Genomic DNA, 122,994 nt, shown 5'->3' with positions numbered 1-122,994 from the left:
TCACTGGCAATCAATTTAAACTTAGATCAAGAAATACAAGCTCAAACACTAAATTGTATTAATGATATACATGTAATTCAAATAAATACGGACTGCTTCTACTGATTTACCGGCACACAACCGAGGTTGTTTTCGATAAAAATGGCCGAAGAGTTTCGAATGTTAGGTAATTTCCGTATTAGTCCGGAAATAGGGCCTATTTTACAAAATAGCCGAGCGTGGTTGGATTGCGGGCTTTTACAACTTACTTCGTGAGAATCCTAGGTTTGAGTATGCAACAGCAACAACAACAGCAGGGCGGCACAGCAGTCTTCACCTTTGTGCCGTTTAGGGCCTTCACGAGATTGCCGCCGAAATATACCTCGATCACCAGTGACACGAACATGTAGAAACACACGGACAGGTAGCTGCAGTGAACGGGGAGAGGGGGGTCTGCGTCAGATGCTTATTTAGATGCAAAGTGATCAATGATAAAATTCGTTACACTTTTAAATGAAATAGTTATGTTCTAAATATACATATACATGTACAGTTAAATTTTATATATCCTTTTCACAAATAGAACCTATTTTATTGTGTTATTTTCGTTTGTTTTAATGTTGCACCAAGTGCCATTATAATGTCTAATGATTTAAAAAACAACATCATTGTGGCCCTGTCAATAGGTTGACTTACTATGACAGTCTCTCGCTCAAAGATTGAACTTTTTGACAACTTTTTTATTATTGTCTTGGAACCAGCCAATTTTTACGAATAACCATGGAAAGCAGTTAAATAGGACTGCTTACAAAAATAGATCACATATTTTATATTTTATTAAAAAAAAATGATGTTTTATGGGGTTTTTTAAACCGGTAGTAACGGTTTCAGCCATAAAACATTAATTTTGGAACGGAAATATGAAAATCTGCGATCTAATCTTTTGTCAGCAATCTTTTATTACTGGTTTGCAGATATTAAAGCAAAAAAAAAGACGTTGAAGCGGTATATCTGTGAGGGTGCATCTATAAACAGTTTATAAAAAGTTTACATACCAAGCGGCGACGAGGTCCACGAGAAGGGAGCTTTTGGGCACCAAGAGCGCCAACATGGCACATGCTGTTGTCACCTGAATTAAAGAATATGACTGAATCTGCGAAAACATCCGAATAACGTCTCATTCGGACGTCAGAAGACCTTGAACAAAACGGTTTTAAGACATGTGTGTGGTCATTTAATTGCACATCACGGATGTTATCTTTTCTCAATTACACATACCGACCCGAATCTTAAAGTGGCACTCTTATTCAAAATCAATACAGACACATGGATAACAAACATCAATACAGACACATGGATAACAAACATCAATACAGACACATGGATAACAAACATCAATATTGACACATGTATAACAAACATCAATATTGACACATGTATAACAAACATCAATATTGACACATGTATAACAAACATCAATATTGACACATGTATAACAAACATCAATATTGACACATGTATAACAAACATCAATATTGACACATGTATAACAAACATCAATATTGACACATGTATAACAAACATCAATATTGACACATGTATAACAAACATCAATATTGACACATGTATAACAAACATCAATATTGACACATGTATAACAAACTTCAATATTGACACATGTATAACAAACTTCAATATTGACACATGTATAACAAACATCAATATTGACACATGTATAACAAACTTCAATATTGACACATGTATAACAAACATCAATATTGACACATGTATAACAAACTTCAATATTGACTGATAAATCTTTAACTACTAAATAAAGCATTTATGCTAAATATTTAATTAATACTAAGAAGATTGTAACCGTGTATTTAATAGCAGAAAGCGCCAAAATATTAAATGATTGGTGAATGCTAAAATATTTACTGTGGTCTACTATTGTCTCATGGGATAGAAATACCGTGTTTTATGAAGATTTCTTTCAAATAAAACTCAATATCCTTCATAATAACCATTGTATTCGACATTTATTCATCCTTTTAGGAATATAGAAACAATATTACTAATTGTGGTCAATCTTATTTGGGAGTAAGAGTGCATCTTTAAGTGATATATAAGTTATACAGAAGAAACTTATTCCGAAATTGGATTTTACGAGCTAGCTGGCGATGGCCGAGTAGTAACGATTAAGTTTGTCCAGCGTACCGGATGCAGGCCAAGGATGGTGCCGACCTTGACCACTTTCTCGCTGTGACCCTTATTGACCCTTATAACGTAGAGCAGCGACTCGATAAAGATGATTATACTTCCGACGGTGAGCACGCACGCTAGCGCCATCAGCATCATTGACACCCAGCTCCGGACTAGAACTGGAATGAGACATTAACCAGGAAAAACTAGTCATACGACTATCTCATAAATGATCGGTCCCTGCACTGGATAATTTTGTCGTAGTGCAGCATAAATCGGGCTCTAAGATACGCACGGTTCTGGTCTACGTTACGATAACATTTTTATAAAAGTATATAATGTATGAATAATTTTTGAACCAGCGGGATACAGTATATTTCAATTTTTGGCGTTTAATTGTCATATCGATCGACGCTATGTAATTAAGCCCTTGTCAGACCACTGTGATTGCACGGTAGAGTGCCGTGAACCGCAGGATATTTTTTTTTTCATGAGGGTGACGATGTCACGGTGTTCTCACGGCGACCTTGACATTTATACGGCGTGTTGTTTTGCACTACCTATGAAAACGATATCTCCATCAATTCTCCATTCTTCGAAATGCTCACGAACATTTGAGACCATGTCCGCCAAAAGAGATGTGAAGAAGGCAGAATGAGATCCACAGCGTCTCGTCATCCGGGATCTGCTGGACCTGCATATAGGCAAGCGATAGCCCCGCTTGCTGTTGCACATCAGTCATGATAAACTTAACGTTTTTTTTGCATATATCTTTTCCTTTATGCTATTATGTTGGGTTGACTGAGAGTCATACAAACGCCGATCAACAAGGTAGAAGCGCATTGGGTTCTCAAAGATTCCCGTGGTGGCTCCGTACAAAAGTTGTTAGAGCGCCGCAATCATGTACGTGAAATTAGCTGCCTAGCGGCCTAGCGGCGTGAAGTTAGCGGCCTAGCGGTCTAGCGGCGTGAAGTTAGCGGCCTAGCGGCGTGAAGTTAGCGGCCTGGCGGCCTAGCGGCGTGAAGTTGGCGGCCTAGCGGCCTAGCGGCCTAGCGGCCTGGGGGCCTAATTATTTTTTCTATTTCCAAGCAATTGTTAATGCGTTTTTTTTTAAACAATGATAAATCAAGATTTTTTATTCATATAGTTACATAGCGGCCTTAAATTATTATCTATTCAGAATATTTTTCTTTACCTTTTATTCTAAAACAATTTTAAATTAACTGTTTTATGCACAAAATATCACTCTGAAGCGTTTTTCAACTTTTTTTCAAAAAAGTCGATCAAGCACTTCAGCGACCTAGCGGCATAGCGGCGTGAAATTAGCGGCCTAGCGGCCTAAATTGAATCCCATTTCAAAGCATGTATACATGCATTTTCTTCTAAAACAATGACATTTTAACTGTTTTTATGCACAAATTAACACATTGAAGCGATTATCAACAGTTTTTTTCCAAAAAACGTCGATAAAGCAGTCAGCTAATTCAAAGCATTAAACATGCCTGTTCTTCTAAAACAATGATGTATTTACTGTTTTTATGCACAAATTATCACTCTGAAGCGTTTTTCATTTTTTCCCCAAAAAAAGTCGATCGAGCACTTCAGCGGCCTAGCGGCCTAGCGGCGTGAAGTTAGCGGCCTGGCGGCCTAGCGGCCTAAAATGATATCCTATTTCAAACCATGTATACATGCATTTTCTTCTAAAACAATGACATATTAACTGTTTGAATGCACAAATTAACACTTTGAAGCTATAAGCGATAATCAACATATTTTTTCCAAAAAGTCGATTAAGCAGTCAGCTATTTCAAAGCATTTAACATGCCTGATCTTCTTAATCAATGATATATTTACTGTTTATATGCACAAATTATCACTCTGAAGCGTTTTTCAACTTTAAAAAAAAAAGTCGATCGAGCACTTCAGCGGCCTAGCGGCATAGCGGCGTGATGTTAGCGGCCTGGCGGCCTAGTGGCTTAAAATGGTTTCCTATTTCAAACCATGTATACATGCATTTTCTTCTAAAACAATGACATATTAACTGTTTGAATGCACAAATTAACACTTTGAAGCTATAAGCGATAATCAACATATTTTTTTCCCCAAAAAGTCGATTAAGCAGTCAGCTAATTCAAAGCATTAAACATGCCTGATCTTCTTAATCAATGATATATTTACTGTTCATATGCACAAATTATCACTCTAAAGCGTTTTTCATTTTTTTCAAAAAAGTCGATCGAGAACTTCAGCGGCCTAGCGGCCTAGCGGCGTGAAGTTAGCGGCCTGGCGGCCTAGTGGCCTAAAATGGTTTCCTATTTCAAACCATGTATACATGCATTTTCTTCTAAAACAATGACATATTAACTGTTTGAATGCACAAATTAACACTTTGAAGCTATAAGCGATAATCAACATATTTTTTTTCCCAAAAAGTCGATTAAGCAGTCAGCTAATTCAAAGCATTAAACATGCCTGATCTTCTTAATCAATGATATATTTACTGTTCATATGCACAAATTATCACTCTAAAGCGTTTTTCATTTTTTTCAAAAAAGTCGATCGAGAACTTCAGCGGCCTAGCGGCCTAGCGGCGTGAAGTTAGCGGCCTGGCGGCCTAGCGGCCTTAAATGCTTTCCTATTTCAAACCATGTAAACATGCATTTTCTTCTAAAATAATGACATATTAACTGTTTGTATGCACAAATTAACACTTTGAAGCTATTAGCGATTATCAACAGTTTTTTTCAAAAGCGTCGATAAAGCAGTTAGCTATTTCAAGGCCGCTAGGCCGCTAGGCCGCCAACTTCACGCCGCTAGGCCGCTAGGCCGCTAACTTCACGCCGCTAGGCCGCTAACTTCACGCCGCTAGGCCGCTAGGCCGCTAACTTCACGCCGCTAGGCCGCTAGGCCGCTAACTTCACGTACATGCCGCAATCATAAAAATAAAACTCCTTGTTAGACGCGTAGACGCGCCGAATAAGCGCGGTTAAGACGCATTGTGTGATCTTAGGAAACCTTACTGCGCTGCTAAGGCGACCTCACGGCGAACCAACTGCGCTCTCACCGGAACGCCGAGCGACGGCGCTTGTTTTGGGCATGCTTAAAGTGTGCGCCGTCGCTCAGCATACTGTGCGACCTCACCGCGTTCACTTGGCGATGCCACTGCGTTACCGTGGCGATGCTTGCGATTCCACTGCGCGCTGGTCGGCGTGCTGGATTGTTCTTGGTCGCGTGGGAACGCGACCCTATTGTGACAGGGGTTAACATAAACCTAATGAGAGCTTAAACGGCGTGATAAAAGTAAGCCTCCTCCACAAAACTACCATAAAACTTCATTTATTAAAACCGTCCGATGATTGTGGATCTCCGTTGATATGAATGTTGTGGAAAACCTGTCTTAATTTTTGTGATTTATTAAGAAAATTGGTTTACGTAACGTCAAACATTAGTATATAGGTACAACATTCATCGCCGAAGTTCATAATATAAATAGGTCAAGACAAACATGGCCCTCTAAGGTAATAATGAGATAAATACTTAAATATGTATTAATTGAATTATCTCTTAATTGTATGCATTTAAGTATTATAGCCGAAACCACATTATGAAAAAAACATTAATAACCATGAGAAACTAATTGCATTACAGTAAACACTATTTTGTAATGTATGACATTTCTCCTGTAAACATGAAGTAAACGAGAAGTACATACCTGGATAGTAGTCCTCGGTGCTGGGGAATTCGTTGGAACAGTTCGTCATGATGATCCTGTATGTATATACCACACATTTATATACTTATATCCCACATGTATATATCCCACATGTATATACCACACATTTATATACTTATATCCCACATGTACATACTTATTCCACATGTATATACGTATATCCCACATGTATACTCATTTGTTCTTGAATGTATATTCTATATAACATACATAGTTAAGATTTATTATGTACAACCAAATGTGAAAACCTTTATCAAATTATTATTCACCTCTCAAAATATCAATATATTAGAAACTTATTGTTATATTAAACTAAATTACGTTAAATTATAATGTTATTTAGAAACAATCCATGTATGCATTTACGACTATATATTGCATAAAAACATATGATAATTATTACGGATATAGTTATACTCTCCTCACGCTTTATTTTATGCGTAACAAATTTAAAAATGTTAAAAATTGAACATATATACCTTTATATTTGGATGATTGACTATGAACTACCATCTAGTGTATTCCCTGTTCCCACACGGCAAGTGTCTGTCCTACATGCACGTTGTAGCTAACTATATATGTATTTGCACAAAATCAGTTGGGTTGAACCCTCAAGGCAAACAGATGTCAGAGTCATTAGTTATATCTACAAGTATATATTATCCAGTATGTTTCATAAAAAAGAAACAAGTAATCCGCAAACTAGTAAACCTTTGAACATCACAATTTTACACTATTATAGTATCCAAGAAATCAGTTAACCTTTGGCCATCACAACTTAGCACTCTTATATACATACAGGAAAATCAATCGATCATTCTGCTGGCGCTTCTGGTTTCTTTTATCTACACGCGGAGCGAAAAATCTTCGATCAGCAGCTTTAAATAACGTTACAATATGTATATAGTTGAACGATCAAATATAATATGTTATTATAATGTTCGATGAAGCTGCACTGGAGGTCAGCGTGTCGCCTTTGGGCGTCTTGCTTGATACCTTTTCGCTTATGAGGATGAACAGTAACGTTGCAGGTTGGACTACACTATAAACCGTATCAGATGTCACATGGTTCAAATTCATTAAACTTACTCAACAAAACTTGTACATATCATGTCAGATTCCAACACGAACTAGTTCATCAGGGGGGTTTCATGACAATTGTGTTTGCAAGAGCGACACAAATGGGTCATTTTATCAATCGTGCACAAATTTACCTACAGTACTGACTCCATCGCTGACGACAAAAACAGCGGCAACAACAGCGGCACTTGTGGCAACAAGCTATAGCAACGATATCCGGTCAGCTTTCAATGTCTTTGAATAAAAGACACTTTGATCAACTTTGACGGAATCGACGAAGAAAAGAAAGAAAAAAACAAAGGAAAATATAATCAATCATAGATACCTGATATCCGCAATCAATCGTTTTGATGATTCAATGACAAGCCGTTATGGCACATATAGTGTGTGAGTGTGTACATCAATCAATAGAATAATGAAGTAAAAACCAAATAATGCGGTTTAGGCCTAAACAAATAAATTGTGTGGTTCGGGTAACATGGTCCCCAAGAATAGGTAGGGTAGGTCGGGATTTTTTTTTTACTTTCTTTATAAATTGTATGACAGGAATATCGTACAGCTGTTCTTCATAAAAACGGGTCCATGGCCCCTTGTCGGATCTTGACATGTCAATCTCGGATACAGATCCCGGCTCGAACAAAAACGTTATCTCTACATCTTCGAAACTCATCTTGGGTTTATGAGCTTAAACTCCCGACGTTCTGGAGTGTTTTTTTCGCAAGTCGCACCTAAAAAAAAAAAAAGTAGGGACGGCGAAACCCGAACCACACAATTTATTTTTTTAGGCCTAATGGAAAAGTTTAAAAAAGAGGACTGTAAACATTAAAATGCAAAAAAAGAAACGCGTTGATTCCAATTAATTTAAAGTGACACTCTTATCTTATTCAAAATCAATACATACACACACATATATAACAAACAACAATTTTGACTGATAAACCTTTAACTACTTACTAAATAATGCATTTATGGAAATTTTACTGATAACACGACTGTAACCGTGTATTAAATAGCAAAAAACGCAAAATTATTAAATGGTTGGCGAATGCTAAAAGATTTACTGTTGTCTACTCATAAGATAGAAATACCGTGTTTTAAGCTATTTTCTTTTAAGTCAAACTCGGTATCCTTCATAAGAACCATTGTTTTCTACATATATTAATTCCTTTAGGAATATTAAAGCTGCACTCTCCGGGCACAGATTGAACGTTTTGACAACTTTTAATTTTTTGTCTTGGAACGAGCCAACTTTTGCGAAAATGCATGGAAACCAGTTATATAAGACTGCTGACAAAACATTTGATGGCAGGTTTTTATATTTAAGTACAAAATTTGATGTTTTATGCATTTTTCGTAAACCGTTAGTTTAGGCCTTAAACTATTAATTTTCTAACGGATATATGAAAGTCTGCGAGCTGATCTTTTGTCAGCAATTTTTTTATCGTTGGTTTGCAGATATTTACGCAAAATTTTGCTCTTTCCAAGACAAACAATAAAACAAGTTGAGAAAACAGTATATCTGTGAGAGTGCAGCTTTAAAACAATGTTATTAATTGTGGAAATTCATATTTGGGAGAAAGATTGCATCTTTAATGTAAGGGAGAAAACTACGTTAAAATTCATATATCAATATTCATAATAACTTAGTTAAGTCCCGTTTCACCGCTTTTTTATTTTGACAGGGTCTTTCAGTAACTAATTGACAAATACAACAGAATAAAGGAAATAAATTGGTATGAATACAACTGTATTTATTCTGTCAAACGTTTTAAAATTGTTCGACAGACTGTTTCTACAAAGGACTGAAATGTTTGAAATACCATGTGTATGTCTGATTTCAGTAATTAAGTTGTGATATTTGGATTTTGCTTGATACTCGTATTATATCAAAATGAAAAATGATAAACTTTACAATACATTTAATTTAAAGCTATCGCACCCCTAGTTCAGCTGATTCTTCAGCTGTTAGCTTTTTAAAATATATGATTGATTCTTATATAAGCCGAGAACAAAACAAAAATGAACACGTGCATTTTTTCCGACAGAATGACATAGATTTGATTTGAAAGATTAGTGCAACCTTATATCGCTAAGTGAATTACAGAGTTATTAAATACAGGTATTGATATGTGCGTTAGTAATATAAGCTTTACCGCAATGTCTAATGTACTTTTCAAAACAAACTATTTGCATTTTGTTAAGAATTTCAATTACCTTAATTGCCATATTTACGAGTAAAAAATACCCCCATGAGCAAATTTTGCCACATCAACAATTTTTCGGCAAATAATATTGATAACACAATGAAACCGAAATCATTGATATTTATTCCATAAAAATGAAAAATAATGAAGTCATAATGATATAAAAATGGTGAGAACAGTTGAGTGCGACGTCATACGGTCTTTGGCCGGCCTGTTGCGTGCGACGTCATACGGTCTTTGGTCGGCCTGTTGAGTGCGATGTCATACGGTCTTTGGCCGGTCTGTTGGGTGCGACGTGATACGGTCTTTGGCCGGCCTGTTAATCGCCCATCATAAATGCAACAAACTCTGCAATAAAATTAAACACACATTTATCAATGCTGCGTTTTTGTAAATGAACTGTTTACTGCAAGAGCATGCCGATTCAATAACACACAGTTCGTACTAATACGAGCATTGCTTACAAGAAAAGAGTCGTCAGCATTAAAAGGTCGGTCGGTTATTACTGACATTCCGAAAAAAAGGTATTTGCACGTATGTTGTAGTTTCTCTCAACATCATGAGTTAAAGATCGGTTTGTCTTTAACTTATGTTCCACTATCAAAATGTTTCTTATTATCACCCTTCAAGGGCCGTTCCTTACCCTCTATGTCAATCTTTCCATCCCCGTCCAGGTCGGCGCCGTCGATGATGGCTTGAAACTCCACTTCCGGTAATTCCTCTCCAAGAAGCGGCGCTACTATCTCACGCAGTTGCTCCTTGCTGATGTAGCCGCGGCCGGCCGGGTCGAAGCAGCGGAACGCATCTCTGAGCTCCGCCGCCTGGTCCTTCCTACCCAGCTCCTCGACAACCTCCGAGAACTGTTCGTACGTGATCTCATCTGGCGAGTAGAGAAGTATTGTGGCATATTACTACCGTTATATAACCAGTTAACGTTCGCGAATTGTCTCGTGTCAACCACTCATTTTTCGCGATAATTATTTAGCTATCTAGTTAATATTCGCGAAACCTTTACGGAACGATAAATATCATGAGACAATATCAGGCTTGAAAGTGCCCGAAACTGTCACCTATTACCTTTTTAAGCTGTAAAACACTAACAGGTTAACTAGTTATAAATAGAGAATTTTACTTAATATGTTACATAATAACTGGTTAACTTGATAAGATTCGTGTGATCAATTATCAATACATGCGTTTTGGCTTCTACCAGTAGCTGGTTATCTAGTTATGAATTGCAACTTTCAATTAGTTATCAGCACAATAACTGTGATGAAATGTAGAACTAAGTTGTTTGGACTGACCTTGTATGTATCACTCTATTAGTTTATCTTATAATTTTCGCAACATAATTTTGATATTTAAAACAATCCTAACCCCAACCTGCATAGTTTATATACAAATAAGAAACCTAGCCGGGTTTCCAGCCCATATAAGCCACGTACCCGGATTGCCAAGCCTCTGTTTCAACGTGTCCAGGTCTGTTGGAGTAGGATTAAGTCGCGCCACTCTGAGGGCGTTCTCCAGCTCCACGACGGGTATTTTCCCCTCACACTCAACGTCAAACACGTCAAACGTCTTCCGTATCTCTGCATGGCAGTGAAATGACGTTCATGGTTTAGTTGCACATCTGCATTAAAAGCTTGCAAATCCTTTAATTAACTTTAACACAAGCAATATTTTCTTGTTCAATATCCAAAGAAACAGTGTTTTTATAATACAGTATTTTCTCATTTAGAAATTATATAAAACAGTGTTTTCTAGTTCAGTATTGATATAAAACAGTAGGTGTGGTTAAGTATTTATGTATAAAACAGTGTTTTCTAGGTTAGTGTTTATGTAAAACAGTGTTTTCTAGTCTATAATTTATATAAAACAGTGTTTATTGGTTCAATTTATAAATGAACAGTATACAGCTGTAGTCTGCGGTGTTCACGCACTCCAGTCACGGATCGAACACAATCATTCAGCCATCAACCAAACGAACGATTTATTGAGTGCTACATCTATATGACCGTTGTTACTGCAGCATCAACTACCAATGACACAAATTCTTCATAAATAAATGTGTGATTACTCACTATTACTACAATACTAGCGAAAAAAAGTAACTAAGCATATGCCGGATCGGATAAAAATGCTGTGCAAATCACAAGGTTGTTCTCCACCTTCAATTTAATCATCAATGGATACGAGGTAAGTCCTCCTCACATGTGGACTTTTTCAGAATCAATGCTCTTGTTAAGATGCCTTTATCTTTTAACTTTGTAAGAAACAGTAAAATTCATCTGTACTATTTACTACTTCTTCTACTACTACTTCTACTTTTACAACTTCTACTTCTACTACTACTTAAGCTACTGATTCAACTACTTCCACTACTGTTACTGTTACTGCTTCTGCTTCTGCTTCTGCAGCTACTGCTACTGCTTTTGCTTTTGCATCTGCTACTACTACTATTACACTGCTACTGCTACTGCTTCTGCTTCTGGTGCTACTACTACTACTACTACTACCACCACCACCACCACCACCACTACCACTACCACTACCACTACCACTACTACCATCACCAACACCACCACCACCACTACCACTACCACTACCACTACCACTACCACTACCACTACTACTACTACTACTACTACTACTACTTTGCTGCTACTTACTTCTTCCGCTTCTACTACCAACGCTGCTGGTACTAGCCTACTTCTCTTACGATCCTACTTGTGCTGCTGGTAGTTCTGTTGATACTACCTACTACTGCTGCCACCTACTACTGCTGCCACCTACTACTGCTGCTACTGCTGCTGCTGCTACTACTTCTGCTGCTGGTAGTTCTGTTGATGTTACCTACTACTGCTGCCACCTACTACTGCTGCTACTGCTGCTACTACTTCTGCTGCTGGTAGTTCTTTAATGTTACCTACTACTGCCGCCACCTACTACTGATGCTACTGCTGCTGCTGCTACTACTTCTGCTGCTGGTAGTTCTTTAATGTTACCTACTACTGCTGCCACCTACTTCTGATGCTACTGCTGCTGCTGCTACTACTTCTGCTGCTGGTAGTTCTGTTGATGTTACCTACTATTGCTGCCACCTACTACTGCTGCTTCTAAAACTACAGTTGCTGCTGATTCTGCTAATGCTGCTGATACCCACTTCTTTGGCCACCCACTAGTGCTGCTGCCACCTACTACTGCTGCTTCTTGTAGTACTACTACTTCTACTACTGCTTCTACTACTTTTACTCATACTTTAACTTTTACTGCTGCCTACTACCTACTACTGCTTCAACTACAAATGCAGGTGGTACTATTGCTAGAAGTACCGGTACTAGCGCTACTAGCCTCCTGCTCGGTCTTTCTTGCAATTACATGTCTGTTACTGCTTCTACTGATTCTAACGCTGCTGCAGCTGCTACAGCTTCTGTTACCGTTACCACTATCCACGCTGCTTTTTCGCAGGCACTACTTCCACAGCTGTGTTAGGTGCTTTTGTTACAATTTTCCGTTTTCAAGTACAATTTAGTGTTTTTCATTTATTAATTCACGCAACTAAAACTACCTATTTCAATGGAATATACATATAGTACTTACGTGTCTCGTCAGTCTGTTAAAGTTAAAACATATTTAAATGATTTGATAACTGGCTTAAAATGGTAATAATTTTCAATTTTCATTTATCAGTAATAATAATAATAATAATAATAATAATAATAATAATAATAATAATAATAATAATAATAATAATAATAATAAAATTAATGATGATAATAATAATAATAATAATAATAATAATAATAATAATAATAATAACAATAATAAATTTACCATATCTATATCCGGAAGATGTTACTGCAAAGTAATAGAGAACCCAACCTTATGAAAACTTAAATTCCACACTTAAGGAAAACTGCTAATGTAAAAAGTCAATTAAGATTTACAAAATTTTAATGTGCATAAGAGAGCCATTATTTGGAAAAAAATGAACAATGTATCTTTTGTGGTAGTCAACACATTTACGTCGGTATATAGAAACATGTGTTGACAATTACTCTTAATTTCATCTTAAGCACTTCTTCAAATATTGAAGAACCTTATCAGTGTTAAAACTTTAAATATAGAGAACATTCATAAATACCTAATTGACAAATCGTATTAGGGCGACTCGGGAGACGAAGCTATTTGAAGGATTAATAATTATTTTCAATCACCTATAATCATTATATGTTTTTATGATGGATCCGGTTTCTGACATTACAAGATGAGCATTACTATCGTGCGTGCCTGACACATGCACGACTTGTGTTTTATGCATGCAAATACACATCGCCACAATGCAGTGGCAAAGCCGTGAAATAAATTAAATACTGAAAGCAGTGGTCTGCTATTGGCAGGGGGCATTAACCCGGTAATGGACCATCTAAAAGCAGTTTTTTTGGTCATCATTATTATAAATGATTCAGGCACATTCCTCTGTCATTGAGATATAACCGGACAGATCTATCACATATAATAATTTTGAAGAGCTCTGACAATCAAACATCCATTAAACAGATAACAAAACCGCCAAATGTCCATGAAGTAAAGAAAACAACAGCCAGTTTCCATTAGTTCTTAATTGGTTTTATTAATTTGGACTTATTTGAATCTCACGCATGCGCACTAAGCAATATAAAGGCATTCGCGCTGCATTTCGCACTGAGCACTAAGAAAGTTAGCATTTATTTTTATTCTTCTAAACGAATAGTGGCCGCCGGGCTGCGCTGACTTATCGTTTAGAAAACCTAAAATAAACACCAACTATTACTTTGCAGCACGGGTCAGTCTCCAACTTTTGTGATGGGATAAAATAAGTGAAGAATACGAAAACAAAATTATGTAGGAGTTTTTCTTTAAATTTAGAAGTTATTATAAAAGTAGACAAACATCATTAGACGGAAGAGACGTATAATTAAGAATGTTACCACACCATTCATCATGAAAAAGTAAATACTAACAAGATGAAGGTATGGTAATTACGTCAAGTTATTCAAGTTTTAGTGTGTGTATCCCTGGCATTAAGTTCAATAAACATTCAGATGTCCCTTGGTTGCTTAGTCAGGGTTTGTACAGCTTAAACCTTCCGATATTTGAGTGCTGCTGTCGATCACTACCAAAACATGCAGAAGTCCAGGGCTATCGGTTTTTAAAGCGACACTCTCTAATTTAGTGTGGACATACCACGTAGTTTGTGACGTCACATTTAGTTATAACGTGAAGTAAAATACTGCTCGACTCAAAAAGGATTATAGCTGTAAGTGTGTTATTTTTATATCAATTTTTATAAAACCTAGCGGAGGCTAAGCGGAAAAATGTACACTACACTCGGTTACTAAGCGGCATGTTGAGTAATTTAGAGTTTTTTTCAAAAATCGTGGGCAAATGCTGAAAATGGACAAAATATTGTTTGTTATGACGAGAAGCAAATTACGTTTCTGGTCCAAAAAGTTGTTTATATATATATTCACCATGTTTGCCTTAAAACGGAAGTCTCGGAATGCATATTCTATCCTCAGGATATATACATACCTACAAATAAGACATACAGTATATAGAAATACCAAATGTTTGTATTTTGTTATGACGAAAAGCAAAACCTATTTGGTTATGACGAAAAGCAGTTTTTAGGAACAATTGCCGACCTATCTCCATCTTGCAATGAGCCCACTTTGAACCTGTTTTGCAATGAGTATCGGTTATGTTTTACAGCAATTAAAAGACATATACATATATGACAACTGCATGTCACTGCTAAGTATTTCACTCAATTTATTGATCAGAAAACGTCATGATTCCAACAACACGTTGCATGTTCTTCTTAAGCTTGTCTGGTATTTTTTGACAAAAATGGAAATTATGTGTCGTCAGTAGGTTAGAAGTGCAACTTGATTAAATGCATATTGATAGACATATGTTAAAGTGGATACATAGAGATAAACCTTGATGTCGAACAACTGAAGCAAAACCATGTTTATCGGCACAATAAAGAGGGTCAATGATTAAATCAAACAAAATGTTTTCTTTTTTTCAGAATGATGCGGCCTCCCCTTGCCGTGGGGAAGCGCTGCAGGCGAGCAAAGAAAACACAAGGGGGAGGACGTAATTTCGTTTCATGCAAACATTAAATGAGAAAAATGTTTCATGGCAAACAAAATGGCGGATTTAGAATGCAAAGTACTGATTCAGGAACCAACTTTTGCCTGGTAAGTGGACTTTTTCTTTAAATTTTGAAAAATGTATGCGTCCAGTATGTGGCGAAAAACATATTCTTCGATCGACATCTTAGTTAGGTATCATAACTTTAAAGATAAAAAGTTATTGAAAAGATTGTGGCTTAGGAGGCAATGTTTACAAATAAACGTGTTGATTTTATCCACAAGTTTTCGTATTTTCTCGGCAAATATGGCATATCGATGCATGTTGTAACTGTGCTTGCATGTATATATTCCTATTTTCAAAACTTGGTTATTGCTCGGTTGTACACGTTTCCTGGCCGATTTTTTGTTCCTTAACCCCCATTTTGTTTATTGCAAGCACATTATCCACATTTTGGTGAGATGTAAACAAACTTCTGCAAGTTTGATAATGAAAAAAGACAAAATGGCAACGTTTACTTCAATGAACGTTTGTTTAACTTACATACAAATGTTTTAAGGGTTTTAATTGAAACACAATTAATGTGAACTACATGTAGGTGCACTTCTAACCTACTGACGACACATAATCTCCATTTTTGTCAAAAAATACCAGACAAGCTTAAGAAGAACATGCAACGTGATGTTGGAATCATGACGTTTTCTGATCAATAAATTGAGTGACATACTTAGCAGTGACATGTAGTTGTCATACATGTATATGTCTTTTAATTGCTGTAAAACATAACCGATACTCATTGCAAAACAGGTTCAAAGTGGGCTCATTGCAAGATGGAGATAGGTCGGCAATTGTTCCTAAAAACTGCTTTTCGTCATAACCAAATAGGTTTTGCTTTTCGTCATAACAAAATACAAACATTTGGTATTTCTATATACTGTATGTCTTATTTGTAGGTATGTATATATCCTGAGGATAGAATATGCATTCCGAGACTTCCGTTTTAAGGCAAACATGGTGAATATATATATAAACAACTTTTTGGACCAGAAACGTAATTTGCTTCTCGTCATAACAAACAATATTTTGTCCATTTTCAGCATTTGCCCACGATTTTTGAAAAAAAACTATAAATTACTCAACATGCCGCTTAGTAACCGAGTGTAGTGTACAATTTTCCGCTTAGCCTCCGCTAGGTTTTATAAAAATTGATATAAAAATAACACACTTACAGCTATAATCCTTTTTGAGTCGAGCGGTATTTTACTTCACGTTATAACTAAATGTGACGTCACAAACCACGTGGTATGTCCACACTGTAATTTGGATAGTTAAAGATTAAGCCTGCAATGCAGCTTGAACAATTCTTTCAACCTATTACATGATAGCTTGAAATGTTGACAAACAAAATTAATGATACATGTAGTTTGGTTTCAAAATATGTTTGAATGTAGACAACTGTATATACAATGTTGCTAAAATTCAGTTTGTTAATGCATCTTAAAAATCATAATATAACATACTTATTACTTTTTGCTCCAGTGGCGCAGAAATTACGACTAGCGGTTCATAGGTAACGACTAGCGGTTCATAGGTAACGACTAGCGGTTCATATGTAACAACTAGCGGTTCATAGGTAACGACTAGCGGTTCATATGTAACGACTAGCGGTTCATAGGTAACGACTAGCGGTTCATAGGTAACGACTAGCGGTCCATAGGTAACGACTAGCGGTTCATAGGTAACGACTAGCGGTTCATAGGTAACGACTAGCGGCTAAAGGTCCATGAATTTTGACTAGAGGTCAAGAGTTAACGACTATTGGCAAAAAGGTTACGACTAGATGTCCAGAGATAAAGACTTGCGGCCCAGATGTTATGACTATGGGTCGAGAGGTAACGACAAGAGGCCCAGAGGTAAAGACTAGTAGGCTGATGTTACGACACTGGGTCGAGAGGTACCGACAAGATGTTCAGAGGTAAAGACTAGCGGGCCAGATGTTACGACTATGGGTCGAGAGGTACCGACAAGATGTTCAGAGGTAAAGACTAGCGGGCCAGATGTTACGACTATGCGTCGAGAGGTACCGACAAGATGTTCAGAGGTAGAGACTAGCGGGCAATATGTTACGACTTTGGGTCGAGAGGTACCGACAAGAGGTCCAGAGGTAAAGACTAGCGGGCCAGATGTTACGACTTTGGGTCAAGAGGTACCGACAAGAGGTCCAGAGGTAAAGACTAGCGGGCAAGATGTTACGCCTATGGGTCGAGAGGTACCGACAAGAGGTCAAGAGGTCCAGAGGTAAAGACTAGCGGGCCAGATGTTACGACTATGGGTCGAGAGGTACCGACAAGTGGTCCAGAGGTAAAGACTGGCGGGCAAGATGTTACGACTCTGGATCGAGAGGTAGCGACAAGATGTTCAGAGGTAGATACTAGCGGGCAAGATGTTACGACTTTGGGTCGAGAGGTACCGACAAGTGGCCCAGAGGTTAAGAGTAGCGGGCAAGATGTTACGACTATGGGTCGAGAGGTACCGACAAGAGGTCCAGAGGTAAAGACTAGCGGGCAAGATGTTACGACTATGGGTCGAGAGGTACCGACAAGAGGTCCAGAGGTAAAGACTAGCGGGCAAGATGTTACGACTATGGGTCGAGAGGAAGCGACGAGAGGTCCAGAGGCAAAGACTAGCGGTCCAGATGTTACAACTATGGGTCGAGATGTACCGACAAGAAGTGCAGAGGTAAAGACTAGCGGCCAAGATGTTACGACACTGGGTCAAGATGTACCGACAAGTGGTCCAGAGGTAAAGACTAGCAGTCCATGTGTTACGATTATGGGTCGAGAGGTAGCTTCAAGTGGTACAGAGGTAAAGACTAGCTGTTCAGATGTTACGACTATGGGTCGAGAGGTAGCTACAAGAGGTACAGAGGTAAAGACTAGCTGTTCAGATGTTACGACTATGGGTCGAGAGGTAGCTACAAGAGGTCCATTGGTTAAGACTAGCGGTCCAGATGTAGAAGTACAGGATATCGAATCATGTTGCCGACAGGAATTCATGTGTGGTGTCTTTGTGGCTGGGGAAAGCATGAGTATGAGTATACATCGTTGATTATTGATTGTGTGTTGGCGTTTGTGCTATTCAATGCTAATAGATGCACTCTTTCTCCCAAATAAAATTTACCACAATCAATACAAATGTTTAAATATTCCAAAAACAATATGAACAAATGTCGAACAACATGGTTCTTATAAAGGATACCGAGTTTAAATTAAACAAAATGTGCAGAAAGCACGGTCTTTCTACCTTATGAGACGATTGTAGATCACAGTATATATTTTAGCACTCACCAATCATTTAATATTTTAGGCGTTCAGCTATTAACTACAAGTTTACAATCGTGTATTCGGTAATTAATAGTTTCCATCAATGCATTATTTAGTACTAAGTAGTTAAAGGTCCATCACTCAAATTTTATGTTTGTTATACATGTGTATGTATTGATTTTGAATATGAGTGTCACTTTAAGGAAATGAGATTAAATTAAGGTTAACAGTCCATGATTAATGCAGATTTATGTTAGGCATTAAATGTCCACCGATGTGTTGTTTATCTCACAATTTGTCCCCACAAAGATATAAATCAACATGGTAGACGCAAACAATGAGTTAAATGTCTGCGGTTATAAGCTTGAAGTAATTATCACGTCCTGTTAAATGTCAGCGGTTATAAGCTTGAAGTAATTATCACGTCCTGATCTAAAAGAAAGGCAAGAAATTCCTCGTCAGAGTTTACAAGTTTATTAATTAATGTTAAATGCAGGTTCAGTTTTTACAGAAACAAAACTCACAAACGACACGCGCAGCACTTGTTAAACAAGAGGACCACCAGCGGACGTCAACGCTCGTCCGTTCTTTACAGTTGTGTTGACAGACGGAGCATAACTTAACAAGATAGAGGTATGGGTCTGCTACCGATGATAACCAGTAAATAATGTACCAAGTTTCATAACCCTTATATACCTATGGTAAGTTTCTCGCCGACGGAGACGATACCGAGAATACGACAAAACCTCGAGTTTTAAAAGGAGCTAAAAAGAAAACAAAAACAAAAGGAAAACAAACAAACACTAAAAGGTTCAGTAAAAACCTACGACTACAATGGACATTAATTCTAATAGACATATAGTAATCACCTGAATCAAATGAGTATAAAAATGGCAAGATTGTTGTATAGAAGCAGACGGTTCGAATGATAAACACAAAACAAATCAAAAATCAATCTGCCAAAACATGTACCAGAAATTCCAAGCAATGAAAAATATGTCTTAACTATGAAATAGTTGCAACTCTAGCATACATATAGCACTAGTTTATACAGTATATATCGTATTACAAAACATTAACGATAATTATTGAGGCACACTGCTGGAAGTCTGTATACATCAGTAAGTTGGCACGGTAAGTATGCAGTATCGTTGCAAAATACATACGCTATGATGGAAATGGAGCGCTTGTTTCCCCGCCATGCCTAGGAAAATATTGCTACTTTTTCTTTACCTGTTAACAAGTGGGTTACTGCCTGTGGATCTATGTTTATTAACTTGCTGTGAAAGCAGAACATACATGAACATTGGCAAACGCCAGTCCCATATTTCAGAAGACGTTTCATATAATTCCCAGGATATTTGATGAGACTGACTCAAAGGCCCCCTTGTAGAAATAAGCACATGTATTTGCAACGCGTGGCATAGTAAAGCACTTAATACGAGTATTTAAAACATACATATTATCTACATAAACAGCAATAAAAAAATATTATAGAAAATATAATCGGTAAACATCAAACATTTGCAAATGATAACATAACCATGGTAACGAAAAATGAGTAATGTGTTCTACAGACACAATTATGCAAATATAATTTCTATCCTGGAAACCCGTATAAAATGTCTAAATTTTGTCCATGTTATATTGTTTCCTTTGATGCAAGAATGCCACGTTACTATTTTAAACTTTGTTTCTTTTTGAGTAATAATTTTGAACTGTTTACTATCAAACAAATTTCTTATCATCCCGTAAATTTGCACTGGTATATTTCCAACTTAACGAAGTAAGTACTTTTGAAGTAAATGTCGGTTGCTCATTCCGAGAATATTTCCTCAACGTGCAAACAGGCAAGTTACGTGTTTTCAGCATTAGTTTTATCATATCCGGTCTGTAAATATCGGATGTCGTAGATAGTAGCTTTTTTGACATACGAGTCACTGTTGGTAGATCTCGTTACATGTTATGGTATGTTAAGCGTCCTTCCAAAGCGTCCTTCCACAGCGGGGCATCCGTTCGTGTGCCACACTTGGTAGATTTCGTTTCACATTGCGACTTGATCAGGTGTTTTCATGAGATACAAAAAATACGTCGTTTTTTCCATTCAGCTTATAAATATGTATCACTGCTGCTGATCTACAACAAGGGACCAAAATAAGCGAACATTTTACTTCATTCAGCCAAACTTTCGAGTTACTAGACACAAATGCGTGTATAAAAATGATATACATTACATGATGCATGAAATTTATTAACGATATTAAAACTATTGATCACTTCAAACTCGCGCCACCCTCCCTGGGCACAGTATACGCCGACGGTCTATTTCTTTAGCTCGATGACGAGGAAGACGCCGGCGATGAACGCTAGGATGGCGCCAGCGATGGCCAGTCCCATGGACCAGCCGACCCCGTATGCCGCGTGCACGTCGTCAAACTTGAGAGCGAATATGAGGAACCCGATGACCATCGCCAACACTGAAACAAACGGAAACAGGAAGTACGGTTACTAATTGTATATTTGTGTCAAAACAAAAGATGTCGGGAGGTCAGTGTTCGTTTGATTCTGACGTACAATAACTATTACGGCGTGCAGCATAACGACAAGCATCTTTTGCGAATTGATTGAAACTTCTTGTGGTAGACACATGGGAACGTCTGGCCCCAATTTCTCAAAACTTCTTATGCTTAACAGGCTTAAGTAGCTTATTTCAATTAGCCAAAATCATACTTGTATAGAATTTTTATAAACGAAAAATGGTTTATTGAGATTATCATAAAGATTGTTCCTATCTTAAGTATAAGAACTATAATCAAAGTTAATATTATACAAATTATTGAAAAGCAAAAATAGCGAGCTTAGCTTAATCCTGTTATAATAGACTTAAAACGTTTCGAGAAATTGGGGCCAGATCGACCCGAAGCAGCACTCTCGGCTTGATCGTATACGTCTTATTCATGAATAACTTAACCATCTGTCTCATAGGGAAAATATAAATATGTTCAGACGTAAACATGTAAACATAGCCTGTAAAACATAAACAAAATACATTCGAATGTTAAAACAAATTCGCTGCAATGTTTATGGTCTCCAGTGTTACATAATACCTGTTGTACATCGTTGTCTCACATTCGGAAATCCTCGGCCATTTTTTATCGAAAACAACCTCGGATGTATGCGGGTACATCAGTAGAAGTAGTTCGTAAAACTTTGAATTATATTATATATTAATTAAGTGTAGTGTTCTAGCTTGTATTTCTTAATCTAAGTTTAATTTGATTGCCAGTGAAGTGTATTATTGCAAACATAATTAAAGCTGCACTCTCAGATTAAACGTTTTGACAACTGTATTATTATTTGTCTTCGAAGGAGCCAATTTATGCGAAAGTGCAAGAAAACCAGAGATTATAAGACTGCTGACAAAACATCGGATCGCAGATTTTCAGATTTAAGTTTAAAAAAATGATGCTTTATGCATTTTCTTAAACCGTTAGTAACGCTTTTAGCCATAAAACAATAATTTTCGAACGGAAATATGAAAATCTGCGATCTGATTTCTTGTCAGCAGGCTTATATCACTGGTTTGCAGATTTTTACGCAGAAATTGGCTCATTCCAAGACAAACACTAAAAAAATGTCAAAATTGTTAATCTGTGAGAGTGCAACTTTAAAGTTCCCAAGTGTTAAGTCATTACGCTTAACTGCTAAATTAAATGTCAACGCGATCAACATGCAGCGGACTTAAAAAGACCAGATTTCTGACATTGTAAACAGTCCGTCCATATACTTCCAAAGTTGTTTTCGATAAAAATGGCCGAGGAGTTCCGAATGCGATACCTCTGTGTTACAGCCTAGCAATCGCTACTATCAACTACTCATATGCCCATATTTCCCCGGTTCTATCTTTTTATGTATTCAGTTTAGGTTTTTAGAGTTTATTTTATTTTTTTAAGTTTCATCATCGTAAATGAATTTCTAAACGTTCGAACATGTTATATATTTAAATAGTTGGCATCTATTACTGTATTCATATATAATATATACGGTACAGTATTTAATACACACTAAGCCTAAAATGCATGGAACCTGTTGGAAACAACGTTTACACAATATAATTTATCCTGTACCTGCGGCGAAGGTGAAGACGATGGTCGCGATGAGGGCGGAGCGCTTCTTGCAGCGGTCGACGAACACAAACAGGAAGGTGATAAGTAGGGCGAGACCCAGGCAGATCAGCCCAACACACTCGAACGCCCGCGTCGCTTGGTACCAGTCTACAGCAGAGTATATAATTTAGCTTAAACTTTAATATTTATTTAACAACGACTGTGAAACAAATTATTACACCATTCATAACTCTAGTTGGCACCATTATGGCGGCTGATTTCTGATACTTTGTCGTGTTTTCTGGTTTTGCCTTCTTGCCACGAAAACCCACCAACACAAAATGTTCATTTCAGCAAACAAACGTGAGAGTGCCATGTTCAATCAGAGTACTCAGGGGGACCCACTTGACCTACTTTAATGACGACCAACAAACTGCACATTCACAGTCCTGAGAGGATAAAGTATACCCGGTAAACGTTACAACATATCCCCCGGTGAAATTGCCCGCCTGTTAGTTCAAAACTGACACATTAATGTGTTCACCCAGGTAACTTTTGTGGTGAGTATGACCAGTTTATAGCTGACTCTATAAAGCTAAACATATTTGCATTAAACTGCTGCATATTTAAAACAAAAGTAAATAGAGTAACTCCTTATAGACATTTGCATTTTTGGAGTCGGAAGAGGGTCAGAACTAGCGATAAATGTGTGGTAACAAAGAACGGTTATGTTCACTCATACCACTCGTTCATAGCAAAACATTAATACAACAATGCAACAGGCTACTCAGATACGAAATGAATCATGATATCAACAATATACCTGTATTTTCTTTATTTTGAACAGAACAAATTATTTGGCAAAACAAAATCATGCAAAATAAATTAAGCACATCTAACTCATTGTTTTTTTGCAGCGCCATTATTGATCGATACACACAGTCGTATTAAGTAGCTACAGGCTGACAAAGTGCCAAACTCACCTGGGAAAACCCGAGATACCACAGCCTAATTAGTTTTATGCCCAGGCTCAGGGCGTGATTGATGACTGATGAATATTACTCATGATGAAACATTCAAACGTTACCGCCTAGAAACAATGTCATTGCCATGCATATACATTTTTTTGTACTACATGTAGTACTTAGTAATACTACACTGTATTGAAAGTGCTTAAACCCTTGATGTTTCATATAATTGACCGGTCGTTTAAATGCTATTGTCATAATTATATGCAAATCACATACGCAATGGGTAGGGTATGGCTTCATCCTCGCCAGTGCTTGTACTTTGTACTCACCCTCCCATCCCTGTACGTCGAGCCAATAACCCGAGATCTTATACGACCAGCACCGAGAGCGGTCACATCCGGAGTGCCGCCACAGGCCGTAGTCGCTCGACCCATAGGCGCCGCCATACGACATCCAACTCACGGTGGCGAAACCGATTACAAACACGAGGGTAGCTAGAGCAAGACATACCACCGACACTTTCAACCACACAGACGCCGTGTTGAAACCCATATTTCAAGATGTTTCCTTATCAGTTGACTGATCTCAACCCGGAGCGTACGCACGAAGTAGGATATCTGTTTAATCACACAAAATCCGCAGTAAAGGAATATGTTGCACCATTCACACAAAACAGAACAAACGGAAAGTATCAGTTCTCAGTATAAGCTCAAACGTGCCGTGTAAATTTTAAACTATGAGAAATCCAAGGTCCCGCGCCCACACAATATCACTTCACTAGCATTCCTGAGCCAGCGCACTGAGGTAGCTAACGGCCCGCAATCTGCGCAGGAATATGAATAGGTTTCTCATACACAGCGTATAGACAGCATCGCACTCTTTTTCGTAGTAACCATGGAAACAGATCCTTTAATATCATCAATATCTGTATCTGTCATGAGTGATAATTGTATGAAAGCATGAAATAGTGTCCCATTCAGCAGTTCTAAAGCGGATTGATGGATTGCCAGCATCGTGGGACGCTATGAAAGCTGTTGCCGCCATTAATGGAAATGATCATATAGTTTAATTTTATTAAATCAATTGATAAACAACACACAAGATGTCACTGTAACCTTGACATCATTGGGAGGTTCATATATCTTTATTCAAAATAATTCTTCAGACTGAAGTGCGAAATTAGAAAGCACATTCCACAGTTTAGTGTTTTTTGAGCATGCGGATGCTTGAACACGCCAAGTGTTGTTTTTTTGTAATTCATGACTTTATAAACTAAGCTCGAACTTTCCTTATCCTCTTTAGCCCTGATCGTGTGATAATCTCGCTGCGGCGCTCACTGAGCTGCTGATCCCCGGTGCTCTGTGACGCACGTGCCAGATTGGCGGCCACTACGCGCTGCACTTGCTCCAGCTGCTGACGCATACTCGTCTCCAGGGCGAGCCGGGCCCGGTGACGCTTGGTGTATGATCCCCGAAATTTGATAACTTCCGGGGACCCACTTCTTTCACTTCTGATATCCTCCACCGAACGCTGTAACGAAGAAATAGCAGGTTTATTATTTATAGTATTTCTGCTACATTGTATAATTAATTAGGTCTAGACTTTTTAATTACAACAACGTGTCCCTAAAGAGGTGTGCAATAACAATTATAGGTTTTATGTAGGCGGGGCTTATCATACTTGGTTTCAGTGTTTATCTTATAACAATATTTCCAGACAAGGAATGCGACGGGGTTGACCCCCTCCTCTTCCCCCGCATGACCTGCTATGCAAGGGAATTTGATGATTTAGAGCATACCGAAGTGTCGAATTGTCGCGGTCGCCATGCACGTTTCTTCGCGTCATTTGACTTTCTCTCTCGATCAGCTTCCACAATATCAGGAGTCGTCAACACGATGGACCGGATCTGGAATCAATATAAAAATAACTTTCTGATCAGCGTTAACGTCATTCAAACGCCATCCAGATTGCACGATACTCAGTTTCGGGTGAACAGATACAATAATGTTAATTCACTGGTTCACTTGTTGGATGTAACGTCACCTAGAAATTTTAGAACGTCAAGTTGTTATCTTAACTAGAATCGTAAACTACCCACCCCCCACCCGCCCCCGCCCCTTCTCTCAAAGCAGCATTATATATATTATGATCCAGATCATATGACTTAACAATTTATCTATCCCTGTAGCTCGAGCAGCGCCCTTTCACCACGCAATGGTTGAAAAGAAAGGAGAATTCAGTGATACTGTGAATTTTTTAACAATCTTATTTTTATTTTATTTTTAGATGTTAGCTCACTCCTTATCACTCTGGTCGATAGCGGGGAAACAATGCCGACAATTGAGAATCTGTCGTAAAATAAAGCAATATCCTCAAGGCTACCCTATTAGTTAAGAAAAGGGTGAACATCTAGTTTGTTTCGACCCGCCATTTTGTGGCAGCACCTTGTTCTCCTTTAGCTTGTCTAGGGCGTCGATAAAGGCCGTCCGCCAGAGTGAGAAGTACTGCTGTCCCCGTGGACTGGGCGACCGCCTACTTTTGGGAGCATCCTGTTTCACTTCTTTCAGTTCCGCGTTCCCTTTGGCATTAGACCCTGACTCTTGTTTTAAAGTCCTCTGTTGCTGTTGCTGTTGCAGTTTTAAACGTTTCCATTCGTCGTATGGCATTTTCGGTTTGGTAGTCTTATTTTGAGTACTGTTTAGCGTACTCTGAGTAATAGGAGGGGGCAACACAATAGGTCTATTTTTAGTTTTACATGGTGCACTTTTTCTCAGTTTCGGGGCGACAGCTTTGTGGCCCATATATTTCGGTCTTGGTAGAGGTTTAGTGCTGTTCTTATCTGCTTTCCCGATGTTCTTCTTTTGGTCTAACGACGTCTGGTCCGTTTGTGCAGCTTTTCTTTCTTTCTTCTTAACGGACTTTTTCTGAAAAATAAACCAATATCGAAATCATAATGCAAGGCAAATACATTTATGCACAGATATATAATTGTGAATTTTCAAGCATGGCATCCGGAAACCGAGGTTATTACTGCCCTTATATTGGAATGCAGGTTTTTATGAGTGTCGAGCTCAAAGAAGAGTTACGCAGAACCTCAAAATTTGGTATTGTTCCGTTATACAGTATTGATCTTAAAATTCACATTTGAATTTGAAACTTGCCTATGAACCTAGTGGAACTATACCTTCTGTTCTGGCTGCTCGACTGCCTGTTCTTCCTGACTGGACTCATCCTTTTCTTTTTTCTCTATCCGCGAACGCTGGGTATACATAAATACATACTTATATATTGATAAATAGATACTGATGAAATTGATGTATTCTTTCTATGAAAACATCGACGAATCTCCCGAAAACCTTAAAAAAGAAATTCTTAAGCTCATATCAGTAACATAGGACGAATTGACGTAAGATCAACAAGATTTTCGGTTTTATATTTATGGTAGGTTCACAAAAATGTATTGAATAATTTACTTGCAAATTCATATAAGCCTTTTCTTACGCAAACGCTCTTAAAAGTATTGGTCTCATTACCACCCAGGGAAATCGATTCTTAAAAATATGATCGTACGATACGATCTTCGATAAATCCTCTAGCATCACTGACAAAATAAAATTCGCAAAATAGCACAAGGATATCTTCTAGCGCATAAACAGTTATCTTTGACATACATGTAACTCGAAACTTTTAAAGATAACCGCATGACATTTATCAATGACAATAATTAAGTGTAGCACGGCCCTATAATTCTGGTTTTCAAATTAAATGTGGAGTTATGCTCCTTGACATTCTAAGAAAGACTGAGAAGCGTTGGATATCGCCCGTGGCCCTATTGTTACAATGGGAATTTAGCCCAGCGGGCCACCGGCCAGTCGAGATTTATCCAGGACTGGGCCGGGCGGCGGCGCGCTTATCGCTCGAAGTGTGCACTTTCAACAGCGCCGAGTACCAGAACCGGTTCGATGGCTGTCATGAGCCCGGTGGCACGTGACTCGGGCGCCTTCGAACACTCCCGAAAGTGTACAAGCCAACGAAGTGGACCCCTCACCCGACCGAGGACGTTACGTTTATTTGTCCGAATTGAGTGTTTAAGTCTAAACTATTATAACCTTTGTCATTAAGCCGTGGTTCGTTTTATAAACGTGGTTAAGACTGGTCAGAATCCATCGTGTTTATAAAGAATACCCTGGAAATAGCAAACTTAAATGAAAAAAAAAAAGATATGAATATTAAGTGAAAGCGAAAACAAAACGTAGAAAGAAACAAATAATAATCAGCTTGTCAATGGGCATAATTTAAAACACATATTTAAGCCGGAATTACGGGGCTTGCTATAGTTATATATGCACGTTGAAATTGAAAACGGATGTACAACATTTAATTATGAAATCTTTAAAGGTGTATTTCAAAAGAGATTTAAATGAAACTAAATGATACTAAAATGGTTCCCTTTTTTCTTTATAAAAATATTAAATTGAATAGGGTTATTACATAAGTACGTTATGATATCTCTGCTGCTGCTGCTGCTGCTGATGCTGCTACTACTACTACTACTACTATTACTACTACTACTACTACTACTACTATTACTACTACTACTACTACTACTACTACTACTACTACTACTACTACTACTACTACTACTACTACTACTACAACTACAACTACTACAACTAAGACTATTTTGAAAATAAAACGCTGTATTTACCTTGCGGTAGGCTGTCAGTAGAGTTTCATTCTCGAAGCTCATGAGGTCAAGGATACCTGCAGTGATGAAACGAAACTGAACGTGGCTTTCTTTAAAACAATCATGGCAATGCACTTTTTTGTATCTAGTCAAATTCGAAATATATTTTACTCCAAGTTTATCCATGTAGTTTCATTTAATTGAAAAGTGCATGTCCTTCCCTTCAAACAGTGAGAACTATCATAATGCACCAGTCAATTGTAACCACGCCCCCTCCCCCGGTCCAGAGAATAGCAAGGTCTTTGACTCTCAGTTCAGCCAAACCCTGGTAAAATCCCCTCCCTGCGACAAACTGCTGGTCAAATCGCCGCCAAATTCCCCCCGCAAACCGGAGACGTCCTAAGTAAGCCCATTCCCCGCTATTTTCGGCCCAAAAACAAAACCACCACATTCACTCGGCACAACCCAACCTTGAAGGTAAAAACATGGCCAATTTCCCCCGCTATCCCCGGTTTACCTCCGGACCTGTGGGGGCATGGTTACAATTGACTGGTGCATAACATCAAGGAGGTGAATCTCACCCTCATAGAATATCTCCCCAGTCCCATTCGTGTCCACTAACTCAACCATCTCGTCCAGTTCCTCGTCCGTGAAGCCGCATCCAAGGCCCTGGATAGCCGTCTTTAACCGGTCGGCGCTCACGTACCCGTCACCGGCGGGATCAAAGAGGGTGAACGTCTCCCGCAGGTAGCGTTCCGTCTGACTCGCCTGAACCTCGCTCTCCAACAGCCGTACGAACTCGTCGAACGATAACACGTTGTCGCCTGAAAGTGAAAATAAAAACATATCCAAACATAAGAGAATCAATTTAAGCCACAGAAATATTCTTGATTAAACATTTTCATTTGTTTTATTTCCACTTTTAACAACGGTTTCATCTTTTGTTATGTGACTTGAATTTGAGAACCTTATATTTGCATGTATTCAGTCTGAAATGAATGTATTTTCACGGTCCATACAAGGAAGCCGAAGTATGAACCATTAGCCAGTGCTGTTGGTCATCATGTTCACACACCATTGGTGTCGATGGTGAAAAACAGCTCCTGCAACTCTTCCGGTGAGATGTCCTTGCCGAGGGACGTCAACATCTGCCGGACTTCATCCACCTCCAGACTGCCGCTTCCGTCAACATCAAATTCATCGAATGCTCGCCGGTACTCTGAAGGTACAAGGGAGTAATTCTATAATTATTATGGTGGAGAGAGGAGTCCAGCCAAGGGCGGTCAACATCCGGCGTATATCGTCAACTTCCAAGCTGCCGCTTCAATCAATGTCAAAATGACAAAACGCTCGCCGGTTTTCTGGTAAACCCCCCAAACAATATCAACATTCCGTGCTCATTGCAATGTTATGTTTCCGTAGTTGAAACAAACGACCTGTAATCTTCGAACAGCCCCTTTCAGACACGATCCTATATTCAGCAACCTTTCCTGCCGTTCCAGGGCGTAATGAATTTTAACACAATATGATAGACTAATTGTAGTTGTATAAATTGGGCGTGCCGGTGACATACCCGCTATCTGCTCCTCTGTGAGTACATTGTCGCCACCACTTCCGCTGGGACCGGCAACCGGGCCGCCCTTGGAAGGAAATTATGACATATATAAATTTATGAAAGTTATTTGTTTACATGTGTATTGAGTTATGCGCGGCAAACATCCATATATTGGCGAACAGGCATCAATGGAACCCGCTTTAAGACAGAAAGAAAATTATAAATCGTTACAAAAAATAATGCGGGAATTAAGTTGTATATATTTTTAAACGAAACTTCAATATGAACACTTTACGGATGACTGTTTCTTACCATTTCGATGCCTTTGGTTAGATCCAGCAGAGTGATCACTTTCACATTTTCCCATGGGAATGAATAAATAAAGTACCATCAATGACTGAATAAGAGAACAACTGGTTGTATAAGGTCACGTTGGGACAGCGAAGATTAGACTTATGATTTTCTTTCTATGTATTTTGAGGATCAAATGGGTAATCTAACTATTAAATAATACTTAGATCAATACCAAAGTGCATTAAGTGTACGGTACATTAATTGTATTAGAGATATGTAGGTTCACACAGTGGTCTGAAATTATAAATATGAATATTAGTGTGTCAGTCGGTTGATCTGCAGGATTGTATCACTTCGATGATTGCGTAAAGTTCATATACATGTAGTATGAGACCGAAGATCTATTGGGCTGTATCTTTTAATACGCATGCAACGAGAAGTGATACAATCACACACAGCAACTAACTTTTTTATTTATTTATTTCATACCTTTAACGTATTTTTTAATAAATAAATATGAAAAATATATATGTTAGTTTACTATACAGTTTAAATAGACTATTTATTACGCGTAATATTTTAAATAAGAAAATACCATGAATAATACCATAACGTGCAAACACATCGCTACGCGTTACTTATAACTTATTGTTGTAAGAAATTACAAGACAAGCCGAGAAGTAAATAAAACATACGATAATCAAGCATTCTCGCAACGTGGGCGGACAGTTTCACATATTAAGACTTGAAATCAGTCGATTACACATTGTATGATATAGCATGCAATTAAGCCTTACTCGTATGTTTCCAATCGTCTAGAAAAATGAAAATTGGTTTGTGGTACACCGTAACTCACCGTCATCGGTCGTAATACAATCTCAACAAACTTAAGTGGTCAAAAATAATCGTCCAAGATCGTGGTAAAGCCTAAACGCAATCGTGGCAATCCGTACTAGACGATGGACGTTAATACGTATATGAACGTACCGTATCGTGGAACAATCGCACGTAATCTGCTTTATGTACTACCAACATAGTTCGTATTCGTATTTCGTCACTATTCGTATGAAAGTGAAATCATGGCCCATAGCCACCGACTCATCACGATTCACACGGCTACGGTCAACCAGGATAAATCGTAGCCTAAATCGTGATAATGCAGCCACGATGTGCCACTTTTTCGCCATGTGCTAGCTGCGCTGTCGCCTCGTTGTAGTTCCGTTGTGACACGATTGTCAGGTGACAACACATATCAGAGTAGGGTGATGCTTAATTGTTACGTTTTTGCTACGTTATACCGCGTTTTCCCGACGTTGTTGAAAGTTGTGGAGAAACGCCAGCACACTATGAACATGTCCAAAATTTCAGTAATTTCCATTTCACGTTGTAGCAACGTTATCTTGCATTTGGTAACGTTGTTGTCACGTTTTAAAACGTAGATAAGCGTGACGGCCAAAACGTGACTCTATGACTAAAGCATTATCAATTAATAAATTATTAACATATCAATGACACAAGTTCTGGGGCAACAATTGTCTAAAAGTCTCAAACCTTGCAAAATTGCAATTGAGTACTAACACTTCGAAGCATTGAAGACGAAGAGTGATTTATGTTGTATTAAACACGATCGGTACTTACTCGGTGAACTGCTCTGAGCATAGTCATGGAATCAATCGTGTTGCATTCGCATAGTACTATCGTCAAAAATCTTAAAGGCGTCGCCATCAATCGTCGTAGAGTCGTGACTAGTCATACGCAAAGCTGTTGAATCGTACAGAGTCGTATTCGGATAACGTAGAAAATCGTGCCATATACGTAACGGGTTATACTGGAACATCAGCCATTCCTGATTAGTATCGTCATAGAGAAAAGATAGACTAGTATTCACTATTACCGAATAATTACTAGGACAGCCTGTACGATAGCTACACACATGAATGTGTCCGATTCAATTACGAATGCACTAAGATTGCGATAGAGTTTGAATCAAAGCACTGATAGTGCTGAATGGCTTGAGCGAAGACCGCCATCACCATCATCATCACCGCCACAGTCATGACCACCATCATCTTACCGTAATTATCTTCATCATTAGATCATCATTCAGATTCAACCATACATGTTTACTGGGGTGTTGTTCTATTATCATTGCATACTAACTTCAATTTCAGCGAGGTAATATGAACTGATAATACTGTTGTTTTTCAAAATATAGCTTATTACACATTATTGATATATAAAGACCAATTTTTCTTAGCAATGATATTTGGAAATAAGAATCATTAAAATGTTCATAAAACATAAGACGCTTATACGCAAGGGTGGATATTTTTTTCAACTTGCACAAACATACATAGCAGTGCAGAGGAAAAGACCCAGCTTTAAATACCTGTACTAAGAATAAGAAGTTAGAGTATGAACGCCAGTATGTTTGCAGAATCTGAAATATAAATTGATTGGTAATGTATAGATATACGTTCTTCCATATAACCAACAATCCTACTCGATATATGTAGTCCATTTAACTAACTTACATTTCAGAAGGGAGAAAACTGCATTGAATTAATAATGTATTGTATATCTGGGCTCCCTCCCCTGTAATAGGTTGTTCTTCGTTCTTTATAGAACAGCCAGCACTGCCAGCAGTATTCGAATTCATACGAGTTTTTCCTTCCATATCCGTACATGTATTTTAAAGTGTGTTGACTGCTATTATATCAAAATTATTACACGTTCTTTTTTATTTCAAAAAACATGAAAATAAATTGTAAACCAAGCATAATTCAAGGTATGTTTCACAAACTGATTTGTATGGAAATCTGCTGGCCCCAATATCACGAAAATACTCTAAGTCAGGGGCAAATCTCAATCTCAGTCTCAACACTTTTATCAAATTACAGCATTATATGATTTAAAATTATAAATGTTTTATCCTTTTTAAAATCGCATTCTCTCATTCATTATGTTGATAAAAAAATGGTCAAATGTTATAGAAAAAAATATTGAGAGCAAAAATTGTACTGAGTCAAATTTATTGGTTTTGAGTTTAAAATGACAATGTTGTAAATGTCGTGGATATCGCGAATGTCGCGCAAGTCGCAAATATGAAAAATATAGTGCGCATGATATCAATTCTGTTAATGTCGTAAACATCACAAAGGCTGTGGAGGACATTTCGTGAATGTCGCGAATGTTGTAAATATTGTAAATACCGTGAATGTTGTAAATGATGCACATCTTATGAAGGGTTTGAATGCCAGGAATATTGTGAATGTCGCGAATATTAAGAATGGTGTGAAATATATAAATGCTATGAATGTCCTGCATGCCTCAAATGTCGTGAATGTCAAAAATGTCTTGAATATCGCGAATGTCGTGAAAGTTTCAAGTGTTGCGAATATGGTGAAATTTGTGAATATCGTGTATTTCAGTCGTGAATGTAGTGAATGTCGGGATCGTCGATAATGTAGCGAATGTAGTTTCTGTCGTGAATGCCGATATGTTGTGAGTATTGCGAATGCCGTTAATACATGTATAAAGGGGAAATTGTGAATGTCAGGAATGTTTTAAATGCTGTGTATGTCGTGAATGTTGTGAAGTTTACTCAGAGCATAAACTCGAGTGTCGAGAATGTCGTTTATACTTATATATGAGTATGCAGTTTAACTAATATTAATCCAATAAGTGAATGTGAAGTGATATATTTTAGGGACCATATCTAGATCTTGTTGACATTTTCTACAAATATAGCTTAAATTCATGGCATTCATTTTTTTTTATAAAACCACTGACAGATCATTATACGATCAATATGAATTTATGTTCTCAATTTTTCAAATCTCAGTTTTTGATTAGAAAGAGACTGTTGATGACAACATATGATTTGACAAAGCGTTGCACATTGTTGAGCTGGACAATGGTTTGTGGCGTGTTACCACGTTTTCGAACACGCCGGTTCTGCTTCGTCCATTTTTACGATGCTACCGACAATATAACTTATTACTTGGATCATAAATTTAATTTCTAGTTTATTTTCGATCAACACTGAATGCCACCTACATTTAATTTTAACAACATTAAAAATAACTTTGAAACTCATATCAGGATAGAGGAAACCAGAAACCAGCGTTGACCAACGGGACGGATATTCCTAGTTTGTCAACTTCCACATTTGGTGTTTTTCGTATATGAGGATCGTCACACAATCCACAATGACAACGTGCAATTTTATTTCGCGTCAACTCACAATTTGTTCGAACCTAATCAAATAGCAGCCATGAACAGACACTAACGTATGGAAATATTGAAAAATAAAAAAAGTTATACGATATCATGCAAAGTTAAACGATTTGCTAAGTGTACTTCACAAGCTTGTGATCTGAATTGTGAATCTGAAAACAGACAAAGATTCAAACCCACTCGAAGTACGATCACGTATGTGCTGCAAGCGAATTAAGCACTTATTTGAATTTAAGGCGAAAAGAAATGGAATCTTGAGAACTCCTTATCAATTTAAATGTATTGTTGAATAGTTTTAAACTACATTGAGAGCCAACCTGACAATCAAAGAAAAACGGACATAAATGCTATCGCCTCTTGACCTGGAACCTAATGACAATGACTCTGATGATCGACTATCGGAATACAGTTTGAATTGTTTTCATATCAAAATGGAAATTACGGTACGAACGCATTTTAAATATAAACATAATCTAAACGGGCGATATATTGACATTACATAAACTTATGTTTACAATGTCCCTTAATGTTTGGTTAATTATTTAAAAGGCATCTCACGTGCTTCAGCCACACAAAGGATCAATGTTCAATGGCAAATATCGAGCAAACACAACTTTCATTGAAAAGAAGTCTTCATTAAATCTCATGTTCGATTCTGTTGATTACACTTTCAAGAATGCGTCTCGAAAAACGCTGCCATATACAAACTTGATATAAGGCAACAGAATGGATACATCTTTAGTGGGTTATGATTGTTACATTAATATTACTCCAATCGCCGGAGAAGGACTTCAAACGATCTTAATATAAGATCTATTAAAATAAGAGCATCAATTTAGAAGCTCACATTTTTTGCAAATGACGCGGTGCGCAATTGTGTCCGTTTTTAGACAGGATATCGCAATCTGTGGACATATTGCCTACTTTAATATTCTAGATAGCAGGTAAATGAAAATCATCAACTATTTAGGCCGATCATATTATACGGAGCGTCATTCGCGATGAGCAGAGATCATGGCTCCTGGCGGGGCGGCCGGGACCGGAAGTCGACGGCGTCAGAGGAGGAGCGGTACGAGAGCCTAAGCAGCCTCGGCCGCCTCGTGGAGACAGACATGGAGACGGTCATCAAGACCAACCGCCGCCTAGTGCTTCCCGTTATAGACGTCAAAGCACTGGTTACACCGCCCGCCCAGCAACACAATCCGGGCGCCGTTAACGATTACGTGAACGAGCTCATGGCTGCTCGAAGACAGCTCATACAGCGTCTGGTGCCTGACGTCACGACGGGACAAATTGAAGCTCAATCCCCTCGGACAAACGTCAAAGAAATTATTAAACAGTCGTCTGACAGGACCGGTGGTAATGACACTATACCGACATCTCATCTTAAATATGATATCGTGATTGACACACATAGTGCGATGGATAATTCAGTTGATGATACAGAAACGATGGGGACTGAAACAGCACTGGGCGATACTGATGATACAAATCTTTTAACGGATACAATATCTGCGCTCAGAGATAGGTTGGCTAAGTTTGAAGCGACAAGCAATACAAAACGGTCTGTCCATGCTGACGACTTTCAGGAATATCTCGGGACTAGGTATCTTGAATTGTACAAGAAAAGAGCTAAGGAATCCAAGTGTTCACCTAACAACAGTACCAACCGACCTATCGCAGACGATAATTATGGAAATCCGACAGGCTCCACCAGCGCGGACTATTCACTGAACGCGAAGCTGCACCATCTTGCCAGGTCTCACCACCGGAAGCGGGAAACCGAGGAAACGCCGTCACTGCCACCCATCGAGTACCGGAAGCGACCACGGCGGCCCTTCCGATGCCGTATGTACAACAGCAACGGTATAAGCGCCACGAACGGCATGATGCCAATTTACAATGACATGAATGAGGAAGGATCTAAGAATTCAACGCGCGGAATTCCCAGCCATACTGAAAGGAGAGCAAAAATGCGCTACATAATCTCCAACGGACTGCATACAATTCTTACGGAGCTCCGCCGACGGTCCAGTTCCATTGACAAAACAGAACCAAAGCAAGTGGTGAACGCCATTGACAGTGATGTGGAATAGTATAGCGACATGGGTTAGTATAGACAGGGAATAGAACAGTATAGTGAAAAAGACACATGGAACGGAATAGTGACATGGAATAGTATATTGACTTTTGTCCATGACTTTCAATGTACGTATTGAAATATTAAACATTGGATTTTATGTCAAGAATCGCATTATTCATTTGTCACGGTATGGCATTTTTCACACAATATTTCATATCTCACCTGTACAAGTTTGAATAAGGAAATTGTTTAATTGTATTCATTCTAAATTTGACATCGGATTAAACAGTTTGATTGCATTGTAATGGGAAAGTGACTTATGTACATATACATTGTAGTCGGCAGTCGATGGAAACCTTACAAAATGGCTGCCCTCTAGATCAAAGATGTATTATTGGTCCCAGATGTGATAAAATGCCATTTCAAAGACATTTCGGTTAAAAAATACCTATTTGGCGTAAAACCCACCATTCCGAGAGGGGGTAATTTCCTACATTTCAGCAACACCATTTCTGTTCTGCCATTTTGCTTATGCCCCGTCTCCAATATTATTGAAGCAAGAGTATTCCTGTTGTCGAAAAACATTGAAGTCAGGTTTTGTTAATATCGGATTACAAAATCAACTTCATATACGCCCGACACCTACTCCATCTGCCCGTCGAGGTTTATAGTTTGTTTCTTATTGTTTATCAAGGTCTGTCCGCGCCCATAAGCTGATACACGGAGATCAGGGTGCGACACCCCCTATCTCTTATAAAAGACCTCTTGGTCTTGATCTCGGCGTTAAGCATCGATTCAAGGGCGACAGCATTCCTCAGGTTATCACAGTAGATTACTATCCATATTTGTAAGTTTTACCAACTAATGCCGAGACATTGGATTTACTGGTTCCAACTTTTTGTCTTTGGTATGATAGATGAAGAATTGAATCCGCGACCATCCACACAAGGAGGCACTCTACAGTACCACTGAGCTATTGGGGCGGCCAGCCACGACTGATAGGATGCCGTTAAAAGTTTAAAAGGTCTGCCTAAGCCCGTTGGCTCCATTATTTTTTTACCCCAACCAGCCCCACGTGCGGTTTTAAAGAGGAATTTGGAAGATTAAAGAAGAAATGTACCCTCGTCAGTGGCCGAAGAGATTAAATTAGAGCCGAAAAAGTGTTGTGTCACAACGATAAATAACATTTATAACGTTTTACAAATAAGAAGAAAGATCGGTCAGCGGTCGACCATGCCTTGTAAACGTTTATGTTGTTAAACTAACCCAAGCCTGGCCTAGGTTGATTAAGTTATACATATCCAGTCTAAAGTTGAAGAAATAGCTGACACTAACGAAATTAAGCATGTAATTTTATTAAATGTAAAATGGCAAAAATGAAATAAAAGATGTGGAATAATTGTAAGACATGGTAACAATGAAGTATAACAATCTTATTTAAAACCACAATATCAAACACATAATAATTTGATAATTTATAGTAACATTATAATGCCAACATTTCTTAACTGAGAACAGAAGCATCCACAACGTTTAAAACAAAATACTAGCAAAAAACCGCATAGTCGGGACTGTCCAGTAGCTGATGGTTGTATACCAAAGCACAAGCATTTAACATACAGAATTTTAGATAAAGTAAAGAAACAAGAGCTGTCACAGTATGTGACGAATGCCCCCGAATGTGACATTGACCTACGAACAAGGTCAGTACATGAAAAGTTGATCTTGCCTTTACGTGTCAAATACATATGGCAAGTTATTTTAAATTGCCTCTGAACATAAAAAAATACCACCCATACTTGACAACCTACACTGTTATGTCCTTATATTCAGCATTCCATTGTGAATAAACACTTAGTGCATCTTTCACCTTAGAGGTATAAACATGTAGCAAGTTATTTTAAAATCTGTCCATACAAGGGAAAGTAACAGCCCTGACACAACAACCTATACTCTATGTCCTTATATGCAGCACTCCATTGTGAATAAACACTAAGTGTGACCTTGACCTTTGAGGTAGGGACACGGGTCTTGCACGCGACACGTCGTCTTGGTATGTGGAACACATGTGGCAAGTTATTTTAAAATCTGTCCATACAAGGGAAAGTTACAGCCCGGACACGACAACCCATACTCTATGCCCTTATATGCAGCACTCCATTGTGAATAAACACTAACTGTGACCTTGACCTTTGAGGAAGGGACACGGGTCTTGCACGCGACACGTCGTCTTGGTATGTGGAACACATGTGGCAAGTTATTTTAAAATCCGTCCATACAAGGGAAAGTTACAGCCCGGACACGACAACCTATACTCTATGTCCTTATATGCAGCACTCCATTGTAAATAAACACTAAGTGTGACCTTGACCTTTGAGGTAGGGACACGGGTTTTGCACGCGACACGTCGTCTTGGTATGTGGAACACATGTGGCAAGTTATCTTAAAATCTGTCCATACAAGAGAAAGTTACAGCCCGGACACGACAACCTATACTCTATGTCCTTATATGCAGCACTCCATTGTGAATAAACACTAAGTGTGACCTTGACCTTTGAGGTAGGGACACGGGTTTTGCACGCGACACGTCGTCTTGGTATGTGGAACACATTTGGTAAGTTATTTTAAAATCTGTCCATACAAGGGAAAGTTACAGCCCGGACACGACAACCTATACTCTATGTCCTTATATGCAGCACTCCATTGTGAATAAACACTAAGTGTGACCTTGACCTTTGAGGTAGGGACACGGGTCTTGCACGCGACACATCGTCTTAATATGTGGAACACATGTGGCAAGTTATTTTAAAATCTGTCCATACAAGAGAAAGTTACAGCCCGGACACGACAACCTATACTCTATGTCCTTGTATGCAGCACTCCATTGTGAATAAACACTAAGTGTGACCTTGACCTTTGAGGTAGGGACACGGGTCTTGCACGCGACATATCGTCTTAATATGTGGAACACATGTGGCAAGTTAATTTAAAATCTGTCCATACAAGAGAAAGTTACAGCCCGGACACGACAACCTATACTCTATGTCCTTATATGCAGCACTCCATTGTGAATAAACACTAAGTGTGACCTTGACCTTTGAGGTAGGGACACGGGTCTTGCACGCGACACGTCGTCTTGGTATGTGGAACACATGTGGCAAGTTATTTTAAAATCTGTCCATACAAGGGAAAGTTACAGCCCGGACACGACAACCTATACTCTATGTCCTTATATGCAGCACTCCATTGTGAATAAACACTAAGTGTGACCTTGACTTTTGAGGTGGGGACACGGATCTTGCACGCGACACGTCGTCTTGGTATGTGGTACACATGTGGCAAGTTATTTTAAAATCTGTCCATACAAGGGAAAGTTACAGCCCGGACACGACAACCTATACTCTATGTCCTTATATGCAGCACTCCATTGTGAATAAACACTAAGTGTGACCTTGACCTTTGAGGTAGGGACACGAGTCTTGCACGCCACACGTAGCCTTGGTATGTGGAACACATGTGGCAAGTTATTTTAAAATCAGTCCATACAAGGGGAAGTTACAGAGCCGGACGGACGGACGGACGGACGGTGCAATTTTAATATGCCCACCTTCGGGGGCATAAAAATAACAAATCACTTTTCTAAAATTACCAAATATCATACAAAAGTATGAAGATGAATGCTCAAAATATACACTGTCAGGAGCGTAGCTGCCTATACGCGAGTACGCGGCTGACTTCACATGATTCTGAATAAAAAAATAAAAATAATAAATCAGCCGAAGATGCAGTTTGCGTACTTGACTAAATGATCCTAAACCTGTCCATTTTCCAGTACTAAAAAAATAGCACCTCAAACCGCCCAGAATGCACCATGGTTTCCCCCTAGCACAATTATGATTCCACCTGAATAGAGGGCTAGCGTCGCGCCCGACTGTTATTTTAATGATAAAACAAGATAAAGCACATTTAATAAAACAAAAGAATGCCCTAATATTTGTTAATATCAATTTGTACACTCACTATTTAATTAGGTATATAATTGTGTTCAACAGATGTGTAATACAAAAATAATAATTAATTGTACAATCTTGCAAATCTAAGGTTCATTCAATGTGAATGAAAACTAACAGTTCACTTATTTGTTCGATTAATGTCTGGTGTTTAGTCCAAAGAAATAATGTCAAAGACTGAGCTGTCATGGATATAATAGTTTATATTCAAAGATTCCAACATGCATGGAGAAAGTTAGCGTATTGTTGTTTTATCACAAAATTTAATTCATAAAACTTTCATTCATATTTGAGATCAAGGAGTCTATTCTGGTTGACAAATCTACCTGCCCTCATGCTAGTATTTTCTAAAACGAGTTTTTTTTGTGAAACCACACAACCACCTACATGTATGTCATACAAAGTCAACAATGTCACTAATCACCATCAAATGGCAGCCCTAATTTCTACCCCTTTTAGTATCAGAAATAAATAGATTTGGATTATCACTTCTAAATCAGAAAACTGTAATCATTTTCATGCACAAACTTGATAAATATTTAAGTTATCAACAGGTTTTTTTCATTATCAGGGGGTATCATCTTATTCTAATTATCAAGATTCAGCACTGTCCATTCTACTCCACATCGTATGCTAGATTGGTGCCCAGCCATCGCTCCACTACACTGATGTCCATCTGTTTTCTTGCTGCGTAGTTCACAACCTGATCTTTGTTCACTTTTCCTGTAGCAAAGTAAGAGCTCCGTGGGTGCGCGAAGTATATTCCTGACACAGATGCGGCAGGCTCCATGGCGAGAGACTCGGTGAGTGTGATCCCAACCTTGTCGGCTCGCAGCAGTCGCCACATGGCATCCTTTTCTGTATGGTCTGGTTGGCTTGGGTAGCCAGGTGCAGGACGAATACCCTGTAAGACAAATTACATACAGTGATTGAAAATAAAATTTTACGTTTTTCCGTGGAAGGATGGCATACTCGATATACTCATATGTGACTTCTATTTCTCATTTTTATTTTTCAATGGAAAGCAAATCAAAAAAGTTTTGACACAACGTTTTTGGTTGAGATTTTAGTCTTTTTAATTTCCATGTACTTGTATTTTCCAATAAACATTGTAGTTGTGAGGTAACAAAATCTGATTACAATGTTTGTAGAAAAGGAAGGAAAAACTATTTTTAGCTAACAGTAGCCCCTACCTGCGAGTAAGATTACATGTATTATTGGTCCCAGCCCCTACATATGGCAATACCGAAAATTCTACACGTGTTTTTCACCAACCTGATATTTGATTTTGTGGAGTTCGGCAGCATCGAGATTTTCTGTCTTTACATAGCCCCATAACTCTCTCCTCACTCTCTCATGCAGTTCCTCTGCAAATGCCTGAAATTTGAAAAACAGAGTTATGGACCTTGGTTCAAATATACAAAGGTAAATGGTAAAATGTGTACGAAGTTTTATGCGAATATCTTGACTTATGGTGAAGGTCAAAGATTGTTTCTGATGGATACACTGCCCACGCCTAACAAAGTACTGATGAACGAGCAAGTGTATGAACACTTTGTTTAAACAAAGCTATATGCATGGGTGTGCAAGAATATTTCAGATGTACTAGTATTTAATTTTAAGTTTTAAACATGGCACCTTAGATCATGACAATGGCATCATAATAATGTTTTAATGAGAGTGGGTTTAGGGACTCTCTCAAAGAGGCAAACTTTGGGAAGAAATGCCCCCCCCTCCAAGTATTGCAAATCATTAATAGCATGTAGTAAAACGAAGTATTTAACTGAAAGCTTCTTAAATGCAGGAAATTTCTTTATATGTTTAATTCTTGGATTAGAAGATCTCAACTTTGATAAAAATAGATGTCCGAGATATTTGTGTATGCACTGCTGACATTACTGATTGATGCTCAATAAGTTTGCTGCAAGGCTTGTATATTATGGCTCAAATGTATTCAGAAAGAAAACAGTTTAACACGAATATCAATTTAAAGTGTCTCTTTATTGACTTAATGGATAATGCGTTTTGGCGCCCATGTATGACAGCGTCCTTTTAAAGAAGCGTACCTCAGCAAGTCTGTCCGCCAAGGCCTTCACCATGATGATGCTGTAGTCATCAAACTGTTCCTCAAACCTGCACACAAGACAACACACTATTAATACACTCAATTCATTTCAAAACAAATAAGGAATGAATTGAATGATGTTAATATTAGGGTATGACCTCCACACATACTTTAACCAGCCCAACTGCTGTCATGTCCCATATAATTTCATCATTCACGCAATTCACTACTTATATTTACACCAACAGTTTATTATTTCTTTCCAGAAATGTTAAAACAACCCCACTAAATTTCATTTAAGAAAACCTTACGGTCATTCTTTCTTACCCATTTTGTTAATAGAACAAACAGAAACAATTTATCATATGTAGTCATAATTAGGAGGAAAAAATTTAATCACTTCATAGTTGATACTTTCTATAACTTTTTAATGTCAAGTTGCAAAGCTAATAACAACAATACATTCAACTGAACACTTTTCAACAGGTTGATTCAAGTTTTTCCTGGCCTGCTGACACAATATAAACTATAACATATAAACAATTTTCAATTCATATTCATACGCAATGATTTGTGATCAAACATATCCAAAGATGTCGTGTTCATCAGAAAATATTCGCAATTGCTGAAAGGTCATTCATTTAAGGAATGGAAGTTGAGGCGTTGATATTGCATACATATATAGGTAATAGCCTTATGTTTCTTGCATTACAGGGCATTGCTGTAATTTGAAATAATGTTGAAAATTGAAAATGTTTGCATGATCACAAACTAAATGGCAAATAAAATACATAAAACATAAGATGGTAATCAAAAAAAAGAATTCTATGCATAAAATAAAAGTGTTTCATATTATACAAAACATTAGTTCCATGGAAAAATATTGCCTTCATGGAACCGCTTAACAAATATATTCAGTCATCATGTATTTGCAGAAAATAATAAAAGTGCATCTGTAAACTAACGTGTATACATGCAGTTTTTTGTACATGAAATCCGTAATAATCACTCATAGACTGTTTAGACTTACTTTTTGCACATTACATCCACCCCGTGTCCAGTAGTGACAGCAAACAGCCCAATATGGTCAGTCACTTCGGAGCCTTTCGGTGCAATAAAGTCTGATAAACATAGGTACGGGTCACTTGAGGCCGAATCCTTCTCAGCCTGGAAAAGTAACGGGTAGATTAAGTTCAAATCTGTACAATAATGGTGATGATGAAATAAAATTATTGTTTAGACTACCCCAAACTTTTGTATGAAACTGGTTAAGTTATCAACAGGTTATCATTTGGTTGGTTTGCACCATGCAGCTTGATTGGTCTACAGTAATAATTGAATAACTATTGTCCAAACAATAAAGATTTGGGCTTACCACACCAAAGTATTTACTACTTTTATTCAATTCGCTGCAGGAAGAGTGAGGCATGGATTCCTAGGACATCGGGAAATTATTGTGAGAACAAATGTGGAATTTTAAATGCAGTATAGTCTATGTGTACAAGTATGTGTATATGTATTTACAATGGGCACTCAATGTAATACCACTGTGTTTAAATTATAATGGAGGTTATACAAAATTTTAGCATCAAAGGATCCCTACACCTCAATGTTGTTCCTAACACTCCCTGGAGGTAAAACACCTTCCTAACATGTCTAAAGATAACTTACACCTAACCTGTTGCTAAAGTTTGTGTTATCTCTTGATGATTCAGCAATCTCACTGTGCCCCTGAATAGAACTTAAACTCCATGGGGGTAAAACTTCAACTGGCCCCCTCCCCCCTTCACGCCAATTTGTCTAGAGATAACCTTCCCCACAACCCCTACCTGTTGTCTAAGCCCATGCAGAGTCTCAAGGACCTCCCCTGTCTCACTGTACACTTCAATATCATCACCGACACCTGCTGCAGGGTAAAATGCCACCACTCCGTGTGCCTGGAGACTTCCTGATGCCACAATCTCTTTTAACATCTTCTGCGCTTCATCATACACCTTTTTAGCCTCCGCACCTAGAAAAAGTTGTTTGAAATGTTAATCATTATATATCAGTTTAAGTGCTTTCAAAATTTTATTAGTGTTTGCTAATAAATGTACCACTTAAAAAATCTAATACATTTTGCCAAAAGAGAAAAATAAAGAACTTATTTCCAAAATACATTCTATATTTACACAAAAATATTAATTACAAAACATCCAACAAAAAGTGTTCATATGATAGCTCCAATAATAAGGAGGGTCCCAGTATGTAGGTTTCTGGTTCTCCTAATCTGTTCATTTGAGTATTTCCCTGAAACTAAGTTTAATACAAGAAGAAAAATTAAAATGTAAATGTAATGTTATAAATATAATCGTGTCCTAATGTACTGTATGATTCGATATAAAGGGCATGTTGTCATTACATTTATTTTGACTACAACTCACCAACAGCTTTATCATTGAAGATTTTTGGGTATCCCCTGTTAGGGTATTTCCCCCTGAGCTGCCAGACGTCGAAGAAGGGTTTCCAGTCAATGTACGGTATCAGGCGGGTGAGATCATAGTCTTCGAACATCTTCACACCAATAAATGATGGGGGACCTGTAATGTTATGCAATGACCTTGTAGGACCGTTGACTGTTTCTATTTTGTGAGTTCATTTAAAATGACGTTCAAGTCTTGACCTATTTTGTGACGTTTAAATTCACCATGCCACAAAATAAAATCATCTGAAGATAAAATTTGAAATTGAACATTTTGCTCACTTTTAAAATGGTGAAATTCATGAAAATTAAACCCTCTGAAATTTAAACATTAAACCCTCTGAAATTAAAATAGTCTTCAATATTGCTTGCTTAAGGATACACATACATAGGAATGAGATGAATGAAGTGAAGAACCTCATAATATCTTACGGTAACCTTCTAACATCACCTACCAGGAGCTGGCTCAGCTGACCAGTCTATATGGAGCTTTTTGGCCTGAGCCTTCTCTAAGGGCAAGTATTTTCTATCCTGGATGTCAAGAAAGAAAGCTGTTAAACATACAAGTACTTTAATACACTGATGATGACTAGTGTAAACAGAGTATGTTGGTTTTTAAGGAAAGAAGTATTAAATTATAAGTTAACAGACCATATTCCATTGTTATTGGTTGCCAGTTGGTTTTAAAAGCTATTAGAATGTTATTTGTATGATTTTAACTAAGCAAGCTAAACGAAAATTGTTCTAAAAGGGAGTAAATAATGACCAAAATCTCACTGAAATTCAAGCTGTGAAAACTGTTACAAAAGGAATAATTCCATGACCCAAACTACACTAGAGTGCAAGCTATATGAAAGTTGTTCCAAAAGGGAAAATACTATGACCCAAACTACACTAGAGTGCAAGCTATATGAAAGTTGTTCCAAAAAGGGAAAATACTATGACCCAAACTACACTAGAGTGCAAGCTGTATGAAAGTTTTTCCAAAAGGGAAAATACTATAACCCAAACTACACTAGAGTGCAAGCTATATGAAAGTTGTTCCAAAAGGGAAAATACTATGACCCAAACTACACTAGAGTGCAAGCTGTATGAAAGTTGTTCCAAAAGGGAAAATACTATAACCCAAACTACACTAGAGTGTAAGCTATATGAAAGTTGTTCCAAAAGGGAAAATACTATGACCCAAACTACACTAGAGTGCAAGCTATATGAAAGTTGTTCCAAAAGGGAAAATACTATGACCCAAACTACACTAGAGTGCAAGCTGTATGAAAGTTGTTACAAAAGGGAAAATACTATGACCCAAACTACACTAGAGTGCAAGCTGTATGAAAGTTGTTCCAAAAGGGAAAATACTATGACCCAAACTACACTAGAGTGCAAGCTATATGAAAGTTGTTCCAAAAGGGAAAATACTATGACCCAAACTACACTAGAGTGCAAGCTATATGAAAGTTGTTACAAAAGGGAAAATACTATGACCCAAACTACACTAGAGTGCAAGCTGTATGAAAGTTGTTTCATAAGGGAAAATACTATGACCCAAACTACACTAGAGTGCAAGCTATATGAAAGTTGTTTCAAAAGGGAAAATACTATGACCCAAACTACACTAGAGTGCAAGCTATATGAAAGTTGTTCAAAAAGGGAAAATACTATGACCCAAACTACACTAGAGTGCAAGCTATATGAAAGTTGTTCCAAAAAGGGAAAATACTATGACCCAAACTACACTAGAGAGCAAGCTATATGAAAGTTGTTCCAAAAGGGAAAATACTATGACCCAAACTACACTAGAGTGCAAGCTATATGAAAGTTGTTCCAAAAGGGAAAATACTATGACCCAAACTACACTAGAGAGCAAGCTATATGAAAGTTGTTCCAAAAGGGAAAATACTATAACCCAAACTACACTAGAGTGCAAGCTATATGAAAGTTGTTCCAAAAGGGAAAATACTATGACCCAAACTACACTAGAGTGCAAGCTATATGAAAGTTGTTCCAAAAGGGAAAATACTATCACCCAAACTACACTAGAGTGCAAGCTATATGAAAGTTGTTCCAAAAGGGAAAATACTATGACCCAAACTACACTAGAGTGCAAGCTATATGAAAGTTGTTCCAAAAGGGAAAATACTATGACCCAAACTACACTAGAGTGCAAGCTGTATGAAAGTTGTTACCAAAAGGGAAAATACTATAACCCAAACTACACTAGAGTGCAAGCTATATGAAAGTTGTTCCAAAAGGGAAAATACTATGACCCAAACTACACTAGAGTGCAAGCTGTATGAAAGTTGTGACCAAAAGGGAAAATACTATAACCCAAACTACACTAGAGTGCAAGCTATATGAAAGTTGTTCCAAAAGGGAAAACACTATGACCCAAACTACACTAGAGTGCAAGCTATATGAAAGTTGTTCCAAAAGGGAAAATACTATGACCCAAACTACACTAGAGTGCAAGCTATATGAAAGTTGTTCCAAAAGGGAAAATACTATAACCCAAACTACACTAGAGTGCAAGCTATATGAAAGTTGTTCCAAAAGGGAAAATACTATGACCCAAACTACACTAGAGTGCAAGCTATATGAAAGTTGTTTCATAAGGGAAAATACTATGACCCAAACTACACTAGAGTGCAAGCTATATGAAAGTTGTTACAAAAGGGAAAATACTATAACCCAAACTACACTAGAGTGTAAGCTATATGAAAGTTGTTCCAAAAGGGAAAATACTATAACCCAAACTACACTAGAGTGCAAGCTATATGAAAGTTGTTCCAAAAGGGAAAATAATATAACCCAAACTACACTAGAGTGCAAGCTATATGAAAGTTGTTACAAAAGGGAAAATACTATGACCCAAACTACACTAGAGTGTAAGCTATATGAAAGTTGTTACAAAAGGGAAAATACTATGACCCAAACTACACTAGAGTGCAAGCTATATGAAAGTTGTTCCAAAAGGGAAAATACTATGACCCAAACTACACTAGAGTGCAAGCTATATGAAAGTTGTTCCAAAAGGGAAAATACTATGACCCAAACTACACTAGAGTGCAAGCTATATGAAAGTTGTTACCAAAAGGGAAAATACTATGACCCAAACTACACTAGAGTGCAAGCTATATGAAAGTTGTACCAAAAGGGAAAATACTATGACCCAAACTACACTAGAGTGCAAGCTATATGAAAGTTGTTACCAAAAGGGAAAATACTATGACCCAAACTACACTAGAGTGCAAGCTATATGAAAGTTGTTCCAAAAGGGAAAATACTATGACCCAAACTACACTAGAGTGCAAGCTATATGAAAGTTGTTCCAAAAGGGAAAATACTATGACCCAAACTACACTAGAGTGCAAGCTATATGAAAGTTGTTCCAAAAAAGCAAAGACATGATCATAACTGCACTGAAATAATAGCACAACGATACATTATTTACTCTTATGAGGAGGATTAAAGCAAGTTACAAGATTCCTCAAATCACATCTTATGTTACCTTAAGGCTGTCATAGTGTTCTTCCCGGATTTCTTCATACTCCTCCACAATGTCCTCGAGAAATACCTCCCGGTCATCCCTGGACAACAGGCTGGAACACTGCATGATAAAAATGCATATTTTAGCTTGAACTTAACTTTTTCACATTAATCATCCTCATTCGCACAATATTATGAGAATGTTGGTTTTAAGTTGAATATTTTAAAAAGAAGACTTAAACCATTCATGTCAGCATTTCCTGAGGTTTATCTGTGTTGGCTATGAGCTGCTCTTAAATTCCTGACATAATTCATTTCTGGCTCATATTAGCTTTTTGTCTATAATATTATTTGTTTTGAATTAAGTACCCTTGTTGTATGTAAAACATGAACAATTTTTAGTCACAAAGAAGCCGAGGCTATTGCCATTCCACAACGCAGATGAGCTAATAAACAAGAGGGCCATGATGGCCCTGTATCGCTCACCTGTGCACTCATAAGGCAAATCACAAGGCACAGATGGCTCTTAGAGCTTAGAGAGGCGGGTATTGACCTCCATCTGTTTTCTCAAAGTACCCTGCACAGATGGGCTAGAAAGCTCATCTGCACCCAAACCAGATGGCCCAGCTGCAGTAGCAACCACAGGCACAGACCCCAGTGGATCTGTAAGGGCATCTCCACCCTCATCAGGCACTGCAGGATGCACATCATGACAGTGACAGCAATCATCTACCTCGAACTTGACCTAGATTTTATACAGAGAATCCTTTTGACCAAGTTGCATTAAGATTACGCTAAAATTGTGACTTCTATTGTGTTCACATGGTTTTTCTACTAATTGACCTAGTGACCTAGTTTTTGACCCGGGTTGACCCAATATCGAACCTGACCTAGCATATGTTAAGATGATCATTCTGTCCAAGTTTCATTAAGATTAGGCTAAAATTGTGATCTCTATTGAGTTCACAAGGTTTTTTTACTAATTGACCTAGTGACCTAGTTATTGACCGCGGATGGACCAATGTCGAACTTGACCTAGATGTTATAGAAATGATCATTCTGACCAAGTTGCATTAAGATTAGGCTAAAATTGTGACCTCTATTGTGTTCATAAGGTTTTTCTAATATCTGACCTAGTGACCTAGTTATTGACCGCGGATGACCCAATATCGAACATGACCCAGATTTTATAGAGATGATCATTCTGACCAAGTTGCATTAACATTAGGCTAAAATTGTGACCTCTATTGTGTTCACAAGGTTTTTCTACTAATTGACCTAGTGACCTAGTTATTGACGGTAATTGACCCAATATCGAACTTGACCTAGATTTTATAGAGATGATCATTCTGACCAAGTAACATTAAGATTAGGCTTAAGTTGTGACCTCTGTTGTGTTCACAAGGTTTTTCTACTAATTGACCTAGTGACCTAGTTATTGACCGCGAATGACCCAATATCGAACTTGACCTATATTGTTCTAGAGATGATCATTCTGACCAAGTTGAATTGAGATAAGCCTAAAATTGTGACCTCTATTGTGTTCACAAGGTTTTTCTACTAATTTACCTAGTGACCTAGTTTTTGACCTGGGTTGACCCAATATGGAACTTGACCTAGCTTATGTTAAGATGATCATTCTGACCAAGTTTCATTAAGATTAGGCTAAAATTGTGACCTCTATTGTGTTCACAAGGTTTTTTTACTATCTGACCTAGTGACCTAGTTATTGACCGCGGATGACCCAATGTGGAACTTGACCTAAATTTTATAAAGATGATCAGTCTGACCAAGATTCATAAAGATTAGGCTAAAATTGTGACCTCTATTGTGTTCATAAGGTTTTTCTAATATCTGACCTAGTGACCTAGTTATTGACTGCGGATGACCCAATATCGAACATGACCCAGATTTTATAGAGATGATCATTCTGACCAAGTTGCATTAACATTAGGCTAAAATTGTGACCTCTATTGTGTTCACAAGGTTTTTCTACTAATTGACCTATTGACCTAGTTATTGACGGTAAATGACCCAATATCGAACTTGACCTAGATTTTATAGAGATGATCATTCTGACCAAGTTACATTTAGATTAGGCTTAAGTTGTGACCTCTATTGTGTTCACAAGGTTTTTATACTAATTGACCTAGTGACCTAGTTATTGACCGCGAATGACCCAATATCGAACTTGACCTATATTTTTCTAGAGATGATCATTCTGACCAAGTTGAATTGAGTTAAGCCTAAAATTGTGACCTCTATTGTGTTCACAAGGTTTTTCTACTAATTGACCTAGTGACCTAGTTTTTGACCTGGGTTGACCCAATATGGAACTTGACCTAGCTTATGTTAAGATGATCATTCTGACCAAGTTTCATTAAGATAAGGCTAAAATTGTGACCTCTATTTTGTTCACAAGGTTTTTCTAATAATTGACCTAGTGACCTAGTTATTGACTGCGTATGACCCAATATCGAACTTGACCCAGATTTTATAGAGATGATCATTCTGACCAAGTTGCATTAAGATTAGCCTAAAATTGTGACCTCTATTGTGTTCACAAGGTTTTTGTACTAATTGACCTAGTGACCTAGTTATTGACCGCGGATGACCCAATATCGAACTTGACCTAGATTTTATAGAGATGATCATTCTGACCAAGTTGCATTGAGATTAGGCTAAATTTGTGACCTCTATTGTGTTCATAAGGTTTTTGTACTAATTGACCTAGTGACCTAGTTATTGACCGTGAATGACCCAATATCAAACTTGACCTACATTTTATAGCGATGATCATTCTGACCAATTTGCATTTAGATTAGGCTAAAATTGTGACCTCTATTGTGTTCACAAGGTTTTTCTACTAATTGACCTAGTGACCTAGTTATTGACCGCGGATGACCCAATATCGAACTTGACCTAGATTTTATAGAGATGATCATTCTGACCAAGTTGCATTGAGATTAGGCTAAAATTGTGACCTCTAATGTGTTCACAAGGTATTTCTACTAATTGACCTACTGACCTAGTTTTTGACCCCAGATGACCCAATATCGAACTTGACCTAGATTTCATAGAGATGATCAGTCTGACCATGTTTCATAAAGATTAGGTCAAAATTGTGACCTCTGTTGTGTTCACAAGGTTTTTCTAATAATTGACCTAGTGACCTAGTTATTGACTGCGGATGACCCAATATCGAACTTGACCTAGATTTTATAGAGATGATTATTCTGACCAAGTTGCATTGAGATTAGGCTAAAATTGTGACCTCTATTGTGTTCACAAGGTTTTTGTACTAATTGACCTAGTGACCTAGTTGTTGACCGCGGATGACCCAATATCGAACTTGACCTACATTTTATAGAGATGATCATTCTGACCAAGTTGCATTGAGATTAGGCTAAAATTGTGACCTCTATTGTGTTCACAGGGTTTTTCTACTAATTGACCTAGTGACCTAGTTTTTGACCTGGGTTGACCCAATATGGAACTTGACCTAGCTTATGTTAAGATGATCATTCTGACCAAGTTTCATTAAGATAAGGCTAAAAGTGTGACCTCTATTTTGTTCACAAGGTTTTTCTAATAATTGACCTAGTGACCTAGTTATTGACTGCGTATGACCCAATATCGAACTTGACCCAGATTTTATAGAGATGATCATTCTGACCAAGTTGCATTAAGATTAGCCTAAAATTGTGACCTCTATTGTGTTCACAAGGTTTTTGTACTAATTGACCTAGTGACCTAGTTATTGACCGCGGATGACCCAATATCGAACTTGACCTAGATTTTATAAAGATGATCATTCTGACCAAGTTGCATTGAGATTAGGCTAAAATTGTGACCTCTATTGTGTTCACAAGGTTTTTGTACTAATTGACCTAGTGACCTAGTTATTGACCGTGAATGACCCAATATCAAACTTGACCTACATTTTACAGCGATGATCATTCTGACCAATTTGCATTGAGATTAGGCTAAAATTGTGACCTCTATTGTGTTCACAAGGTTTTTCTACTAATTGACCTAGTGACCTAGTTATTGACCGTGGATGACCCAATACCGAACTTGACCTAGATTTTATAGAGATGATCATTCTGACCAAGTTGCATTGAGATTAGGCTAAAATTGTGACCTCTAATGTGTTCACAAGGTATTTCTACTAATTGACCTACTGACCTAGTTTTTGACCCCAGATGACCCAATATCGAACTTGACCTAGATTTCATAGAGATGATCAGTCTGACCAAGTTTCATGAAGATTAGGTCAAAATTGTGACCTCTGTTGTGTTCACAAGGTTTTTCTAATAATTGACCTAGTGACCTAGTTATTGACTGCGGATGACCCAATATCGAACTTGACCTAGATTTTATAGAGATGATTATTCTGACCAAGTTGCATTGAGATTAGGCTAAAATTGTGACCTCTATTGTGTTCACAAGGTTTTTGTACTAATTGACCTAGTGACCTAGTTGTTGACCGCGGATGACCCAATATCGAACTTGACCTACATTTTATAGAGATGATCATTCTGACCAAGTTGCAATGAGATTAGGCTTAAATTGTGACCTCTATTGTGTTCACAAGGTTTTTCTACTAATTGACCTAGTGACCTAATTATTGACCGTGGATGACCCAATATCGAACTTGACCTAGATTTTATAGAGATGACCATTCTGACCAAGTTGCATTGAGATTAGGCTAAAATTGTGACCTCTATTGTGTTCACAAGGTTTTTCTACTAATTGACCTAGTGACCTAGTTTTTGACCCCAGATGACCCAATATCGAACTTGGCCTAGATTTTATAGAGATGATCAGTCTGACCAAGTTTCATAAAGATTAGGTCAAAATTGTGACCTCTATTGTGTTCACAAGCAATTGTGAACGGACGGACGGACGGACGGACGGACGACGGACGAAGAGTGATCACAAAAGCTCACCTTGTCACTACGTGACAGGTGAGCTAATAAAACAAGAGCACTGTTAGCAGATGCCAGCACCCGTCTATCATGAAAAAACAAAACTCAACAATCATTAAAGCCAGAGTTATGGGCCCTCTACACATGTAGCCATTGTCATAACACCAAGGTCAGCACTAGACCTGTTTCTTCGGAAAACAGATATACTTATAAAAACTTGAAACATTTAATAATAGTAACAATTACCACAACAACACTTTTGGAAGCATCAAGTACATGGATGACAGGCTGCTTGTACCTCGGGGCGATCTTCACTGCAGTGTGGGTCCTAGAAAAGGTATAGCAAAACATTATCAATACAAGGCATTAGTTGACATGTGCTACATTGTTTTATCAGTATCAAGAAAGTGTTCATTTGCCGAGTGAATTCTCAGTGCTATCATATGAAAAAGGACAACTTTCCAAATTTTCAGCTGTACATTTAGTATTGTTCACTTACTTTGATGTTGTGGCCCCTCCTATGAGAAGAGGTACCTGCATGCCGATTCTCTGCATCTCCTTGGCAACGTGAATCATCTCATCCAGAGAGGGGGTAATAAGCCCAGACAGGCCGATGATGTCTGTAATAAAATATTGAATACTGTAGAATGTTTCTTTATTGCTATGTTCAACTGTAATAAAGCGAAAAGTTTGAAAAAATAGGTATATTTCCAATGATTAAATGATGGTATGGCAAATATTTAAAGTCTTTTAAAATTGGCCAAAACAAAAAAGACACTAAAAACACCGCACCAAGTTAAAGACATTTACAGTACAGTAGATTTTAGAGATATGTCAAAGTTAAAAGTTTTTTCAAGCCAGGGCGGACAACCCAACGCCAAAATAGCACACTGCTATTTTTTGCAATAAAAATGGACAAGGTAAAATCTCTTCCAACATACCTGCTTTTTGATCAATGGCTGTTTGCAGTATTTTTTCACAGGGGGTCATAACTCCAAGATCAATCACCCTGTCAGAGAAAACAGGAGCATCAATTTTAAAACTAGAATGAAGTGTAATAATTTCTACGATTCTCATCAATTCAATTTTTCTGTCATTAATAAGCTAAGATGGAAAATACACAGGGTAAAAATAATTGTTGACTAAGTTTTTTTCAGTTTCACGTCTTCCCTGTGTACAAAACACAAGGAAAATATGAAACTTTAATAATTTATTCTAAGTTCATTTAACGATCTATGTCTGCAGGGAATTCTTTTATCCTATTCTGGGGAGCACAACTGCATAAGATCTATATCATTAAATTCAATATATGTTATATTCTGGTAAACATTAGATCTACTGGGCAGTAAGATGAAAGCTTAAGGGCCCGTCCCTTTTACAGTTCTGTTTGCATTATTATACAGATATTTCATAAACATTCACGAAAAAGAAAGATATGAACATCTAATGGATATTTTCCATATGCCACAGAACTTAAACATTTAATTTAAAAGATAAAGCCATTCACCTTCAGACAGTAGCACTTATGTTAACTTATCACTTACTTATAGTTATTACAGCCCAGCACCACAGCCACAATATTTTTGCCGATGTCGTGAACATCCCCCTTCACGGTTGCGATGACAACAGTGCCAACATACGCTGACTCCTGAAAACAAGTAAATCAAATAGAAACCTAAGGACAATGGGGTCAACATGAATAGGACAAAATATCGCAAGATTAAGTTTTTAAAGTGAAATATTTAGAAAGTGTCACAAATAAAATTGAAAACTTTACTAGCAAAATCAAATAAACTTAATAACATAAACAGACAATTTAAGCTCTTAAAGTTTCCAAATAGATATTGTATATACACAGTAATAATTATAAAAAAACAACATTGTTTGACATGTGTGTTGATCTGATGGCCCAAATAACTTTAAAAAAAAACAAAGCAAGAGTTAAGGCAGCTTCATATAATATACCTGATAAGGTAATGTACAAGTGTTTTAAAAAAAATCAATATCATAAGCATACCACCCACGTACCAGTTCAGTAGCTCCCGAGGTCTTCATCCTCTCCTGGCGTTCCACCTCCATGAAGGGTATCAGGTGGCCTACAGCTTTCTTCATCACGCGCGCTGACTTGATCACCTGGGGAAGGAACATCTTTCCCGCGCCAAACAGGTCACCCACAACACTCATTCCCTAGATAGATACAAGAAAATACTTTTTTAAATGTTTTTAGATAGTTAGAAAGCTTAATCTATATTACTGTTAACATTCCAGACTGCCATTAAGAATGATAACAATTCTTCCTAAAAATTAACAATTTTTCCTAAAAATTATCCAGAACAAAAATATCACACTGTCATGTGACTCTATATGTTCATGTGTTTGTACAAAAATCTTTATTTAAACCTTGAAAATTATAATGTCAAGGAGTATATTTCTTCAAAATAAACAAACATGTAACATTATTAAAAATAGAAGCTATATTTTGTTTAATCCCGGTCGCTGTTACCAAGCATGAAAATCACCTTTTTATCTTTAAAATAAAGGTTCTAAACTCTGTCACATGGATGGGTGTTAGTTATTTCTGAGAGATCTGTTTGGCCAGTCCTTCCACTTTTAATCACAAAACACTAGAACAAAGGGTAAAAAAACAATCAACCTATATCTGAGAGGCCCTTTTATAATGGTAAGGAGTCTTGGATATGTTTTGTAGTTCTGCCTGGCCTTCTATCAATTAAAAACTACCACTTTAAAACAGGAGATACAAGTTACAGGCATAAAAACCAGCCAACCTTCATGAGAGGCCCTTCTATGACATTGAGGGGTCTTGGGTATTTCTGCAGGTTCTGCCTGGCCTCCTCTGTATCCTCAACAACAAACTTGTCAATACCCTGGAAAGGATAAACGAGTTTACAATGCACTGATGAAGATTCATAACCACAGTTCTTTGACTTAAAATCAATGTTAATCATACCAACTCACACTTGTATTTATAAAACAAGAAACGCGGCAATGTTTGGTCAAGATATGTCAACCCTAACTAAAGATATTCAGTTTCAACCATTTTTCTATTTCTAGTAACAGCGACCTTGACCCTAGGGACCCCAAATGCAATCCCATGAAAGGTATCCATAAACTCTTCCTATAGACCAAGTTTGGTCAGGATATGTCAACCCTAACTAAAGTTATTCAGTTTCAGCCGTTTTTCTATTTTTAGTAACAGTGACCTTGACCTTGACCCTAAGGACCCCAAACGCAATCCCATGAAAGGTACCTATAAACTCTTTCTATAGACCAAGTTTGGTCAAGATATGTCAACCCTTACTAAAGTTATTCAGTTTCATAGGTAAGTTTGACACCGCCCGGCGGACCGCCCACCCGCCCGAACAACGACGTTTGTCATTCTACTAACCAGGTTTCACTATGTGAAAACCTGGTTAAAAATGATGATTGGTAAAATCGCAATAACACCCCCCCCCCCCATGGACAAGGAACCCACTTGATGAACACTTCTTTTTATTAAGAATGATTTAGTTATGACATTCGATTGTATATCATTTGGGAAACTTGCTAAAAAGTTTACAAGCGGAATTTGATTACTGAAATTAGTAAACTTTTCCTAGATGAATGATTAAGTTGTAAATGTTACAAAGGTTATAATGAATTTTATCCATTTTCATAAAGGATATAATACTGTACATTTGTAAGTGAGTGATTAATTTCCACAATTTTTACAGAATCCATCATGTTTGAAAATTTAACCCAGCAATTTTTTTGATAAACTGTTATCTTCTAAAGATTATGAAATGGCATCCACATTTTTAACCTCCTGAAATTGGTCAAAATTGAAAATTGTGAACATGAGATGCTTGCATTTAACCAATCTACAGTACAAGGCAACTTTCTTACCTTGATGAGAGAGTATGAGAGTCGCTCCTCCACATCCTTGCCCCGCCACTCGTCACTGACCACCAACTTCTTACCACCCTGACCCATCGACTGAAAATAAACAGAACATACTAGCAATCCTTCTTATGTTTATACTAATGTAAGCTTAATCATTGAGGCAGCTTTACATTACTACAAGCTAACCTGAATCCCTCAATAATGGTGTCTAGTATTGTTAGCCCCTAAGCAACAACCTCTTGTGTGAGAAACAGTCACATAGAATCTTAGATCTCACTCATGCAACTATTTTGTCAGTGACATTAAATATTAATTGCAATATACACTATGACATTTTGTTTGTGTATGGGCCAGAGGTCTTCATTTGATAAACTTATAATGTACACATATTTTATGAAAGTTTAAAGTCTGACCTTCCATGTTAGAAGGCAATTTATTGTAAAATTAAATATGCAACTAACATTACTAAATCTTAATTTCATTCAACCTTTTCTGTGAAGAAAAAAAGTCCCTCCTTTATTAAAATGTTTGTTGCTATATATTTGGTGTTATTTACATGAAGTTGTATATGTGTAACAATAGTTAAAATATTTAAGAGCATACCTGGGCATAAGCTAGAAGTTTATCAGTGCCATTAGGGTCTCGAGCCCATAGCAGATTTTCACACATCTCCAGCAGTTTAGGCTCTATGTCATCATACACGGGCAAGCAGCCAGCATTCACAATTCCCATGTCCATTCCAGCCTAGGGTGGGGAGAAATAATAATCTTAATATAATATCAAATAAACACTATGAAATGTTTGGAACTTTTCTGAAATAAGATCTTAAACAAAATGTTTTGGACTTGTCAAAAAAATCATCTGTATTTAATTGACTCTAAGAAATGATTTATGAATGACTACGCATTTTATTCAAGGCATGAAAAAAAGAGCAATACTTAATTCATTATTTCTCATTACTTAAATTTTCACATGTTTTTGCATAAACACATCAATGCTGACTTCAGCAAGCCTGTCATATATAAACCCTCATACTGACCTTAAAAGCCCATCACATAGACCTAAAACCCCTCTAACTGACCTTAAAAAAACCCTTACTGACCTTAAAACCCCTCTTTCTGACCATCAAATCACTCACACTGACCTCCAAACTTATCACATCGACCTTAAAACCCTCTGACTGACCTTAACCCCCCCCCCACCCCCTCTGACCTTAAAACCCAGCACACTGACATAAAAATCCCTTACACTGACCTCAAAACCCCTTGCACTGACTTTAAATACCCTCACACTGACCTTGACATGTCTCACTCTACCCTTATAAGCCCTCACATTGACCTCAAAAACCCTCACACTGACCTTAAAACCCCCAACACAGACCTAATAAAAGCCCTGACACTGACCTTTAAAGACTCACTAACTAACCTTATGAACCCTCACACTGACCTTATAAACCCTCTCACTGACCTCAAAACCCCTTACACTGACCTTTAACACTCACACTGACCTAAAAAACAACTCACAGTGACCTTCAAAACCCCTTACACTAACCTTAAAACCCCTCACACTGACCTTTAAAGGCCTTACACTGACCTTCTCAATCCTCACACTGACCTAAAAGACCCTTTAACTGATCATATAAACCCTCACACTGACCTTATAAACCCACATACTGACCTTTAAAACCATCTTCCTGACTTACAAAGCCTCACATGGACTTTAAAATCCCTCAAAACATTCTAAAAAACCTACAACCTTAATGATATGTGGTAGAGGAAGAACGCTTTAAGGACTTTATTCCAGGAAATGAGACAAAACTCAAAATTACAGCTCCTCAAGCAATATGTAGTAATATTAATACACGCCATCTCTATACCAACCTTAATAGCGTGGTAAAGAAAAACGCTGTGCATCGCCTCTCTGACAGCCTCCATCCCTCGGAATGAGAATGAGAAGTTGGACAAGCCTCCACTAACACGGGCACCTGGCAGTGTTGCCTAGAGACAAGCACAAGTACATAAGTACATTTATGGCAGAAAAACAACCTTAACTCAACATTGGTGTTTTTCTGAAGACTGACAAACGGTACGTGTTATATTAATAGTATGATCTATACTATTTTTCTCTCATACTTCTCAATGATAGCATTTCTTAATAATATAATCCATGATGTTAAGCTAATAGCAATGTTTTTATCTAAGTTAGCATTTCAGGTTATTATATTGTACTATTGATAAACACTGACACTTCAATACATGTAACTACATACATGGTGAGCCTCTAACGGAACAACATAGAAGCCAAGTGAACAGTGTTACACAGACAAAACAAGAAAAGCAAATAAGAATCCAAAAATTACCTTGATTAGCTTGGTAGCTTCTATGAATTCTATTCCGTATCGATCATGTTCCTCCATCCCCGTTGCTATGGTGAGGATGTTGGGGTCAAAAATGATGTCATTACGGTTAAACCCAACCTGCTGCACGAGGATGTTGTAGGATCTCGTGCAGATCTCAACCTTCCGAGCAGATTCTGTCGCCTGTAAGCAAGCACTCATAGTTATCAGACTAGTTTACAGTACAAAAAGTGTGTGGTAAATACAGAACTACCAAGTATTTACTTTGAGTTGACATGACATTTGTCATATATGTAAGAGCATAGGATTTCCAGACATAATAACTTCATCATTTTATCAAATCTACAGTAAAATTGACCTTATATTACACAAATAATATTTATAATGCTGATACTTGTTACTGTACTCAATAATTGAATGTATAGTATAAAACAAATAAATACTAAAATAAATTAACCTTGTTGATTTTTTTTTTCTTTTTTACGATTTAAAAAATTCTTGATTCAGCCACAATACAATGTAATAATTCACAAGACTTACAAAAATACTACAAAACGAATATCGTTTAAACTGGTGCAGAGATATATATTTTCTGCTGTCAAAACTTATTTACTGATGTTGGGCAGAAATAATTTCAATGGCTGATATTTAAAGACAAGTGTTCAAGTGTTCCATGTTTTTTTTCCCTACTTTTAAGCGAATGGATGTGGGGCCTTTTGATGTGGGGAAAAAAAGCGTGACAGTTGTTTTGTCAAAAAGGGGAACAACATAACATGATTCATAAAAAGTTCAACTTGTTTCCAAACATTCTATTGAACAAACCTATGGGCATATTCATGAATGGCACTATTTTGCGGTAATTGCTAAATGTCAATAATACTTTATTTTTTATTTTAAAGGAATTTTTTCACCAGAGCAAGCGGAAACTATATTCTTTTTCAGGAGCCGAATAGGGCTGAATAACGGCCCAAAAATGCTGTTGATATATTATTATTATAAAATTTTGTTTAAAACAGAGACTTTTTCATATTCATGAACATATCTCTTTTTAGAATTTTAAGAACAGATAATTATTTATTTAATTCTAAGCTTTTTTCAATTTGCAAGTAAAAATGTCCACAAAATTTGTTATACTATTGTAACAGCAAACTAAAATTCATAATTTAACTATATTTTGTAAATATGTTCACAAATAAGATGGACCTTGAGAGCATTATTAACTATATACCTGCCCCTCCTCATCAAAGGCCATAACCACAACCGCTGCCCCGTACTGCTTTATCTTCTGAGCTTTTTCTATAAAATCCTTCTCTCCTTCTTTCAAGCTGATACTGTTCACAATGCACTTTCCCTGGGTACATTTGAGCCCAGCCTCAATCACAGCAAAATTTGATGAGTCTAAACACAACGGCACTTTTGAAATGTCTGGTTCTGATGAGATCAGGTTGACAAACTTGGTCATGGCTGCAACTCCGTCCAACATTCCCTCGTCCATGTTAATATCGATAATCTGGGCTCCATTCTCCACCTGCAGCTTTGCTATGTTCAAAGCTTCCTGAAATGTAAATCTTTCATGATTTCATATATTTTGGACAACTTTGCAATCTTTAAAATTTGCGACTCCATTATTTTATAATCCAAAAGCAACAGTCAATTAAATATTTCACTTTAACCCTTAGGCTGCTGATGGTGATTTTAAAGGCTTTGCAAACAGCTTGGAACCAGACCAGACACCGAGTAACTCGGTGCCTGGTCAGGTTCCAAGCTGTTTGCCACTCAGTCAATATATCCCCAAAGTTTTAAGTAAATTGAAAGAAATTTAGAATAAACCCAGACGACATTTTTGAGCAGACAACAATTTACCCAGCATGCAAAGGGTTAAATTAAATTGATTCACAAGTATGTTTTCAACACTTGCGAAATTAAATCAATCTTTAGTAGTTCTTGGCCTTCAAAATGCAATAGGAGATTTCATTAGCAGTAGAATAAAGCAACATCGTTCTCATTGGCTGTTGCATAAGCCTCAGTTACAATGTAAAATTTAATGAAGATTAAATAAATGTACTGAAAAACTAAATACTTCAGGTAATACTTCTGTAGTTTGTCGCAATTTAGCCATTGTTTGGATTAAGCCATTTTGTAAGGTTAAAAATTACAACATCATTATTTATATATCTACACTAGAAATTATTGTTTTACACATCTTAAGCAGTTTATTGACAAATTATTTACCTTCATAGAATCTAGCATATTAAAAGCACAAACCAAAATTTTATTCATAACTTGCCCAGGTAAAACAAATACTCACATCATATTTTCCTTTTGTAATGAGATTTGCAAACCTCCTGGAGCCTGCGACATTGCACCTCTCTCCGATGTTGACAAAGTTTGTGTACGGGCCTAGTCGAGCCTCTTCAAGCCCACAAAGAAGCATGTAGCCCTCATAAAGACTGGTGGGTGGGATTCGGGGTGGGAAGGGCTTTACAGCTTCAGCAATTGCTCTGTTGGTAAAATATTTATGCATCAATGTTATAAGTAGAGCACAATTAAATGATAGAAAACAAAATACAGTGTATAGAAAGAATATATATATATAAGATATTTATTGAAACACTGCAAAATTGCACTTATGTAGTCAGGCCCTGTCAATGAATTTATTGTATTATTGGTAACACCTATTATTAATACAATGTATATTTAAGGAATGAATTACAGGTCATTATTGGGGTATGAATGCAAGTGTGTGGAGTCCGTTCATATAGAAATTAGTGGCCTTATAAAAGAATACAAACAATATTTCACTATTAATATTCATGATTCGCAATCTGAATATATCCTATGATATTCCATTATTCCGAAAATATTTGCAATTGCCGAAAGGCTGTTCAATGAAGAAATGAAAGTTGAGGTGTAAATATTGATAAATAGCGATACGGCTTTGTGAGACAAAGTATGCTAAATTTGCGTATAAAACTTACCATTATAATTATGACAATGATTGTAAAATCAGACTGAAATAACTTTATTGAGAAGATGGACGCTATGCTTGAAGGTAAATTCCTTCCAAAACTGTTTTAAAGGTACCGGTATTAGTAAATTTCGAACCCCCTCTGATGTGCAATGTATTTTTGTCATTTTACATAAAATATAGACATTATGGTATTGCAATAAGTTATATAAGTGTGAATGATTCAAGCAAGATTTCGGTTCGTAAGTTGTAACTCAATCATTCTTATTACTTGATGTGTTCAGGTGTAGTCCCACAACAGCCTCCTATGATGTTGATAAGACCATCCTTGGCAAACACCTGTTGGGGAGAATCAGATTTAGAAGAGAATTTAATAATATTTTCAATATTGTCCTAACCTGTCTTTGATCATAGATATTTTGGCCCAAAGTCAATAATCTGGCTATATTTTTTTAAATCATTACAGCTATATTCATTTTATTATTCTTTCTAATGAAAGTTTTCAGACTTTGGGCCAAAAATCAGGTTATGTGACACAACTAATGTGCCTTAATCATCTTCATAAAGTACATATTTTGGTGCAAAAGGGGACATGTTGGCCATAGATAATTTACCAGAGTTCCCTCCATAGCGCCTGATGGCATCAGGTAAAGACAAATATACACAAACGGTAATGGTTCTTAGTAAAAGTTTCATGCAAAATGGCTACGGCTCATTTTGGTTGAAAATAGCTCAAATGATTTTAGAAAGTGATCTAAAGCAAAAGTTGACTAAGAATGAAGAGTTACGAATGCTCAAAATTGCTTCTCTTTTTTTTATAAGTTCTCAGATCTGTTAACAAAAATGCTGCAAACAAAGATTGAAAGAACTTTGTGTGTTTGACTTGATAAACGGGCATGAAACAACTATCATTAGCCAAGTCTTGATTCTTAAGACACATCTGTGTATTGTCACAGGTATCATGTGAACTAAGCTTTATTTGAATATCTTGAATATAACATCTCTTTTTTACGGGTAAAATTAAGATGAACTCTTACTCCAAAATAAAATGTACCACAATTAATAAAATTGATTTAAATTACCAAAACTGATGAATAAATATCAAAAACAATGGTTCTTATGAAGGATGCCTTGTTTAATTTGAAAGTAAGGTGCAGAAAACACAGTATTTCTACCTTATGAGACAATAGTTGATCACTGTAAATCTTTTAGGAACCACCAGTCATTTAATATTTGTGCCTTTTTAGCTATGTAATACACGGTTACAATTTTGGTATCAGTAATTAATATTTTCCATCAATGCCTAATTTGGTAAGAATTTAAATGTTTATCACTCAAAATGTGTTTGTAATACATGTGTACATATTGATTTTAAATATGAGTATGACTTTAAGGATTTTGTATGCAGCTGCGGCCAACATCAACGGCTATCACAATACTTACTTCATTTCCCCAAAAGAACAGATACTTAGTAAGCAAAATGTATCTAATGGGTATGAAATCATACCTTCAACTGTGAAGCCATCATTTCTGGTGTTTCATCATACTCACCAAATGTGTTTGGGAGTCCTTAAAATAACAATTTAAGTATTTTTAGTGTATTTTAATATAAAATAAGAAGAACTGTAAAGAAAATAATACAACCTATAACATTTAAATTCTACACAGACCAGATGGGATTAAAAATTATCAAAAGTGTCATGAAAAACCATCAAAAGGATCACAAAACACACACAAATTTAACATCATTATTACATACAAGTTTAAAACCATAGCATTCTGTCTAACAAGTAAAAAAGCAGTGTTTACCCCTTTTGTTTCAGAAGAGTGCCAGAACTGATTGTCATGTGCTAACAGATATGGCCGTCAAATTTATTAAACTCCGCTTTACGGTAAAAGTATCCTCCCCTTCTGTGTGCATGCCTTCAACAGCGCACGAATGATTATTACTGGTACAGAAGTGTACAGTTTACATTACATCTCGTATCAGAGCATTGTACATACCAGCATTTGGGTAACAGATGGTGAATGCCTTGGTGTTGTTACTGACGGTCTCCAGGAAGGGCCTCATCTCCCCTGCCCCCAGGGCACAATTCAGGCCAAGACTGAAAACATTTAATTGGGTATAACTACTTAAGACAATTCATACTGTATTTATCCTGATATACATGCAGGGCTAGTGTCAAATTTATCCCCATGTGGACTTATTATAAACCAAATTGTTGATGCATATAATATAGTTTTGTGTGACAGTAGCCTACCATAGAATAATAGGGTAGTTTGGTTAAAGAGTTAAAGATGTTAAAGAGGTCAGCATGTGCGCTGGAAACAAAATGGCGGACAAAAAAATTTACATTGAAAGTTATTGAAAGAATTAAAAGAAAATTAGAAAAGCGTTGATTTTACAGTGTTTGTTTCACACAATTTTTCTGCACTAAGATGAGCAAATAAACCTACCACATGGGTTCACTGTGGGAAACACTGATCAGGAAAGCTTCAGTGGTCTGACCAGACAGTGTCCGACCACTTTTGTCCACTATTGTACCCGACACCTGTTTATGATACAGATTATTTATAAAAATACAATTGACATGGTCATTTATCCATTACCTATGCAAATGAAAGCTCTTTGATATTATTACTATTTTTTGTAAGCATTTTCATTTTCAAGGCTGTTGGAAAACACTATTTAAGTATCCTTCATAAATTATGTATTAGGTCCTGATTGGAAAATCTGACCTGAGGCCACATACATGTGGATGCTGGCAAAATGGCTTGAAGGGTTTTTAACATATAGTCCAATTTACTTCTAAAACTGGGGCTCCAATAGTTGTAGCCCGGAATTATAGCCATTCTGGTTTTTCCGACCTAATCCTCCGGTACAAACAAAATTAAACCGTTGTTATATACACATGTTACTTAGGAAACAATAAGAGTCACTGGACTGTTACATGAATTTCAATAGCTTGAAATTCACCTTTTATTTGTACTGGCATGGGAAAACCCAGTTATGTTAATTCCGGGCTATATGTATTAGTGAAGTAAATATTATAAACACTTACAAAGATAGGACAGCTTCTATTCTCCACTTTAAACAGCTCTTCAATGGCAAAAAGGGCTGCCTGAAAAGGAAATGTCAAATTCTTCATGAATTGTCTTTTAAACAGCAAAACTATGATCCATACGATTGCAGTAAACTGTCATCAATTTCTCGAAACTTTCATAAGTCCCTTATAACAGCTAAGCTCACTATTTTTGATTTGCGTAATATTTACTTCTGAGTTTTTTTTATCAAAATTCAAATTAAGGATGTATTTTGGCTAGATTTTGTCAGTAAAAACATACTGACCAGGTTTCGTGTGATTGCTTTAATTTTCTTTTTTTGTATGGCCAAGGTTACAGTTTTTGCATGCCATCCAAGGATATAACAAATATGCTGACTCTTTTTCATTGAAAGACTGACCAGCTTATTATCACCTTAGAGTTAGCAGTATCAAAGATTGTTTCGACCAGCAGTACATCTGCCCCACCATCCAATAAGCCTTTAGCCTGTTCCGTGTATGCTTCAACAAGTTCATCAAACGCTGAAACACATGATGCAAGATTTATTATACATAAAATATGAGTGACCTTGCCATGGTATACATGTTAACTAAATTTACTACCAGTTAAACATTAAGCTGTTCTGATCACTTATTAAGTTGTCTAGAAAGTGGACTTGTGGGTTAATGATAGCAAAAACAAGAGCTGTCACAGTATGTGACGAATGCCCCCGAATGTGACATTGACCTACGAACAAGGTCAGTACATGAAAAGTTGATCATGCCTTTACGTGTCAAATACATATGGCAAGTTATTTTAAATTGCCTCTGAACATAAAAAAATACCACCCATACTTGACAACCTACACTGTTATGTCCTTATATTCAGAATTCCCCTGTGAATAAACACTTAGTGTATCTTTCACCTTAGAGGTAGGGACATGGGTCTTGCACACGACACGTCGTCTTCGTATGTGGAACACATGTAGAAAGTTATTTTAAAATTTGTCCATACAAGAGAAAGTTACAGCCCGGACACGACAACCTATACCCTATGTCCTTGTATGCAGCACTCCATTGTGAATAAACACTAAGTGTGACCTTGACCTTTGAGGTAGGGACACGGGTCTTGCACGCGACACGTCGTCTTGGTATGTGGAACACATGTGGCAAGTTATTTTAAAATCTGTCCATACAAGGGAAAGTTACAGCCCGGACACGACAACCTATACTCTATGTCCTTATATGCAGCACTACATTGTGAATAAACACTATGTGTGACCTTGACCTTTGAGGCAAGGACACCGGTCTTGCACGCGACATGTCGTCTTGGTATGTGGAACACATGTGGCAAGTTATTTTAAAATCTGTCCATACAAGGGAAAGTTACAACAACGACAATCTATACTCTATGTCCTTATATGCAGCACTCCATTGTGAATAAAGCAGCACTCCATTGTGAATAAACACTAAGTGTGACCTTGACCTTTGAGGTAGGGACACGGGTCTGGCACGCGACACGTCGTCTTGGTATGTGGAACACATGTGGCAAGTTATTTTAAAATCTGTCCATACAAGGGAAAGTTACAGCCCGGACACGACAACCTATACTCTATGTACTCTATGTCCTTTATATGCAGCACTCCATTGTGAATAAACACTAAGTGTGACCTTGACCTTTGAGGTAGGGACACGAGTCTTGCACGCCACAAGTCGTCTTGGTATGTGGAACACATGTGGCAAGTTATTTTAAAATCTGTCCATACAAGGAAAATTTACAGAGCCGGCCGGCCGGACGGACGGTGCGATTTTAATATGCCCACCTTCGGGGGCATAAAAAATGGTAAGAAACAATCTATTCACTCTCAAAACCTTGGACATAAAGCCAATATACAATATAATACATTCCTCAGAGATTCCATCTACTGTATTGGTCAGCTTTTAAGTCCAACCAAAAGCATTCAAGAATTTCTCCTTAAGGTGAAGATCAATCTGATTACTGTCTTCCTCTTGTATTAAGTATCTACATTTAACAAGAGATGTTTGTCAAACATCAAGTTTGATGACCATAGGTCCAGAAATTGTTGAGTTTGCATTCAAGGGGGGGGACATAATTATAAAGTGGATAAAGATACAACATAATTATTCTGATTAAGTTTGAAAGTAGTCTTGTTAAGCCATAACCATTCATCATAATCTTAGTGTAACTTACTGACGTTCCTCATATCAGGGTGTTCTACAGAAGGGGATATAGAAAGTGTCCGGTTGGTTGGTCCCATGGCACCAGCTACATACCGCATCACGCCTGAAAAAGCATTATTACTATGAAACATCATTTGCGCAGGAACTTAATATAATAACAGCATATGAAAAGACATAAGGCACTTATTGTGATGCATAAAAGGGATGTCAAAATAATATTACTAATACTTGAAGCCATAAACATGTATATACGAAACAATTCTTGTAGCTTATTTTTGCAGAAATCCAACAGTTAATTAAATAGTTTTTGTAGTTTTGTTGACTGAGTCACCTGAAGCTTACATCCTTTCATATCATTGGTTTACAGTTTATTGGTCTTAAATTGGAACAAAGAATGGCTTATCATATTTGATTATACAGCAAAAACAACAGATGCACAGAACATATGAATTGATGGCGACATGATGAAGTAAAAACATACCAGTGGCCCTAGATACATCTGCAGCTGCTCTTTTTGCCAGCTTAGCAGATTCAAAATTTAATCTGTATGTCTGCAATGTTAAAGAAAAGGAAAAAGTTAGTATTTGTAAATTATTTGAAGCTTTCAATTGAAGTTGCCAAACAATATTATTTTTTTTAAATTTAAAACGTGAATCAAAACTTCTTCATTCGTTCACAATTTGTTACTGTGTAAAACAAAGGCCATTAAGAACCTAATCTCTGGCCTGTTCCGCTCTGAAAATTTCTTATAAATATGCTGTTCTCACAAATTTCTAATTTACCGCTAGGAAACCTTAGATTCACCAATCAGAATTTAATGTGTTTATATCCATCAAAATAAAGAAAAATGTTTCCTTTCCTTAATCCAGAAAAAGGCTTTGAATGTACACTTCTGTAAATGTTAAGTAATATGTTTTTTTCTTACCAGCGATTCCAATCCATAATCTGCCTGTGCAATTCTTGTTCCACTGAATGTGTTGGTTTCAACAAAATCTGCACCCGCCTCCATGTATGACTGCAAAACAGGAACAAAATACAAGAAAATGTAGAAAAACGAGTAGAAATTCTACACTGTTTTTTAAATAACGTCAATTTTAATGAATCATGGTTAGTGAGAAAGTCTGACTTGTTTTCTCTTGTTATTATCAATGCAGATTGATAGTTTAACTGCACTAAAACAATAAACTATTTACATAATGTAGTTTGAACACCCTGAAACAAGGTCTTAAACATGGCCATTTGCATGTTTTGATTATTTAAAAACAGCAACAACTACCAGATACATGAACATTATCTTATGCTGTGCATTGGGCTTTCTGCAATGCGTCATACACAAACATTTCTTTAATCATTTCATGTTCAGCTGTCTTATAAGTAATAAATATTTATCTTATAATAGCATGTATCATTATAAGTAGAGATTATAAAATCACTCCAGTAACCTTATGTATGTCATATATGACATTGGGCTTGGTTAGTGAGAGCAGGTCGTTGTTTCCCTTCAGGTTCTTGAGATGGTCCCTGAACTCTGACCCTCGGAAATCCTCCTCCTCAAAGCGGTGTTGCTGAATCATGGTCCCCATGCCCCCATCAAATATCATGATGCGCTCCTTCAGGGTGGCAAGGATTTCCGCAGTGACATCTAGAGAGTGAAGAGAGTGCATTGTCAGAACCTTTTGACTTTTGGATGACTTAATTATTGCACAAATGGTTGGCATAACAAAATATGACATTATAGTCTGCTATATATATTGTGAAACTTGAGCAAGCCCAGAAAGAATTTACCAGAGCAAGGCTTTATTGTATATATGTTATGAATAGCCTGGGTACCTAATAAATGAGAGAGCAGTGTGGCAACATTTTCTATAATTATTTACAATACAATACAATATGTTTATTTCGGCTTTAAACTTACAAAGTTTATAGCAGTGAACAATAACATATATGAAAAGTGGTATTTTAAAACAGAACTTAACAAAGTGATATTTATGTATCAAAACTATGTGAATGAGATGTTATTACATACGTCGTCGTGTATACTATTCCAATATAACAGTACAAAAAGTCAGAAGAAAGTATAATTTCAGGATCAATATTTAACTTTAATGTTTATTTTGTTTAAAAACTGCAGAAGGCAATTCTTCCTGTGTGAAATCACAATCAAACTCCTCTGAATACAAGTCACATTAGGGTAAATCATTAATTGTTTGATCGGAGTCTGTCTCATTACCAAACATATTTTTTAAGTGTCAAAAGAAGTCATCTAATTTTAAAATACTTGAATTATTTTTTTTATAGTGTTTTTAATTTTATTGCAAAATTGCCTTGGATTCAAGGTAGCTAGATTGCTTAACTTTCTTACCTCATTTTGTTTATATATTTTCCAGGCCTTATATTTTGCTTTATTATAATTCATTTAAAATTACAAAAGTTCTTATATTAAAATTTGATTTAAATCTATTAGGAGTATTTCTTTTTGTATTAAAGTTTTGTTTCGCATCTTCCATCTTGACATTGAGAATTAAATCATGGTTGTTTATCTTTCCTATTTCGACCTTTTGTTGGCTGATAGGTCATAGTAAATACATTGATTACTTTTTCATCCAGAAGCAAAATTGGTAAATTCACTGACCAAGTGGTCAATGTCTGCCATATGGACCAATTATACCAATCCTCCAATTGCTTGTAAAGCAGTCACCATGTGGCTGTGGATATTTTCAGGTACCAACTTATGCCACAACAAATTTCTTTCAATGGTATAGAAAAAAACTGTTAAGTTCGTAGTCTACAAACGCAGCATACAATTTATCACATGAATTAACGACTTAATTAATTATTGACTGTAATATAAAAATGCAGTCTATAATTGACTTTCCTTTTTGGAACCAAAATTGGTTTTTACACAATTTTTGGTATTTGTTTGACCATTTTGCCAAACAATTAGGCAACAATAATAAATGTGAATAAATATTTGCAAGAATGTCCAATTTCGGACTGTTGTAACATTCTGCTGGAGGTGGCGGATATGCGTTCATCATATAACATTTCCGTAGATGGAAGTATGTTCATAGTACGTATGTTGGTAATATGCAAATTAGCAAAGCCAGGGCTCCTTGTGGAAGGAGAATTTACTGTATACAAAGACCAGTGGAACCCTTCAGAGTTGAGCATGCTTTTCTCTGAAGAGATCTGATGCGTCTTTGACGTCGCACGTTACACTGTCATCAGATAGTAAAGTGTTAAAGTGGTGGAGTTCCGACTCTTCCATCTTTTGTAGTTAAAACCAGTATTGTTATTGAATCTGTGTTTATGGGCACCTCTAATGCAACAGCCAATTTTTACCATGCCCCCCACCCCACCCAGGTCTGGGGTATAGTATAGCTCTCCTTATTCACAGAATAGTTGAGCTAAAAAGGACACATTATTTTCAGTTACTTCCTAATATTCCTTTATTTTTTATGAATACATCATCTCGAGGGGTAAATGCGAAAAGGCTCTAAGTGACATTAAATAAAGAAGAAGATAGAACCATTTAGCTTTCACCCCTTGAATTCTAGTGCAAGGTGATTGTGATTATAAATTGAGACTTATTTATTGATAATGAATACTGTATATATTTGTATGTACTGTTTTTTTTTTAGTTTATGATACTCATTTATATAATTGATTCGTATTATGACTAAATGGAAAATTAAAACAAGAAACAAGATTATTTAGATAAAAATTTGTGTTTTCTATACGTTAATATTTAAATGGTAAAGCAATCTACCCCTCTGGGCCCTAATCTACCTCTCAAGAGAAAAAATCTGCTGTACTAGGTTTTTAAATTTTTATTGTTCCGTATTTACTTTATTCAAGGTACTTAAGCTTGAATTTGTCAGGGCCATTAAACATTTTTGAAGAGTTTATTTTGGTTACCTTTTAATGTCTTTAATTAACACAAAGTGTTCCTTTTAAATTCATATTTTTTTAATAAATATGTATTCATACATGTATTTTGTTAATTGAATTTAAAATCTACCATTGTTTAAGCTTACGTTTATGTAATGTTTTGTAGATTGCTTCTTTAGTCTTATAATCTTTCTTTCAAAGTTGTCAGCATAGAACCATTGATTTTGTATTCAACACAGTAGTTTGACACAATACACGTGCTAATGTTTTGACAGATCTAGGTCAACATACCAGGTTGCTAAACGCTTGAGTCTGAGTCCAAAATTAAGTACGGATATAATACAAGCGCCTATAGGATACGCATGTAAATAAAGACAATAATTCATATATTTACCTTGCTTTTCACCAATGACATCTCCAGATTCAGAAGTGGCTGACATATTTATAAAAATATCAAAACAACCTACTCGAAAGCAGATCAGAATTGGACTTTAATTATTTATTTACAGTACAGCTAACCTCAGATGTTGACGGTTTGACGGCCAGAGACCAAATGAAGCGCATTGGTTTATCAAGTGTTCATTGCGCATGCGTAACTTTAGCGGATGTGACGCATATCGTGAATCGTGGACGTGAAAATTAGACAACTGAATTTAGAATTTAGCATATTTTTTTTAAGTTTTAATGGGCTTTTTATCTCAGAACTGTTGATATACGTGAAGTAAGTATGAATGCCCAGCCACATAAAACTACATTTCCCCATAGACTGCCTCGATATTTAGAAATCTAGCTGAGACTCGGGTGACAGCTGAGACTGTTGACAAGTGTCAAAACAAAACAAACCGAATTTTATTATCCGATCATTCGTCTATTCCGTGTTCGGACTCTTACCCTGAAGTAAATGTACGGTTCTAACGACAATTTAAATAGTTACGTAGGTGATTTTTTGGTTAAAATAACTAGTTTATTTTTTATTCCATTTGAACGATAATGAAAAAAGGTACGTTTTGCTTAATTGAGTGTTTTCACAGAGTTTGCACCATGTTGAACGAGAGTGTGGTATTGTTAAAGGAACCAGGATACTGAGAAAAACACACTTGTCCCATTTGGTGATCACATGTGACTAAGCAATCGAACATAGGACACCTTTGTGAGAAGTGAATGTGCTAACTGGTTATTTTGCAGACTAGTTTTATGTTTCCAATTTCATAACAATATTTCTTTATTTCAGCTATAAAATTCTACTGATGGGATCTGTTTTTTTGAAAAGAGTAGAATATCTCTGTCACAAATGATAGCCAGACGAAGAAGAAACAACTCTGAGTCAGATGATCAACCAAATCCATACAACAGATACCAGGGCCCCAGTGGACAGACGTTTGTAACTCAATCCTCACCAGCACAGTCATATTCTCAGGAGCCTCTCCTTTCAGTGTATGACGGCGAAATGTCATGTCGAGATCGGACCAATGAGTTTAAGTCGGCAGTGAAATCGCAACAGACTCGACAAGTCAATGGAGTTGTGTCAAGGAAATCCGCTGCTATCAAGCACCGGAGTGAATTCACACAGATTGCAAAGTAAGTATCATAGGCAATAATTTTGATGTGAAATTATATGAATAAATGAACAAAATTTCGTTAAACTAGAACCTGTTATGCCACAATTTTAATAAGACTCAATTTTAAAACAATATCAAATTAAAGTTTAAACTAAAAAAAATGTACATGACTTTAGTAATATCTGGCATTGAGGAACAAAGTGTTTCAAAAAGCTTAGTAGATGATAAGTTTGCTGTTTATCATCCAGAAATGTCATGTGAAGGAGTCAACTTACATGATTTTTAAACTTTGAATAATTGTGGTATCAATTATGTTATATTTTATATTTTATTTTATATTACAAGAAGCTCTATGGAGCTAATAAAAGTAACTTTATCACCATTAAGATGTATAAATAAATATCATAAATGAAATTCTATTCTATTTTCAGACGTATTGGAAAAGACCTTGCCAACACATTTGCCAAACTTGAAAAGCTTGCATTGTGTAAGTCATATAAATAAGTAATGATATTAGTATTAAATCAAATATGATAGGAGCCGCAACATGATATTTTAGGTCATCCAACAAGTTTTTTAGATTTTGGATAGGTGAAATTGAATAAAGTAAGTTCAAGTATATGCTCAATTTTGATCGAAGATTTGATGTTTGCTTTGCCTTTAATAGCAGCCATGAGGTTAAGTTTTTGTTATCATGCATATTTGATGATATTTTTGGTAAATACAGTCATTTGTAAAAATTGGGAAGAGGCATGGCCTTTTCAATTCGGGTAAAATGAATGATGGGGAAAATTAAAAAAACGCATCAAGCTCATATTTTCAATATAATGGAAAATTGACATTAAATTAGAAACAATGATAACCAGAACATCAACACCAATTTTTATGATTTAAAGATGCACTCTTACTCTCAAATACGGTTTACCACAATCAATACAATTGTTTTAATATACCAAAAAAGGATGAATAAATGTAGAAAACAGTGGGTTCTTATGAAGGATACTGAGTTTAATTTAAAGGAAAGGTGCAGACAATACAGTATTTCTACCTTATGAGATGATAGTATATCAAACTAAATCTTTTTAGCACCCACCAATCATTTAATATTTTTGTGTATTCAGCTATTAAATACATGGTTACAATCTTGTTATCAGTAATAAGTATTTTCCATAAACACATTATTTAGTAAGTAGTTCAAGGTTTATCACTCATAATTGATGTTTGTTAAACATGTGTATTCATTGATTTTGAATAAGAGAGTCACTTAAAATAAAATGAAAAGTATTATTTTTTTATAATTTTTGAGAAACAAATGTCTAGATATAGGAAAAAATGTACTGAAAAATTTAGGTAAATTGCTGTTTGTAATTAAAAGGTATCTTGATTGTATGAGGCACTCATGACCATGAAATTCTTTATTCTACAGTGGCGAAGCGCAAGTCACTGTTTGATGACAAACCCCTTGAGATCCAGGAGTTGACTTACATCATCAAGGAGGATATGAACAGCCTTAACAAACAGATAGCCCAGCTACAACAACTAGCCAGGGGTCAGACGACTGGGGCTGGGCGTCAGAAACAGAACCACTCTAACACAGTGGTCGTCACTCTACAGGTGTGATTTATAGGACTATGTACAGTTAAAAAATAACCTACATTTCCAGCCATACCTCATGGCTTTATTTTATACAAAACTTAGTTATTAAGAACTGCATTTTCGACAGACGTGACATCATTATTTGGTTCCCTGAAATTATAATCCTAGTAAGAACATATTTTGTGAATAATTAATGACTAAGAAGGGCTTGCTTGTGCCGCCCTATTTTATCAGTTAGATTCTACAAAATATGTTCTAACTATTACATAACAGGATTGTTGCATTTTGTGTTGCTATAAATTGTAAAAGTATATTAAGACAGGACAGCTTGCCTTTGATACAGACATCAGCTCCCCCCCCCCCCCCCCCCCCCCCCCCCCCCCCTCCATCTAGACTAAAAAAATGCCTGGTATTATTTATAGTGTATATGATTATAAGTATCTTCCATGGCCGAGAGTGTAAGATAGGTTCATCCCGACCCGAGCGTAGGGTGTTTTGCGGAAACTAGGTTTACTGAGTTTCCGCACAACACCCAATGTGAGGGTCGGGATGAACCTATCTTACACAAGCGGCTATGGTAGATGCATTTTTTCCCACCTCAGTTAAACAAAAAAAAATGTATTTTTTTGTTGGAACTCCTTTGTGCGAAGTCAATTTAAATGAGTATGGATATGTGATAATTCCTGGTCGTCATGAATATGTGCGCAGTGATTCAGATTATGTTCATAGTCGAATCGGTCTTTAAATAGTTCTAAGGAGAGTGAAGCATTATTTCTTGAAAGGTGCGTGAAAACGTTTTTATGGTGACATTTGAAGCAAGAAATAATTAATTAGCATTCTGAATATTGCCACAAGACATGGTTTCCATGATGCTACAGACGACAGTATTCAACAAAGAAGGTAATTACAATATGATGAGCATTAAAAGGAGTTCCATACGGGTACTTGTTTTATCTTTGCCGGTGGGAGAAATGTTAGTCTCACACAGTCAGTCTTTACTTATGTTACTCAACTGACTGGATAGTGCATGTATGTGAATCTGTTTTTACTTCTATTAAGCGATTGTTTCCACATGTTTCAATCCAAACATTCTTGTTACATTTTTTCCAGTCCAAGCTGGCAACCATGTCCAATGATTTTAAGCAGGTTCTTGAAGTTCGGACTGAGGTAAGTGGATGTTATTGATATATTCTAATTTATATACTGTTGCGGTATCACTCATTTTCAGACTGTTTAGTACAACAACCTAAAATTAATTAAATGTAACAAAAAAGCAATTTGTTTGTAAGTTCTAGTTTTTCCCCTCTCAATTAAGGGCCAGCCCCCTGTACTTCTGAGTAACTGTATTTAATCAACATCTTAACTCCCGAGTCATATCCTATAGACAAAGCTTCTGGCAGGAAGGTAATCAGTACCCATGATTTAGCTATCTGCTTGGTCACAGCCGCCCATATCAGAATACATGTAAGCCCCTGATGGGGATTGAATCTTTGACCTCCTACTCAGTAGGCAGATGCCCTAACCTCTAGGCCACAGACACAGTGTAATGTTTATGAAACGTGAATATTCATTGTCTACGATATTTGTATTAATCCAAACCTTAATGTCTCTTAAACAGTGATACAAATGAAATAATGGCCAAAAATGGTAACCAAAAGGTTGACTTCCCTATTTAGCTTTATATTTTGTACAAGCCGGACAACAAAAGACATTACCGGTAATCTTAGGCTTCTAAATGTAGTGTCTATGAAAACAACTGGTTAAATTTGTGTTAGTTATGTAATACTTATACAATGTGGCTGGCCATACTTTTCAGAACTTGAAGCACCAGAAGAATCGGCGGGAGGAGTATTCCCAGTCCTCTGTAATGACGACAACCTCACAGAATGGCTTTGGAAGCCCAGGTAATTCAGCTCCAGTCAATCTCTACAATTTAAGTCCTCTGTGCTCTTAGTTTTATTAAAGCACTATTATTAAAAAATAATATTGAATTGAGGGTGTGTCTGTGGCTGTTTAGTGCTTATTGGTTACATTTAATTGAATCACTGAATTTGAAAACACTATAAAAAAATAAATCTGAGAAGTTCTATTAAGATTTTTTGAAACAGATCTTATATCAATGTGTATAATGTTCTTGTATGTTTGCAGGTCAGTCTGTCCTGCTGCAGGATGAGGTTAAACACAGTGCAGGGGCAGAGGGTGGGGACTTCATGATCAACATGGACGATAATGAACGTTCCCGATACCAGCAACAACTACAACTTATAGACGAGCAGGTGAGAAAAAATGTTTATTTGTGTATAAGCTCGTTATTTTCTGAAATGAAATGTCACCCAGGGTTGGATTCAGACAAACTGTAAAATTTATCTTAATCGCACCCTAGTGCAGGGAAATTTGTCCAAGTCCCTGGGGCCAGAAGTATGCCAGGCAGCAAAAATCCAACAAGTCTATTACATTAACCTGGTAGCAGTCTGTGCCTAATCCAGCCTGTTGGGAATCATTCACTGTCTGAAGTCACCTATATACATACCACCCCAGTGGGAAATGTCTTAGTGCATACACATTTTTTAATATACTTCATGGTTAATAATATTATTTTTTCATCAAATAATCCTCTTTATGAACTGTGTAACGTTGATTAATCTTATACAGTAAGTTCTGTACGATATGGCGTAGGTGGTCTGTTCATAGACTGTTAAAAACAGCTGAGCAGTTTCGTTTTGGGGGCTTTTGTTAAAAAGTTTTAAAGTATATTTCTCCCTAAAAATGGGCTAAAACTTCCAAAATTGACTGCTTGGAAGTCTTGAAACTTCCAACACTTGGAAAAATCTTCAGAAGGTGAAAGGTTGGATGTTAATGAAATAAAAACCGAGTGTCAATGTCAATTCAAAGCAACATTTTCAATAAGTTTTGAATGAAGTCAACTTTTGAATACTCTTTTATGAAGTTGGCATGTTCAAGTTGCAAATTATTCAATATTTCGTCAGAATTGTTGTACAAAAGACTGTTGTGTAATTGAGACTTGAACTTCATTGATATGGAGAAAATTCTCCAAAACTGACGTTTTTGAATGTTCAAACTCCAATTATTAATGGTAGCCTTGGTTAAATGTATTTTATGCTTATACAATCCCATGATAATTTATTTTTAGCATTTTTTAGCTAGTCAGTTTTTTCAAAGAAAAAAGTATTGTGATAGCCTTGGTGTCCTTGTTGGCGTGTCATTCATTTTTTTTACCTTGACCATAACTCAAAAATCGTTGAAGATATTTTAGTGAAACTTGACACACATGTTTCCAAAGACAATAAACATTTGTATAGCAATGTGTATAACTCGGGCTTTGATAATCATTGAGTGTTGCCCTTTGTTTGATTAAAAAATGAGAACAGATGATTGTTGGAGCTCGCTCCTCAGCAATCCTGTTCAACCAATGGTACATCTATTCTAACATTACTCAATTCTTCAACAGGACTCGTACATAAGCAGTAGAGCTGATACCATGCAGAATATAGAGTCAACGATTGTGGAGCTGGGCTCAATCTTTACCCAGCTGGCACACATGGTCAAAGAGCAGGAGGAGTCAGTCCAAAGGTGGGTACAAGTGATTGTGTTATTGTATTAGGCGTTAGCAATTAAACATTTTCTCTGAATAAAACAGGTATAACCTTCTTATTTAAACAATCACTCACAACAAATGTTATGGCACAAGCTGAAGAATCAAGTTGAAAATAAGATGCACTCACAGTGGTCGAAATTAGCACAAGCCCGCAAGCCCTGCACTGGTAAAATGTCTTTCGGACTTGCTCAAATTCTGAATTTTATATAGCAGGGCTTGTTAAAAAATTTGATGCCAAGCAATAGTATAATAATTCGGGCTTGTTCATCCAAAAGTCTAATTTCGATGACTGTGCACTCATGTGATATTTTAATTGTTATTTGTATCTGAAGTCAAATTTAGAACAAGTCCTATAAGGTGGTAAACATAATAATGTATGACCATACTTACACAGTACAAAAACAAATAAATTGATAGTTCTAACTTAGTTTCTGACACCAGTACAAAATACCAAATAGGTCCAGTTTCAAAGGGGGAACTTGATTCTTGGACAGTGTTATTGAAATAAACTGGATAGCAACAATTTCAAAATAAAACACTTTGTCCTTATTACATGCTGCAGTTTATGCAACAATACAAATCTCCACAATGACATAAGAAAAACATACAGAAAATTATGTCTCTATCCAATGTTAAACTTATAACTGCACAATCAAAGTAACAGACTTTTGGCCTTTATGTCCATACAATAACTGCATTAGCTGAATTCAACATATAAATGGCCATTTATGAATTTCAATGAGATCAAAGGTATGCCCGACACACTTTGAAATTAACATGTTCACATATCCAAGTTAGTGATGTTAAACAATTGTTCTGATGAACATCGCCATTGAAAGATGTTATCATCTCATTATTCATTCTATGTCCTATGAAATATATATCAGTTGTTTGAAAACCAATTATATGATTTCTATTTTCAGGATTGATTCCAATGTAGAAGATGCTCATCTTAATATAGAGGCCGCACATGGAGAACTGTTGAAATACTTCCAGTCTGTGACTAACAACCGCTGGTTGATGATAAAAATATTTGCAGTGTTGATTATATTTTTCATCATATTTATTGTGTTCATGGCCTAATACTTGTGTGAGAGGTAGAGTTCAAGTGTACCATGTGACTGAAGAATCAAGAAGTTGTTCTGAAACGGGCAATAGGATACAGACAATATTGAAACACAGGAGTTTTAAACATAAGGTGCCTTTACTGTGATTGGTGTATGAACCCTGGGATAAATCAACTATTTACTATTTTAACTCCCGAGTTGCGGTCAAAAGTGTGGCTTATATAATAAGAGCGATCAGACTTTGTGTGTCTGTTAGTGTCGATGTAAGTTATAAATATCTTGATGCAACATGCAAGAGGAGGACATAAATTTTATAACATCATTGATGTACACAAATGGTTTAATCTTTCTGTTGTTATTTTTTCTGATGAAAAAAGTTTTCAAACTCTCTGGTTATTTCTGTTTTTTAAGAGAATTTTAGTCCACTGTAGATCTGTATTTTAACATCTTGATAACCATACTTTTTTGTAATTAAGCATAATTATGATGATTTCGTTTCATTTTCATTGTAATTTGACAGTCGCAAATTGCAAACTGTTAAACTAAATGATACAACTGTATTCATGGTCTCATAAATGTTCCTGAAAGCATAAGGGGGTTAACAGGTGTTAGGTTCATAGGGCCTAAAAAAAAAATTGTTTGGTTAGGGTTACATCCTTTTCAAAAATAGGTAGGGTAGGTAGGCTTTTTATTTTTTTTTTATTTATTTTTTTTATTAGGCTTTATATAAGAATGTCATTTTCATCATTGGAGAATGGTGTTAAAGTTATCTTCTGTATAAGCATTTAAGGTTTTAAACTACATATTGAAAAGCAAAAGCAAAAATTTTTTTTTTTTTTTTTTTTTTTTTAGTTTTTCATTTTTTTTTTCAAGCTGACTATAAAAACGTTAGGGTCGGCGCCTATTCCGTAGGTAGGGTCGGGTAACCCGAACCAAATGTATTTTTTTTTTAGGTCTAGTCATTATGGGTTGGACATTCCTATTTCACATATACAGAACTTTGTAAGTCTTCCTCTGAATCAGCAATTAATCATGCTTGTAGACTTTCATTTGATGTAAAACCTTAACCTGTAAGGTTGACCTTGTTCATTGGTTCACGTTTCACATATTGAAATGCACTATATTTTTAAAACTTTTGAGACAATTTTGACTTAAACTTTTTATAATGGGGCTGAATGAGCTTAATTCAAGACAAACAGTTATACAGCACTGTTGAGAAGTTATTTTTGAATTAAGGTATTGATATGACTCTCAGTTTGAATTAGTCTGATAATAATGTGTTTAAGTCATCATTCATCAATAAAAACATAGACTTATAATCTTAAAGTGACATTCTTATTCAAAATCAATACATACACATGTAAAACAAACACCAATTTTGACTGAAAAACTTTGTCAGAGCTACTTTATAATACTAAATAATGCAGTTATGGAAAATATTAATTACCGATAACAAGATTGTAACCATGTATTTAATAGCTGAGAACGCACATAAATTAAATGATTGGTGAATGCTAAAAGATTTATTTTGGTCTACTTAAGTCTCATAAGGTAAAATTACCATGTATCATGCTCATTTCTTTCAAATTTTAACTGGTATCCTTCATAAGATTCATTGTTTTCAACATTTATTCATCTATTTTGAATATTTAAACAATATTAAAAATTGTGGTAAATCTTATTTGGGAGTAAGACTGCATCTTTAAGCAATGTTCATTATTTAACTCCATCAGAGATCTCCATCTATGTGTTTTTTCATGATTAAAAAATTACTTTTTTGAATTAAACTTGTTCATTCCGCATAGAAATGGACTTTATAATGCATGCACATGGTATGTGTATGGTTGTATTAAATTGTAGATAAGAAATATTTTACCATTGTATGATTATTTAATGCAATGTTGACTGTTTTGATTGTTTTATTCCATGGTAACAGTTTCACTGTCGTCATGCAGACATTTTGAAGTAATAAATTATACAAAGAATTTTTATTTGTATCCCATTGAAAACTTCTGTAGAATAATATAAGCATGCTGAATATAAATATTGCGAGCAGTCACAACACCGGAGTGAGTTACAGTTGTATTTAAGTGGTTCACTGTCAAGTCAAGAACCCATTTGTTTCACTAATGTCCAATAATCATAGCAAATGAGGTTACATGGCGGTTATCATACCGTCAGATTAGATATGTTGATAGTCAATGGACTCCGTTGTCAGCTTACACTTTCAAAACAACACTTAAACCACATGATGGAATATTTAGTATGTCTTCAGGAAGGTGTAGTTATCCCTATATGGCAGAATTGAAAACTTCAATAATGTTTTAGTCTGGAACACAAAGACCAGGGATTAGCTATGTTGCATATTATCAGTAGGGTCTAAGCTAAGAGTTGATGGAAGGGTGCTGCACTCAGTCCTTTATTTGGTACATGTACAAACTTTCTGCCCTCTTGAAGATCAGCATGGCCACCCTTCTGCTTTAAAGAAGTAAATACTGGTAAGTCCACGCCTATAATCTGGCTGCCACGTAACAATATTTTTTGGCTTTCGAAACGGGATAATTTGCCCAAAGAAATAATTTTGTCTGATAGTCTAAATAGACACGCACAGACAGCCGTTGTTCTTCATAAAAAACAAAAGTCACAATCAATACAGATATACCAACAAGAAACACATGATAATTCTCGCATATGTAAAGTTTATTACCTTGCTATCATTTGGTACGTAATGAAAAAGAAGAAATGTCAAATAATTGTCTCTGGTAGAATACGAGTATACGCTGTTTCCATGATGGCTGTTGAAAATAAAATGCACTTGGCGATATTTTTTATCTACTCTGCAAGTTATGATAGGGAATAGTAAAACGTCACACAACTTCTTAGAAATCATCCCTGTCACAAACAGTAAGTGTCTAACCGTACCACACTGCTATGTCAGTTCAATTCAATTCAGTTCTATTTCATACGTTTATTTGACAAAGGCCACCGGCCCATAACAAAATATGTGTACATCAAAGGGCAAATATAGCATTAATGTAGCGTAGTAGTTTGCTATTAATACATAAATGATATTTCACTGAATTTTATAAAAGGTTATTTCTGGATTGCATATATCTTATACATGTTATCATGATAAACAATAGTCCTGTTAAAACAATCCTTCCACATAATATATTTTCCTGGATTTTATGTGCAGCTACCTTAATTCCTATTATTGAGGAGATCGTCTCTTAACATAAAAGCATAATATACAAACAATGACAGATTTTGTAACAGGCTTTCTGATTTTGTACTAAGCAAACTGTAAAGTTTATGTATACTTGGGTTTTCAAAATAATTAGCCGGTAAATACTTCTTTCGTAAATCAGAATAGGCAGGGCATTTAATTACAAAATGATACTCTGATTCTACGTCCCCAAAACATAGTTTACATGGTCTTTCAGTCGATGGAATATTTGAATATCTTCCGTATTCAATTTCTAATTTATGTGAAGAACATCTTAATTTAGCTACTGAACTTCTAAACCGTCTAATTGTTAATTTGTCTAAATAGTACTCATGCTCAATATTGTTTTTTATGTGGACATACATTTTAAGTTTAGAACTATCCGAAGGAGCTATCCATTCGTGCATGTATTGGTCCTTAAGTCTCTGTACTACTGCTGCTATAAAACTGAAGTATGATTCATCAAAGACTGAAACCGATCATTTCGCGCGTCAATCTCTCTGGCAAAGTCTTCGAAAAGAAAACTGCAAAGATCGGGTTCCTTCTGCATTAGCTCTTGGTAAACTGCTGACATTTTGATACCAACATGATTCTTGTCAGCCAAGTCTCTATCAAGCTGTACTCCAATGAGAATATTTGCAAGGTAAACTCGGTTTTCTAATATCAAAACGCCAGCCGACCCCCGAAGATCCTGGAACAAATTTCTCACTGTGGAAACACTCGAAGGTCGGATTTGCGTTTGGAGAGAACTTATTAGCTATTGCAACCGTTTTCTCAACTGCCTGTTTCTTCCAGGAACTGTGTACGACCAAATAAAACGGCTGCCCTGGTTCAAGAAAGGTGACAGCGACGGGGGTTTCCAGTTTCTTTAATGGTTTCTGAACTATTTCACAAATTTTCAGAATGGCTATGTCGAGATAGCCAGAAGCATATACTATTTTTACTTTCCTGGGCTGGTCTTCGTCTTTAAAGAGCGCTTCTACATTTGCATAGTCCGTTTCCTCTAAACTCTCGAATGATGCTAGAAATAAAAAAGGGTTACTAGAAGTACTTTTAAATAAGTAGAAATACAAAGTATGTCTACATGTTTTTAAATAAGAACTGGTCAATACAATTTATATTCGTCATAAGCTGACTGATTTACCGAGGAGTAGCACGTGCTTCGCTGTAATAAGATAATCTGTGCCAATTCTAAATGCAGTTCCCGAAGGTCCAAACATGGTCCGTATTCTAACAACCATGTCTCCAACAACTTGCAACACTTCGCTCGGATCACCAGCACATGGCTTTGCTTCGTGAAAACCTATTAAATGCCATTTTAGATGGTTTTATAACTTACATCACTATTCAAAATTACAAACAAAGTGTTACTGAAGAAGACCTTTTAATGAACACTTGTATCAATATTAATGATTTTTAGACATGGAACTTACAAAAGTGTTCAATTTCCAAATGCATGTTGGAAATATCTCGTATCCTCCTTTCTTGCAAAAAGTTTGCCAATTCTTCTGATAACTCTATGCCTTGCGCACGCAGCGGAGTCGAATGGGAACGTGTGCGTTTGAAAACGAACGAAATTCCTGTCGAGACAGTAGACATGGCTGTGTCCTCTTTGTCATCACTGACATGTTTCGAAGATGTAAAGGCATTCTTCCTTGCAAAATATTGTTTCGGGCATGCATCTGTGTCTTGAACATTGAATTGAGGGTTTATGGATACGTTGACAATATCCGGAAATTGCCCATCAATACTGCTGAGGTTCATTATAAACTTCAATATATTCGATATGTATTCGTTTCGTATTTTGCGTTTCTGTAAGAATGCAAGAGCTAATTTAGCATCTTTGACTTTAAAGTACAGACAAACGCACTCCTTCTTTGCAAGTTCAAACTCTAGCCCATGTCTGTCTGCGATCCTATGCAACTCCTCTGCTCCACTCTCTTTTTTAAGGTTCGAGACTATGTCTTCTTCATATTGTTCTACTTCTTCTGGTGTTTTAGTGCGTGTATCAACTTCTATGTTTATTAGAAGTCTCTCCGCAAACTCTGAAAATACAAAACCCGTGATGTTAATGGCAAGTAACCAATAGAATTATGTGGATATATATAGTGTTATTTAAAATGTTATTCAATTTCACTGTTGCCTTTTCACCTCTTAATTGCTGAATTATTTCGATGCATATCAAATCTTTTATTAAATAAACCTAAGTTGTGGTTGTTGTTTTTTCTGTCATATACATGCGAAGTTACTAGTATCTAATGATAACAACACACCATGTCCGTTTTGCACGGGCGGCTGTTCAGTCGTTCTTATGTTTACATCAATAGTTTTGCCATTTGATAAAATCACTTGTATTTGGCTAGTTTCATTATTGATACTGTTCGGGGTTTGGTGTTCACCAAAAGATTCTCCTTGTTCTTGTATGTCTTGCGGATCTTCAGTTTGTTGTTCTGTTGGAATATCTATCATTTCAAAGCCATTTTCGTCTGAAAGCAAGCAGAATTTACAGTTATTACACACAAAACCCGTATGTGATGTTCATTAATATATGTGAAAACAATTTATAGATAAATATAGTAATTCATTGATATTGGTTACCTTCAAAAGGGCGAAGAGAAACGTAATGGTCACGTCCATCGAATCCTAAGCACAGGGTATGCACTGTATTGTGTTGTAAAGCCAAAGCTGGGCGCACTATGGATGCGTCCAGTTTGCCGGCATGATATACCTCTATCGCTCTTTTAAAAGAATTCGCTACGGCATACAACAACATTTGGTCGTTCTGTTTCGGTTCTTGAGGCATGTCCCTTGTGCGTGCAGTGAACATGACCAGTCGTGCATCGTCGACATTGTTCGCTAAGTATTGTTCAGCCCTTTGACGAACTATTTATGCAGTATAATTTCCTGACTTATTTTGCAACAGCAACTGGTCGGCTATTGCTTCAAACATATTGTTCTCCCCCGCAGGTATATCTTTTATAACGAAGCCGAGAGGTTCAATAAGTGTGACAAGATTTTCAGGAACAATGTTTTTTGCTGTTTCACGAATACTATCAGGCTCAGAAACATTTTCGTTCTTTCTTTCACTTGTATCTCCAGGTTGAGAGTGACGCTCATTCTTACCACAGTTATTATCGCATGACACAGGAAGAACATTTTTCTCGTTTGTGACACCTGAAGGGAACTCGGGAATGCATTCTTCGCTTTTTATGTTAGTAATGCCAACACAAATGGAACGGTCTTTTTGTCTAAAACACAACAAAATTACGACCAGAAAAACACATATTGCCACGAAACACGATGCAGCCATCTGGTCCTGCAAAACGAGAACAACGTTTTTTTTGTGGTTTCAAGTATTGTTAAAAAAATCTGTTTATCGTCATAAATTCCTATTATTTTCTTACCAAACTTGACCGTAAAACCCCCATTATAGCGCCTATTATGTTCAATATTTAATCAATGCGTTAATCAGAAATAAAATCAATCACTTCCTTAATTATAAAAGTTTCCGATCCACGCAATATTATGGAATCCCTCTTATTATATTTTTACGTTTAATTACATTGACGTGTACATTAAAATATACTAATTTGGGATTCCTAAAGTAAAATTTGTTTCTATTGTTTAAGTTATGTTTTTATCATTTCTGGAGAAAAAAAAACTTCATTATAGCATTACTGCTGTTTATTAGTGACTAGCAAATTAAACTAACATATTGATAAAGCTTCTACGATTTAGTATATAATATCATTGTATAATCTTGTTAAAACCTTGAATGATGTCATGTGACCAATGCATCCACTCATATTAAAAAGAGTTAATCTATAAATAATCATAGCCTTATACATGATTTGATAAAACATATTACACGGAATATATATAATTTAAAATTATCTCACCATTTCATTAAAGAAATTTAAAAGTGTGTTGTACCAATATTGAATATCCATTTTTTTTTCAAATTGGCGTTTACTTAAACTTATGGTCCTGACCGGGTAGAATTTGCCGTAACGGGTGGAATTCCAAACAAAATGACACATACACTAAAATAGGTCATTGTCTTTCATTTTCCAGAGGTTAATGAAAAGGATATTTGCAATAATTTCACAACTATTGAGACAACTGATTCAGCTATGCTTGATTTATCTAATTATTATTATTATTGATTTTATTATTATTATTATTATTATTATTATTATTATTATTATTATTATTATTATTATTATTGTCATTATTATTATTTTTATTATTTTTAGTAGTAGTAGTAATAGTAGCAGCAGCAGCAGCAGCAGCAGCAGCAGCAGCAGCAGCAGCAGTAGCAGTAGCAGTAGTAGTAGTAGTAGTTATAGTTTATATAGAGCTTATATAGAGCTTTTTTATAAAAATACACGCTCAAAAGCGCTTTACAAACTGCATATCACAGATTATGGATAAACTATACAAAATGAAATGAATACCAAATTACCGTTCATTATAATGTAATGCTTAAAATAAATTTCCAATGCCTAATTGTAATTAAAAAAGATTCAATTTATAGCAAAGAACATTTCATTAAACATAACAAAATAATTAAAACAGTTGTAAAAGTAATTGCATTTAAAAAAATATATATAATGTTATTTATAGTTATATATATAGTTTTATGGTTATATAATATCTGTTTTCATATTACTTTGATGTTATATATAATCAGTTCCCATATACCCATCGGTAAGCTTCAAAAAGACACTCAAAACTTACTATATGGGTATATTCAGTTCCCATACACCCATATAGTGGGTTTTGAGTGCCTTTTTGAAACTTGCCGATGTTTATTCACAGTTTTTATATAGAGGGAATCGCGTTCCGCAACATTCCAGCTGCTGATTGAAAGCTTCTGTTACCATATCTTACAGTTGGACTTTTGTAACCATAAGTGTTCAAGAGTTGTTTTGGATTTCTAAGTTCCTGGATATCGAGTATATTTCTATCATGTTCACAACATACGTTGGTGCTCGGTCATTGAATGCTTTATAAGTATGTGTAAGAATCTTGTACTCTATACCCTGCACTACACTGGAAGCCAATGGAGTTTTATCCGTGTCTTAATTATGCTTCGGAGAAATCTGAAAATGAATTTGTAGGACCGGTGTAATGTCACTACATCTCTTCCCTAAAATAGTAAATATGACCCTTGATGGTTGAAAAACATACAGCAATTTTTCAATCTGGGCGCCGCTATAACTGAATATTAGTAAAGACCCAGGGGCGATTTTCATTAAACTTCTAAAGGCATTTTCTAACTTAAGTCATTTCTCTAATTTTATTATCTCTTAAGCCTTATGAAATAAAAAGTAAAGAATTTTCAAAATACATTATTTCTACTGACCTTATTGAAAAACAAATTCATTAATGCTAATACACTTATACATTCCTTTCATTTGACAATGAAAATGTTAAGAAATTGGCTTAAGTTAGTAAATGACTTAAAAAGTGTCATGAATTCGGCTTTGCTGGTTGTTTAGGTTTCTATTAAGGCAAATGTTTTACTCCGTTTTTAGATTTAAGATTAAAGCAGATCATATATCTTTGAGGCAGAAAAAAGATTTAATGTTTTCAATTGTTTAAATGATGTCATCTTTTGTCACTTGGTGTATGATATATCGGCATTATTTTACTTAATGAGCTGAAGCAGCTGGAAACAATGGGGTTGAGCTCAGATTACTGCCGAACATTGTTATCATCAACGATAATTAATGTTTTTTTGAAGTTTTTTACTTTGGGTAGTAACTAGAAATCATAAACGACCCATCTGTCCAGTTTGTAGAATTAAAAAAAAGCCTACAGTACTGAAACAAACTTTTGGATTTAACTGTTTTTATAACACTAATAGTTATGTCAACTTATCTGTTGCCTTGTTTTTTGTTTATTACATGAAAAATCGCCTGAAACTGTTAACTATTTTTTGAAGTAAATGTCTCGGTTTTTATGACGAATGTATATCTAATGTCACGTCTTTGTGTCGATGGGGTCATGGCTTATTGCAATTTATGGCACACTCAGAGATATCAATTTCCGAGGAACTGTTTTAATAGAGAACACAGACGTTTCGTTTAACCTAGAAGTAAACGCATTAGAGACGAACTCAAAAACAACAAACAGTCCACCGTGGAAATTATTTACCTATTTGCCGAGCTTGCTAAATTAAAAAAAAATATATGCGAATATTTTATGTTAACTTTTGTTGTGTCTTTGGCGTCGCTTTCAGAAGGAAAACAAATGCATGCATGCTGCCATGATGCTTTAACGCACATACTATCTATATTTCAGATTAAATGCATAGTAGTAGCATTATGTATTACATGAAATTCATTGAAACAACATTCATTATTCTGTATTTACACATATTTATTTGTATACGTAAGCCATCTTATTTTATGAATTTTAACACTGGTCACGTTGACCTATTTTAAATAAATATTGTGTGTTATATTTCCATGAATAAACTTTCTTCTTCTACATATATCATGGTAAGAATTGCGTTGAGGAGAGTTATATTATAATCTGTACTTGATCACGCCATTTCGATAGTTCGTTTTGTTTTCTGTATGATTTCTGTATAATTGTATTAAAATATTAATTCTACAAACATATGGTCTTTTCCTTATCGTGTCTTCAGGACTTATAGATGTATCATGATTACATTATTCATATTCGTAAACTGCAATAGTTTCTTGGCGATTTCAAAGCCCGCAGTTAAGGTCCCAGTATCACAAAAATATGTCATTTTTCAATTTCAATCTCCACACATTTCATCACATAACCGCAGAGCATGATTCAAAATTGTATATCATTTTCTCCTTTAAAGGTGGATCGTCTCATAGATTATGTTGGTACAAATATTTGGTCAATATTTAAAAAAAAAATAGTTATGGGGCAAAACTTATACATGAAAGTCATATTAGTATTGTGATAATACTCAAATTCAAATTTTGCCCGAAAAATCATTTTTCATTAGGATATTGAGCAATGACGTTCAACGATATGATGCACATATTCATGCGCTTTAAAATCGAGTAAAACTAATTATTTTGAATCATGCTGTATTGTTAAAAAGATGAGCTTTAGAAACGATATTTTCGGGATATTGGGGCCTGATCCAAGATAATTCTACCATTGTACAGTACCTACCTAACTAAGTACTTTGTCGAAGTCATGTGCATACTGTGAAACAAAAGGAGTGTTGTATTTATTTTGAATACATTTTGCTGTGCCTTTGTTGGTCTAGTTCATGTATGTACACAACAATTGCTTAGCACCGATACATTCTGAATTACAGATGTTCCTTTCTTACTCTGAAAATGAATTCCCTCAAATATTGACCAAACAGTGTCACCCTTTCTTGATAGCTTGGCAGCTCCATGATCTTCGGACTAATATGAGAATCATTTTGACTTAGAATTTTCAATTTTGAGCATACATTGGTTCAACTAATTGTCTTGTTTTATTCCGGCAGGCACTATAGATTAGCCTTGTGCCTTGTGTCATTTCCTTCAACATTTTGTGATAGGTATGCACCCGTCACAACATTATTTGAATGATTTGTTATGAAACAAACAATTCGTATGATATTTGTGCCACAACAAACTAGATAATTTATCTACGCGGGCGCAACGCTAACAGGGACACAATCAAGCTACCTGTAGAGAAACTAGGTGTAACAAAATCAGACAATTCTGAATTAGAGTTGGCACCATTCCGCATACACTCTGGGGAGAAAATTGATAGCAACAATAACTCTTGAAGGAAAAATCCAGGAAGGAACATAAGAATATTCCCTCAAAAATGCAAGGGCTGCTGCAGATTGCCCCTAACCAGTAACTCCCTACTAGTCGCCATTTTCGGAAAATATTTCGGCGGAAGTCAGACGAAGCCATGCAGGGGACCACAGCAACACAATCTGGATGTTGTAAAATCTCATGAAGGTCATCTGTCAAGAGATCATTCTTTGCCGAGATGAAAAGGCACGTGTAAAACTTTTCTTTAATACCCCCTTTGATTTAAACATTATATATCTAACAACGATTGTGAAGAAAGCTATGAAAGCTTAAACTAAGTCACTCTCGTTGGCACGATGTTGCGCGAGATTGTGGTCTTGTGTTGTTGGGAAAACCGCAGTACCCGGAGAAAACCCACTTGTCCGGCTTGGTGACCACTACCCGCTTTAGAATGTGACGATGAAATAAAGCTATCGTCCCGATTGCCCATATTTGCTATTTTACGCTATCCCTACAAATAATTTCTTTGCATACACAGGTCCAATCCAGACAGGAAACTTTATTATGAATGTATAATTATGACATATCAAAAAACAACAGTCTACAAACATTTTAATTTATGTTTTTTCGAAAAGTTGTGAAAAATGTCAATTTAATTGGAAAACCTCATTTTGATGGCGTTTTTTTAAAAAATGTTTTATCCGGCCGTGTGAACGCTATGTTTATTTCGGCCAAACCCTATGAAAGCAGTGAAAATGTCATTGTATTGTAGCGAAAAGAGTAAAAAAGAGTACAATGCTTTTCACTGAAAAAATAAGGCATTTTGAAACGGCCAATAAATTTCGTTTAACATCAGTGGTTTAACTCCGCATTGGCAATTTATACAAACATATCAATTATACAAAACAAAACAACCATGTTTTTTTGAGTCGAGACATACTTGTTTTCTCTCACTTTTTCCAATAGCGCCATGTTAGCAAACAGCTAAGACTATAGTGCTACGTACACACATATACGTATATGATCAGTCTTTCTATCATGTTTACCTCATTTGCCAACGAAACACTACGCTGTTTACATCATGTTTTTTGAAAAATTATATTTATTGCTTGCAACAATGCTTTACTTGAATCGGTGTATGAACAGTTCAGTGTTTGCCACACCAGCGGAAATCACCATGTTTGCTACACCAACGGACTTCAATCAGTTTGCTACACCTGAGGACGCAACAATGTTTTCTGCACCAACGGACACCAATCAGTTTGCTACACCGGCGGACATCAGTACATTTTCTACACCAGATGATATCAATCTGTTTGGCACGCCAACGGATATCAATCAGTTTGCTACCCCAACGGACACCAATGAGTTTGCTACACAAGCGGACATCAGTCCGTTTTCCACACCAGATGATATCAATCTGTCTGGCACGCCATCGGACATCAACATATTTGCTTCACGAAAGGACATCAAGCAATTAATTTTGCAGTTGTTTCAACAGCATGGCGATGAGATATGTCCTCTCACAGATGTATGTACGTCTGTGAGGTCTGATCTTATAGGCAACCAAAACAGAAAACCTTGCTGCCTGGGTAAGTCTATGAAATATCTATAATTTTCAATCATAATTTAAAGGTGTACTATCAAATCAAAATTGCCGATGTTTTGCCATATTATATGTGTCGTTGTCAACGTCGTCGTTGTGCCAAAACCCACGAATCTTGGACTGTGCCTAAAAACCTGTAAATAAAAATGGGTTTCGGGAATTATTGTACACTTTTGGCGCTTTTCTTTAAACCCAACTTAGTTTCAAAAGGATTGTTTGTATTGCAAAATATTTGAAATTCATATCCGTTGTATACATTTGGATAATTTCTTTCATTTGTTTATCAAATGACAAATTCTGCTCATTGACAAACACTGAAAAATCTGAAATACAAACATGTACATAAAACTGAAAAAAAAAGACTACACAAAATAAAAATATATTTAAGATTTCACTGCGCAACCTTTTCGTCCGATTTTTGTTTGTTTCTTCCAATGCTTTTGTTGGCGATTTAATCATATTTTGTACAAATCGGTGTGCTATTACTGCATTTGTAACCATGGTAACATTTTTATATGCCGATCTATAAACCATACACTGAAGTAAAACAAGACTAAATACTTTAATCACTTTTTGAATCAAATATCAATTTATAGCGAACGCCGGTAATATTAATCCTTTTATAATGAATTATTCATAAAGAATACAATATACGTGATTGATAAAACAACAACAAAAGACGCTTTACAAATGCCCTATAAAACTAAACTAATATATTTCTTTGGCGTTTGTATGCACCTTTTTTAGAATTTTAAAATGGATGTCATGGGCTAGTAACATGAAACATTTGTGTTTTCAGATTGTTCTTGCGGTGAAGACTGTGAGTTTTACAACGACTGTTGTTTTCGTAACCATTCACGTCCGTACCAAAGCAACGATGAGAAATGTGTGTTGGCTATTTCCCACGCAAACCAAAACATTAAATACGTCCCTTCGTATTATATGGTTGCAACCTGCCCTAATGACACAAACTGCTCTAAGTTCGAAGACGTTGCACCGTGGGGAAGTTTGTATCCAGTATATTCCAAATTACATCACCAGATATTTCTGAACGCTAAATGTGCACGGTGTAATGGTGTTACGTTATTTAATCACTTTTCGCCAGTTTTCACCTGCTCCGATGTATCGGTTCAGTCAATAGAAACTTTGACGTACAGTATTGAATCAGGATCGTGGACAAATGAATGTGCTGTTGGCTTTGAAAACTTAAATCAAACCCTTCTCGTCTCCAAGAAACTCTGCTGGAAAGATATAATTGAGTCATGTTTGACAGACACATTTGAAATTCCAAGATTTTTAACGAATACCACACGACATCATGACATAGTGTCTGCTTGCAAAGGCGACTTTTACTCCCCTTTTGTTAAACTTTCAAAATCTCTAAAAGTGTACAAAAATGTATTTTGCTACTATTGCGACGAGCATGTAGCCAACTGGGAACCATCTTGTTCAACTCATTACTCTCCATCGAAGAACGCATTTGGTGGAATGGTTTCTATTCTTAACTACGACGCCATTAAAATAAACAAGTTGACCTTCAAAAAGCCTCTTGCATGCATTTATACTTCCACGGGATATTCGGTAAGTGTTCAAATATTCTTTAAAAATAAAGGTATGTTATTTTTAAATTTAAATTAATCAAAATTAAATATGAATGATATATATTTTTGTTATAGGAAAAATGTTGACTGTTCCGATATAAAAGCTTATCAGAGATATATTATTTATTTTTATTAATTTAAGATAAGATTATTTGATATTTATTTCCTGTAGTCATATGTTAAATACTTGATACGCACACTCTTACATTCTGTACTAAGTCTTCATGAAAAGCATGACAGAATGTTATCACTATCTGTTTCCAGGTAACAAACGATTGTCGACCGATCAATTGCCCTACAGGACAGATACGTACGAAGGTTGGTAGGTGTGATTTCACAAGTCTATCAGGTTTGAATACAGGATACAAACTTTTTCTAGGACTGAAGCTGCATATTTCAGTTTTGATAGACACTGTTGTTATAATGGACGGGCGTATCGACATAAAGGAAAAGCTATCTATAGCTTCTCAACTTTCGAGCAAATGGACAGTGGTCAGAATCTAGTTTGGTGTCTCGAAAATGTATAATGGTAGTACATCTCTTAACCACGTGGCGTTATATTACGAACATATTCGATCAAGGCCCCTTTCGGTTGTCGTTGATGACCTTATTCGGTCATTTAAAACCCCATGGAAAGGTCATCTGGGTAATAGCGAAATTCTTTTTGACCCGAAATATATGCCGTTTTTATCCTCGAGATTCGACATATTATCTTCCGGAGCGTACGGGTTTTCTGTAGATGTCAAATACAATGCGAACATTGATTGGTACTTGTATATGGACATAGGATCAAGCAGACCATCTCTTTTACCGATTAAAAGGACATTTCTATGTCATACTGTATCCTTTGAAAATGACCAGTTTGAGATGACAAAGGACAAGTCATCTTTGCTAGTTCCAAAATATAACCTGACTGTACAGGAGGTCGATTTCGCCTTGGTGAAGGGCCACAATGGAAGGGTCAAGGTCAATGTATGCTTGGATAAAACATCATTTAAACAGTTGGTTGGCGGGGCATATTGCATGTTGCCTTTTGAGATTTTGATTATGATGACATTGTGTTTATTTGTTCATATAGTGTTGTGTTTCTGCGCGCGATGTTGAATAAGAATTAGAATAGCTTAAGCCTTGTGCCTTTTAAACAGGGTCATCATTAAATTTAAGACAACTGGGCTTATTTCAGTTAATGGCAAAAGTGTTTAATGCATCATACTACTTACCGATATAATGCTATACATTACTATACTTTTGCTACTTTATTTTAATAACTGAGTTAAGCAATATTTTTTTCGTTGAATCATATCTATCAATCAGAATATGCTTATCACATTTCAAAGTATGACATAATAAATATTATGAAAATAGTGTTTGGTAGGTCATTTTATTGTTGCTTATATATGAATTGACTTTAGATTATACAACTAATTTACAAAAGGATTAAAGAAGTACAATATTAAATATTTGTATAAAGCTATTTTATATATCAGTAGAATTTGAATATTCTTGAATGTAAAAAGCAGTTCAAACAAAATAATAGAAATTGAAAAAAGATATAAATAAAAATGTATGGATATAGTGTGATTGCTCGATTTTATCATGTGTATTTTTATTTTGTATAACGATTTAAAATTTCCAAAAATGTAGGTACAAAAAACCCGTTTCTTACAATTTCCCAATTACTTTTATAATTATCTGAGATATTTTTATTTTCATAAATGTAACATGCTTATTCATGGGGAGACATATTGCTTTTGCTCGAATTGTCTGTTCATGCGTCTGTCCGTCACAAATCGTGTCCGCTCTCTTGAACCACTTGAAAGATTTTGAAATAACAAGCCACAAATGTTAATCATATTTAGACGGTGTGCAGAACGCATGTTACAACCAGATCGGCTTAAGATCAATTTTACACATAGCGGTCAAAGGTCATATCACTATAATATGACTATATTTCGTGTCCGCTCCATATTTCTTGAACCGCTTGAGTGTTTTTGAAATAACTACCCACCCATGTTCACCATATTGAAACAGAGCAAATGTTACAACCAGCTCTTTTCAAAGTCAATGTCACAGTTAGATGTCAAATATCATATAACTACAATTCGTGTCCGCTCCATATTTCGCGAACCGCTTGAATAATTTTAAAATAACTACCCACGAATGTTCACCATATTGAGACGATGGGCGAATTGTACAAATCGGTGTTACAAACAAAGTAAAACAGATATCTTTAATCGAGATTCCGATTCGAAATGTTTTGCGACTTATGTTGTACAGAACAGAACAGACCAGATGGTCGTATTCAAAAATATAATCCATGAAAAAATAATATCATGGGTAACCAATATAAATTAAACATAGAAATAAACTTACACATACTTGCATTGTAATGATGGATATCTTTTCTTAATATTAATTGATTAATTTCATGTTGTAATTACATTTTAAATACTTGATACGCACATCTACCTTTAACCTAACCCTATAAGTTAAGGGTTTATAAGACACGTACTCTGATGTCGACATACGTCGAAAATACATAGATGGCAGTTACAGAAGTCGAAGAGCATGGCATACAACTAGCTGGCAATATACAACACAGATTATTGCGAATACATCTTTGTAGCACTTGTATTGGAAAAAGTTGAACTATGAAAGGACGATAAACAAGAAGTGCACCGTGTATGTGTGTATTTTAGGTTTGTAACATTGATGATTTACCAATTTACATTTTACAACCGCCAACTCATCGGTTGTATGTTTACATTTTACACTGCACATTTTCATTTTTCATTGTACCGATTGGAGTTTTATTCTCGTTGCATCTATTCAACAGACGATTCAGTTGTGTTAATAAAGTTGTGTATGGTAAACACACGTTATTCTGTGAAAGTCACATGCCGAGTTTTACATTGCGGTGTGTAAAATTCAAATTTCAGTTCGTAGTTCTACAAAGTACATTGTATGGCGGTGACTTCATTCGCAGTTGAACATGTTTACGAGATGAATTTAATTTAATTTATAGATAGCTCCGCCTTAAAACCGTGTCTTAACTCCTCCTTACTTCTTTCGGAAATTTCCGCTATCACTCGGCTCTATTTAAACCAATTATGGATACTTTGGACCATGGACATTGCGAACCTTATTATGGACATTACGAATCATCTATATTATGACACTATGGACTATGATTTGGAAACAGGATGGATTATAAATTATTTCATGTCGAATAAAATAATATATGATATTACAACATGTTTTTGTCTATATAATAGTAATTAATACGCACATATGACATGAAATGAGATGTATGCAAAATGATACTTGACTCAAACACAACAAAATGTAAGTCATTAGCATTAAATTATACTTCACGAATGAAAAGTCCCATTGTCTTATTTTTCTTTTAAAGCTGCACTCTCACAGATTGACCGTGTTGACAACTATTTTTATTTTTTTGTTTTGGAATTAGCCATTTTTTGCGTAAATGTCTGAATACCAGTGGTATAAGACTGCTGACAAAAGATCAGATACAGTTTTTCAGTTTTACGTTCGCAAATTGATGTTTTATGGCTAAAAGTGATACTACAGTAACGTTTTAAGAAAAATGAAAAATGTCGGCAGCTTTGCAAACAATTTAGATCTGTTTTATTGTGAGTAATCTTATTATTTGTATAGAAAGCATTGCTGCCAAAATCAGCCGAGTCTGGGACAAAAAAAAAATGTTTAAGATTGCAAGTTATATTAGATAATTTAAAATTTACGAAGAAAATCGCGCGTTTGTTTTTTCTAATCTAAGACTCACGATATCTATTTTTTCATGTTCTTGAAATCCCCCACTTGATTGTTATGGTTCACAGTGGCAGATCCCGTAATTCATAACTGGGGGACACAAGTGGGTTGTTCTTGACTAAATAATATGGTGATTTTTAACCCATTTAGGAACATTGATCGTCAAAATAAAATAAAAGATGAAGTTAATTTAAGTTTTTATTGTGAAATAAAGAGAGAGTACTCGGACTTACAACCGGGAATTTACAGGAAGTAGGCGAAGATGTTATCTCCCTTGCTTGATTCGTAGGAAATAAACGAAAGAAAATCCAATTCGTTAGCTCCGGCCATTCACCTTCGTTTCTTTCGGTGACATTTACCATATAAGGTATAGGCGGAATCGTCTATCCTTGTAATTCTGAACTTGTCAATTCACGTTTGTAAACCTGGACTTGTTGGACTTCAAATGTTCATTTTACGAATGCGAGTGTCGACTGTAGGATTGCAGTTTTACATATGCATGATTCGGCTTTCTAAATTACATCATCATATCGTTCAAGGCAAGTTATGCGATCCATGTTTTTGTGAGTTTATACAGGGTAGATCTGACAAATATACATTTTGACTACTATAATGACAAATGACAAATCAATATGGAAAAACTGACAAATAGAAACAACAAATAGCACGTCTACATTGACAAATGTAAGAGATATTTAGTACGATTAAGAAGCACATTGTGGGAATTACACGTCTGGACTTTTGGCAACGAATAGCCTCCATAATGCCCAACCAGTAAGTCATCATCGATTACTATTTTCGGACCATTTTCCGTTATAAATATATTTTTTTCTTGTTCTCCCACTACCAGGAATCGTTGTCGATGCGCGTAATGGTCTGGTGGATGGTGGTGGCTGCGGTGGCAGCTCTCATGTTCTTCATCTCGCCACTCGTCTCGTGGCCCTAGAGAAGACGTACCGTATCCAGAACCGGAATTCAAATGAATTCCTCAGTTGAACATAGACTTAGGCCGCTTGATTTTCATAATAAGTAGAAGAGACTTTTCATAAGATATCAGATTGGGCAATCAACGGATAGTTATTAGTTAACTGAGTCCAAACAGACATAAGCAGACCTTGGGAGCGTGTCGTGGTGTGCTAAAAATGTAAAACGTTCGTAATTAACAAATAGTTGAGCGTGTCCGGCGTTCAGTTCAATTTTGCTGTAGGTATACAAACATTCAAATTACTTGTGTAATATCAATTGAGTCCATTGGATATTTTCTGAACGAAAATTCATATTAGTTACGTAAAATCTATGAATGTATTTCTTCCAATTTGAAATGCATCGCAAAATAGTATATGTTATAGGACCCCCCTCCATCCCTGTTTTTGATGGTTTTGATGTAGTCGCTGTTATCGGCGTCGTCGTTTAATTGTTTTGCCTTGGCTTAAGATTCACGATATTCAAATTAAACATGTACTGATGTTGGCAGGGACAATACACAAGTGTTTAGCAAAGCGCAAAACTCTGGCTGTAACAATACATCCTTAGTTTTTCCCCTTTTTCGACAGAAAAAAACAGACGTGCGTTAGTGGTTTTTAGAGGGCCACATTGTGATTAAATCGCATGTTGTTGTGTTTTACTTTCTATCCTGATGTGTATATATATTTTTAGCATACTCATTATGTTCAATTTACTAACTTTAGCTGTTATGCATTTTTAAACATATTTTGTATTTGTTCTATCGATTATATGGTTTTATTATGTGTGTATACAAATATTAACCATAAATCGTACTATTATACCCTTATCAATGTACTGCCTTTTTAGTAAGTTATTTAAGTATGTTATATGAATGTATAGCGGTTTATCTGTAACGGCTTGATCGATTTTTGCAGAATTTTACAGGATAGTTCAAACCAAGATAATTCAAACTATCCCGATTCGTCCAAATTGACTAGGTCCTTCTTTTCCTTATGTCTCTACCCAACGTCGGCCGGACATTGCCCTCCTCAAAACACTTCTTTCCCAACATCGGCCGGACATTGCCCTCCTCAAAACACTTCTTTCCCAACATCGGCCGGACATTGCCCTCCTCAAAACACTTCTTTTACTATGCGGCAACAACCACGGTGTTAGAAGCACAACATGAAACATTGACTCCTCGACCAAATTCCATTTAAATCGTATGTCCCTTAAAAGATACAATCCGACGATCTTCTTACGAGCCCAATACCCAAAGTGGTAGGCTGATGGTAGTCATAAGCAACCCGACGTTGACGATATAGTGTGAACCTTTGAAAGGCCACATACTGTTGGGCTGCCATGAACATTTTGACTATAGAAACATATATCTTGTGTTAAAACAGTGAGAAACATGGCGAATTGTTTTTTACTTTTTTATCACGCATATAAAAAATGATACAGTATAGAGTTAAGATGAAAAAGACAAAAATAGTCGACGCCGACATGGCACTAGGACGAGACAAGGGAGATCACTGGACACGCATCTGGCTGGGCTTATCGCCGTTTCTTCCTTCTCCTCAAGCTGCACACACTCGGCCGATGGGTAGTGCCTGATATAGATAATGGTACTGTAGTGACACTTAAAAATGTTTGTTGAAATGAGAATATTCCAACGTTGAACATGAATGAAAGTATAACACAATTACAAAGCACGCATTGTGATGTGTTTAAAACATACAGTAATTACATGTAGAGCTTTTATATTCGAAGTCATATTTGCATTGGTCCCAGCCATACACAATCGCCGACTTGCGACAACCTCATGTCACCAGTTGGCTGTTAGAAGTCGTCTGGAAATGATTGTGGTCCACGATTTGTTCTAAGAGTAATGTTATATAATGGTCTTCCTCTGTAAATTGGTTATAGAATACTGCGGTAATCTTCCGCGGAGCTCAATAGTAATACAGTCAGGTAAGTGATCATCTTTAAAAAGGTCACCAAGTTTCGTTTAAATGTCGGACACCAGCAGCAGCAAGTTGTTGAGTAGTTGCCAACTAGTTGACGACATTCGCAAGAGCAGTCGGCCATCAATCTTTATAGGTGTGCAGTGGTTAAAGGCCTGTACAACCAGTCGCCAAGTATGCTAATTTCGGGATTTAATTCGGCAGTGGATGTTTGTCGAAGCCGTGTTTGTAGAAGTTTGATATCGATCGCGGGACATGTGTGACTGAGCATTGCATATGTAAACACGTAATTTCGGTATATGCGTAATTACCTTGATCTGTACAGGTCGTTGGTTTCGTATAAACGCCTTTACACTCTGAAAACAAACATCAGAACAACATAAACATATAACAACAAATTGACTCCGAATTGAAAAGTGCAGATTTCAAAGAAAATATATTGTACTTCAGTATATAAACTATATATCTATATTCATATACGAACAATGTTTTTACACAAACCTGTGGACCAGGCGGAAGTGTCATCAATGCGGAAGACGATGACGCCAGGCTCGGCGCCACAATTATCACTGTTTGAGCGTTCGGGGAGGTGTTTTGCGCTTAAGGTGTTGGTATAGCACACCTGCTGGACACTACCGTCCCCACCGCCCACGCCAACCTAAAGGAGACACGTTAACTTTTTACATCGGAATACCATCAAATATAAAATTATTGTTATCTCGCTTCTTACAGCTTCATATAAAATTCCATGGGAATACTATCAAATGAAATTATTGTTATCTACTAAATGATGCTTATTTTCATAAAACATTTTTCTTTTTGTTGCTTCACATGTTGATTGCACGTAGTAACACTAGCCACTAATACTTTCGAATAACTATGCCACGTTTCAGTCTATTAATGTAATTTTTAGAGTAAATTTTTAAATTATATTTTACATACTAGACTGTATATCATTCAACACACACAGGAAATCCCCGAAATAAACCTTAGAATCTTGAAGATCGATGGTCTTTAAAGGTTAATTTCTTGAAAATGTCGCACAGTTCTGAGCATAAAAATATGACTCACCGTAGTAATTTCGTTCAGTAAACTGTCACAAGTGCATGAGGATTGGGTAAGGTTGAACCAAAATGGTATATCCTAAACGTTTACTCTAGGTCTTACCACTGCTGGATACCATTCTATAGTATCATACAGGAATGCGGCGAATGTTTGGGAACCATCAGTCGCTAGGGCCAGTTGAAATGTGTTCTACAAGGCAAAACATCATAATACATGGTCTTAAATCGTGAGGACTATACCAATGCTTGGAACATGGTAGAGTATAAAGAGTTTCGATACAATTTGCAAGCATTTAAATGCAGTAGAAATATACAGCTTATTGCACAAAGTGTCAGCACTTTACTTACGGATAATTCAACACTTTTTAAAATGTAAACCATATTTTTAATTAAAAAAAAAGAAGATACACTGTATTTTATAATGTTCCTGTAATAAATGCATCTTATGAAAAGAAAATAGAAAAGTATAATCATGCAAGTATGCCTTACCGTCGCTGTTGTTGTGTCTGCTACTTTCTTTACGCCAAGCCACGTGATGACGTAAACCACGCTAGCGGTAAAGGACGCATCTGGAAACACGCCGGAAACGTAAGCGTCCACAACCGCCGTCTCTGTGCCCTGATTAAAGGTTTGGTGCTGAAAATTGAAATACTTATATATATTTTTTAATAAAGCCCAATTTGTTCAATTGTTTTCATTTTTACATTTCTACATGTATTTGTTCCTTGTTCTCATTCATTCATTCATTCATTCATTCATTCATTCATTCATTCATTCATTCATTCATTCATTCATTCATTCATTCACTCACTCACTCACTCACTCACTCACTCACTCACTCACTCACCCACCCACCGACCCACACACCCACCCACCAATCCATCCATCCATCCATCCATCCATCCATCCATCCATCCATCCATCCATCCATCCATCCATTCATTCATTCATTCATTCATGCATCATTCATTCATTCATTCATTCATTCATTCATTCATTCATTCATTCATTCATTCATTCATTCATTCATTCATTCATTCATTCATTCATTCATTCATTCATTCATTCATTCATTCATTCATTCATTCATTCATTCATTCATTCATTCATTCATTCATTCATTCATCCTTTGTTCATTCCTTTGTTCATTCCGTCATCCTTGCATCCCTTCATTCATTCCTTCATCCCTTTATCCCTTTATCCCTCCCTTCCTTTATCCCTTTCTTCCTTTATCCTTTTCTTCATACCTTCCTTCACCCTTTCATTTTTTAATTCCATCCCGAATTTCTTCCTGAATTCTTTACTGAAATCTTTTCTGAAATTAAGCGGTCTCAGTTACCTTGAGTTCAGCTGCCGGGGATTCCACGACGTCAGACCCGAATGGCGCCAACCATTTGTTTGATCCAACTAAGTTCGACAATTCCGATCCTACCGTTGTAAATGAGCTGTCGAACGCTATCAGCCCGTTGTCCGATACCTTAAAAGACATGGGATATAGTGGGCTACCGAAAAAAATACCCCAACAGACAAAAATTAAGCCCGGCATAACATTGATGTCAATTCAACGTATTCTATCGACTTTATTTATTTTTCAGTTAACAAACATGTATCTCTATAGCGAACACTAATTGGCCATAAAAACCCTTTGACAAACACACAAATGGTTAAATTTAAATAAATGTAAACATTATCAAATGAATGTGTACTGATATATGCTTTTAAAACATTAAGAAACAATATTTATTATATTAAAACATGTCAAATGAACATGTGCACTGTACGGTGTATGGCGGTCAGCCAAGGTTCCAGTGTAAATCTCATTAAGGTATCCCACCCATACATATGCGAAATTTGGATCTTAGTTTTTCCATTGCCTAACACGACACAAGTTTAAACTCTGCCGTCATCAAATTCTATATAACGGAAAAAATGTTAGTAAATAAACCATACCATACTTTCCTTTTACGATCAAGAACCCTATAAAATAATAACTGATTTCGCTCTTCCGATATTCTTTTCAATTGACCTTGACTTCGCCATATCGTGTCGGTCGTGTAAGGTCATACAAACTTTCGTTAATTGTGCCCTCTTTCATTGCCTTTTCAGTCAATTTGATCATATGTGTATCCAATGAAAACCCCAATATAAAACAAAATTATTAAAAATATTCTGACACGTTGGACTATACATAGGTTGATTTCATTTACGCGCTTTAAGCTAAGCTCAAATATTATTACACATTAGCATATTCCAAAAGCACAGATTTATCTTATCATAATTATTTCCTTAAAATACTAAACTATTTTCATTACTCAAACTTTTAATAAAAAATAAAAATATTTTGTGCATTTATTAAAATATTTACATGCATGCAGCATGATTTTATAACACTTGTCATGGAAATAATAAAAATAATCTTGTAAATCACATCATTTAACACCAGCAACTCATCCTTGACAGCAGTTCACGGCCTCTAAACGCCAGCTCCACCACTTTACGGTGGTGCAAAGTAAAAGAGCTGTCGACACTTCCGTGGTGAAGCTGTGCCCTATGTTTACATGAACAAACGTGAGTATGATTTATATTTTATTTGATAATTTCATTTAAGGGACATATTTCGAAAATCGGAGAATGTGGTACCGTGTAAGAACACTTCTACTGTAGGCTGGTTAATATTTGGTTCAATATTGTGCATACTGTGGTGCCAGGAGCTTTTCTCCCGAATCGGACTTGTGCATATTTTGAGATCTGATTGCATAGCAAGTTCATTCCGGTACTTACACACCCCGTAAGAACATCCTCACGCATGCAAACATAACTGTTATGTATAGTACCTATGCCGAAACACAACACAACTGATAAGCACTTCTTAAAAAGGAAAAATGCGCATATTTATAAAAGTGGTGACGCTGTTGCCATAGTAGTGGCGCTGTCGAGTAGTGGTGGCGCTATCGAGTATGTTTTGCGCTTGAAGTAATATAAAAAGTTAACGCTTTTGGAATGAATACAAAAGTTGCTATGTTTATCATTCATTGAACAATATTCTTGTTATGCATTCTACTTGCGGAAACAAAACTCTACACGAACTACATTATCCATACTGAAAACTATTTCGAAAACAAACGGCTAGGTGCTGTCTATTTTACCATAGAACTTTAAGTATCTATAATGTGTGTCCGGTATGGATAGAAAAATTCGACCCGAGTGCACGCGCGTAAGCCGGTAAGGAGGCTGAGGCTAAGGGGATAAGGTAGTTCGCGTAGAGTTTTGTTTCCGCAAGTAGCATGCATAACCAGCATAATTTTGTTGTGTTCCGGTATAGGTACTATACATAACAGTTATGTTTGCATGCGTGATAATGATCTTACCGGGGTGTGTAAGCACCGAAATGAACTTGCTATGCAATCAGATCTCAAAATATGCAAGTCCGATTCGGGAGAAAAGCTCCTGGCACCACAGTTTGAACAATATTGAAACGAAATATTAACCAGCCTACAGTAGGAGTGTTCTTACACGGTACCACATTCTCCGATTTTCGAAATATGTCCCTTAAATGAAATTATCAAATAAAATATAAATCATACTCACGTTTGTTTATGTAAACATAGGGCACAGCTCCACCACGGAAGTGTCGACAGCTCTTTTCTTTGCACCACCGTAAAGTGGTGGAGCTGGCGTTTAGAGGCCGTGCAGTTGCTTTAAACAAACCGAGACTATATCATATTTCCGCATGGTATGGACATTGAAAGAGCATTTCATTTTCAACATCACTTTTACAGATAGAACATGTTCTATCACGAACGTCCAGTCCTGTTCATACCGGCCGATTTCAAGCCAGATCGGTGTTTTCATGGTAAATGATACTTTTACATAATATCCAGTTTCAAAAATGAACTTTAAGTTTCTAAATGTTCTTAAAGCTGCACTCTCACAGATTGAACGTTTTGACAACTTTTTTTATTTTTGTCTTGGAACGACCAAATTTTGCATTAATATATGAAAACAGAAGATAATAGACTGATGACAAAATATCAGATCGCAAATTTTCATATTTCCGCTCCAAAATTGATGATTTATGCATTTTTCTTAAACCGTTAGTAATGGTTTTAGCCAAAAAACATTAAATTTGGAATGGAAATATGAAAATCTGCGATCTGATCTTTTGTCAACAGTCTTTTATCACTGGTTTGCAGATAACAACACAAAAATTTGCTCTTTCCAAGACAAAAAAAGTTGTAAAAACGGTAACTGAGAGAGTGCAGCTTCAACGTATTGCTATCAGAACGGCGTACTCTATACACTGACGGTTAACTGTTAACTTTCTATCCAGTTATCAACATACTGTTCAAGATCTCACATCACGCTTCAAATTCAATGGAGTCGTTCATTTTAAAGATCCATATACTCCTCATTCGCAGCTTCTTTTTATAGTATCAACCACAAAGACTGCCTAGACACGAAGTGGACTATGACCTACTTCTGTAAAAATATAATATAATTGTATCACATTTCTTTATGTCTGCAAAGCGGAAACCGGAACTTGACTGCCGTTGCACTCCCCCCCCACATACACACACCAACGAAAATGAAATAAAAAAATAGATAAAAATAAAAACATAACCAAAAATGAAAATCTATATTTTAAATAAATACAATAATGGGAAGGGATTTATTTTACTAGGATGGTTTTGTAAATCATATACATTATAGCTATGAATTTGCATTTTATTCCAATGGTTTCATATGATATGTACAAGCCGCACCTATGTAGGCGTTGGGAAATGTCAGAAGAACTACTAAAGAAGATATAAAATTCAACTTTCATGACAAGTTTAAAATGATAAAGCTGTCAACTATCATATTTTGTTTATTTTTAATAAGTCGTATCCTTAAAGATTATTGTATGACAATATAAAGAGCATGCAATGTTAATAACATCTTCTGAATTTAATTAAAGTGTGATACTGTAATGTAAAACTGTATTCATGAAGCGTTTGGTTGTAACGTTGTTTTATCGAGATGCGACAGGGGAATGGGCTATATCAGCTTCTTCTATACAGATGATAATTTACTCAAATAAAATTTGCCTCAGTACAGACGACCCAGCCAATAACGCCTTATATTGAGGCTCGAATTGGCCCATTGATGATTGCGGAGATTTTGAAAGGTCTCTACTGCATGTGGGGTTGTGGTTATCGGCAGTACGACATCCGTTATTAAATATCGAACTGGATCGACATACGAAATCCACATCATATGTAAGGCAAGTACGACATACGGCATTCAGAAAATGACTGTCAAACTGGCTAAACGAACGGCATTTTTATTACTCCGAAACCCGTTGTCCGCAAATATCGTCCGTATCTGCATTTCAAAACGGAAACCACATACCATGGGTCCGCAAAAAGAATACAAAAACTCTTTAATTGAAATGTCATCTTATTAAAATTATATTTCAATTGATTTTTAGATTTTCAGATACAACTAATTGATATGCAACTGTAACTAAGTCTAAATATTTGTAAAAATGATGCATTTCCATAAATAAAAAGTTCATATTGAACAAGATAGACTTAACTGTTCCATTTTCCGTATGTTTTGCTTTATGAAAATGTTTGTATTCATTCAAGCTCCTTAATTGATCACCAAGATCGATTTCAAAGATAATAATCAAAATGTATTGTGGTACTTGTCCAAAATCTTTGTTTTGTCAGTATTAGGTCATAATGTGACTTAACAAGAAAAATACCGAAAATCATGAGACTGAATTGCGGACATCGGTAAAATGCGTGTAAATTTTATTATCAAACCGGCAGACAGTTCGTTCAACAGTAAAATTGTTCCCGCTTGGGGACAAGAAGTAAAACCGAATAATCATTCTGAAATACATATTGACTCACGTAGATATTGCTGTAGTCTGTTCCGCGTAGGCGGACGGCCGTGGGTAGTGTCAATATGTGCAAGTAGTCGTCATAGAGGGACAGCTCCGTAGCCGTAGCGTGGTCAAGAATAACGGATTGGCAGTGGTCAGGCATCGTAAGTAACAAAATCACCACTAGGAGCGCTTTCGAGTCCAACAAGAGCATCGTCCGCATCCTGCGTCGATAAAATCAGAACATTGATATATGACAGCATTGAAAAATAATTATTGATATAATCTTCAAAACATGGCTGTAAGGTCATCTAACTTTGAACGTTTTTAGCATTTTTTTCCAGCGTTTCCTTTATTTTACTCAATAACAAGAACAATAAATAAGTACTATCTATAATAATAAAAAAACACGTATATGCGAACGTGTGGAAAGACATATACATGTATATATATTTGATTTCTTACATTATTAGAAAATATTTCACACTACAAAATTTACAATGTATTATATTATTAATAAATTTCCATTGTTATCAATTTGGTTAAATTCTTGTCACATAATTTTCGCTATAACATTTGGTATAAATTCATTTTTTTTTGTGTTATCCCATCATTCCAATTTAGGATCAATTGTTTCCTGGTTCTGTTGACGGTTAGCGTATTTCGAAGCCTATCTCATAATTAACCGGAAGGGAGTTAATAAGGTAAACATTCTTAAAACCTTCGTCACATTTGGTATTTAAGCAGGCAATGACGCCATGAACATATAACTTATCAACGGTAACACAAATTTCACTTCCCTCGCACCAATAGTTCAGTTTTAATCCCTTAAAAAATGTGTGTATTTTTTGCGCCACCAGGTATCCGTCGGCCATATTTGTATTGTAAAAATGACGTAATGGTGCACGGTCTCTTCTTCGTCGGGCATAATTGCCTTCACGTGCCGAGGTAATCTCACGGGTGGAAACGATAGTCATTTTTGAGGGAACGAATTTGGCCGTTTCGTTATAATTGGCCATCGTGCTCATAACGTCCCTTGACCATGTCTTGGGCCATTATGAGTCATTCGGGCCAATTATCACTCAATGGCCCGGCTTCGCAATGTATTTATCTTAAAATAACGTAATCTAACCGTTTGTCTAGCAACGATTTGACAGATTATTTTCTTTTTTGGATATGATCAAAACATTTATTTTACTTATAAACGGAATAAAAAGGATCGGAAAAACATTTTTCACAATTTCATCTAACCGTTTGTGAAGTCACTATTTAAATAATGCACACATCGTTGAAAGTAATGTGTTTATGAAGTAATTCTTTCTAGATATCATCAAACAATCCATTCTACTTATTTACGGAATAAAAATGATGAGTTATTCTTATTTTGGGGGAGTGGTTACAATTGACTGGTGCATTAGGCTAATGCAAAACATCTTTTATGTAAAATAAGTTCAACATATTAATGCATTAAAACTATACTTTGTTAGAAAATACTTTTTCTGCATCAACCTTTATTGAGCACCTTTAAAGGATTTCTCTACAACTATGATTGACATCACAAAATCTCACTAAAGGAGTCGATCTGCATTGCTCGAACAAAGCGTTTTAAGGATATTATTTTAACGAGATAGAGACTTTTCAATCCTGCGCTTCGAAAACAACATTTATTTTTTAGTTGTTTGTTAGTCTTGCAAAAACATATGTTGTAATATTAGAAAGGAGGCTGCCAACTTTTAGGACATCTGATATAAATGCATTAAGTTATTATTTCATATTAATTATTAAAATATTTTGAGTTGGTTCATACAAACTATGTGGGCAGCTTGTCTTTGCTTAAAAGTATTGGCACACTGTCATCAGATATTGAGAATGTGGTAATGCATTTTTCTTACAAATGTTTTATCATAATAAATTAAATTCGCGGTGTTATCAGTCGATTTATCTCAAAATTTTAATAAATACTACATTAAGCATTAGTAGCGAAGTGATTTAGTTTAATTTATGAGAATATTATTCCCTTTTCCTCAATAAGATGCAGATAAAAAACAACAACATGCACAGGCAGAAGACATCTCTACAAAAGAACGTGACGCTCATAAAATACGTCTGTCCAGAAGGGTTAAATCTGCAACTGACGTTTTCCCATAAATAGTATCATTCCTCTGTATGGTGTCTTTTATTATGTATTACTATATGGTGTGACAAGTAAGAGAATGATATCTCATATTTAACGGGGACAAATTTCAGGTTGAGATTTCTGATTTACCGGGGATAAGTGTCAGGTTGAGATCTCATACTTTCCGAGGATAAGTGTGAGTTTGAGGTTCCATACTTTCCGAGGATAAGTGTGAGTTTGAGGTTCCATACTTTCCGAGGATAAGTGTGAGTTTGGGGTTCCATACAGCAAGCAGTTTTAATCGACATAAGCATAAAAAACTTACCGTCGCAACAATATGTAAATAAAACAAGAGCATGGCATGCGACACTTATAGAATAAGTACTTTTAATAGATTACTTATATAGTTAACATAAATATTGTTAGACTATGTATAAAATTATGAAGAATGTTGTCAGTGTTAAGGTATAATATGTAAAGGTAATGCGTTATGATAATGGTGATATATAGATATATTTTTATTTATATACTGATTCATGATTAATTAATAGAAATGAGGTTCATGCCGAGAAAGATATTGATTTATAAAACAAATTCAACACTCATTCACGGAACTTCTTGTGGACTTCTTCTACAACGTGCGAGTTTATAAAACCCCAGACTTCAGAACAATAGTTAAGATCTGATAATACGTATGCGTCAAACAGATTTAACATTATATTTATTGGAAAAATATAGGCGAGGTTATCTCCACTGGAAACAGGCCAATGTTACTGTTTAAAAAATCTGACAATGTTCCTAACTGTTTTACTCAAAGCATCAGCTTATTATACATCTCACAAGGGATACAACTTTACCATCGATTCCCAACATTATCAATTTATGCCACAGGCTGTTACTTTCAATGCAATCGTAAGTTTTTTTTCTAATCAATTAAGCAACAGGACAACGTTTTCCTTATAAACTGCTTTTGAATCAACGCGTGCAAAATAAAAACAGTATCCACAGTGCTGACTTATTTTCAAACCCAAACTGAGCACCTGTTAATATACTGTTTTCTTAAGCCCACGCAATTAGTCTCTTAAAATTTCTTAAAATAACAGTAAATCATTTTGAAAAACAGCTGATAAGAGTTATCCACATGTTATTATTAGGTTTCGATTGATTGCCCTTTTTTGGATTGGGATAATAACCCACAGAGAACTTAAAAATGACTTAATGTCCACTTTATGATTAAATTGGAACTCCACGGTACAATAATTAGTAGAATTGATCCCTTAGTGTACTCGTATAATACACTATCAATAGATGCTTCCTTATCTTAATTTCTACCAGTATAAATATTATGTTTAGATCACATATTTACGAGAGCCAAGTGTGAGGATGAGATTTGATATTCACCGGGGACAATTGTGAGGTTGGTTATCATTTTAATCAGGGAAAAGAGTGAAGTTAAAATCTAACCACGAACAAGTGTAAGGTTGAGATCTAATATTTCCCGGGGACAAGTGTGAGGATGATATCTAATATTTCCCGGAGACAAGTGTGATGATGAGATCTATCATTTACCGGGGACAAGTGTGAAGTTGAGATCTATCATTTACCGGAGACAAGTATGAGGTTGGGATCTAATATTTACCGGGGACAAGTGTGAGGTTGAGATCTAATATTTGCCGGGGACAAGTGTCAGGTTGGGATCTAATATTTACCGGGGACAAGTGTGAGGTTGAGATCTATCATTTACCGGGGACAAGTGTGAGGTTGAGATCTATCATTTACCGGGGACAAGTGTGAGGTTGAGATCTATCATTTACCGGGGACAAGTGTTAGATTGAGATCTAATATTTACCGGGGACAAGTGTGAGGTTGAGATCTATCATTTACCGGGGACAAGTGTGAGGTTGAGATCTTTCATTTACCGGGGACAAGTGTGAGGTTGAGATCTATCATTTACCGGGGACAAGTGTGAGGTTGGGATCTAATATTTACCGGGGACAAGTGTGAGGTTGGGATCTAATATTTACCGGGGACAAGTGTGAGGTTGAGATCTATCATTTACCGGGGACAAGTGTGAGGTTGAGATCTAATATTTACCGGGGACAAGTGTTAGATTGAGATCTAATATTTACCGGGGACAAGTGTGAGGTTGGGATCTAATATTTACCGGGGACAAGTGTTAGGTTGAGATCTAATATTTACCGGAGACAAGTGTGAGGTTGAAGACACATATTACCGGAGACAAGTGTGAGGTTGAAGACTCGTATTACAGGGGACAAGTGTGAGGTTGAAGACTGATATTACCGGGGACAAGTGTGAGGTTGAGATCTTTCATTTACCGGGGACAAGTGTGAGGTTGATATCTATCATTTACCGGGGACAAGTGTGAGGTTGGGATCTAATATTTACCGGGGACAAGTGTGAGGTTGGGATCTAATATTTACCGAGGACAAGTGTGAGGTTGAGATCTATCATTTACCGGGGACAAGTGTGAGGTTGAGATCTAATATTTACCGGGGACAAGTGTGAGGTTGAGATCTAATATTTACCGGGGACAAGTGTGAGGTTGGGATCTAATATTTACCGGGGACAAGTGTTAGGTTGAGATCTAATATTTACCGGAGACAAGTGTGAGGTTGAAGACACATATTACCGGAGACAAGTGTGAGGTTGAAGACTCGTATTACAGGGGACAAGTGTGAGGTTGAAGACTGATATTACCGGGGACAAGTGTGAGGTTGAATATTCATATTTACCGGGGACAAGTGTGAGGTTGAAGACTCATATTACCGGAGACAAGTGTTAGGTTGAAGACTCATATTACCAGGGGACAAGTGTGAGGATGAGATCTCATATATACCAGGACAACTGTAAGGTTAAAATGTCATATTTACCAGCATAATCCCAAAGTCAACTAACACATTTGCACACAGTTCCAGCTGAAATCGCAATATCTATAAATAACGATATTTAATTAATGTTGTGTATAGTGTAAGTTCGGCGTATATAGGATCTTACATGAGTTGCCATTTTGGAATCGCGATGTATAACTTCAACTGCGAACTCGGTGAATGTTTGATTGGGAAACGTTGATTGTTTTGTACTAGTCATGACTTCCATGATTGTTTGATACTTAGCTTTTTACGAACATATAATGGGTTACTTCTTTTTCAATACCTACATAAATTATTATAAATTGTACACCTTTTGAATCTTGAAAACTTTATGAATCAGATTTTGCTAAAAGTGCTACTTTCTAAAGAATAATGTTAATCAAGCGTGTCGGACACGATGGCGTTGAGTTTCGCTTAGGAATCGTCTTAAGGCCCATCAGCACTCAAATATGAAACTTTTTTGATGTGTCTTATATACATTTACAGCGTTTAAATGCATTAAAATTAGAAATAAAATAAATTCTAAATAAGATATGCCTTTCGGTAAAATTGGAATTTTCTTACAGCAATAACAGCAGTTGATAATTTCACTGCAAATTAAGAATAGAAACTAACAACTATTTTTAAAATCATTGTAGTTACTTCTCATTATTCAAAAGTAGCTCACTTGAATGACAGAAATTATGTCAACAATGATTTATCATGAACAAGATGTGATGCGTATGTTGAAATGAAGGTTTGTTTCGAATTAAGATAATTTACCGTATATTAGGGAAATGGTTTTCCTATTTTTCAAATATTTTCTTTAAGCTGAATCATCAAACATTTACTTTCGTAATTATAAAATGAAAACAAGACTTTTTGTTATTTAAACCTCTGCCATGTTTGAGGTTTCTAGGCCCAAGCGTTGTTCAATTATTGATAGGAAAATACTAAAAAAAATGGTTTAAATCATGAGCGAGGCCCTTTAAGTTAATTTTATATATTTTAAATTCATTTAATTTTTTTTAAAAAGATATGTTTTCCAAATCATATTTGAATTTTCAGATTTTTTAACTGCTTAACCATACAAATAATAGTAATAATCATTTATTTATCTAAATTTAACCACGAATATCCTATATGTTGAAAGTCCCAGTCCCATTGTCTTTTAGTAATGCAAACTTATCGAAATGTATGTATATCCAAATGACTTCTCCCTACCTTTTTGACCTTCTTCAATCCCCAGTTTCATAACAAAAAATGCATTTATCGCAATAACAAATATGCCATAAAACCGAAATTGTAATCTTAATTTAGCGCGCACAACGTCATTACGAAATTTGCATACCACTTCACTTTCTTAATACAAAGGTGGTGGTGCATAAGCCTTTTATTACTCGCACTCTGGCAAGGACCATTCAGGGTGTGCTGCGATAAGATTGTTAGTCATTTTAGGTGTTTAGAGCATAGTACATATAGAGAGAATGTAATCCTAGTTAGAGCTACCCTGGTTCTTAATGTTTACCAAAGTATAGCACTGTCACACGGGACCCCATTTACCGTCCCTCCCAGAAGACGATGAGTATTTTTGTAAGTTGTGTGGCTAGGATCGAACGTGCGAATTTATTTTCAACTTTCAATTTTGGCTCAACTTTAAAATATTACCTTAAATTTGACCAATATGCCTGCCTACTTTTCCAGTATTTTTTTTCAAAATTGACAGTAATATGCTACGCCCTAATCTTAATCATCATCATAATCAACAACATCATCACAACTACCATCATCATCACCACAATCACAACCACCAGCACCATCATCATCCCCACAACCATCATCATCATAATTATCATCATCATCAACGTCATCACCACCGTTTTTGTTGAAATATTAGAACTCTATTTTTTAGCATTATAATAAATAGTTAAGTTAATCCTCTTTATGTGGCAAAAAGGCACAGTTGCGCCTCATATAAGCAATTTCTGCGTCGCCGCATAAAGGTGGTCGTCCTGTTTATGCGTTGAAAATCACCACAGAAACGAAAAAACACGTTAATGCGGCGATGCTAGCTGTTATGCGTCGTTACAAGCCCGTCTACAAGCGAATCAGACTGATATGCTTGGCCGTGAGAGTGATGTCATAGTGACTCGAAAACTTGGAAAATTGTTTTTAATCCACATTTGTTGTGTTTACACTTTTGACTTTTCAAATATTTCATTCAGTTAAAGGCGACCAGTGAAGTTAGATTTAGATTTTGTTTAATTTGATTTGGACATTACATTTTATTATATGGAAAATAAATGCATTAATAAAAGTTAATTGATAAATGTTTATAAAATGTTCGATCTCAGACACGAAAAAATTATAAACTTTATTTTTTTTTTAAAGAACTATTTCTAAATAGAAGGTATTTCGAAAAATAAAATACAATCAAAATGAACATTAAACAAACAAAAAATTGTTGAATTCAGTGTAAGACAGTATTTTATTTCATATAACATACAATACATAAAATAATATTGGTTAGATTTGAAGCAGGATCAGTGTAAGGCATTTTTTGTTAAAAAAAATATTATTTTTTCGAGATAATGAATCTAATGATTCGTTATAATTGATTTATGTTTGCGCTTAAGCAAATTATTACATTGTAAAGTACAATTTCTTCTTTAAACGCGTAACTTTTTCCGTTATAACGAAATAGAGGTACATTTTATCAATCCGTTGATATTCCATCAAAGCAAAATAAAAATAAGTATTTTAACCGAAAATAATTTGCGTTAACGTCTCTTAGGGGTTATCCATGCTCATTTAAAGATTACATCCATAATAATAGTAATATAATAAGTGTCTCACTAACATTGCAAATATAAAAACAAACTGGTTTAAACATTGTTCTTTCGTAAAGTTTCATAATTTAATTATTTACACAAAACATTACAGTAATAACAAAACATGATCAGTAGTATAATATAATATTATAAAAATGAATTACCTTATATTCACATATGTGTTATAACCCGATCCATGGTTGTGAATGTAGTTCCATCATATTACCTTGCTTGTTTCAGATTGAAGAAGGGAAACTTGAAAACAGTATAAACGCCGAATAATAACAATAAAGTTGAAGTTGATTTTATTTGACAATCATACAAAATAGAGAGTAGAATTTCAAGTAACATCTACTGCTCATGCATTCACTACCATATCATATTGCAAGTTAGTTTATCCGAGATAAACGCTTCAATTTTGTTGCATTAATACTCCAAAGAGTAAACATAAAATCCGACACTTCATTATTTGGACTTGTTCCGTCAATCGTAATGATCGCTGATATGGGAGCGTACTTTATTAAGACATTATTAACCATTGACGCCGTATATCAAAGGCTTCGCTCTGCCATAACAAATGGTACAAACCTCTATCAGAATGAGATCTTAATAAAATGATACGCTATTGGGAGAAACTAATTTAAACGTCCAAATGACTGAATAAAAAGTACAAATAGGCAAAAGTTTGAGGGAGTTGATGTGATTTACAAATCTTGCAAAAGATGTTCTGTTTGTTTTTCTCGATTTTCATTTCACACATAGCGAAAATTGAAGAATTAATCAGCAATATGTCACTTTTGACATAATCACAATTTTGCAATAACGAACATAAAAAAAGATATCACGGAGAAGACGCAGAGAGAAAATGAAATGTCATGAAAAGTATTTGTAACACAACTATGCTATATCTTATGACATACCATTTTGGTCCAACATATACTAGAAGTACTGTTAATCTACAGGTGCATCTCGAAATAATTACAGTCTGAACAAACGACTACGTTCGTGTTACAGTTTGTCTGATTTTGACCTAAAACCCCAAACGGACTAAGAATTCATTCCCATATAATATTTAATTTCCCAAACTCTTGTTGTAAGGATGTTATTGTTTCTGTACACAAAGAAGGGTTAACACCTGACCCTGCAAACCACAGATGTATAACTCTAGACTAAGTCACTTTAAAGTATTTTCTAAACTTGGTGTGAATTGGTTGATAAGTTTAATGACTATCGGTTTGGTTTTCCCGATAAGAATTCTACAGCTGAAGCCATTTTCTGCTTAACCCTGGTATTTGAAATGTTCTACACAACAAAGCATTGGCTTCGGTTACACGGAGAAGTACAGGCAAAACGTTCTGAAAAAGAGATTTAGAGATCGCCCATGGACATGAAATTATGATGGAACTTTTAAGAGTCGGTGTTCAATGTCTGCGAAAGAAAAATAAAAACGTTTTGAAAAAAACAACAACAAAGTGTACATAAGTGAAAAGACAAACTGCAACACAAATTAAACAACCGCCTTATAGGATTATAAACGTATGTACTTTATAGATACTATTTCATTTTTAACTCTGGAGATACAGCTCATATATACATGTATGCTTTTTTGTATTTCATTTGTTATTTGAATTATTGGCCGGGGGGCATTCAATGCAACAAATAGTCGCACTGCATCTGTTCAGCCTTCTGCGTCTGTACGACGCCATACGAAAGGCCATGGTCGCCGGAGAGGAGGTTAAATACGTAATTAAAACCCTCCTCCTCAATGGAAGCCGTTCACACCCCAAGCCAGCGACCAGTAGAGACGTCAACAAAAGTGCTTGATTAAAGTGTCATCATGGAACAGTGGAACAAACTCAAGCGTTCAATAATAAACAAAGGCCTTTTAAACGAAATGAAAACATATCATATTCTTTTTTTACTGAATGTTGGATTCCATCAACTTAATTTGGACATAATTGACTACAGATGTGATCGTATTTACGGACGGAAAACATCAAAATGGAATTATTTGGGTCAAGTCTACATTTTAACATAATAATTATGCCATCATATGTCATGCACTCTTAAGATAAGATGAATTATGTTATCGTTTTAAGGATGTGTCCACCTATTCTGCATCGAATCAAAACCATGGCGAACCTAACAATATAAACCAAAACGATCGAATTTACGATACTTTCTTGATGCTGAAATAAGTAAAACAGCTAAACAAAAGCTGAAGTGTCTCAAAACAACACTAAAAGGCCAGTTATTGACTGCCTACTAGCGAAAATACTTTAAAAGCCTCAATAGATATATTTCCATTTCTAAAAACACTTTATAATCGTAAATGTCTTAACCATGATTATCCTCATTTTTGGTGACGTGCATTATTACACTAATTTCCAAGAATGACTTTATAAGTTTTTAGAAAAAAGGAAGATTAAACGGTATTTTCAAAATTATCCGCATTTTTTTCCGCACCCTACCACACACATTTACGAGACCATTTGATAATGCTCTCAAAACGATGTATAACTGTGTTAAGTTGAGTGTAAAATATAAATCTGTTGTCTCCCTTTCTAAAATTTCTCTTGGAATAAAACGACGTCCTCTTTTGATGTTCTTCACAAAAGACGCATAAATGCTATCGTGGTGGTATCTCTTGGTGATATACAATTATTCCTGCTAGTTTATGCCAATGAGATGGTACGATTTGCAAAAAACATCTTGAATCTAGTAGCCAAATAGTAAAGGACGAAGAAATTACTGCAATCGCAGAGATTAGAGATAAATATAGCACAGAATAAAGCCATAATCTTTGAAAATGACAGGGCATCTCATATCAATTTTTATATTCTTATGGTAATCCAATAGAAGTTATAAACTCGTTAAATCACCTAGGAATCAATATGTTTAAAGATGGTAACTTCTATAGGTGTCAAACACTGACTGCTCAACGTGCATCTTTTTCAATGATTATAAATCTAAAATATTCAATAACACTGAACTTCATATTCATCAGAATATTTTTTGATGTGTCAGTAGACTAAGTACTTTCTTCTCAGAGATCTGAGGTATGAATCCAGCCACGGAGGTAGATATGATTAATTTCAAATTTTCCGCTTTATATTTTTTATGGAAAAATTTATAGCAATGCATATGCCATGGATATACACCATGCTTAAGAATTAAAAATCATGTTTTGTATACACTTTGATAGACACAACAGTTTTAGCATTCCAACAGTCATCATCATCAACAGTCATCGCTATCATTGCCATCAGTCCTCTGTAATTTAAAGAAGTAAACCTACCTTTTAGCAACATGTATCTACTTTGCTTACCAGATAAGAGAGGCTGTTTAAAAAATACTAGTACCATATATACAATTGTTTGATGTCTTTGTTTAATCCATTGTACATACAGGTGATAATATGGGGATTTGCAAAATTTACACATTTGAGATTTTGCAAATATATAGATACTTGTTTTTAGACAATCACCTTATAACCATCTCACGCGATATGGTTTTTATTATGTATCTTGTAATGAATTAAAAATAAAAGAAACCAATTTCTTTCATGCTTTACGATCAAATATGGGGTTTTAACAGTGAAATAACAACAGTGAAAATATCAATTTGATATTTTCACTGCAAAATAAGGAGTGAAAATATCAATTTTCAGAACTACTTTTAAAATCCTTTGTTGTTACATGTACTTGCATTGGTCAAAACAGAACACTGGACTTCAGTAAATTATGTCAAAAAAGGTTAAAAAAAATAAAGAAATATTTCATAAATTTAAATAAATATATAATTGGAAATTAACAACTTACCGTTTATTACCGGTTATCCCGTTTATCAAACATTTTACTGATCTTTGAAGCTGAATGTTCGAACATTTGCTTTCATTCCAAACAAATTACAGACAGAAACAACTGTTCGAACATAAATAAAATTTTATAGCATCGATCAAATGTATTTTGAACTGTTAACCGTTGTAGTACGTAAAATGAGCTTCCTGGAGAATTCACACAGCAATTTACAGATAAATCCGATATTTTTTACCCCACCCACATCTCAAAATGTGTCAACAAACTAGCGTGGCATTTACTTTTCTGGAAAACAAACATTTTAAAGCGAAACAGACTGGTCTCTGACAGTAAGATGACTGTATATTAACTTACTATAAAAACACGCGTATATGCAGTCTTAAATTAAGAAGAATGGTTAAAATCCAATGAGTATCCACATTTGTTTTGCTAACACATTTGACCTTCCAAATGTTCATTCTATAAATAGCGGCGTAGTAATTTGGTTAAAATAAAAAGTGTTTTCATTATTTTTTGGAACATTTGTGCACTAATAATACTTCATTTTTACTGTTCATAAAGCTTTGCAATAAAAAACGAGCGAATATTAAGCTATAAGAATGAATAGCAGAGAACTATTTCTCAGCAAACCGAAAGTAAAAAAGTTGACAGCTATAATTATGCATGAGGGGCGCCCCACGGGTAGCGGCGTAAAGCCCACCCTTTTCAAAAAAGGGGGTAATTCAGAAATAAATAAAAAAACAAATAAAACTCCGAAAATAAGCATAAAAGAAACAGAAAATTTGTTTATTTCAGTGTAAGATCGTATTTAATTTCACTCGTGATCATAAAAAAACTACATTTTCACTCGTGGCTTCGCCACTCGTGAAAATATGTTTTTCTATGACACTCGTGAAATAAAATACGATCTTACACTGAAATAAACAAATATCCTCTATTTCTTTCATGCTTTACGATGAAATATGGGGTTTTTACAGTGAAAAAACAACATTGATATTTTCACTGCAAAATAAGGAGTGAAAATATCAACTGTCAGAACTACTTTTAAATTCCTTTGTTGTTACATGTACTTGCCTTGATCAAAACAGAACACTGGACTTCAGTAAATTATGTCAAAAAATGTTAAAAAAATAAAGATATGTTTTATAAATTTAAATAAATATTTAATTGGAAATTAACAACTTACCGTTTATTACCGGTTATCCCGTTTATCAAACATTCTACTGATCTTTGAAGCTGAATGTTCGAACATTTGCTTTCATACAAAACAAATTACAGTCAAAAACAACTGTTCGAACATAAATAAAATTTTATATCATCGTTCAAATGTATTTTGAACTGTTAACCGTTGTAGTACGTACATGAACTTCCTGGAGAATTCACACAACAATTTACAGATAGATCCGATATTTTTTACCCCAACCACACCCCAAAATGTGTCAACAAACTAGCGTGGCATTTACTTTTTATCTGGAAAACAAACATTTTAAAGCGAAACAGACTGGTCTCTGACAGTAAGATAAAAAACATGCGTACATGCAGTCTTAAACTAAGAAGAATGGTTAAAATCCAATGAGTATCCACATTTGTTTTGCTAACACATTTGACCTTCCAAATTTTCATTCTTTAAATAGCGGCGTAGTAATTTGGTTATGTATTCATGCCCATCTTAAAATAAAAAAGTGTTTTCATTATTTTTTGGAACATATGTGCACTAATAATACTTCATTGTTTACTGTTCATAAAGCTTTGCAATAAAAAACGAGCGAATATTAAGCTATAAGAATGAATATCAGATAACTATTTCTCAGCAAACCGAAAGAAGAAAAGTTGACAGCTATAATTATGCATGAGGGGCGCCCCACGGGTAGCGGCGTAAAGCTCACCCTTTTCAAAAAAGGGGGTAATTCAGAAATAAATAAAAAAAACAATAACAATATGTTTTTCTATGACACTCGTGAGATAAAATACGATCTTACACTGAAATAAACAAATATCCTCTATTTATTTGCATTTTAAAACTACGTCTTATAAACGAATATTTACACCTCAACTTACATTCCTTAAATGAAATATCTTCGGATATGTTCGGATCGCAATTCAACAAATAACGATATACATGAAAACGATTGATCTTGTTATTATTTGTATTGTGTCATCAGGTCCCGTAAAATATAAATCAACATTTTAGAAAGTGTTAATTTGATATATTTTAAACGTATTGTTGCCATTATTGTTTAAATTTATTGTTTAAAAGTGATTTCAAGTGGTTGATCTTTTCCTGCGAATACCTTGTAGTTGTAGATATTTAAGGAATGAATTGCTTCATTTCATTTAAGAAGACCATTCATTAATCCTTTCTTACCCATTCTGTAAATAGAATGATCCAACTGTTACCCGAAACATTTTTTTTCAAATGACCTCACAATAACGCAATGTTGAATGTGCAGGTTCTACAGGCCCTCCATAGCGTGTTTTCTTTATTTGAAGTAAATATTGATGTCAATACTGAATACTCTTAAATATGTTAAATATGTGCTAAAACTTATTAAAAATTATATTAATTCCCGTATGACCTAAGTGTTTATTTAAATAGCTCATGTTTGGCAAAACAAAACACTATATTATTGATATCAATGATATGCCCAAATTGTATTGTACGGTAAACATTAGGCATCTTTTTGAAAATGAGGTAGCGAAAATCAAAGACGATCGTTAAAAGAAGTGTATGATATGTTTAAAAGTAGTAGCACATAAATTTGACATTGAAACAAGCAGATAAACATGTATGTAGAGTCGGTTGAGTCGATAGTACTTGAATTTGTTGTTCTTCAAATATGATAGAAGATTAGTCTCACTATAATTTTATGTTGTGCTGTTCACTTTACTATGGACTAACTATCCAGAAAAACAACAACCTGACCGTCTGTAAATATTTTAAAGCTTTTTCATATTATCCACCTCAACCGAAAAAAGTTAAATTTGGCCAAACAATACCCTGGAAATGTAACTGTTTCTTAAATACTCACTACATGTGTTTCATTCTTATAATATGGCATTCGCATTTTGTGTTACATTACCAACCACGCGTTTTTGCACATTTCGCACATTGCCGCTATTTTTCCTTACCGCGGACGTTATCTTTTATATTTAATTTTCACAATACGCGACGATTGAAGCATGATGTCCACCACATTCAAACGCCTTGAGCCACCCCGATACGCGGCGATGCAATGTGCTGATTAACGGTTATTAAGGTAGCTGTCAATTTTTGAAGGCTTTTACTTTGTTCCCGTTCTATACATATAATTCTTACACTCATACAACCTCGATCCTTTATCTAAAAATCTGTGTTCGTACTTAAACGTAGTTTGATCCCTACACATTATGCTTTGCAATTGTGAAAGAATTAACACGTTAAAGTCACCTTGTTCGAATTCTGGATTTCTAATGACTTTGTTAATCTGATTGTGAATGAGTACTTTATTCAAATACAAATGCTCATTTTGGGCAATCGTTCGACCATGGTTTGTGTTCACACAATATTCCAGCGACTGAATTATCAAGTTTGGGGGGGGGGGGGTGAGAATTTTATCCTCGCAATCAAGTGGAATCTTTTCTGCGAGCACGGTTCAATTTACATGGACAATCATCTATCTGTACCACCTTTACCTGTTGAAATACCTGCATATCGCGGTAAGTCGCATCTCGGCGATACTCCGTGTGCATATTCTCGGAAGTCGTACACGGTAGCAGAGATGAACACGGCGATGACGCGCA

At 35.9% G+C, this 122,994-nt stretch overlaps 6 protein-coding genes and 1 long non-coding RNA gene across 9 annotated transcripts in view; 1 reads left to right on the top strand and 6 right to left on the bottom strand.

Annotated features, from left to right (window-relative positions):
* The window catches only part of LOC128207576 (organic solute transporter subunit alpha-like), a 12,352-nt gene extending 5,744 nt beyond the window's left edge, over window positions 1–6,608 (bottom strand). Inside the window, exons 1-5 of the mRNA XM_052910604.1 lie at window positions 6,397–6,608; window positions 5,897–5,952; window positions 2,200–2,363; window positions 1,035–1,108; window positions 249–407 (exon numbers count right to left, since the gene is read on the bottom strand). Of these exons, the coding sequence (XP_052766564.1) occupies window positions 249–407; window positions 1,035–1,108; window positions 2,200–2,363; window positions 5,897–5,945 (446 nt within the window). The 5' untranslated portion in view covers window positions 5,946–5,952; window positions 6,397–6,608. The remainder of the gene's footprint in view (window positions 1–248; window positions 408–1,034; window positions 1,109–2,199; window positions 2,364–5,896; window positions 5,953–6,396) is intronic.
* Window positions 6,609–9,303: 2,695 nt separating this feature from the next.
* LOC128208758 (uncharacterized) lies at window positions 9,304–14,447 on the bottom strand. Of its 2 annotated transcripts, XR_008256882.1 has the most exons (6): window positions 13,036–13,049; window positions 12,802–12,814; window positions 11,116–11,236; window positions 10,647–10,790; window positions 9,845–10,081; window positions 9,304–9,549 (listed from the first exon to the last, which is right to left on the bottom strand). It is a non-coding gene; the product is annotated as an uncharacterized LOC128208758 (long non-coding RNA). The 2 variants fall into 2 exon arrangements; XR_008256883.1 differs by lacking the exon at window positions 12,802–12,814 and having other exon boundaries at window positions 13,036–14,447.
* A 4,676-nt stretch (window positions 14,448–19,123) lies between these two features.
* LOC128208757 (uncharacterized) lies at window positions 19,124–24,785 on the bottom strand. The gene is made up of 3 exons (XM_052912316.1): window positions 24,072–24,785; window positions 22,793–22,939; window positions 19,124–21,142 (listed from the first exon to the last, which is right to left on the bottom strand). Exons 1-3 carry the CDS (start codon window positions 24,292–24,294, stop codon window positions 20,988–20,990), a joined length of 525 nt encoding a protein of 174 aa, XP_052768276.1. The 5' UTR covers window positions 24,295–24,785; the 3' UTR covers window positions 19,124–20,987.
* A 14,958-nt stretch (window positions 24,786–39,743) lies between these two features.
* Window positions 39,744–72,445, bottom strand: LOC128208185 (methionine synthase-like). Of its 2 annotated transcripts, none has more exons than XM_052911615.1 (31): window positions 72,306–72,445; window positions 69,463–69,662; window positions 68,946–69,035; window positions 68,502–68,571; window positions 68,031–68,123; window positions 66,255–66,361; window positions 65,840–65,899; window positions 65,235–65,329; window positions 64,782–64,882; window positions 64,285–64,346; window positions 63,049–63,116; window positions 62,118–62,310; window positions 61,038–61,364; window positions 59,813–59,992; window positions 59,334–59,450; window positions 58,057–58,197; window positions 57,457–57,546; window positions 56,340–56,438; window positions 55,582–55,740; window positions 55,098–55,201; window positions 54,495–54,562; window positions 54,053–54,173; window positions 53,800–53,881; window positions 48,645–48,743; window positions 45,592–45,667; window positions 45,099–45,254; window positions 44,505–44,686; window positions 43,706–43,842; window positions 42,677–42,743; window positions 41,886–41,987; window positions 39,744–41,514 (listed from the first exon to the last, which is right to left on the bottom strand). In XM_052911615.1, the coding sequence occupies exons 1-31, from the start codon at window positions 72,349–72,351 to the stop codon at window positions 41,227–41,229; spliced, it is 3,780 nt and encodes a 1,259-aa protein (XP_052767575.1). In that variant the 5' UTR covers window positions 72,352–72,445; the 3' UTR covers window positions 39,744–41,226. The 2 variants fall into 2 exon arrangements, with proteins under 2 accessions (XP_052767575.1, XP_052767576.1); XM_052911616.1 differs by lacking the exon at window positions 72,306–72,445 and adding an exon at window positions 72,058–72,169.
* A 57-nt stretch (window positions 72,446–72,502) lies between these two features.
* On the top strand, window positions 72,503–81,737 carry LOC128208186 (syntaxin-5-like). The gene is made up of 9 exons (XM_052911619.1): window positions 72,503–72,632; window positions 73,143–73,489; window positions 73,902–73,957; window positions 74,897–75,084; window positions 76,177–76,233; window positions 76,883–76,970; window positions 77,215–77,342; window positions 78,536–78,657; window positions 79,606–81,737. The coding sequence occupies exons 2-9, from the start codon at window positions 73,203–73,205 to the stop codon at window positions 79,763–79,765; spliced, it is 1,086 nt and encodes a 361-aa protein (XP_052767579.1). The 5' UTR covers window positions 72,503–72,632; window positions 73,143–73,202; the 3' UTR covers window positions 79,766–81,737.
* A 1,246-nt stretch (window positions 81,738–82,983) lies between these two features.
* On the bottom strand, window positions 82,984–86,931 carry LOC128209663 (uncharacterized). Its single transcript, XM_052913802.1, has 6 exons — window positions 86,875–86,931; window positions 85,574–86,291; window positions 85,249–85,461; window positions 84,409–85,020; window positions 84,120–84,278; window positions 82,984–83,996 (listed from the first exon to the last, which is right to left on the bottom strand). The coding sequence occupies exons 2-6, from the start codon at window positions 85,800–85,802 to the stop codon at window positions 83,587–83,589; spliced, it is 1,623 nt and encodes a 540-aa protein (XP_052769762.1). The 5' UTR covers window positions 85,803–86,291; window positions 86,875–86,931; the 3' UTR covers window positions 82,984–83,586.
* Window positions 86,932–100,096: 13,165 nt separating this feature from the next.
* On the bottom strand, window positions 100,097–115,872 carry LOC128209489 (alpha-tectorin-like). Its single transcript, XM_052913536.1, has 8 exons — window positions 115,561–115,872; window positions 107,608–107,803; window positions 103,047–103,184; window positions 102,197–102,343; window positions 101,811–101,897; window positions 101,145–101,301; window positions 100,955–100,999; window positions 100,097–100,289 (listed from the first exon to the last, which is right to left on the bottom strand). Exons 2-8 carry the CDS (start codon window positions 107,800–107,802, stop codon window positions 100,234–100,236), a joined length of 825 nt encoding a protein of 274 aa, XP_052769496.1. The 5' UTR covers window position 107,803; window positions 115,561–115,872; the 3' UTR covers window positions 100,097–100,233.
* Window positions 115,873–122,994: the final 7,122 nt, after the last annotated feature.

Source organism: Mya arenaria, chromosome 11, assembly GCF_026914265.1.
Source record: "Mya arenaria isolate MELC-2E11 chromosome 11, ASM2691426v1".
Classification (NCBI taxonomy): Eukaryota; Metazoa; Mollusca; class Bivalvia; order Myida; family Myidae; genus Mya; species Mya arenaria.
This window is presented reverse-complemented; position numbering and strand designations above follow the sequence as displayed.

What these genes read in the sequence shown, in the direction of transcription:
- LOC128208757 (XM_052912316.1), bottom strand. Translation starts at nt 24,294, where the DNA reads ATGGGTTTCAACACGGCGTCTGTGTGGTTGAAAGTGTCGGTGGTATGT. An exon ending in CGACGTACAGGGATGGGAGG is followed by an intron (nt 22,940 to 24,071) that starts GTGAGTACAAAG and finishes ACTCTGCTGTAG; the next exon opens with ACTGGTACCAAGCGACGCGG. An exon ending in CGTCTTCACCTTCGCCGCAG is followed by an intron (nt 21,143 to 22,792) that starts GTACAGGATAAA and finishes CGTTTGTTTCAG; the next exon opens with TGTTGGCGATGGTCATCGGG.
- LOC128208185 (XM_052911615.1), bottom strand. Translation starts at nt 72,351, where the DNA reads ATGTCAGCCACTTCTGAATCTGGAGATGTCATTGGTGAAAAGCAAG. An exon ending in TGATGGCTTCACAGTTGAAG is followed by an intron (nt 63,117 to 64,284) that starts GTATGATTTCAT and finishes TCTCCCCAACAG; the next exon opens with GTGTTTGCCAAGGATGGTCT. An exon ending in TGGCGGACAGACTTGCTGAG is followed by an intron (nt 41,988 to 42,676) that starts GTACGCTTCTTT and finishes TTCAAATTTCAG; the next exon opens with GCATTTGCAGAGGAACTGCA.
- LOC128208186 (XM_052911619.1), top strand. Translation starts at nt 73,203, where the DNA reads ATGATAGCCAGACGAAGAAGAAACAACTCTGAGTCAGATGATCAACCA. An exon ending in CAGTGGTCGTCACTCTACAG is followed by an intron (nt 75,085 to 76,176) that starts GTGTGATTTATA and finishes CATTTTTTCCAG; the next exon opens with TCCAAGCTGGCAACCATGTC. An exon ending in GAATGGCTTTGGAAGCCCAG is followed by an intron (nt 76,971 to 77,214) that starts GTAATTCAGCTC and finishes GTATGTTTGCAG; the next exon opens with GTCAGTCTGTCCTGCTGCAG.
- LOC128209663 (XM_052913802.1), bottom strand. Translation starts at nt 85,802, where the DNA reads ATGTTCACTGCACGCACAAGGGACATGCCTCAAGAACCGAAACAGAAC. An exon ending in TTCTCTTCGCCCTTTTGAAG is followed by an intron (nt 85,462 to 85,573) that starts GTAACCAATATC and finishes GCTTGCTTTCAG; the next exon opens with ACGAAAATGGCTTTGAAATG. An exon ending in TTTGGAAATTGAACACTTTT is followed by an intron (nt 84,279 to 84,408) that starts GTAAGTTCCATG and finishes GGCATTTAATAG; the next exon opens with GTTTTCACGAAGCAAAGCCA.
- LOC128209489 (XM_052913536.1), bottom strand. Translation starts at nt 107,802, where the DNA reads ATGCGGACGATGCTCTTGTTGGACTCGAAAGCGCTCCTAGTGGTGATT. An exon ending in CCCCGGCAGCTGAACTCAAG is followed by an intron (nt 102,344 to 103,046) that starts GTAACTGAGACC and finishes TTCAATTTTCAG; the next exon opens with CACCAAACCTTTAATCAGGG. An exon ending in CAGACACAACAACAGCGACG is followed by an intron (nt 101,898 to 102,196) that starts GTAAGGCATACT and finishes TTTGCCTTGTAG; the next exon opens with AACACATTTCAACTGGCCCT.